At 43.3% G+C, this 120,691-nt stretch overlaps 4 protein-coding genes across 5 annotated transcripts; 2 read left to right on the forward strand and 2 right to left on the reverse strand.

Moving 5' to 3' along the window:
• Positions 1–944: 944 nt before the first annotated feature.
• On the forward strand, positions 945–6,764 carry ADGRF3 (adhesion G protein-coupled receptor F3). Its single transcript, XM_060168975.1, has 9 exons — positions 945–1,038; positions 2,084–2,284; positions 2,712–2,852; positions 3,299–3,472; positions 3,943–4,161; positions 4,645–4,854; positions 5,368–5,526; positions 5,688–5,884; positions 6,291–6,764. Exons 1-9 carry the CDS (start codon positions 945–947, stop codon positions 6,762–6,764), a joined length of 1,869 nt encoding a protein of 622 aa, XP_060024958.1.
• A 9,824-nt stretch (positions 6,765–16,588) lies between these two features.
• On the reverse strand, positions 16,589–52,919 carry HADHB (hydroxyacyl-CoA dehydrogenase trifunctional multienzyme complex subunit beta). 2 transcript variants are annotated; one of them, XM_060169142.1, is made up of 16 exons: positions 52,786–52,915; positions 46,860–46,934; positions 46,710–46,754; positions 38,106–38,205; positions 35,278–35,322; positions 31,267–31,366; positions 27,865–27,952; positions 26,329–26,516; positions 25,809–25,989; positions 24,714–24,835; positions 22,545–22,624; positions 22,418–22,465; positions 21,626–21,713; positions 21,227–21,301; positions 19,954–20,118; positions 16,589–17,355 (listed from the first exon to the last, which is right to left on the reverse strand). In XM_060169142.1, exons 2-16 carry the CDS (start codon positions 46,924–46,926, stop codon positions 17,320–17,322), a joined length of 1,428 nt encoding a protein of 475 aa, XP_060025125.1. In that variant the 5' UTR covers positions 46,927–46,934; positions 52,786–52,915; the 3' UTR covers positions 16,589–17,319. The 2 variants fall into 2 exon arrangements, with proteins under 2 accessions (XP_060025125.1, XP_060025124.1); XM_060169141.1 differs by lacking the exon at positions 16,589–17,355 and having other exon boundaries at positions 19,855–20,118; positions 52,786–52,919.
• Positions 52,920–53,019: 100 nt separating this feature from the next.
• On the forward strand, positions 53,020–107,693 carry HADHA (hydroxyacyl-CoA dehydrogenase trifunctional multienzyme complex subunit alpha). Its single transcript, XM_060169140.1, has 20 exons — positions 53,020–53,261; positions 58,129–58,170; positions 58,264–58,334; positions 59,866–59,999; positions 61,929–62,067; positions 63,053–63,172; positions 65,064–65,166; positions 79,906–80,028; positions 80,483–80,601; positions 82,563–82,619; positions 84,291–84,400; positions 88,450–88,584; positions 90,661–90,832; positions 94,049–94,135; positions 103,986–104,126; positions 104,540–104,608; positions 105,394–105,589; positions 106,272–106,386; positions 106,943–107,088; positions 107,176–107,693. Exons 1-20 carry the CDS (start codon positions 53,195–53,197, stop codon positions 107,319–107,321), a joined length of 2,292 nt encoding a protein of 763 aa, XP_060025123.1. The 5' UTR covers positions 53,020–53,194; the 3' UTR covers positions 107,322–107,693.
• Positions 107,694–108,978: 1,285 nt separating this feature from the next.
• GAREM2 (GRB2 associated regulator of MAPK1 subtype 2) lies at positions 108,979–120,312 on the reverse strand. The gene is made up of 5 exons (XM_060169144.1): positions 120,189–120,312; positions 114,867–114,997; positions 113,078–114,142; positions 111,933–112,102; positions 108,979–111,422 (listed from the first exon to the last, which is right to left on the reverse strand). The coding sequence occupies exons 2-5, from the start codon at positions 114,891–114,893 to the stop codon at positions 110,393–110,395; spliced, it is 2,292 nt and encodes a 763-aa protein (XP_060025127.1). The 5' UTR covers positions 114,894–114,997; positions 120,189–120,312; the 3' UTR covers positions 108,979–110,392.
• Positions 120,313–120,691: the final 379 nt, after the last annotated feature.

Genomic DNA, 120,691 nt, shown 5'->3' on the forward strand with positions numbered 1-120,691 from the left:
CATATAAAATCTTCCCTGTTTCCCAAGGAGTGGAGGCACAGTTCTTGAGGTGCTAGCCTGCTGTGTCTTCCCTTCTCCCTGGCAGAAAAATAAAGCCATCTCTCTCTTCCTCCAATATCTGTCACCATATTTCTGTTCGGCCTTGGTGCACAGGGAAGCCGATATTTCGGCAACACTTTTTCCTGTTTTTGCCCGTTTTCTTAATGATGTGTAAGATAAAAAATTCCTGTGTTAAGATTAGCCCTTTATTCAATCACCGTCCTACAAACATGTTGTCTTTTGCCTTTTTAACCCAACATTCTTTTCACCCCAAATTTAAAACTTTGTATACAGTCTAATTTATCTCCTTTCTGGCTTCTGGGTTTTGTGTTGTGTTTAGAAAAGCCTTCCTCACTTCAAAATTATTTTGATAATTTATCCCGGTATTTTTCCAGATTCTTTGTTACATTTAATACTCCAGTCTATCTTGAAATTATTTTAGGATAGCAATCAGCTCTAATATTTGCCTTTTCTAACCTTGGCTCTTTGATCCATGACCCAGCTTCCCGGGAGTTCAGAACAATCCAGATTTCCCAGATCCTTGGGGATGTGACTGTACCTGGCTTGATACATGGTTGGTTGTGACCTAGGGCCCCCAAGTCCTCTCCTGCTCACTGAGTGCTTGGCCCAGACCCCAGCAGGGAACCTGGGCAGGCCTCTCTCACCGGGGCATGTGGGCTCCAGGTGGTCCCCCAGTGACCTGGACGCCCATTTGACTGTAGCATGGGCTGTAGCACTTCCTCTGTAAATTCCTCTGGCTCCCTTCCACTCTTCCCTCCCATCCCATCTGTGCAGGGCCCTGCCAGCTCTTTGAGGAAATTTGCATCATGCAGCAGCGGGAGGCCTCTTGAAGACTGCTTCACTGAGCCATGGTCTGCTCGGCTGCCCCTGTGCTACTCCCGGCCATGACTCTCCCTCTGGTGGGATCACCACTTGTCCGAGAGTCCCAGCCTGTGAGTAAGACCGGGGTGAGGGAAGACCCAGGGAAGATCTGCAGAGGTAACGACAGGGGCCTCTGGGTGTGAGAGGCAGCAAGATGTGGGATGAAAGGATGGATGGAGGCGAGAGGGCTGGAGGGAGAGAAAGTAATGTATTTTTAAAAGAGGCTGGTTTGTTATAAGATCTCCGAGAGTTCAGCCTTGTTTTTCAGGGTGTGGGGATAGCTTCTGTTTCTTTATTTGAATTCCCGTGAACACCAGCGATGCCTGCTGCACTTTGGATGAAGGCTCTTCTAGTCAGGCTTGCAATTTAAAAACGAAAATAGGGCTTCCCTGGTGGCGCAGTGGTTGAGAGTCCGCCTGCCGATGCAGGGGACGCGGGTTCGTGCCCCGGTCTGGGAAGATCCCACATGCCGCGGAGCGGCTGGGCCCGTGAGCCATGGCCGCTGAGCCTGCGCGTCCGGCGCCTGTACTCCGCAACGGGAGAGGCCACAATAGTGAGAGGCCCGCGTACCACAAAAAAAAAAAAAAAAAAAAACGAAAATAAAAACTTTCCAAACTTGAGAACCCTTGGCGTAGAGGACAGGAGAGAATCTGAGGAAAGGCAGCAGAGTTAGTTTAGCACTTTATGATTTGTGTTTTCTCCCAGGTGGATATTTCTATCATCTCTATCTCTAGCCACATCCTTATCTAGATCAATATCTGTTTTTAGACTGATCTCCTCACCCACACACAGTTTTGAGAGAGGGAGGAGTTGGTGAGGAAATAATTTACAGGCACCAGAGACTAAGGTATTGCCTGCCACTCACCCTCATGGCAATGCCTATGGAGGGAATAAAGCCCCCAGGCCTCTGGGCCGCAGGCAGCTCTGCCCAGCGCCCCCAGCCCCCTCTGGAGCTCCAGACCCAGCCATTTCAATTAGCCTGGAGGCACGGGGACAGGTACATTCAGGAAGGAATTAAGCAAAGCATGTTGACTCTCCAGGGTGTGCCTGGTTCCTGGGTTCAGGTGGGCTTTGCAGGGCTGGGCAGGCTCCCTGGTGCTGCATCCCTGCACCTCCTACCAGAAGCCTGCTTTCCCCTCCTGAGGTGCCCGCTTGATTCCAGGCAAAAAGAGGAGATTCAAAGAGACCAAGTCCTTCCAGATTAGCCAGGCGGGCACCGGAGCGGCTTGGGGAAGAAGGTGTCCCCGGGAGAAATGCGGAGTCAGCTCTCCTCAGAGGTCTCTCCCCTGTGCTGTGTTCCAGGGACAGGGTCAGGCTGGAGGGGAATCAGGGCAGCAATTGGACCAAGAACGTGGAGCAGGTGGTGAGTGGACACACAGGAGGAGGAGGGGGGAGGGGGACGGGGAGCCTGGAACGAGGCAAGGAAAGAAAGAAAGGTCTGGAAGAGGGCACAGCCAGGGGGCTTAAGTGGGGTTAAGAGAGAGACTGGGTCTGGCGCTGGTCACACAGGTCTGAACGCAGTTCTCTAGCTGTGAGGCCTTGAGAAAATCCTTCCTTTTAGAGAGTCTTGCCCACGTAAGGGGGTCGTCGGGAGGGTGATATGAGACAGCGCGTGTGAAGGCACCGTAGCTGGATGAGCAGTGACCACCTTGCTGGGTCCTGTCTGCACCTGGACAGGCTATGGGAGGTGCGATGTGCTCTGCTTCCTGGCGGGGACAGCGAGGTATGGGGCCCAAAGGCCACAGGCCCGTAGCTGCCTCTCCTCTCCAGCTGTCCCCTCTCTCCTACAGAATCGGTCCTGGTCTCCGTCTATGTACAGCTGTATTTTTCAAGTGAGCGCCGGCCGGCGGCACTCTCCAGGCCCCTGACTCTCCCCACCGCCTCGGCTTCCTCTGCCCCAGTAACTCTCACTGGCCTCAGCCTCACAGCCCGTGGGGTGGCGGGAATTCTACTGACCCCCGCTTCTCAGTGGCTCTTAGCTGCTTGCATGGGGAGGGGGTTCAGAGTGCAAGGAGCCCAGCCCTCCCGCAGCCCCCTCGTCTGAGATACTGTGAGCCCCTCCCTATTTCTTGGAGGATCGTGTGGCCCAGCTCCTTCCTCACCTCCCATCAGACAGACCTCCCCCTCCTGCCCCACGTCCCATCTTCTAAACTTTGGCAGTGGCCTAAGGGGCAGATGACCACGGGCCCGGGCTTCGCCACTGTCACCTCTGACGCCTTTGCCCCACACGCGCTGCTGCTTTGAACTCAGGCTGAGAAGGCGGTGCCTGTGACCTTGGGATTGCTCCCGATACCCAGCCTCAGAGCCTCACAGGCATCAGGCGCTGGGCTTTCCCAGACAGCCTGCTCACTTCTTATCCCCCTTCCCTCTGTCACAGAGTGCGATGTCACCCACAAGGGGTGTAGCTACTGTGCTTGCCTCTCCGGGTACCAGTGGAACACCAGCGTCTGCTCCCATCACCGGCCCTGCCAAACCCCCGTCAAGCGCCGGCCTTGTGGCTGCCTTGTCTTCGGCCCTGCTGAAGCCGGGTACTGCCAGCTGCTGCCACCTGGTGAGGAGGGTTGGGAACGTGAAAACCAATGGCCCTGAGTGAAAGGAACCCTCTCTGTGTTTTTTTCTCTCTGACCCCCGTATCTCTGCCAGCTAGTGACTCCTCTGGGTGAGAGAAAATGCCGGGCATCATAGCAGAAGATCACAGGCCCTGCGCCTGGGACAGGAAGAGGGAGACTCCAATGAACAACAGGGCTCCGAGACAGGTGGACAAAGAGAGGAAGTTCCCTCCCTGGGGGAGGGGGAGTCCTAGGACAAAAAGCTTCCCCGTTTGGTTCCCACTGACAGTTAGGGTCTTCCAGGCTGGATTGCGGCAGCCACACTCCTCCAGGGACAAAAGAGAACAGAAAATGTTAGGTGGGGAGGGAGGGAGGAGGGATGGGCTTCAGAAGATGGGGAAGGAGGGAGAGCTTAGCTGCCTCAAGGGCCGCAAGTTCCTGCTCCGGGGGTCCTATCTTTTGCCTCCCGCAGTCCCCGCGGCCCTGAGCCTCAACTCCTGGCTGCAGACGCCTGGCGACACCCTGAACCTGACCCTCCTCACAAGCCAGGAGACCACCAACCTGAACTGGTTCCTGTGGCCCACAGGGAGCCCCATCCCCATCCTCCTGCGGGCAGGGTCACGTGTGTCCTTGACCTCCAGCCGGAACCGGGCGGTCCTCAGCATTGTCAACATCTCCCATAAATGGGCAGGTAGGCCACCTGTCCTTCCCTCCTCTCTCCTCCCCTTCTTTTTTTCCTCCTCCCTCTCCTTCTTGTCTTTTCTTCTCTTCTTTTCCCTTATCTCCATTTATTCACTCTGGGGAAACTAAGGCTAAGAGGCCCATTGATGTGAAGAATTATGATGAGAGAACGCTGAAAGCGTGGTCTCAATTTCAACTGAGAACAGATGCAGGTTTTTCTTCACGATGTTGAAATGGCAGCAGGTGGTGCAGGAAGGGCATCTACTGGGGGCAGAGGTTCACCTTAGGATGCATGGCTACAGGCTAATAACAAAGGGTCAGGATCTCGTCTTCCTCCTAGAAATCCTTTGGGGGACAGGGATCTTTCCTGCTGGGGTTAAGCTGAGGCTGGATGGAGAGGGCAGACCTAGGGTGTGGCTGGGGAAGCAGCAGAGACCCTGTGGCGCAGGTGGGGGCCAAGTGGCCGGGAGGTGCAGCGGGTGTGTGTCTGCAGGTGAGTACTTACGCTGCTTTGAGGCCTGGGGATTCAGGTGGGAGCTGCACCAGATGGTGAGGGCGCCCCTGCAGGTGACAGATGTGGCTGGGCTCCCAGACCAGCTCTCCACCTCCTGTGCCACCTCCCCTGGCTTCCAGCTGAGCTGCTGCATCCCCAGTGCCCACCTGGGCTACACGGCTTCCTGGAGCCCCAGAGACGGCAACGAGGGTATGGAAAGGGGCTGGTTGGCAGGGCTCAGGGGAGAGGGGGCAGCTAGTTGCCCCCAGGCAGCTGGCTCTCCAGCTCCCTGGAAGCAGAGGTTGCAGTTCAACCTGGGCGTTCAGGGTCCAAGTCCAAATCTATTTTTACCCCAATTCTGTTCATACAACAATAAGCACACGTGTGTAGACAACTTTTGCATAATGCTTTCATTCACACGATCTCCGTGAACTCACACGATATTATTCTGTGAGGTTCATTTGATGATGGTCCCATTTTACAAACGAGTTCACTGTGGCTTCAGGGCCTGGAACTAGTAAGAGACGCCCAGGGAGGGTCCCCTTCCCCCCGGATCCAAGCTCTTCCTTCAGTAGTTTGATGCCCACATACAATTCAGCTCATCTTCGCTGCTTCATCCCCTTCTGAAATTGCTAGAAAGATTGCCGAGGCACCCCTCAGACCCCTGGGGTCTCGGTATGTCCCTGGCCCAGTGACCGTTCCCTTCTCTTGTCTCCCCCTCAGCCTGCTTATTCAACACGCTGGACTCCCAGTGCTTCGTGCTGGCTGTTCAGAGCTGCCCTGCAGCTGACACTACGTGCACTTGTGACCTGCAGAGCCCGGGACTGAGCCCTCTCAGGGTTGCCGTCTCTGTCACCGTCATCCAGGTACTTGGGGCTTGGGGTCCAGGTGGCTGACCTCTCACCTGCTCCTCCTGGGAGCTGCTTCCTGATGTCTCCCTGTGCTGGGCAACAGGGCCAGACCCCACACACTGCATGGGTTTCTGCCCAAGGAAAGGCTCGGGCTAGACTGGGTTGCTGAGCCTTCCCTGGTATCATTTTCAGATGGAGACAACACCCGCCCTGAGGACTCTTCAACTATTGCCTGGAACGTCACCAAGGCTGGCCATGTGGCACAGGCCCCGTGTCCCGGGAAGAGGAGGGGCATGGTGAAGAGGCCTTGTAGGCCTGAGGGGGGCTGGGGGCCCATCCACAGCAGCTGCACGGACACGGGGCTCCTGGCCTTGCTTCTTAGAGCCCGGGTAAAGCTTCTGACCCTGCTGCCCACGTGCCCCCTCCTCCACGACCTATCCCTTCCTCACTCAGGACCCAACTTTAGAGTCCTTTCCCCCAGAGACCCAGCCCGAAGGGTATTCAGGTTCTCTGAACTGGAGCCCTGGCGGAGCCAGGAAGCAGGTGTGGGCCCCTCAGAGCGGCCAGAGCTCTCATGGCAGGGAGGGTGCAGGTCCCAAGCCTTAATCCCAACAAGGGTCTGCCCCACAAAACTTGGTGTCAGTTTCTTCCACGTGGCTCGCTCCCCTCTCTGCTTCCGGCTCCCCTGGGACAGGGCGTGGATCTGGGGAGAAAGGAGCTGGACTGGGGAGGAGGTGGCCCCTCCTTCTTCAGGGCTCGCCCACGCCCACCCCCCTGCTGTCTTATCTGCCTCAGCTGCTGAGGGCAGGCCAGGGCTGGCCTGTGGACGAGGCACCACAGACCTTGGCTCAGCTGCTGGAGCAGGCAGTGGTGGTGACCCCACCCACCGACTCATTGGCACTGGTGGCCACCATGACAATCCCGGCCAAGGTGGTAGCACGTGCCAGAATACAGCTCAACGGCAGCCCTGGAGGTGAGATCCTTGAGCCACATCGGGGCCAGCTGGGTAGTGTGGGCTGGCAACTCTTCCCCTCCGGGCATTTCTGTCCCTCCGACATCACCATGGGCTGTCAGATGGCAGACTCTTCTAGAGTCCAAGTGTCTGCTCCTCTGGTCCATTTCTCCTCTTGGATACCAGTCTCCAAGGCCACGGAGTGTGGAGGAGGCCTGATGCTGGGAACACATGGGAGGTCAAGGAAGGCAGGGAGGGGTGTGGAGACAGGAGTTCAGAGGCCTTCACGCACATGCAGATATGCGGATATGACGTGAATCCCCCCGTGCCCACACACAAGGTACCTACGTGGAGATACTGAAACGTACTTGGCTTTGCTGGACTCACCTAAACCAGCTCTCAGTATAGCATCAGTTGCTGACCCAGAAGCTGCAACCAAAAGAATAATCAGGGACAATGACACTGCACTGCACACCCTTCGTGTCTGGGAATATGCATCACACGGGGGTGCAGACATGCAGGTGGCCCTCTACTTCAGAACGCGTGCCCTCTACCTCTGGGCACCATTCCTAGCTTTACGGACCTGTAGGGGTCCCCTTAGGACCTGGGTGGCCTCAAGGGATGGAAGGGGGAGAAGGGTCATCAGACGGAGGGGTGGGATGTGCATCAAGGGCCACATACTTGAAGATGCCCCAGCGGTTCGCTGAACAGCCCTCCATTCTTCCTGTCCAGAAAGCCTTCCCCAGAGGAGATGGGCACAGCTAGAAGCCAAGAGAAGACTGGGGTTTTAGGGCAAGCTCTCCAACAACAGAGAAAGCACCCCAGGCAGAGGACACATTCAGGTTCTTGGGCTCCTGATTATAACCTGGACTCCTGGTGACTCTGGATTGTCCCTTGTTTCTCCCTGAAAATCTGCCTCCAGTTAGCATTTGAAGGGAAAAGGTAGGATCGGAAGGCACGGAAGTCACTGTAGCTGGGAGCAAAGTTCCTAGGATTTTTGCTGCCCAGGCAGGAGGGCAGGTGAAAATGTAAAAATGGATACAACCTCGTCAAAGGAGAGCTGGCAATAATAATAATTGCTCTGCAGCTGGGCCTTTCCACCCCTTCCTAGGCCACAAATGAAACCTACATCCCAGAACACAGCAAAGGAGGAAGTTAAGATGCCAGGTGAGAAAGAAGCATTCTTGGGAGCAGCGTGACCAGCGTGGAGTGAGGCCGAGTGTACAAAGGGCTTTCCAGCAAAGCTCTAAAAAGAAAACTCCTCTTCATATACCTGTCCCAACCTAAAGGGTGGAAAAAAGACTTCTTCAAGTAGACATTTCTAGAGGGGCTGAAGGAGGTGGAGGCCTCGGAAAGCAGATGGCATAACTCCCACTGCTTTTCCCAGAAAGCTGAAGGGAGTGTCACCACCACCAACCCTTGACTCAGTTCACTCTGAAAATTCCTTTTCACACTATCGAATTTTTAATTACCCTGAAAAACCATTGTTTTGAAGGAACTGCCATTGGTGGGTCCGGTGTCCAGAGGAGAGGGTAGCTTGCAGAGGCTTTAGGGCGAGGCTTTAGGGCGAGCTCTTTCACAGGGAAGACAGAAGCTCTGAGTGACCCACAGGCAGAGCCGTGTTCCTTCAAGGTGTCGAGGGTGTGCCCTTGAATCCAGGGATGGGTCCTGGCCAATCCTCTGAACCCTTTCCACCGCCCAGAACTCAGCCCTTGGGAAAGATAGGCTTCTGTTTTCATTAGTCACGCGCATCTCTCTGACAGCTTACCTGTTCCCCACCTGTGACTATCCAAGCAAGAAAAGTATGAAAAACTAACTAAAGCTACCTAATGAATAAGGCTGCCTTTGCTGTAAAAATAATCAACAGATATCAAAGTTCAAAATAATTACAAGTAAAACTGTCTCAACCAGTTTTTAACTAATCAACAGTTCATGTTACAGATATATTTGATAAAAATGATCTTATTTTAACTATTCAGTGATTTCTTGTCTGATTATTTCTTCTCTATAGATAAAAAGAAAGGATAGCTTAATTGACAGGAACTCTGATCTTCTAAACATTGGAGGCCAAGGGGAGAATTTGGTTCATTTCTTTTCAAAATTTAGGAAAAGGTGAAGTTAATAGGTCCCTCTTTCTTTAATCTCTATAAAATACATTACTATAAAATGTAAGTTTCATAGACGTATGCATGTATACAAAAAGTCACTGATATGAGAACATTTGTAAGAATGTGGTATAAGTTTTAAAGTAGAGAGAAAGATAACACAGACTGCCAAGAATTAAGGAGAAAAGATGACAAACACTGACGTTTAAAAAATGACAGGATCAAGCTAAGACTAGATATAGAGAAGAAATATTTAAGAAAAGCCTTCAGAGGACACCAAGATATCAGCTGAATTATCTTACAGAATCCACAAGAGGATGCTGACAGGACTCTGAAAATTTTTTAAAGTAAATAAATGAAAAAACTCTGACGAATGTTTGTTGATTTAAAAATTCATGGATATTTTTATAAAGTGGAATGAGGATGTTTTCTTTCGAAATAAAAAAGTGATATACTAACCACATGCCATTGAAAATATTTTTCTTACATACACTATATCTCCACTTAAGGATTTGTGTGAATGTTTTAATTGTGTATAAACCAGCTCAAGTGTTTCTCTAAATGGATTCAATCATTCTTTCAAATAGAACATACCAACTCACCAGGACAACTGCAATGTCTCTGTGCCTCATACTTGTTCCAGCCCTCACAGGAAGCAGCAGCTACTGGAATCCCGTGGGGGCTTTGCCTTGCTAGTTTCCTGGCAACAGAGTCAGGTCTCAATGCCACTTTCACTTTTTAAAATATTTATTTTTAAATTAATTCATTTTTTATACAGCAGGTTCTTATTAGTTATCTATTTCATACATATTAGTGTATATATACACTTGCACTTTATTAACAATTTACAGTCTTAATTGTTTTAATTATAAAAATTTTTTTTGAAAAATTCAAGTAATACAGAAGAGAAACAGCAGATTCCTTTCCTGAGTATGCTTCTGTAGATATATGTGTTCTCGTTTTCCTTCTCAAATGATTGCACATACTCAGTGCATGCTCTGCTGCTAAAAGCACACTTGAGAATGGATAAATGAAATGACATTAAGCCTTTGTTCACTTGGCTCTCACCATAAAAAAAAAAAAGGAATGAAAAAGAATGCTCTGGAGGTAAATACAAGAAGGTGAGATATAGCAGCAATTCCATTTCTAAAAAGAAGGCTTAAAGAAATAAGTAAACAAGTGAACAGATAAATGTACAAAGGGTGTGCACTCTAGTGTGTTTACATCCTCAAAAAAGAGGCACTTGGTAAAACAAATTAGGATATATCCATACAAAGGAATGCTATGTGGTCATTAAAAATGATGACATATAGCTACACCCACTAATATGAAAAAATGCTACATAGCTAAGTAAAACAAAAGGGTTCCAGAGCACCATTATACCAGGCAATTATGTTCTATATGTCCACATAAATATGTACACATTAAAAAGGAGAGATATCAAAATATAAACAGTGGGCATGTCTACTTGGTTTTTCATTTTCTTCTTCTACTCTATATTGTTTGAATTTTTTACTATGAGCATCTATTTTTATATTGGAAAAAAAATGGTTTTCAAAAGGTTTTCCTAGGGGCTTCCCTGGTGGCACAGTGGTTAAAAATCTGCCTGCCAACACAGGGGACACAGGTTCGAGCCCTGGTCTGGGATGACTCCACATGCCACGGAGCAACTAAGCCCGTGCACCACAACTACTGAGCCTCCGAGCCACAACTACTGAGCCCGAGTGCCACAACTACTGAAGTCAGTGCGCCTAGAGCCTGTGATCCACAAGAGAAACCACCACAGTGAGAAGCCCGTGCACCACAATGAAGAGAACCCCCCCTCGATGCAACTAGAGAAAGCCCGTGCGCAGCAATGAAGACCCAACGCAGCCAAAAAAAAAAAAAAATTTATTAAAAAAATTTTTTTTCCTGAACGTTTTGCATATTTAAAAATAGAATATTGACGAGCAAAGAAACACAAACAAAATACGCCCTGGAATTTAAGTTTGTACAGAAGGATAGACTACATTAGGGGTTCCTGGGGAAGCTGTGAACTCCCTATTTGGAGTTCTGCTTTGGGAATCAATTGATCACTGACGGTTCTTTAAGTGTGGAAGGGAAAAGGGCTCCAATTTGAGTATGACATTGAGTACAAACACTGCCAACATGTCTAAATGCTTCTTCTCTTTCACAATAATCTATTTATTTTCAGAATAATATGTCTACTCACTATTTTTGTCCTCCAATCCCCACATTCTCCCATTTCCTCTCCATCAATGATCCCTCTTCATTGAGGAAGCACAATAAACCAGTTCAGAGTCCCCCAAAACCACAGCGGATATAGGCAGAGGGACTCTGAGTCATCCATTAAAATCTGAGAAAGCCCGGGAGACCCTGCTACCGCCTTTTACTCCTCAAGAAAGACCGGAACTTCAGAAGCCTGGAGAAATAAGCAAAACTGAGAAAGGATGGGGGAGAAGACAGGCGGAGAAGCAAACAGCTCGGGGCAGGGAAGAGTGGTGGGGAGATGGTGGGGAGAAGTTGGGGAGCTGACCTTCTGAAATTTGAATGAAAGAAGATGAGGGCAAATAAAGGCTCCACTCTCAATTGGTTATTTGGTGGAACAGAGGGTCTAATTAAAGTTTTACATGAAAAGAGAGACACTTTTAAGTTGGGATCTTTAAAAACATAACCAGTTTAAGATATTTAAGAACAAACATCAAGAAGGTGTCTATAATCACAACCAAGGATGATCTTTTGTAGCAGTCATGCTAATGAAAATAACGTGGCTCTCTCTATACGTATAAAATGTTTTGAAATAGTACATAACTTTAACCTGTGTGCTCCTCTCCAATCCAATTCCACTGTCCCCTACCTAGAGGTAACTTCTGTTCTGAATGTTTTCCCTTACCTTAAAAAAATTTTTTTTAATTGTGGTAAAATACACATAAAATGTTATCATTTTAATGATTTTTAAGTATACAGTTCAGTCGTGTTAAGTACATTCACATTGTAGTGCAACCAATCTTCAGAATTATTTTCATCTTCCAAAACAGAAATCCTATACCCATTAAACAACCCCTCATCCCCCCTCCCTCAAGCCCTGGCAACCACCATTCTACTGTCTTTATGAATTTGACTGTTTTAAATACCTGGGACAAGTAGAATCATACAGTATTTGTCTTTTTGTGACTGGCTTGTTTTACTTAGCATAATATCCTCAAGCTTCATCCATGTTGTAGCATGTGACAGGACTGCCTTCCTTTTTAAGGCTACATAGTATTCTATTGCATGTATATACACATTTTGTTTATCCATTGGTCCATCAGTGAACACCTGAGTTGTTTCCAAGTTTTAGTTATTGTGAATAATGCTGTTATGAACATGGGTGTATAAATATTTCTGAGACCCTGCTTTCAATGCTTTTGTATATATCCTAGACCTGGAATTGCTGGATCATATGGTAATTCTATTGGGCTGGCCAAAACGTGCCTTTGGTTTTTAAGTAAAAATAGAAGACACATTTTTCCTTTTCACCAAGAACTTTATTGAACAATGTATTCACCTTTTTATTCTACTACCTTCTGCCATTTTTCAGGCAACTTCATAATTCCATCTCCCCAAAACTTTTTATCTTTTTGAGCAAAGAACTGTTCCAGGTGCCTTTTACAGTCTTCCAGGGAATTGAAATTTTTTCCATTAAGAGAATTTTGTAAAGACCGAAATAAATGGAAATCCGAAGGTGCAATGTCTAGTGAATACAGCGGATGAATCAGAACTTCCCAGTCAAGCTGTAACAGTTTTCGCCTGGTCATCAAAGAAACATGTGGTCTTGCATTACCCTGACGGATGATTATACGTTTCCTGTTGACTAATTCTGGATGCTTTTTGTCAAGCGCTGTTTTCAGTTGGTCTAAATGGGAGAAGTACTTGTTGGAATTAATCGTTTGGTTTTCCGGAAGGAGCTCATAATAGAGGACTCTCTTTCAATCCCACCATAAAAACATCTCATTCTTTGGATGAAGACTGGCCTTTGGTGTGGTTGGTGGTGGTTCATTTCGGTTGCCCGACAATCTCTTCCGTTCCATATTTTTGTACAGTATCCACTTTTCATAAATCATCACAATGTTTTATTGATGAAAACAGAACGTTTTCATTACGTTTAAGTAGAAAATCCCATGCGGAAATATGGTCAAGAAGGTTTTTCTCGCTTAACCTATGTGACACCCAAACATCAAAGTGAGTAACATAATCAAGCTTGTGCAAATGATTTTCAACGCTTGATCTGGATATTTTGAGTATGTCGGCTATCTCCCGCGTGGTATTATGTTGATTGTTCTCAATTAATTTCTCGATTTAATTAATGTCTCAATTTGATCGCTATCAACTTCAACTGGTCTACCGACCATGGAGCATCATCCAGCAAATCTCCAGCACGAAACTTCTCAAACCACTTTTGACATGTTTGATCAGTCACTGCACCTTCTCTGTACACTGCACAAATCTTTTTTTTTTTTTGCATTTCGGTTGTGTTTTTACCTTTCCTGAAATAAGCATAATATGCCGAAAATGTTGCTTTTTTCTTCTATCTTCAATGGCTACACAAAAATTTACCAATTTTGATTTTTTTTTAAATGCACGCTGATGTGACAGCTGTCACGTACAATCTAACAAAATTGTTTTGAATGAAGTTAAAGACAACTAAGTGCTACTAGAGCCATCTTACAGAAAAAACCCGAACGAACCTTTTGGCCAACCCAATACCTTTAATTTTTTGAGGACCTGTTATACTATTTCCCATAGCATCTGCACAATTTTACATTCCCATCAACAGTGCACAAAGGTTTCAATTTCTCCATATCCTCACCAACACTTGTCATTTTCAGGTTTTGTAATAGCAGCCATCCTATTGGGAGTGAAGTAGCAGCTCATTGTAGTTTTGATTTGCATTTCCTCAACAATCAGTGACGCTGAACACCTTTTCATGTGCCCATTTTACATCTTCTTTAGAGAAATATCTATTCAAATTATTTGCTCATTTTAATTTTTTAAATAAATGTATTATTTTATTTATTGTTTCTGGCTGTGTTGGGTCTTCGTTGCTGCATGCTGGCGTTTCTCTGGTTGTGGCGAGTGGGGACCACTCTTCACTGTGGTTCACGGGCTTCTCGTTGTGGCAGCTCCTCTCGTTGTGGAGCACAGGCTCCAGGCGTGTGGGCCTCAGCAGCTGTGGCACGCAAACTCAGTAGTTGTGGCTCGTGGGCCCTAGAGCACAGGCTCAGCAGCTGCAGTGCATGGGCCTGCTCCGCAGCACGTGGGACCCTCCCGGACCAGGGATCGAACCCATGTCCCCTGCACTGGCAGGCGGACTCTCAATCACTGCGCCACCAGGGAAGCCCTTTTGTTCATTTTAAAATTGGGTTTTCTAGCTCTTGAGTTGCATAGTTCTTTATATATTCTGGATATTAACCCCTTATCAGATATGATTTATATTTTCCCCCATTCCATAGGTTGCTTTTTCACTGTCCTTTGATGTACAGAAGTTTTTAATTTTTAAGAACTCCAATTTTTTTCTCTTTCCTGTTCTTTTGGTGTCATATCCAAGAAATCATTGCCAAATCCAGTATCATGAAGCTTTCCCTGTTTCCTTCTAAGAGTTTTATAATTTTAGCTTTTATGTTTAGGTCTTTGATCTGTTTTGAGTTAATTTCTGTATATGGTATAATGCAGGGGTCCAATTTCATTATTTTGCATGTGGATATACAATTTTCCCAACACCATTTGTTGAAAAGATTGTCTTGGCACTCTCCTAGAAAATAATTTCACTATATGTGAATTTATATATGGGTTCCTTTTTAAACTATTAACTAAACCCCAGATTTCACCAGTTTTTTTTTTATTAGTGTCCTTATTCCGTTTTAGACTCCAACTCAGGATACTACATTACATTCAGTTCTCATGTCTCTTTCACCTCCTCTGGTCTGTGACAGTTTCTCAGTATTCTTTTATTTTTCATGACTTTGATAGTTTTGAGTACTGGTGAAGAATTTTGTAGAATGTCCCTCAATTTAGTTTTGTCTGACGTTTTCTCATCAATCGACTAGGTTATGAGTACTTGGAAAGAATACCAGTAAGGTGAAGGGCCCTTTTGATGACCTCATACCAGGAGGTCTGTGATCCACATGACAGCACCGCTAACAACCTTGGTCATTTGGTTAAACTAGTGTTTGCCAGGTTTCTCCACTGTTAAGGTTGCCCTGTTTTCTGTCTTCACACTCTATTTACTGGAATTGAGTCACTAAGTCCAGCCCACACTCAAGAGGGGAAGAGCAGGATCCACCTCCTGGAGCCTGGGGTCTACATATATTATTTGGCATTCTTCTGTAAGATTTCTTTTTTCTTAACTGTTTTGGAAAATATTTTCACCTTGTACATAGGCATCCTAGAAATGTACTTAGTTTTGCTTATTTTTAAAACTTTGCTGTGGATGAACATTTGTTATTTACAATATTTTGCTATTAGAGAGAGATGCTGCTATCAACACTCTTGTACATGTCTCCTGGTACTCATGTACAAGTTTCTCCAGGAAATATACCCAAGAGTGAAAAAGCTGGATTATAAACCATGTGTCATATTCAAATGTACAAGATAATGCCAGACTGTTTTCCAAAGTGGTTGTATCAATCTACATTCTCACCAGCAGTGTATAAAAAGTTCCTACTGTTCTACATCCTTACTCACGCTTGGTATTCTCAGTCCTGTTCATTTTTGTCAGTCTAGTAGGTATAAAATAATACCTCATCATGATCTTGGTTTGGTTTTTCTTGATTACTAATGAGCATCTTTTCATGTTTATTCTGCATTTGTACATTATTTTCTAAAAAAATACCTGTTAATATCTTTTGCCATATTTTACGATGTTATCTTTCTTCTTCTTTTTTTTTTGGCCTCACCGCACGGCATGCGGGAGGGATCTTAGTTCCCCAACCAGGAACTGAACCCGAGCCCCCTGCAGTGGAAGCCCAGAGTCTTAACCACTGGATCACCAGGGAAGTCCCTATCTTTCTTCTTTTTGATTGACAGGAATTCTGTATACACCCTGGATCCTTTGTAAAATATATCTATATCATATATATCTTGTAAGGTATCTATCATATGTATGATATGATAGAGATATAAAAGATATATTTTTGATAAGATATATATATGTACATATATATGATATATATATGCACATCCTTTGTAAGTTATATCTGTACCTTCACCCCATTTGTGGCTTGTCTTTCCACTCTATCATATAAAGAACAAAGGTTCTTATTTCAACATAGGCCAATTTATAGATCTTTTCGTTTATGATAACACTTTAAATGTCTTATTTAAGAAATTCTTCCCACCCCAACCTAAGGGTCATAGTGGTATTTTTTTTTCTAAATTTTAAAGTTTTTTTTTTTTTTTTTGCGGTACGCGGGCCTCTCACTGCTGCGGCCTCTCCTGTTGCGGAGCACAGGCCCCGGACGCACAGGCTCAGCGGCCATGGCCCACGGGCCCAGCCGCTCCGTGGCATGGGGAATCCTCCCAGACCGGGGCACGAAACCATGTCCCCTGCATCGGCAGGCGGACTCTCAACCACTGCGCCACCAGGGAAGCCCCTTAAAAAGTTTTTTATCTTTTATATTTAACTTATCTAGAGTTAATACTTGTGATATGTAAATATAATGGTTTGCAGTATTAAAAACTTACATTAGGTGGAATTCACCAATGAAATCATGGGGAAATAAAGCTGGGACTCTCAAATAACCTTTTAAGAGGTTAGCACTTGCTCCCTTGCCCAATCTGTCCCTGAACTAGAGTATGATTCTGACTGCCAGTAACTTTCACAGACCTAAATGAAATTCACATGAACGGTTGCAACTGAGACTTTTGCTTCTGCAATGCACTAGCATACATGTTATTTAATGCAGTTCGGTTGTCAAAAAACTGAGAGAATTTTTAGTATGTTGACCAAATTTTTGAAATTTCTTTACATTTCATTAAACCCGGCAAACAGAAACATCTCCAAACGATAAAATAAATTTATTTCAATTGGGCACTGGGGAAAAAATGGTGTTATTCTAAAGCAGGACCTTCTTTATGATCCTAGCGGCTTCATGGTTGACTAAAATGGTTAGAAGTTACAAATGAGTAATCCAAGGCAAAATCTGTCCCTAAGCAAGAGAACCACCTTTTACCTCTAATAAAACAATGCAAATGGTTCTCTGATACTTCTCTACTTTATTAAGGTTAATCAACATGGTATTTATATATCTAAACATTTACTGTAAATTTTCAGTGATGTTTAGATTCTAAATTACCTTTCCAGAATTAAGTTAAATTTAGGCACATTGGTTTGTATTTTATAGAAAACAATTATCTTTAGGTCACAAATAGGAATGAGCTATAATTTGCAAATGTTACAAAGGTGATTCCAAATCTCAGCTAAATTCTTTCCAAAATTGCAACCACTCATTCAGTCTTTCATAAAAATAGAGACCAAGCACAATTGCTTAAACTTATCACTGTTGAGAGATTCTGGTAACTAAGAAATTCCTGCAAGAGTAATAAGCCGTGATTATTGGAAAGCTCAGAACACTGGCAAGGCTTAACTGCAAAGTACTTAACAGAAGGCCACAAATTTTGTTTTCCTAAGAGGAGCTAGGAACTACAGATGTCACTGAGTAGTGCATTGAAATGGCATTGCCTAGGGTGAGTGTTGCACAGAAACTCCAGGTCACCTCTTCTTGATCTATTATTTTGGATAAGCTTCCACTATCATAGCATGGCCCTGTAAAGGAAAATAAAGTTCAATTAGAGCAATCAAATGCAATGAATCCAGACAGTACAGAGGCAGCATAGAACAATGGGAAAAATACAGGCTTTGGAACTTAATCCTGGCTCTGCCATTCAAACACTGTGTGATCTTGGGAAAGTTATTAGCCATTCTGAACCTCAACTTCCTCTCTAAAATGGGGTTCATGGTGCCCACTTCAAAATGTTTTTGTGAACATTAGATAGCATACAATGTATGTATAGACACACACACACACATACATGTATACACATGTGTATCAGAGTCTATCTAGAAGAGTCTGACTCCTAGTAGATGCTCCGTAAGTGGTTACTATTAAAATGAGCCAGAGGGGCTTTTTTAGCTGTATAAAAATAAACGCAATACAGTGAATCCAACAACAGCCTTCTCTCTCTCCTAGATAAGAAAACTAAGGCTTTGAGAGGTTAAGTTACTCATCCAAATCCACAAAGCTATTAAGTAACAGGGTCAGGACTTGAAACCAGATGATTCCAAAACCTGGTCTCTTCTTTACTACTCTATGCGGGTGAAGATGATGATTTGAGGTCCCACAAAGGTAAAAAGGTAGAAAATCCCTTTCCTAGTACTAGACACAGTGCTATATCCAAGTTATCTCCCTAGTTGAAACCTAGTATAGAAATTAATGATTTCATGAGTCTAAATCCTATCTGATAATCATAGTCATTCTATCTTTTGGACTGCTATCAAACTACTTAATAGCCTAACTAATCTCCCTGCTTCTAGATTCAATTCAATCCCCACAAATATTTATTAAACTATTATTTATAAGGCACCAAGCTGAACACTGTGTGGGTACAAAGTTTTGCTACACGGTCTGTATCCTCAATCTAACATACACTGTAGTTCAAAACAAACTGCTAAATACCTTGATACAGGCACAAGCAAGCCAACAAAATATGGATGGGAAGGACTGACTGACTTGGGGTTGTCCTAGAAGGGCCCATAATAAGGTAGAATATTCCTTCTCCCGTTTTATTTCAACTGTGTTGTTTTCTTGTCCCAAATCTTTTATATTGCACTAGATCAGTGGTTCTCAATGGCAGTGATTTTGCTCCCTCCCCTCCCCAGAGGACATTTAGCAATGTCTGGAGATATTTCTGGTTGTCCCAACTGTGTGTGTTGGCAGGGGGGCGGGGGGGGGGGTGGTGGGGAGTGAGGGGGGTGGTTTGCTACTGGTATCTAGTGGGTAGAGACCATGTTAAACACCCTACAACACACAGCACAGTCCTCTCACCCGCAACAAAGAATTATCTGGCCCAAAATGTTACTAGTGCCAGAGCTGAGAAACCCTGAGCCACAATGATGGATTCCTCCTTTGATCTAATCATGTTTGTAGCACGCATTTGGCTCTTGATGAAACAATGCCAAGTTTAATCTAGTTTCTAAGATGCATCATGTCCTTCTTCACTATACTGTAAACTTCTAGAGGTAAGTAATAATACTGGATATTATTCTTTGTTCATCCACAAAAGCACCTAGTATTGTGTTATTAATCCTCTATGTGCTAGATGAAAAAATTAGGGAACAAACACTCAAAACCAAAGGACATTAACCTATGTGGACTATGCACTGTGTACAATGCTATGCACTAGTTACCTCCCGCACTTAAATTTGGCATAGAAAGATAAGAGGGAGGGCTCCAGTCCCGATTTACCATGGTTTTCTGTAAATGAAGTTACAACAGATTAGAAAATACTTCTGATTGTGAAGTCTAAAATATTCCAACCTAAAAATAACTGATCCCTTGCTTCTTCAAAGTCTCTGAGAAAAAGCCATAAATAAAGGCTTTTAAATGTAAGATGTTTATACTTTTACATATCTTATTCCTCTTGGTCGGCAACAGATAGTTTCTGTTATCTGGAGAAAAATCAAATCTGTTTCCATCAGGGTTGGAAAAAAAAAAAAGATTACAACCAGCCTTCCTTTTGGATTTTATTCCCACGTGAAATGCTATAGCAGGTAGGAAGTTTCGTCAGTAACACAAGTAAAGCAGATAGAAAAAAAATCTGTAGAAAACCATAATTTTCCTCAGCTAAACAGCAATAGGTTATCCAGAGGCAAATTAATTCTCCATTAAGGTATAGTTCAGTTCTCAAGAAAGACTTGGAGAGATTTCATGGATAACGTCTCATGGTGACTAGATAAATGGATAAAATTTTATTATTAAAGAAGAAAATAAATCAAAGTGTGAATAATGATAGTGTCTGATGACGGGATTATAAGTGATTATAATTTTATTTTCTAAATACTTTTTGTATTTTCATAATTTCCATAAGGAGCATATATAACTTTTATAAACAAAAAACATAAACATTATTTTAGGGGAAAAAACTAACTTGGATTTAAATAGATTCTTCCTTTCAAAGTACTATCAGAATTAAAGTTGTATTCCCTCCCCACAAAAATGGGCTGCTTTTTTCCCAGTTGTCTGTCATCAGAAAAATCGCTCTAAGACTGTTTCAAATTAAGCTAAATCAAACATTCTTGGATGAATTTGTTTTGTTTCCAAGAAAATGACTTTCTGGAAGCTCCTATGAAGCTTCTGTGACATACCTGCCCTCCAGCTGCACAGGCGGCAACTAACCCATACTGGCCTCCTTCCTTCTGTAATCTGTTGGCAGTTGCCATGACCAACCGACAGCCAGTGGCTCCAAACGGGTGCCCCAGGGACAGTGATCCACCCCAGATGTTAAACTTCTCCAAAGGAGGCGATCCAACCTGGCTCCCACAAAAATAGACACAAATATAAAGATGAGTTTACTTAAGAATCAGACACGGCTCGTAGTTAACAGGTAGTAATGGCAATAAAGGGAAGTAACTAACTTAAGCCAAATCACAAGTTATTTTACTGCAAAAGAAAGAGATTCTAAATCAATTCTGAAAGCCAAGGGCCCACTTATTTTTCATCTAACATCAGAATGGATGAACAAAGACAACCTAAAATTTTGCTTTTATTTTTTGTTTTTTAACATCTTTATTGGAGTATAATTGCTTTACAACGGTGTGTTAGTTTCTGCTGTATAACAAAGTGAATCAGCTATACATATATGTTCCCATATCTCCTCTCTTGTGTCTCGCTCCTACCCTCCCTATCCCACCCCTCTAGGTGGTCACAAAGCACCGAGCTGATCTCCCTGTGCTATGCGGCTGCTTCCCACTAGCTACCTATTTTACGTTTGGTAGTGTATATATGTCCATGCCACTCTCTCACTTTGTCACAGCTTACCCTTTCCCCTCCCCGTGTCCTCAAGTCCATTCTCTACGCCTGCATCTTTATTCCTGTCCTGCCCCTAGGTTCTTCAGAACCTTTTTTTTTCTTAGATTCCATATATATGTGTTAGCATACGGTATTTGTCTTTCTCTTTCTGACTTACTTCACTCTGTATGACAGACTCTAGGTCCATCCACCTCACTACAAATAACTCAATTTTGTTTCTTTTTATGGCTGAGTAATATTCCATTGTGTATATGTGCCACATCTTCTTTATCCTTGCTTTTACTTTTTTCTAAAGAATTTCCAGGAGGTATTTTTCAACTAGGAAATACATACATGTAATGAAACACAACATTCTTCAGAAGCAGCAGCAGCTTTCCTCTTCATATATATATTTTTTAAACCTCTTCATATTTTTATTAGCAGGTATTAAAGCTCCAAATATTAAAGTGCTTTGGAAATTCAAGCTGTTTTCTGGCTACGCTGCACAGCATGCAGGATCTTAATTCCCCAACCAGGGATCGAACCCGTGCCCCCCTGCAGTGGAAGCAGAGTCTTAACCACTGGACCACCAGGGAAGTTCCTCGAGCATATTTTTAACCAGAAACTTACCTTGGCTTTTCTACCCATGTAGTTTTGTGCAAACCAGTCAGAATCCATGGCTTTCAAATTAGCCAAAATCTGACCCTAGAAAGGAAAATAACTCAATAAGGACCTTGTTAGTAATGTCCCTCAAGGCGTTCTTTGAGTTTGTCTAACTTTAAAGCTAAGCAAATCTTTAAATCAGTTTTCAGTGAATATTTCCCAAAGAAACAATCTGGTACTTTTGAAGGGCCTCAAAGTGACAGCTTCAAAAGGTATGTTTTTTAGCACTGTGTGCGTAGCCCTGGATTCCTCCCATCATGCCCTTCCCAGCAGTGTAAGTCAGTACTTCAAATATAAAGCTCCACTCTTGTTTTACTCATATTAAACGATTATAGTCCTTTGATATGTGTCTTTAAAGTGACTTACTGAGAAAGCTTCATGAAATTCAAAAGCATCAATATCATTCATTGTTAATCCTGCCTTTTCTAAAACTTTTGGAGTAGCATATGTTGGTCTGAAAAGAAAAAAATAAGTGATACAATATTAAAACTTTAATTTTTAACCTAAGAGCTCCTTCATATTCCCCAAACTGAGTTCTACATAATTATCAGAGTGTCTTCCACTCACTCACTGATTCTACTGTACAAATATTAAGTGTTGGTGATACAATATTAAACTGAACAGACATGGCCTCTGCCCTTTGCAGTTGATATTCTGGACTCAGAGAAATAGATAATAAACAAGTAAACAATTAATGAGAAGGACAAATTAATAATGTGAAGAGCTAGAAGAACACAGAGTTCAAAGGGCAGAGCATCAGAAGGGGCACGGCTAGTTGACATAATGGAGGCTAGTGAGGGTAGAGCCTCGTGAGGGAGGGAGAGGAGTCTAAACATTAGGAGGCTTTTATAAAAAGCTATTCTGAAGACTGTTGCAGAGTGTGTGGCAATATGAAAAAAATGCTTATGACATCTTAATGTAAAAGAAGAATACAAAATTGTATATATATTGTAATTATAAGTAGAAAAGTATAGGAAAAAGTGGAAAAGACTCCAAAACTATAAAATGATAAAGCAACATAAAAGATTACTATTATTTAAAAAACCCAACTCACAAGCCAATTATGAACTCAGGGCTTAATGTACTTTAAAATCTATGTAAGAAACATTGGTAACCAAGTATTTTTCATTATAATCCTAGGATACACATGCTACCTACCCAAGTAAGAGCTGATCTTTTGGATCCTGAGACACGTACACGAAATCCCTAGGTAAAAGAAGAGAGGAGTTAGCTCTAGTACTAAAATAAAGAAACCAGAGGTAATTTATTTGAACACTTACGTTACCTCAAATATGCCTTCGGTTTATAACCCATGGCCAGAGCTTTTTCCTCTGCCAAAATCAGCACTGCAGATGCACCATCGGTCTGAAATGTTGACCAGAACAAAAATGTTAAAATTCTGCAGCCTCTCTGGTGGTCTTTATTCAGCCACCTTCTATGCCCTGTTCCTAAATCTACCAACCAGTGACACTTATACAGTGCCTCTATATAACAAAACCTTTTCATTTTATCCATCGTTAGGTCACGATTCAAACACACACACCAACCCACTTTTGGAAGACGAGGGTACAAGAGCCTATTCAGAAAGTACCGTAATTATCAAAATGGATGAGGAGAATAGGTAACTCTAGAAATATGTGTTCATGATAAACTAAAAGTTTTTTGCTTTTAGTGCAGAATATGAGGAATTTTATGAATTAAAACAATCTCCAAAAAAAATCTCTTATTTACTGATTTATTTTTACATTTTCTGGACTGTTTCCCAGCTGCTTCCTGCCTGTGGCTTCGAGGTCATTTTCTTCTATTTATAGACTATAACAATGGGAGAAGAAGAAATAGGTAGATAGCTGAGAACATAAGAACCATGGCCTTCCCTCTCTGGACCTACCCCACGTGCTTTCTTCCAACTGACAACTGAGAAGTTGGGGGACAAAGAAGTACCACTCACAAAAGCCCTTTACCATTGCTTCAAAAAAAGAGCTCAAAAAAAAAAAAAAAAACCCAAAATTCCAAAGGAAAGGAAACTACTCCCTAGCATTTGCAAAATCAAAACAATTTCTACCACATCAGACCATAGTTTTACAACTCAGTAACTGTGAAGAGGCTATGTAGCCACTACTGATAGGCGGGCATAAAGTCTGGAAACACAGGTGACTATACATAATGATATCACATCAGTAACATATTCAATGTGCAGTTGTGCAAAATTGCAGTGAATGTGGTGCGTTAACAAAACCTCTGAAAATCCATGTATTTGTGATGCATTACCTCTGACGATTCGTGTTTCTGACTTTTGATGAATAAACCTGAACCTTTTGCACACCCCACAAGTAATCAAGGGGGCTCAGATCTGCCAGGAGTGTAACCCATACCATATGGCCCTATCATCCAACTTGGTTTTGGAAATAATCACCTAACCAGCCCTTCACCACTCAGGCTTTACAGAGCGGTACATCATCCTGTTGGAACCACTTCAGGCACCCTTGCCCGAGCTCAAGAGCAGGCATTAAATCATCATTTACCAAAGTCAAATATGTCAAACATTTGCCTATGTTTCTAGACTGTATACCTGGGTAGAGGAGTTACACTGTCAAAGAAACATTGACCAGATGAACTATATCCAGAAGACTACACCCAAGGTAGTAGGAGAAGGGAAACCACATCTCCCAAGCAGAAGCAGAATCAGCAGGGACATTCAGTTGAGGAGAAGAAAAAAAACCCAAGCAAGGACATGAAGCTACCTGCATATAAGTAAAATAACAACAACAGAAAATGAGGGTAGATTTATTCCACGATGCTTATAGGAAAGTAATTTGCGGGCCGGCATAAAACATAATTTTCTAACAATCAGAGCTAGGAGATGTATCTCGTCACTCTCTCTGCCTACTTTCCAAGTCTTATACGACTCCCTGTATTCATATCCTATGTTCCAACCAAGCTTTTCCCCAAAGAAGTCCTTACTCTCGTAACTAACTCCTGATTTTGCATTTGCTGTTCCTTTTGCCTAGAATGCCATTTATACACTACCTGAATTGGCTTGTACTCTTCCTTCAAGATTCTCTGAGCAAGGGTCACCTCCTCTAAGAAGCCTCTTTGACTCACCCATCTATGTACCTTCCCCAAGAGTCTATGCTTATAGCCTTCACAGCACTTTCTCACTACATTACAATAAACTGTTCATTTTATCTCCAGTGCCTAGCACAGGCTGTCAAAGTTTTTTGACTGCTGAAGTGCCTGAAGAGAACAGCTGTTTTGTAACAGAATGGTGACTGGGTCACGAGACTACTATGCCTTTAAAAACTGTAATTCTATCTTAATATTATCTTTGTAATGAGGAAGTATATTTTTAGGTCTCTATTCATAATACACACAAATAACTCCATTTCAGGCTTTTCTATTGAGAGTACACAAATATAAAAGATCACTAGTAAACACATATAGCACACATAGTTACCAGAAAAGAAGAATTTGCAGCTGTCACTGTGCCATAGGGCTTGATGAATGCAGGTTTTAGTTTGGCCATTTGCTCCAAGGAGGAAGGACGAATGCCATTATCTTGAGTAACTGTATCTTTTCCTATAAAAATATGAAGTTTTTAACTCTAAGGCACAACAAGCTTTATATATCTTCTCCAGAGAAATACACTTTAAAAATTACAAGAACAAATAAAATGTAAACCACAGATATTCACTAAAAAGAAAGCCTTTTATAGTTATCAAGGTATTACCAAATTTGAAAATAAATTCTTAAGACTTCTGGGAAATAATCTTAATGATTTAACATTAGAAAGGATACCCTATTTTCTTAAGATATTCATTCACATTTGGCTCTTCTATACAGAAGAGATATGAATGAAGAATTTTAAAAACAGGCATGCACATAAGAACTAAAACATATCTGCAAGATCTAAAGGAGACATAAAAATTTCTCTTTTTAGAAGTTTTACCAGGGACTTCCCTGGTCAAGTGGTAAAGAATCCACCTTCTAATGCAGGGGACACGCATTCCAGCCCTGGTCAGGGAACTAAGATCCTACGTGCCTTGGGACAACGAAGCCTGAGCACCACAACTACTTAGCTCGCGCGCCTCAACGAGAGAGCCTGTGTGCCGCAAACTACGGGGCCCACGCGCCCTGGAACCTGCGCACCACAACTACAGAGCCCACACACCCTGGAGCCCGTGCACCACAACTAGAGAGAAAAAACCTGCACACCACAACTAGAGATAAGCCTGTGCGCCGCAACGAGGAGCCCACATGCCTCAACAAAGATTCCGCGTGCTGCAACTAAGACCTGACACAGCCAAAAATAAATACATAAATAAATAATAAAATAAAATCTTAAAAAAAAATGTTTACCTACTGTTACAACAAGGATTGAAACTTGAGTCCATGTTTAAGAATAAAGGCTGAGTGTTTTGGAAAGAGGACCATCATATTTACTGGAAAGTCACTCGGGGTCTTTGGAGTTTTAGAAGAAATTCAGAACTCCCTAACAAGTATCAAGAGCATTAAGAGATTCTCCCCTACAAAGTGAAGCAAACTGTTTTACCTGGTACTTTGAAGGGCACGACATCAGAAAGGAGTCCTTCATCCTGTGCCTTTTTGGCCAGGCTGTGTGAGCGCAGTGCATACTCATCCTGTTCCAGCCGAGAAATAGCAAAGGCGGCAGCCAGTCGGTCTGCAGAGTGGCCCATGGTCTCATTGGTGGAGAACTCGGCCACTGCTGGAAGCTGGGAAACGAGATATTCAGGACCAGACACACTGTTCACAGGTGCTATACCACACCTAGGGTTATTTGGGAAAGTTAAAGTCTACTATCAATCAAGACCAAGACAAAGGAAGTTCCTTCTGAGCAGGGCATCTCTAAAAAGGGCTTACAAATTCAAATCTTCGAACCACTATTTTTTCTTTCTTTCCATCTTGACCAAATAATTAACCCTTCCCTGTAACTAACAGAATCTGCAACTGCTAGAGCATAACTGAACCCATGCTGTCTCCCCTAAGTCTAAATCTCTGCAATGGGGTGCTTCGGCAACACAAGTCTTTATGTAAGCGTTCACAATTCTCACCTCGGGTGACAGGAAATTCAATCTGAATTTAGAGATTAAAGACAGTCGCTGACCCAGAGTCTTGGCCTTATTGAGATCCAGCATCATCTTCCTCATTTTCCTTGAGTGGCGAATAGGGACGTCAGACATTAACTCTACACCGCCTGCCACGACCACGTCACACTGGCCGGAAGCAATCAAGTTGACAGCTACAGGGCACAGGGCACAGGTACATGAGCATCTCTTGTATAGATAAACAGGCCATTGGTAATTTAAGCTGCTTTTCCTTTTTTTAAATTTAGGCTTCTTGATTTAAAAATTGTATGATAGTTACTAGCATTGTACAACATGTGTAATTAAGGTTTTTAACTCTTCAGAGGGATTAGGGTAAGTTTTTGAAATGACTAAAAATACATTCAACGCACTGGAGAAAAACAAGTTTCATTCAGGCTGTATGGACATCAACTTCCAGAAGTATCCACTGGACCAACTCTCAAACAAATCGTATTCTAAACCAGAACTTTTGGCATATTTTATATGCTCCCAGCTTTAGTTTCCATAATGACTTTTTTCCTATAAAGAGAATTTCAATTTCTACTAGAAGCTAGAGAAATTCTGGCTTTTAGATAGCAGACAGCCCCTTTCCCTCTTTATGGCCACTGGCAAGTATTGTGTCACTTTACTCAGAAGCGGTCCCATGCCGCGTGGAGTGGAGAATGCCCCCATCCCTGCCTCTGGCTTTATCCCCTGCCACCCCTTAGGTGGCAACCTGGACTTGATGTCACTAAGAGAGCACATGATGACCATATCTTTCACGTTTCCTGTCTTTTCATAATAAGGGTTGATGCTACAAAATGTCCCACAAATTTGCTACGTTTTTTAGGAGAATTTCTAACTAATTATAAAAATGCCTAGATGTGGGGAAAAAGTAGAGGAAAAGAGTTGTATCACCTAAAGCAGTGACTTATCACTGTGACAATGGTAGAGGGAGGAAGGCCACAATCTTCGTGGGGGAGTATCATATTAGAATCACCTAACTAAAATCTAGCAGGTTATAAACTTCTCATGCCTCAAATCTGGAAGTATCCCTCCAATAAACAATCCCTGAGATAGCCAGCCACACTACTGATGGAGAAACTACAAGAATGGCTGTGGTCCTCAGGTACGGAGGGCAGGAGAAAGGGTTGAGAACTACTGTCAAAAATCAAAAACTTTTGGGCTTCCCTGGTGGCACAGTGGTTGAGAGTCCGCCTGCCGATGCAGGGGACACGGGTTCGTGCCCCGGTCCGGGAAGATCCCACATGCCACGGAGCGGCTGGGCCCGTGAGCCATGGCCGCTGAGCCTGCGCGTCCGGAGCCTGTGCTCCGCAACGGGAGAGGCCACAACAGTGAGAGGCCCGCGTACCGCAAAAAAAACAAAAAAAAACAAAAAAATTTAAACATTACCTTATTTTTTGAAACACACAGATCATTTATTTCTGTTAAGAGTAGTTTTTAATGATCATATAAAAGACAAAGGAGAACCAACATGTACCTTCTGGGGTCAAAAAAACATACCTGTGGTCATGGCTTGGTTGGAAGAGATGCAAGCCATGGTGACAGTGTGAGCAGGAGTCCTGTCAGAGAAGCCAGCTCCAAGGGCAGCCTTCAGGAAACAGTGAATGAAAGCATCACTTACGAAGGCAGTGCTACATGTAAATGGCGCTTTAAGCGATACTTCACTGTATGGTACATCAGGAAAGGATTTGAGGTCAATAATCCACAGAGTAATATTTAAAATAAAACTAAGCACATCACAGAAATGGTTTACTAATTTTTTGTCTAGCCATTAACTGACAAGCACTCTGCCAAGTTCCTTGTAGCCATTTTCTAGTGTGGTATACAAGCCTACAACAGTCTTGCAGTTCACCTAATTTCTTAGCAATGTTTTTCTCAGAGCTTTAAGGACATTAATATGTAATTTGATTTTAACTTGTTTAAATTTGCAAGTAAACCTAAAGTAAACCTGCTACACACAATTGAGGGAATGATGACCTATATCATGGTGTGGGGCTCTCACGATCTATGTTCCTGCAGTTATAAGGCTTAGTAGTAAAGCAAAGTCATCAAACATGAAAATCATTTCTGAAGAACTGACTCATCATGAACAGATCCCCACACAGGTCCCTGCCTGCTTACACACGTCTCTACTTTCACTGACTGCCTGATATTTCAGACAGCACACCGTGATCCAACACAAAGAGGAACTGGAAAACACGCTAAACACGCAAGAGTTCAAGTTGATGAAAGAAATTTTGGAAAACTGCCTGAGCCTCAAGTGAACCTCTGATAAATAAGGGTTAGACCAGTTAACAACTGGAAATGAGAAAACTGGTCAGGATGATGACACAAGAGGTGCTTCAAAAGAGAGTAATTTGAGGGGCCTTGAGAAAAACTGAGGCCCTCCTTTAATCTAAAAATGGACATGAGGACATCTATTATTTTATTATACTATTTATTGAGTAAATTATGCTGCCAAAAAAACAACGAATGCCTGATTCCATTTTTGTTTATGTAAGTAACTAATGCATAGGTGCAAAAATAAAATACTTACTTTTATAATATTAAATTTTCACTTTAAAAACAAAGCTCTCAACAGCTCATCTCCCCCACCATCATTTACTATGAAATTCTGGTTCCTATTAAGGGAATTAATTTTTAGTGGCCTTTTTCTCAAACTATTTATCCTCAGAATACAAGATTTTCTATAATTTGGTAAGGTTAACATGTTTCCAAAGCTGAGATTAAAGGATTCTGCTTCTTAACTGATTTTTGTCTTCATACTTATACTACCTATACTAGTTACTGCATTTACCACCATTCACCATAATCCATAGGGACAGAAATGTGTTACAGTAGTGTACATGCAACATGACCTTACTCTGGTCTTTCCAGTGAGGCCTGATACTAAGTGCCCAACACTCTGTTGAAAACTACCCGCTGGCAACTGCACCTCAGCCTCTCAATGTAAACCAACCCAGAAGGAAGAGAGAGGCAAGTTTCCAAGGGAAAGGGGAGGAGAGCTTCCCAGTAGGGCAAGTGTAAAGGGCACTGAGGTTGTAATGGCCTGATCCTCACGTGGTCCTTTCTAGCCTGTGTCACACCCTTGGCCCCAGATGACTCTCAAGATTGAAGGAACTTTAAATAGAAGTGGTTGATGGTGAACCTTGTCTACATGTTTCTATTTAAAGTCTGAATAGCTCTCAAGGCAAGCTTAGGCTCTAGATAGTACAATGAGGGGAAAGGAGGAAAATGCCTCTTAGTTAAGTTGGAGAGCAGGGAAGTATGCTGAGGCCTTTCAGTGAAGTCAGGTTCATGGGAACTCAGCAGCAGAAGCCTTTCAGGATTTCATTATTACACTATTAATACAGACAACAGGTGCTTAAAGTTTTCTAGCTGGTAGTCACAGTAGCCTTTAGGTTACAAAACAACTATAGAGAGACATACTTATAATATATCCCCTCAATTTAGCCTTTAGTATTAGTACAGGGCTGGGAGAGGGAATCTACCACATGTCAATCAATAGCTGAGATTTGCATATGGACATAAAATTTCCAGAAAAAAATTCAGAAAAAAAAGCATTATGGCTTTAGTGTTGGGATAGAACAGAAATATAGAGAAAACTGAAACAGATTTAATATTTACTTTTTAAGCACTCTTACAAGAGTCACTTTGTTTTTTTCAGAATATAAAAGTTGAAAATGTTGATATACTCATGAAGTTGTCATATTTGATACATTTAGAAGTGTGAAGGTCCAGGAAAAACAAAAAAATCAGGACGGGGAAAAAAAACCCTCTTCCTGTTCTTTTTTTTTTTCGCGGTACGTGGGCCTCTCACTGTTGTGGCCTCTCCCGTTGTGGAGCACAGGCTCCGGACACGCAGGCTCAGTGGCCATGGCTCATGGGCCCAGCCGCTCCACGGCATGTGGGATCTTCCCGGACCGGGGCAAGAACCCGCGTCCCCTGCATCAGCAGGCAGACTCTCAACTACTGCGCCACCAGGGAAGCCCCTCTCTTCCTGTTCTTAATTCTTTCCTGCCTCCCTTACAATATACAGTAGCTGATTATGGCGGACTTCGGTAACACCAGGCCTTGAGCAGTCTTAACATATACTAATGAGTAAAAAGGGGGGACAAAACAAATACTTTCAGTCCTGCTCGTTTCCCCTTCTCTTGGCTGACAGTGGTGAAAGTTACTGACCTTCCAACTATACTGAACACAATAATATGGCAAGCACAAACCAGAAATAAAGAAAATGCTTAGCACACTGAAATGTGCTTTGGAGCCAACTTTACCCAAATAGCCACTTTTGAATTGAAACAAAGCCCAGAAAATGTTTTTGGACTATTCATTATGAAATGCCTGTAGAACGTGCTGCAGAAGTTCCAATGCCTGTCATATCTCAGCTGCCCAATAAACACTACATGGCGCTTTGCCAACTAGGGTAAAAGTAAACACCTGTGAAATAGTTAAAAAAAGAAACTGCCCTATGTGTCATCTAGTCAAAGGGAAAAAATGAATAAGCAAGGCTACCCCCAACAAAAACCGTGTTATGAAATAAGTTCTTTGTAAAATGTTGAAATTTTAAGTTAGAGGCCACAATATCTAGCATTACTAAAAGTCACATCAACCATACTTTGCCATAATCTCTATTTTCCTAAGAGAAAACAAACTAAAATATCACAAACCAGCTTAAATAATTGATTTGGTATATAGTATAAATATGTCCTAGTATAGTGTACATCATTTGATTTATACTATAATTCTTTGAAATATAAAATAATTCAAGTAGTAAAATCACATTTAAGTCAAATATAACTTTAATGAATTTTAAAAACTTTTAAAGAGTAAATTCTATTAATTAAAACTCAAATTGATTCTCCTATCAACCTTTAAACAATAAAAGTTTGTTTTACTCACCTCTCTAGCCACATTGCTTGTTTTCACTTCCTGTATAACTGTGCCGAAGATGATATAATCAACAACATCCTTTGGGACACTGGTCCGATGCAACAAACCCCTGCCAGCAGAAGTCCAAAGCAAAGAAACATTTCACACATTCAAGACAGTGCCATAGATCATCACATAAAGCACTACAGTTAACTTTGGTTAAAAGGTTAACTTTGGATTTAAGAGTAGAGATTGGATCTTTTCCTTAATTTGACAAGCATGTGGCGCCTTATCAAAGAAATTAATGTCTAATTTAAAAAGTCAACCTCTGATGCTCAATTTAAATAGGAAGAATCATAAATAATTTGGAATATAATCTATAAAAGTTTTAAATCACTATGTTGTACCCCTGAAACTAACATAAGATTATAAATCAACTATACCCCAATAAAAAAATTAAAAAAAAATAATTTGAAATAGGATAAAACAGATACATAAACCAAAGTTTTCAGTCAAAAATCAAAGAGGGAGCTTCCCTGGTGGTGCAGTGGTTAGGACTCTGAGCTCCCAATGCAGTGGGCCCGGGTTCGATCCCTGGTTAGGACACTAGATCCCACATGTGTGCTGCAACCAAGAGTTCGCATGCAACAACTAAGGAGCCCGCCTGCTGCAACTAAGACCTGGTGCAACCAAATAAATATTTTTAAAAAAAGAAGAAAAGAGAAACAAATAGAAAATTAAAGAGTAAAATCCCAGTTATGTTAAATTTGAAATATCAATATAAACACAATTTAAATAACATATATTTTTCTAGTTCTGATCACTGATAGAGACTAGAAGCAATAACACTCCAGTAGGAATGAGCACATCTTGAACTCAGACTTGGTTTCTAAATGCCATTTACTAGCAAAGGTATTAACTTTTCTTTTTAAATTAATTAATTATTTTTGGTTGCATTGGGTCTCTGTTGCTGTGTGCAGGCTTTCTCTAGTTGCGGTGAGCAGGGGCTACTATTTGTTGCAGTGTGGAGGCTTCTCACTGAGGCGGCTTCTCTTGTTGCAGAGCACGGGCTCTAGGCGCGCGGGCTTCAGTAGTTGTGGCTCGCGGGCTCTAGAGCGCAGGCTCAGTAGCTGTGGCACACGAGCCTTGTTGCTCTGCAGCATGCGGGATCTTCCTGGACCAGGGCTCGAACTCGTGTCCCCTGCACTGACAGGCGGATTCTTAACCACTGTGCCACCACGGAAGCCCTAAAGGTATTAACTTTTTAAAAAATGACTGAGGCCAGGTCTAAGGCAAGAAAAGTACAAAGTGAACCTCTCTGATCTTTTTTGTGCCAAAAATAAGAAAGCACTCAAAGATTAATGGGACCATAGCAAAAACAGGAACAAGGGTGTACACATTTGACAAAATTCATAAAACTATATACTTAAAAATATGTGCATTTTATTGTATGCAAATTACACTCAAAAAACAATATTATACTAAAAAACAAAAGGGCCATAGAAGCCAACTTGAAGGAACTCCCACAGATAAACTATGGGATAATCTGAGCTTCAAAAAGAACAGTGACCAAGCTTGGCTTTAACACAATTAATAAATAAAAATTTATAAGTCCACATCACTTAAAAAAAAAAAAAGGAAAGCTGTTCTTTACAGAAAAATACCAACCAATAAATATAGGAGGAATAAAAGAATGATCAAAGTCATAATTTTGTAATCTCTAATGTAATAACTGTAATAATGTAATAACTGTAATGTAATACAGTTAACTGTATAACTGTATACATAACTGTATAACTGTATAACTGTATACATAACTGTAACTGTAATGTAATAAGTGTAATAATCCAGGCAAAAATTATCAATGAATGCTAAGACCATTTAGTCAAAGGTTGTTGGGGAACAAGATGTTTACATGGTGTTAAGATATCACTTTACAGGTGACTTACTAATTGCAAAGGAAAAAAATACACCTTTATAATCAAGAGATCTAGTGGTCTGATCACCATGACCGAGTGATTAGATTTAACATTACACATCATGCGCCTCTTAACATGATGCAATACCCATGCACTTGACCTATGAAGCATTCTTACCAAAAAAAGTTTAATCTGAATCTAATCAAGCTTAAAGATCTAACTTCCAGTTTACAGGAAATTCAGAGGAAAGTTAAATATTACTACGAAGAAACATCCAGAATGTGGGACATTCTACAGGCCACCTGGCCTGGTCTTTTCAAAAAGTCACTCTCATGGCGGGTGGAGTGGAGGGATATCCTAAATTAAAAGAGACCAAAGAGACATGTTCATTTGTAATATGAACTTTGACCAGGTCCTGGTTTGGAAAAAAAAAAAAAATTAAAAGAAAGGGCATTCTTAGAACAAGTGTGGGGGATTTGACTATGAACTGGATACTAGAAGTTATCATACAATCATTATCATCTTAGCTATGGTAATGGTATTGTGGATAACAGAGAAGGTCCTCATTCTTAGGAGTACTAGCTGAAGAATTTAAGGCTGAAGTATCAAGATGCCTGAAACAATGTCAAATGCTTCAAACCATATAGCTATAGAAAACATGGCAAAATAATAACACTTATTAATGCTAAGTGAGGGGTATTTAGGTGTTCACTTTCAATTTTATTGTACAGTTGACATTTTTTAAGACAGAAAGTTGAGGAAAAACCTGTAAATCTCCAGCCTGGGACCATAATCAGAAACAGCACCATTATCAGGAATGGGAAAGTAAGCTGGCTTCACGGAAAAGATAATTTTTATTTTTTACATGCTGAGCTTGAGATACCTAAGAAAACAGGTCAAATTTAGAGATTTGGAAGTCCTCTACATAAAAAAATAAAGATTAAGTAGATGAGATTTTTAGGGAAAAGCATGCATACAGAGAAATGCAAAGTTCTAAGGACTAAAACTTACAAAATACCTTTAAAAACGAGATAGAAGAAAGGATCCAGTTTTTTAAGAAGTAGAAAAGAAACAGTCAGAAAATGGAAGGAAAACCGTAATGGCGTAACATGAAGTCAAAGGAAGACAGTTTCAAGTACAGCTGACAATGTCAAATGCTACAGAAGACAAAGTCATTGAAGTCTGAGAAAACATTGGTGCGTTTAGTGATTACGCAGTCATTATTAAGAGAAGCTTCCAAAGTATAGTTACTGTAGAGCAATGGGAATGGAAGCAATTATGGGATTAAGGAGAATAAATGGATAGTAAGAAAAGAAAAGCAACTGCTGCTTTCATTCATTCTTAGAGGCTGGCAGGAAGAGAACAAACAGAACAAGATGGGCAAAAAGGTCCAAAGAAGGGTTTTTTCAAACTATGAAAGACCTGTAGCTGCTTAAAGACACAAAGGCAAAGCATCAATGAATGATAATGCCTTACATGTTGACACTCATCAAATTATTCTTCCATCTCAATCTCACGCAACCACATCTAATTTTACATTTTTATTTGGTTTGCACAGGAACCTTCAGGTCTCATTCTAGGCTTTTTTCTAGATAAATAACCACATCCCCATCCCACCAGGGATACCAAAATCTGAGGATGCTCATGTCCGTTAAATAAAATGGCAGAGTACAGTTGGTCCTCTGTATACACAGGTTCTGCATCTGTATTTGCATTATTTGTTCAGCTATCCTCGTACAGTATGAAGTTTCTAAGATTATCATCAAATATACGTATTGTATTTAGCCTGATCAATGTAGGACTAGACTGATCAATCTAGCCCTACATTGTTTACAACCGGCAGCTAGCTACAGTACTCATCAAGGAATACTGTCATGCCAAGAAATAGTCACGCCTACAAAATAAAGGTCGCTGACATTCACCAGCTGCTTGAATTCGTGTAGCACATGTGGCTAAAATGAAGAATCAATGAATCCGGTAAAATCTACTGTTTTTTCTCACCACATAAAAGTTAACATATCTTAGATATGGAAATTCCATTAAACATGCTATTTCAAGTGTAAAAACTGGAGAGAAGTACTCTTAATGAAGTAAGAACTAAAATGAAACTGCATTTACTTACGAAAGCGCTGCTCTAGCCAAATCATGTGGCATCAGGTCTTTATATCTGGGGAAAGAAAATAATTTAAACCAAAAGCCTAGAGCTTTAATAAAAAATGTTTTTCATTCTGTTTGAAATACCTAAAGAAATAATCTAACATATGATGCTATAAATGCACTTAACATCATTCCAAATGAAGAAATAGTGTGACTTTGCTATTTGTCAGCCTTAAAAATCTGGCAAGCCTTGACTCCTTTTGAGCTGGCTAAGAAGCGAACAAGAATCTTGCCTACTGTCGTATTGTTCAGCATGACACGTTAAATATTTAACATTTAATATTTTATTTAATAAAATATTTTTATTTAAACCCCACCTTTTAAGTTCTCCTTTATTTTATTATCTTTATTTTTTATGCAGTACACGGGCCTCTCACTGTTGTGGCCTCTCCCGTTGTGGAGCACAGGCTCCGGACGCGCAGGCTCAGCGGCCATGGCTCACGGGCCCAGCTGCTCCGTGGCATGTGGGATCTTCCTGGACTGGGGCACGAACCCATGTCCCCTGCATCGGCAGGCGGACTCTCAACCACTGCCCTTTATTTTTAAGTCAAAGATTTAACCATTGGATTAAATAAGAATATTCATTCTTTAAATTCCTAAAAATTAAAACCTAAAAAATCCAAAAATGTTTTTATTTTTACTCTGAATCACAGAAGAATCATCAGTAGTTTTAAAAATCTTTCATAGGTAAAACCAGTTCCCTCAAATTTAGAGCAGAATAACTTGGGAAAAAGTTGTGTGTCAATTTTAAAATGTCTGAATCTATGAGTTCAATAATTATTTAGCATTTTACAATCTTTATTCTCATGCTCCTATACCCCTCTCTACCAGGATGCGTGATAGACTCCCAAATGTCACTGCTGCAGTGTACTCCTAGGAGTGCTTCCAAAGTGCTTTCTACCTGTAAGAAAAACTTGGTTTTTCAAATATCACTCAAGTTGAAAGCAAAGCTTCTTCAAATCAAACAGAAAAAGATCTTTTTCTACCTAGAAAATGATCTTCTATTATAGAAGACTCATTTGTCACCTCAATCATAAGATTAATAATATGACTTAACTATTTGTCTTCTTTATAAATTCTTCCTTCTATATTATTTTTTGGTCACTTTTGTTCTGTACATGAATATTACCTTAAAATTTTTATTCTTTCTTCTCTATTAATTATATTTTCTTACGTTACTCAATGCTCTTCTCTGTGTCACTAAATTACTCATGAACTTTATCTTCTTTCTCAATTAGGATCCTAAATTAAACTAGAACACAATAATAAAACACAACAAAAGGAATAAACCCTATGCTAATGTGAATATCTCAAACTTCACGCAAATACCAATTATCAAAGCAAATGTTTAAATAATGTAAGTATAGTTGAGCGTGTTTGTATTTTTTTTAACAGCTAGTAAAACAGTCGGAATCAAACTTCTACACAGTATACAAACAGCCCTTACAAAAAAATGGTCTTCCTAGCCAAGAACTTTTCTCTTGATGGAACTTTCTTTTCCTACCCTGTTACTGCTGAGTACAAGGAGGATTCCCTCTCATCACTTCTCTGCTGCTAAAGCTACAGATTCTTACTCTTACTGCTGTTGTGTCAGTACAGGAAAATTATAATACTATATTGAGAGAAGAGGGCGAATGAAGAAACTTCACCAGCATTCACTTATATAAGAAAAATACTCTCTAGGTTCTAAACCATCGTTTAAAAATGAACGTTTATTGTTTGTGTACGTATGCGCGTGCACACGTACACACACACAGGTCTGTATCTTCCACAAACGGTGCCATTATACACACTGCTCTGAACCTTGCTTTTTACACCTAACATATCTTCAAGATCTTCCCATATTAGTACAGAAAGGTCTTGTTATTTTTAGCAGATGCCTGGCATTCCCTAGCAATATTTTTAAGTTAGTAACTGTTAGTTCAAAATACAAACAATAGAACAATCTAAACAGAATAGAACCAATGTTTCATTTAGTTTGCACCTAGTTCCCAAAGCCCATCGTCAACTTTTGGACAGCCTGGGCCTCACTTGGGGACGAAAAAGGAGGAGAAAAGTCTAGGGAGAATAGCAGTTTGGTTCTGGGGAACTTGGGGGCTGGTCTAGGATCATTCTTATTCCATTTATTTGGGGTTGTGCTGTACCAGGGTTTGGACCAGTCCATCAACTCCAATTCTGATAATTTCCAGGAAACCAAAGCCACAGACTAAAGGCCCTTCAGAATGCCCATGGGCCCACATCCTCCATATTCAAACTTCTGAAGAGGCACAGAAACAACGTACAGTACTTATCTTCAGATGAGGAAAGGATATCTCTGTTAGAAGCAAACTATCTGGTCCCACACTAGGTTTTTAAAATATGACTGGTTCAATCTAACACTACATGAGGCTTACTCAGCAGAATGGATAAAAAACAAATTTTGTCACATTATTTCACCACTGGCTTGACTTATTCTGTATTAATTTCATGAAAATGTTTTTCATATATTAGTCCACTAGCAATAGTATTACCTACTGGGTTACACTGACAAAGATCCCTTTTGAAAGTGCCTTAAAAAAAGGAATAAATAAAGTACATGGGGTGATGGATGTGTTAATTAACTCGACTGTGGTAATCATTTCACAATGTATATACATATATATATACAGTTTTTTAATATGTATATATATATACATATATATATACATATATATATATACAATTATTATTTGTTAACCACACCTCAATACAGCTGGAGAGAAAAAAGAAAAAGACAGAAAGAAAGAACATGTAGCAAAATCATTTCATACTTACGAAGTGCCTGACAGCAAAAATGGAGTGCGGACACCATCCACCACCACAATGTTCCTCAGGTTGGGTTTGGCTAAGGTTCGCTTCGATTTCGCCTGGACAGCTTTAAGAGAAAGTTCAAAGAACAATTAACTAAAATATATGAAGTCAGGGATTTCCCTAGCAGTCCAATGGTTAAGATTTCACCTTCCATTGCAGGGGGTGCGGGTTGGATCCCTGTCAGGGAGCTACGATCCCACATACCTCGGGGACAAAAAAACCACAAAAACATAAAACAGAAGCAGTATTGTAACAAATTCGATAAACACTTTAAAAATGGTCCACATCAAAAAAATCTTAAAAAAAAAATATATGAAGTCAAATGACTTTTTACATTTTTTTTTTTTGCGGTACGCAAGCCTCTCACTGCTGTGGCCTCTCCCGTCGCGGAGCACAGGCTCCGGACGCGCAGGCCCAGCGACCACGGCTCACGGGCCCAGCCGCTCCGCGGCATGTGGGATCCTCCCGGATCGGGACACGAACCCGCGTCCCCTGCATTGGCAGGCGGACTCCCAACCACTACGCCACTGGGGAAGCCCACTTTTTACATTTTTAAAGACAGACATTCTAAGAAGAATTATATCATTCAATGCCAAGTTGCATTTGTCATTTACCAAACCACTTCAACTAAAAAAAAAAAAAAGATTAAGAAATTAACTAGCATTTACAAATTTCCAAAAAATATTTAAATACAGAGATTATACCTAATGATAAGGTTGTTTATGCCATTAACAAATTGTTTTTTGGGTTTTTTTGAATCAAATGTTTGACAATCTATTCCACTGAAAGCAACCAATTAAGCCTGCCCCTAATATTAGAAGTTACAATGACTGATATCGTTTAGTCTTCATATAGCTTAATATTCTTGCTTTTCTATGTAGAAATAAAGGCATTTGGTTGGTGACTACTGCCATTCTACAAAAACCCAGAATGCTTCCTGAATTCTGGCTCAATTTGTCTAGTTATTTTCTAACATCAAAAGAGCAACCTTGGGGCTTCCCTGGTGGCGCAGTGGTTAGGAATTCGCCTGCCAATGCAGGGGACATGGGTTTAAGCCCTGGCCCGGGAAGATCCCACATGCCGCGAAGCAACTAAGCCCGTGCACCACAACTACTGAGCCCACACGCCTACAGCCCGCGAGCCGCAACTACTGAAGCCCGTGCTCTGCAATAAGAAGCCTGTGCACCGCAACAAAGAGTAGCCCCCGCTCGCCACAACTAGAGAAAGCCCGTGCACAGCAACAAAGACCCAACGCAGCCAAAAATAAATATATAAAATAAATTTTAAAAAAAGAGAGCAACCTTTCTCTAATGTTTTAATTAAAAAATAAAACATGAACATATCCCGGTGGTTAAAAAAAGAGAAAGATAAACATAACTAAAATATGGAGAGTAAAACTAAAGTTCCCTCTTTATGTCCTCTGCTGCCATGTAATTTCCTTCCCAGAGGTAGATACTGCTAATTTGGTGTATATACTTTACCACTTTTTTTCTTTTTATGCATGTACATGCACACACTTGTGTATTATGTTTACTTTTCTGACTTAACAATATAGCTGGAAGATCTCTGTGTTTGTGTATCTACATGTGTCTCATTCTTTTCTTATTGCTGTTAATGCTGAAATTCATCTCCTATCACCATTCCTTCATTACCAGAGATAGAGAAAAATCCTAAAGAATTGGGAATAAAATTTTAACAATCACCTTACCACACCCACTTATGTCATAGAGAGCTACTTATGATAAATATCGACAACCAACTTTAACAAAATAGTAGTGAAAGCTAAGAGTCATGATAAAATGGGGTACAAAGATTCTCCTCGCAGCTCTAATTGGTTGGTGAAGGAGATACAGGCACGTGGAGATTATCAAGGAGACTGTAGCAAAAACAAGCCTGTAGTGCTAATGGCCAAAATAAAGGCAGTATCATTGTGAATGGAAAGGAAGGGACCAATACAAGAGATTTTATAAAGGAAGACTATGTATTTTGGTGACCAATCAGATATGGAAAGAAAGGAAAACAGGATTATAAAGGAAGCTTAGAGACTAAGAAAACCTAGTTATTTTACACAGAGTAAGAACTGGTTTTGGAAGAAAAGTGACCTCAATTTTAAACATGCTAACTTTGAGGTGATGGACACCCAGGTGGATATGTACATTTGACAGAGAGCTAGAAATGCAAAACTAAAGCTCCAAAGAGAAGTGAGGTGTAGCTGGGAGAGCCATGATATATATGCATTTTAGAATACAGAAGAGGCAGATGCCCCCTTGGTCTTGCCTGCCACTCCCTTACGTTGTACTCAATAAATCTCGCTTTCTACCCTCACTTCTGGCTTGGTAAATTCTTTCACCACCCATGTTGCCAGCCCCATTGCCACACTCTGTGGGCATTTTGATGGCCAGTACAGGGACCAGACCGCTCTCTCCTCTCTCTGCCTTTTCTGACCCGTCTTCCAACAGGTAGCGATCGGCCTGCTGACTCAGGGCAAATGGCCACGTCTGCTCCTTGGTGGGACCCAAAGGCCTCCAGGACGAGACTCCAACTTGCTCTCGCCCTAAGGGGTACATTCTGGAAATGGTCTTTTCTCCTCTTCAACACTGCCGATGGTCTGAGGTCCCTGGAGACCGGGGGACTGCGTATCCTGGCCAAGGCAACTCTTCAGCGGACCTAAAACCCAGTCCCATACCGACCAACCGTCCCTGCCTAATCGGGTGGCAATGTCCTTTGGCCCTAGCCTTGGTACTCCTCACTTCCAACGCCTGGTGCAGTCGGCAGCAGCGGCTTGGCGAATCCAGGCATGCTGTGAGATTCCCCTTCTCTTTCCATCCTCCCTTGAGGACTGTCCATCCTGATCCACCAACATTTCCAGGTACTTCAAGTGAGTCACTAAAAAAACGATTTCATTCCATCAAGCTACAAATGGTGATAAGACAAGGATTCCAACCACTAGAATCAATATAGTTGACTACTCTTGAACAGGCCTCCCCAAATTTCTATTCACACACTATCCCACAGCCCCAGAGCTGATCAGCAAAGCCAACTGGGACCGCACATCGCCCCTTCTCAGCAGAAGTAGCATGAGATGATATTGTCACCCAGATGTCAGTGATTTGACTTTGCTGATCTGTTGGGGGGAAATGTGGAGCTTAACAATACAACAGCCATCTTAGGCTGGGGAGGTCCTTTCAAGATAAGACAATCACACCCTCCCCCAATGGAAATTACCAACGGTCGCAAGCAGTTGGTATACCAGGAAGATTGAGCTATGACATACGTAGCCCTAACCACCATAAGGGTAGAACATTAATCCAAGCGTGACCAAAAGGGACCAAAATGAAGCCCAGTTTCTCTTCCTCCAGGGAAGACCCCCTCTTGGTCTCGCCCGCTGCTCCCTTGCAGTGTACTCAATAAATCTCGCTTTCTACCCTCAAAAAAAAAAACAAAAAACAAACAAACAAAAAAAAACAGAAGAAAAGTAGAGACATATTTTGCAGTGCCTGCTCACCCATAGCCCCCTCTAAATGGAGCTGCCCTGCTTAGAGTCCCTGCAAAGGGGCAATCATAGACGTCATGTCCCTAAGCCCACACCCAAAGCTGGTTAGATTCAGGGTGGGTACTACCTGACTACCTGAAGTCAATCCATAGAGTGGCCAACCAGTAACCCACGTCATCTACCTACAAGTGATAAGCTGCATCTGATTCTCTCTCACAGGAATCTAAGCAAAGCATGGAGAAAAATACCAATTAGTTGAAGCTGAAAAAATGCCATGAGGAAGAACCAGGGTGATAATAAACTGAAATTATTTTTAAGTCAGAGTTATGGGGCAGCAAAAACCCTGAGCAAGCAAAGAAGCCAGCAAGAGGAGTGAAGAAGAATATATATAAAGAGAAGCAGGAAGGCCAGGAAAGTGACACACCATGTGGCCATGACTGAGACAAAGTGGCTGCCCCTAGAGCTGCTTGGTTCCTAATACCTCCCTAGCTGTAGTACTCAAGCCCTCTTCTCCCTAACTTGAGTGGGCCCCTTACTCACAATAAAAGACACTTGGTTTTGTGATCTCCCCACATTTAGAGGGCAGAGAGAAAATGTGGGACAGAGCGTAAACTTGAGAGGTGGTAGGAGACTGGGGAGAAAACAGTACATGAAAGCAAAGGCAGAAGAGTATCAAGGAGCAGAGGATGGTCAAATATTTCAACACTCAAGGAGAATGAGGACTGAAAAAAGGCCGCTAAGTCTGAAGATCTGCAGATTACTTGTCACTGACCTTGGAGAGAATAAAGTGATGAGAGGAAAAGTCAGATGACATACCATCACATCATTCCACTTTTTAAGAACTGACCGCATGTTCCTTTTACACACTTTCAGATAAAATTCAAATTCCTAACTCTTCCAACAAATTTCTTGCTTTACCTGGTTCCAACTGAATGATCCAAAAACGTTCTCCACCACTTCTCAACATGTAGCAAGATGAGCAAGCCCCCAGTGCCTCACAGCCTTGACTTCATTGCACACCCCTTGCCTTCATTCATATACCCTCCCATCTGAGTGGCTCCTTTCTGTCCATCTAATCCTTACCTACCCTTAAGGCCTAGTTCACATTCCACCTCCTAAATAAAACCTTCCCTGATAACTACAGCCACCTGTAGTTCCTGCTTCTTAACTTCTAGGGCAACCTATGGGGCAAAAATTGGCCAAACAATTTAGCATATTATAAAGTAATTAAAGTAATACTGGAAGTCACATTTAAAAATAATATTCATTATATATTGAACAGTCACCCAAAGGACTCTAATTCTGTTTCATGTGCACACTGGCTCCTAATCACATCAGAATTTTCTCAAAGGCTCTTTTTTATATATTCCACAGTGCTATGCGCACTCAGTAGCAATGTAGTATAAGAATCTGAATAGGGGGTTAAAATATCTGGGTGCTAGTCCCTGCTCTGCCAAAAATTTCTTATTTGCAAATATGGGAGCTAGATTAGATGACCTCAAGCACTCCTCCCAACTCCAAACCTAGTATTCTATGGCTGACATATACATTCTGTATTTCACATACATAATTAAAATCAAAGCAGAGGGCTTCCCTGGTGGCGCAGTGGTTAAGAATCCGCCTGCCAATGGAGGGGACACAGGTTCGATTCCTAGCCCAGGAAGATTCCACATGCCACGGAGGAACTAAGCCCATGTGCCACAACTACTGGGCCTGTGCTTAGAGCCCGTGAGCCACAACTACTGAGCCCGCATTCCACAACTACTGAAGCCCATGTGCCTAGAGCCTGTGCTCCGCAACGAGAAGCCACCAGAATGAGAAGCCCGCGCGCCGCAATGAAGAGTAGCCCCCCCTCGCCGCATCCAGAGAAAAGCCCACGCACAGCAACGAAGACCCAATGCAGCCAAAAAAAAAAAAAAAAAAATCAGGGCTTCCCTGGTGGCACAGTGATTAAGAATCCACCCGTCAATGCAGGGTACACGGGTTCAAGCCCTGGTCCAGGAAGATCCCACATGCCGCGGAGCAACTAAGCCTGTGTGCCACAACTACTGAGCCTGCACTCTAGAACCCACAAGCCACAACTACTGAGCCCGCGTGCCACAATTACTGAAGCCCGTGTGCCTAGAGCCCGTGCTCCGCAACGAGAAGCCACTGCAATGAGAAGCCCACGCACCACAACGAAGAGTAGTCCCTGCTCACCGCAACTAGAGAAAGCCCGCGCACAGTAACGAAGATCCAACACAGCCAAAAATAAATAAATAAATAAATAAACAAAAAAACCTTTCATTTAAAAAAAAATCAATCAAAGCAGAGATGACATGCCATATAGTATACCATTGTTTTATATATATGTATGTCTGTGGATATAGATATATAGATAAACAGATGGTCCTTGACTTTCCATGGTTCAACTTATGAATTTTTAACTTTAGGATGGTGCAAAAGCAATACACATTCAGTAGAAACCATAGTTTGAATTCTGAATTTTCATTTTTTTCCCAGGCTAGCAGTAGGTGGTATGATACTCTCTCATGATGCTGGGCAGCAGTGAGCCATAGCTCCCAGTCAGTCACACAATCACAGGGGTAAACAACCAATACACTTACAACCATTCTATACTCATACAACCATTCTGTTTTTCACTTTCAGTACAATATGCAATAAATTACATGACATTCAATACTTTATTATAAAATAGGCCTGTGTTAGATGATTTTGCCCAACGTGTTCTGAGCACGTTTAAGGTAAGCTAGGCTAAGCTATGATGTTTGGTAGATTAGATGTACTAAATGCATTTCTGACTTACAATATATCCTTTTTTTTTTAAACAAACTTATTCATTTATTTATTTATTTTTGGCTGCATTGGGTCTTCACTGCTGAGCATGGGCGTTTCTCTAGTTGTGACAAGTGGGGGCTACTCTTTGTTGTGGTGCGCAAGCTTCTCATTGCAGTGGCTTCTCTTGTTGCAGAGCACAGGTTCTAGGTGCATGGGCTTCAGTAGTTGTGGCACACGGGCTCAGTAGTTGTGGTTTGCGGGCTCTAGAGCACAGGCTCAGTAGTTGTGGCGCACAGGCTTAGTTGCTCCGCGGCAGGTGGGATCTTCCCGGACCAAGGACCAAACCCATGTCCCCTGCATTGGCAGGCGGATTCTTAACCACTGTGCCACCAGGGAAGTCCTGACTTACAATATTTTCAACTTATGATGGATTTGTCAGGATGTAACCCTATTGTAAGTCAAGGAAGATGCATAGTATATATAGCCATCAAATAAGTCAAAATTTCCATCAGGAACATTTCCAGTCAATCTGATGACTGGAAACATCAATAAACCTGTACCCCTCTATTCTAATTCCTTCATCCTAACAGCACCATCAAGCATATTCACATGCAATTCACATGCAATTCAAGAGGAATTAGTTACAAAATTATTGCAACCTAAAACCTGTTCAGCATGGGTACATTCCCACTCCCTCCCCTCAAATCAGCTGGTTACATTCTTTTGTCTTATCATGTGCCCTCTTGCACCACTATCACCATCAACGTTAACAGAAATCGCTAGGACAGTGTTAGACACCAGGGACTCTAAAAGGCTTAATAAGTCTCAGAAGGGCTCACAACATAGTTGGGGAGACAGAAACACAAAACACTTTAAGAGCAATATGAAATAGAATACTCTATGTGCCACAAAAATGCCTTCCCTCTGTTGGTATGCAATGTGACCTTCTTCTGGTTGGCAAAGAATCAGATCTATCTGTCTGACTGCAAAGTCCTGGGTGAACATTAGAATTAGGGAAAAGGTGAACTGAGATAGAAAGGAATTATTCTTTGTGAGCCTATACAAATCTATATTCTAATTAGAATTTAGAGGCCACAGAAAATATATTTGTGACATGGCAACGTGAAACTTTTCTAGGTGAGATTAGGCAACAGATCCCTGATAATATACTTATGTAAAACAATATAAAAATATCATCTTGTACATATATATATATATATTTTTTTTTTTTTTTTTTTTTTGGCCGAGCCACGTGATATGCGGGATCTTAATTCCCCAACCAGAGATCGAACCCATACCCCCTGCAGTGGAAGCACAGAGTCCTAACCACTGGACCTCCAGGGAATTCCTACCTTGTACTTATATTGAGTTTACAGTTTTCAAAGTGCTATGAAATATCTTCATAACTACTTGAGGTTAACAAGACTAAAATTATTATTCTTTTTTAGATAAAGAAACTAAAGCACAGGGAAGTAAAGTGATCGGTTCAAGGCCAAACTGCCCAGAAAGAAGTAGAACTGGAACAGAGCAGAGGTCTTCTGAATCCTAGTAAGACGCTTTTTCTATTAAGCTATTATTCAAGTAGAAACACCATAATAAAACCAAAGTCAGAAGTCATAGTCAATACAGGACCCAGGCAAGGAGAACCTGTCTGGGGACTTTTAGCGCTGGCCAGTGAAGATACATACCTACAGTAGGTTCTGCAAAAGTATGTATTCAACAGTGAAGAAGTCTTTACCAAGGGTCTAAAAGACCATATAAAATCAACAAATTTCCCTCCTTTTTCATTTCATACTGACTGAACAACCTTCTGTTATTAACTGGTTCCACAGTCACACCTATTTCATGCATGCATCCTCTTGCACATGGACTAAGAGGATATTCATTAACAGAGAAGCCTGTCACTGAAAGTTTGAAAAGTTACCTTTTGGCTCCACAGCAGTCTCCAGAGTGTTTGTACGCTAATCATCTCTAGGACTGACAGCCAGTAGCTGATTACACTGACCAGTAAGGTTCATGGAACCTGCGTGACTCCATCAGGCTCCATATCCCAGAAAGCAGCCTCCTGTCAACATCCTCGAGCCCACCCTACACCATGTACTATTGTTACTGATTGGTCCTACATTGTTTTAATTTAAAGGCAACAGTGATGTTCATGTTGCTCAAAAAAAGGGAGAGTTAGCAAACTAGTTTTGGTTTTTTTCAAAATTCACAAATTTAGATTCTAGAATCTAACTTCTAAATCAGACTTTTTTTTCTTTTTTTTTCTTTTTTTTTTTTTTTACAAATTACTGTACCTGCGGCAGCTCGTAACTGGGAGGAACAGCTCAGAGGTCTCATAGCTGGAAGACAAAATAAAGTGTTTACAAAAACCAGTACAATTCCATGTCTGTGCAAGATGCTTATACAACCAAATCTAATCTTAAAAAGAAAGAAATGAAACTTACAAAATCTGAGGGCCCATTGTGATGTACTGGGAAGATATTTTAAAGTGTAAGTCAAGAGGGAAGTCATTCTTAAATCTAAAAAGAGAAGAACAAAAAGACTTTCTGGGTTATTTGAACAATTTGTAGCTTAGAGTGTAGTCTATGATCTCTGATATCTCATCCATGACTACTATAAAATACTTTAAAATTTACTCTATTACCAACTACCCTTCCTCTAATAATATAATAGCTACACTGACATAGTATGCAAACCACTAATCTAAGCAGTAACCCATCTAATCCTCACAAGGACCTATGAAGTACACATGATTATTACACCCTTCGTAAGAGATGAGAAACGGAGGCATACAGGGATTGAAAGACTAGTAAAAGGCAGAGCTGTGATTTGAAGCCAGATAGTCTAGCTCCAGAGTTTACGCTTTTCTCTAGGGCCAAAGGAGTAGAGCCTGCTGGACATGATCATGAAGCTACCAATGTGAACTTCCTGATTTTGATGGTTGTATTGTGATTATGCAGAATGCCTTATGGAATGTTTGTATTTGAAGGGGATACACACTAAAGTATTCAGAGATAGTGCAGTATCACATCTTAACTGTTGTAAGAAAAAGAAGTTCATACACTGCACTTGCTACTTTTTTATAAGCTTGATATTATTTCAAAATAATAAAAATATAAACCCCTCTATATTAAAATATATAAAATATATTAAATACTTCCCTAAATTCCCAAAAATGAGTTCCTACAAATCAGTAAGAAAAAAATTGGCAAAGGATATGAACAAACTGTTCACAGAAATAGAAATATCAATACAAATGGCTCTTAGATACATGAAAAGATGTTCAATCTCATTCATAAGGGCAATACAAATTAAAACGGCACCGAGGTATAATATTTGACTTAAGGGCTGGTATTCATCATGTGGTAGCCTGCACATACAGGCTCGCTCATACACTGCTGCTGAGGGTGTAAACTGATGGCACCTCCACAGGTGCATCACTATGGAGGGCAATTTGGCAATTACTGTAACTGTCAAAAAACTGCAACTGCACCTAACTTTTGATCAGTAATTCCACTTCCCTGAATTCTTATTTACATAGTTGGTCTGTGTAACAAAAGAATACATCAGCAATGATGAGACGTCACTTTCGAGATTAGGCTGTTAAGAGATCCTGCAGCTCCCGTCTTGGTCCGTCTCTCAGATCACTCGGTCTGGGGGAAGCCAGCTGGCACCTCAGGAGCAGCCCGATGAAGAGGCTCTGGTGATGAGGAACTGACACCTCCTGCCAACAGCCAAGTGACTGAGCTTGGAAGTGAATCCTCTAGCGCAGACAAGCTTTCAGATGACTACAGCCCTCGCCAGCATTCTGACTGCAACCTCATGAGAAAGTCAAAGTCAGAACGACCCAGCTAATTTGCCCCCAAATTCCTGACCGTCAGAAACTGTATGAGATAATCAATTTTTACTGTTTTAAGCTGCTAAATTTTGGAGTAATTTGTTACACAGCAACAGCCAATATAAAAGTCTTGTTTAACTTTTCTTAGGTCTTCATTGACGAAAAAGAGATGCCCTGTGGCTTCCAAAAAGAAAAAAAAATCACATTTACCAAACATATGGATTGGAAAGAGATGGAGGAGTCCAAACTCTAGGCTTACCAGCCTAGGTATACTCAAGGGACTCTGGCCCTGGAGACACAAATTGGCCCATGAGATGGGCACCACTCTTCCAGAAGCTACATTTGATGCCACTTGAGTCTGGAATATAAATCCCCATAAGTAAAGTTCCTCTTGAAATAAAATTCATGAAATTCATAAAAAGGGGGACCTTGCTCGAACAGATATAAAAACTTTCTATAAAGTACCAGTAACTAAACAGTTCAATTCTGGCACAGTAATAAATGAAACTAATCAACAGAACAGGATGTAGCAAGTTCAGAAGCATACTCGTGTATGAGAATTTAGTATGTAATAAAGATAACATTTCAAATAAGTGGGAGAAAGGTGAATTACTCAATAGATTTGTTGGGAAAATGGCTAACCATTTGAAAAAAAATTAGATCCATAGCTCACACTATAAGTACAAATTACAGATGCATTAATCTAAATATATATTTTTCTAGCTTACTACAAGAATATATCAGAGAATATTTTTATAATCTTGGGGAAAGGCTTCCAACATATGGTATAAAACCTAGAGCCCATAAGGGAAAAGAATAACTAAAAGAACTGATTAAAGAAGCATTTAAAATATCTACATAGCAAAAGACACTAAAATAAAGTTAAAAGGCAAACAATAGATTCAGAGAAAGTATTTGTAACATGGAAAACAAAGGGCTAAATCCCATACTCCATAAAGAACTTCTACAAAGTACAGTAAAAAGAGAAACAATCTATAATGGAATCTGTGGTTTTCACCCCAATATCCATTTCACACCATTATGTAGTTGCCACATGTGGTTTACATGGGACTGAATCCAGCTCAACTCCAGGGTTTAAACCAATCAGAATAATCTCATTCTCTTTGGTTCAGGCAACCAAGGCCTAAAATAATCGTGCATGGTATTGCCTTGACCACTGGTATCGATTTAGGGATGGTCTTAGTCAGTCTGACATTCAAGTCTTCTGCCTGGAATTCTGGAACATACATCTTTCTTTCTGAGGCTTGGCATGGCTAGAGCAGTTTGCAAACATGATAAAAGCTAGTGTAAGGGTAGAGCTGGTCTCAGAGGACACAGCTGAAAATTCAGAAAAAAGAAACTAGAGCCCTGATTGAATCATATCTGAAACCCACCTCCCACTGTGCTTTTCCGTTCTGTGAGTCAACAAATCCCTTTATTAAGCCAATTTAAGTTTAATTTTCTGTTATTTGTAGCTGGAAGGCTCCTTCCTGAAACATGACCAAAAGGAAAAATGAGCAAATGAGCAATTCACAGAAGAAAAAAAAGTCAAATAAATAAAAATTTAAATGTTCAACCTCACTAACAATAAAAATTTTTTTAATTAAAACAAGGTCATTTTGGGGTTATTAAGTGGCAAAAATTAAAAATCTGGTTAGCACACAATTCTTGTGAGAATGGATTTATTTAAGCACTTCCATATACAGTTGATAAAAATATAATTGGTAAGGCCTTTTTGGAAGGCAATTTTTATTTCTCTCTCAGATTCTGAATTGTGAATTTCTGAGCCTAGCAATTCTTCTTATTGGTCTTTAAGCAACAGAAATATTCAAATTGTGTAGGTAGCAATCATAGGTCTCTAGCCAATAGAAATACTCAAGATGTAGATGCACACAGGAGGAAATGGTTAAATAAATTATAATATTACAAACATACCATGGAACACTGTTCAGCAGTTTGTAAAGAAAAATGAAACATAATGACATACATGTATATACTGACATGCAAAGATGTCCACAACATATATTAAATGAAAAAGCAGACTGCAGAATAATATATATATAGTAAGACTCCATTTTATGACAGAAAGAGACGAAAATCCATAAAGCTGAATCTATATATGGAAGAGATAAAGAGGGACTGTCATTTTATATTCTTCTGTCTTCTTAAAATTTTTTTTACAATGAGCATCTTATTTTTAATGTACAGTATAATTCTAGTTTTATAGAAAATCTGCATATACTAGTATCTTGATAGATAGATGAAAACATACAAATGCATTTAAAAAGTCCAGAAAAATACAAAGCAAATGTTAACAGTAGTTATCTTTGGGTGGTGGAGTTATTGGTATAGTTATTTTCTTTAGACTTCCTGAAGTTTCTGGGAAAAAAATTAAATAGAATATACATCCCATCAAAAATTAATAAAAAGTAGAGACAGATTTCAAAAGAAAGAAGAACTAAGCAATATATGACCTAGTTATTGTCATCCGCTTTAAGCTTTAGGAAATACATTTTGACTCAAGGATTTGGGGAGCCTGGGTAGGCTTGAGTAGGGTGTGCAACTATAGAAAGATGCATGAAGTTGCAGGAACCTAGGAGCAAGTAACATGAAGAAGGGGCTAAACAAGTAATGAAAGCAAGATGGAGTGGCTCTAACAGCTCATTATTACAGTATCATTAAGACACAGTCCACAATATCCTTAATAGCACAAACACTAAAGGCAAACCGCCCAATCCAAATCCTGGCTGTACCCTAGTTGTATGACCTTAAGCAGGCTACTTAATTTGCAAAAAGGATTCTTGATGACCTCCAAAGGCCATTTTCTTTCTCTGTTTTAGGAGTAAGATGTAGATAATTCATCTGTAAGATGCACCTGTAAACTGTAGATAATTAAAGTACCTACTTCATAGATTGTTGTGAGATGTGTGTATATATATATATATATATATATATATAGCACTTAGAACAGTGCCTGATACATAGTAAGGGTTATACATGTGTTTGCTATTAATTTTAGTGGGTGATGGTATAAATGTATTTAGTTACCCTTTATGTAAGACACAGTGAGAAGCATAACATTTCTGCCCTTGATGGAGCTTATGATTTTGCTCAGAATACAGGAAACAAAAAAATCAAGAGCCAAAAGTGTAACCTAAATCAGGGGATGGCAAACTTCAACCCATGGGTCTCTAGCTAACAACAGATTTTACATTTTTAAAAAGTTGTAGAGCAAAACAAAACAAGGAATATGTGACGGAGATCAATGTGGGTTGTGAAACCTAAACTCTTTACTATCTGGCCCTTTACAGAAAAAGTTTGCCACTCTTGATCTAAACAGTAAGTGCTACACCGAATTAGATGCAGAAAGAGCATTATGTGGGCAGGAGGCAAGCTTTGAACTGTAAAAACCTTATGAGATGGAGGGCCTTTGGAGGTCATCAAGAATCCTTTCTGCAAATTAAGAGATCACTGCTCATGCAGTTTCTGCTTAAGGTGTTCACAGTGATGGGGGATTCACTATTTGACTTGAACTTTAAACAGAAACCTCTCTTCTTTCTTTCCATACTCCTCAATTCAGTCTCAACTTCCCTGCCATTTCCCCCTGCCTCTTCCTGCTCCCTCTCCTGCGGAACAGTCAATCTGGTGAACAGTGATACTTAAATTTATGGCCGAATCCTGGCTCTGCCACCTACCAGAAAATTTACATAATCTCCGAGCCTCCCAAACTTCATCTACAAAATGTAAATAACAATTTTGGGATCGTGAAGATTAAATGAGAGGATGGTGAAAGGGCCTAGAGGGCCCTCAACATAACTTTTTGTAGTCAATCACTTGATTCCAGGACTCAAGCCTATCTTTCCAGCACAAAAACAGCTTTCAGGCAATGCAGAGCTCTTGACTAGAAGTTAACAGACCTCTAGGCCTATTTCTACCACCTGCGGCCATGGGTAAACTCATTCACCCTGATTCATGGGCTTCACCGATAAAGTGAAGGGGATGATGAATGACCGGATGATCTCCGGGTCCCCTCCGGATTAGAAAATAATCTTGAGCCCTGGGTCTCGGAGCGGGACACAGGCATGTCTCAGCTCCTCCCACATTCGAGTCCCGAAAAAGCCACACGACCGAGACCCACCCTCGGTAACATAAAAGGGGTAAACCCCGGGCCCTGTACCGAATCTCTATTGCCGCCGGCCTGGCTCCAGGCAAAGCAGGTGAAACAACAACACTGGAGCACAGGCCAGCGCTTTAAACCGACACAAACACAAGCCAACAGTTCGTTAACATGCGGTGATAAATTAAAAGACACAGGCGACACCGCTGCTCTGAGCTACAAACCGAAGGCTAGGCCAAATTACTGCCCAAACTGCACTGGTACGGGAGAGCCCCATTGAGAAGCTTCCTTCCGCTCCCTCGAACTCCACAGCCCCAGGGAGAGGAGGAGGCCGCGGGCGTAGTAGGTGGGAAAGGAAGTGCAGAACTCGCCGGGGAAAGGCCAGGCGGAAAGCCGAGGGCACGCGCCGTCTCACCTTAGCTCGCGTGGGCTCAGACTCCTGCTGCCAGCAAGGTTTGGATCCGAGCGACGGGCCCCGACTGGATCAAGGGGCGGGCCCTGCCGAGAAAGGACCCTTCAACCTTCCCACCGGCTCCGCGGGCTTCGCAGGCCTTCCGGGCTGCCCTCCGGCTGCCTGACTGGAAAATCCGGAACTCTGTCCCTCTCTTCCCTGACCTTCCTTCCTCCCCGCGGAGAAGGTGTCCTTTCCGCCCGGTTAGCCAGAAGCAAAGGGCGAGGTTAAGGAACCGGCGGCAGCTCGCCATAGCGGTTTTAGTCAGGCAGTACATCGGGCACCTGGCCAGAGCCAGACTACGGAAAGAAAAGTCCTCTGCTTGGCTCCCCCGACTTGAAGCGCCTTCCACTTTCGTCCTCTCCTGCTCAAGATGGTGGCTTCCCGGGCAGTTGGCAGCCTCAGCCGCTTCACTGCCTCCAGGATGCTCCGTTGCCCAGGTGAGGCCTGGTTGAGGACGCCCAACAGCCCCGGGCAGAACTCCTACGGAGACCCGAGCTTCCCCGGAGCCTCGTCTCCCCATCGCTGCCACCTCCCTGCCCCGGCCCAGGGTCCCAGCCCTGGATAAGGGGGAGGGATGCTGCTCTGGGATCTGGTCTCTTGTTCCCTGGCGCAGGGACTGACATTTCCGCTCTCATGAGTCCTGCAGCGATAACGGGCTCCATAAGCCCTAACGTTTCTGAGCCCTGTCCACCCGGTCTGGCACTTTCCGCTGGTCTCCTCATTTCATTTAATGATGGCCTTGAGCCTGTTCCTACGAGATTGGGAGGACTAGGAGGACTAGGACAGTCCAGTCTGTCACATCTTTGTAGCTCCATTGCACCTTGCCTGTAACAAGAGGCATCTTAAAACCGTGTGTGAAATTAACCAGCCTTGCAAATTACTGCCATTCCCTGCCCCTTTTCCCCAAAACCTTTTTTGTACCTATTACCACACTTCAATAGGAAGCTCAACTCTTGCAGTTCCAATAATCCCAGTATGAACGTATAATATATTGATTTTCAAGGGGTAGGTTCTGCAATTTGCTAGAAGAAGCATTTTTTAAAAATTACGCAGATACTCTATTTCTTAAGGAGCAAGGTGTTAGATAATTTTACAACTATTTCTACCCTTGTTTCTGACGATACCCAGTTAGCTTGTATTAGCTATATTGTCTTTTTGTCTTCAAACTGGCGGTGAAAGTTAAAGTGGGTGACTGTGGAAAATCAAGCATTTTCCTTTCATCTCAAATCTTAAGGTGAAATGTGACTTTTTATTGCATGTTGTACTTAATATCGGTTACTTAATTAGAAATATAATTTATAATATGCCTTCCTCCTTCTGAACCCCCCGGGGTAATACCGCATGCTGTTTTTGGAGGAGTGCCTGGAATCTCCCTTTACTGTAAGGGACTAATTTCCAATGATTGAATCTCTTCTGCTTTCTTATTTCGACCAATGTTTTTAGTCTCCACAGGACTGCTTTGTGTGTGTGTGTGCGCGCATCAATCATAAGATTACAGAAAATTGAAATGCTGTGAAGACTGGGGAAAGGGATTAAGAAAAAAAGAATCACCCATTCCCTTACTACTCACATACCTACTGTTAGCATTTGGTCATGTGACCTGACAGTTTGTCTATTTTCCACATTTTTGGTTTAACACTTTAAAAATATCAAATGTATATTTTTGAGCTTCCCCTCCATTGATTTTAAGGTAATGCAATTAAAAGCATTAAATTTGGAGTCTGACTTCTGGGTTTGAATCTAGCTCTGCCTTTTACCCTCTGGTGACCTTGGGCAAGTAATTTCTGTGTCTGTTTTCTCATTTGTGAAATGGGGAATAATACCACCTTGTGAGCTTTAAAGGAGTTATTTTAGGTGTAAAGCAGTTTTTCGTGGAGTAAGTGCTACTGTTAACGTTAATAAACGTTAGCTGTTATAACTCTTTCCTGCCCTGAAGAACTATGATTCTATTGATACAGATATGAGACTTTTTTAAAGTAATTTTTACATTTTACATGTGATAAAAGGTTACAAGCCTAGTTTTTCTATGTTTTTTATAGAAATATATATACACACGTGTGTATATATTTTGCATTGTGTTTTAACCTATAAGAAAGTATGGCTTGGGGAAGGAGGGTTAAATTGGGAGATTGGGATTGACATATACACACTACCATATATAAAATAGATAACTAATAAGAACCTACTGTATAGCACAGGGGAACTCTACTCAATACTCTGTAATGACCTATATGGGAATAGAATCTAAAAAAGAGTGGATATATGTATATGTATAACTGATTCACTTTGCTGTACAGCAGAAACTAACACAACATGGTAAATCAACTATACTCCAATAAAAATTAATTTTAAAAATTAAAAAAATATAGCTTATTATAGCTATTGCTCCTTTTAGTAGCAATGTATAAATTTTGAAAAAAAAAGTCTAGAAAGTGAATTTAAAATTACCTGCACACCTGGATTGCCATTTAGACTCAACAGACTAACCCTAACCCTAACCCTAACCCTAACTGAAAGTCTATGCCAAGGCATTGCCAAACATTTAATGAGATTATGACGTTTAATGATGGATGATTAAAATCTCTTGATGCTGCTTTGTATTTCTTGAAGTTTTGACCCATTCCTGCCTGAGTGCTATAATTCTGAGTATGACTATCAAATGAAAATCACATCTTGACCAAAATATCTTGTTTATTTCCCACTCTTACTCTAAATTCAAATTCCTGATTACCTAAGTGGTAGAATAATTTCACAGGAAAAGAATTGGAGGCAAATACCTTAGTAGATGGTGTATATTTAAATTTGACTCTCACTTCCTTAATCCTGTCCCTTCCCCAGGTACTAAATATTGAGAAAAGCTGTTGATTGTTACAACAAAAGTAACACTTTCATATTTGAAATTTGTGTTAGCAGTAATCCGGCTCTCTGCACTGCCGTAGTCTTCGATCTTGTAGGTATCTTGTAGGTATCTTCTCGAGTTAAATTATTTAAATGATTACAAAGTAGGCCAGAGGTTTCTCTCTCTTTTGCTGGCACAGGAAATATAGGCTAAAGTTCACGCAGCTGCTCTGCCTCAGGGGTCCCCAACCCCCGGGGCTGCAGGCGAGTGCCGCCTGAACCATCCCCCACCCCACACCCCCACCGGTCCGTAGAAAAATTGTCTTCCATGAAACCTGTCCCTGGGGCCCAAAAGGTTGGGGACCGCTGCTCTAAAGTAAGCTCTCCTAATTAGGAAGTGAGGAAGGCTGGTTTCCAAAAGCAAAGCTACTGAGTACTTCAACTTGATTTAGTTGACTGTGGTTTGAAATTGTTTTCCAGACATGTTTGTACATTTGCTGGTTTTTTCTTTGTTTCTTGTCTCTATTGATTTAGAGGAGGTTTTGTGTATGTCTATATGGGGGGGAAAGGTAGGTTAGTGGATGAGAGTTTATGGTTTATAAGCTAATGAGCTCAAACCTGTTGTCTCAAATATTTGGTCTTCAGAATTACAACCCACGTCCAAGCCCCTTCACCTGCTCTGTTTTCTTTTTTCCTTAGGCACTTATCTTCTAACATATTTATTTTTATATTTATTTTTATTGTCTTTTATCTGTCTTTCCACCCCATCTTCTCCCACCCTGCATTCCTGATCAGTTCCTTCTCACTAATTCAGTTTACCCTGTTCTAGCTAGAATTGCCTATTATCTGGCTCCCCTCCCACAGAATTTCTACTTCATAGGGAAACTCCTTTCTATGCCAGGCCTGTTTTCACCTCCTCCACAAAGACAGGGATTTTTGTCTTTCTGTTCACTCTAGGCCACACTAGATTTTTGTTGGGGAATATAAATGACTATGAGATGATGTTGGAGGAGATTACAGTTTAGTTGGGGGAAACACCTGCTACAGATGCAACGATTAGAGAACAAAACAGTGAGTAATAAAGATAAAATTTGGGCAGGGAAGGCAAAGATCCTTGTAGACAGAATCTCAGGATAAGGCTTTGTGGAGCCATGATACAGATATAAAGAAGGAAGAGTCACAAATACAGATGACACAGATCTCAAATGATGGAAAAGCAAAGGGAAGTATATCGTTAGTGAAGTAGAGGCACTGGAGATTGAGGAGATGGCTGGCTTCTCTTATCTTAATTTACTTTGGTGTAGGACTTTGACTTATAGGTACTTTTATAATCATTACATCACTTTTACTCTATCTTTATAAGAACACTGAAATGCTCTGAGAGACTTGTACATGGTCATACAACTAGTAAATAATAAACTTGATGGTCGAACCCACGGCTTTGGACTCTCGGGTCCTTTGTCTTTGCACCATGAGGGCTGACTTGGATTGCTTAAAGAAAAACAAATGCAGACAGAACCAGCGATCACCCCACTCTGGTTCTGGTGCCATCTAGTTGTTTTTTTTTTTAAATAGTATGTTGTTTTGCCTTTGAAAGCAGTATAAAGCTGCTTTTTCCTGTGCCTTCGCTTCCCCTCCTTTAAAGAACTGCCGGATAGAGAGAAACATGGAGCCTCTAAAGCCCCTCGATTTTATTTTTCATGACACTGGAAAGTCCATCTCTCCATAGAAATGCAAGAGGACCTGGCTGGAGAACATGCTTGAGATATATTTGGAATACATTTGGAACTAACATTATGGATCGCTTTGTAGATTACTTCTTTCTTAGTGTATTTGTTTCCTATTGTGGCCCTAAATTTCCACAAGCTTAGTGTCTGAAACAATAGAAATTTATTATCTTACAGTTACGGATGTCAGAAATGAGTCTCACTGGGTTAAAATCAAAGGTGTTGGCAGGGCTGTGTTCATTCTGGATGCTCTAAGGGAAAATCCATTTCGTTGCCTTTTCTAGCTTCCAGAGGCTGCCTGCATTCCTTGACTTCTTCAAAGCCGGCAAAATGAGTTCTCGTGCTGCCATCTCTTGTTCTTTTGCCTTTTCTCCTCCTTTGTAATTTCATGTGGTGTACCTGAATAATCCAGGCTAATCACCCTGTATTAAGGTCAGCTAATTAGCCACCTTAATTCCATTTGCAGCCTTTATTTCCCTTTGCCATATAACCTAACATACTGGGTTTCTGGGGACATGGGCATCCTTGAGAGGCCATTCTTCCACCCACCACATTTAGTATCCAGATAATCATTTGACCTGATAATTGAAACAAAAAGATACAGCAGTGGTCACAATAATGGCTTAGAACACTTTGTTTTGTTGTGGTTGTTATAAAGTCCAGCTTTGTTATGTATAGCAGGTACTATGGAAATTCTGTTTTGTAAAATAATAAATTTTGAAATATCTTTTTCTTACAGGTTATATTTGCCGCAACTTTACAAGGTCCTCTGCTTTGCTGAGTAAGTTTAATTTCTTGTTGACATGCTTACATTGCTTTTTTTACTTATTTAGCAATAAACATGTTTACAAATAAATTTTCCTTCTCTTTTTAGCCAGAACCCATATTAACTATGGAGTCAAAGGGGACGTAGCAGTTATTCGAATTAACTCACCCAATTCGAAGGTACCTAATTCAACTTGCTGCAGTTTATTTCTACTCACTACATTCATTAATCCAGTCCTGAATGGCAAAGAAAGAAATCCACCAATTTGGCAGTAATCCTATCACATGAACTTACAGTTTTGATGGTTAGAGTTTGAGAAATTGCCCAAGGAATGCAGTTTTCTTCAGCAGAGGTCCTTGTTTAAGAATTCCTCCTAGTTGACTTTAGTTGTCAGATTAACATCAAGGATTAATAAAACTATCCTTTTGTTACACTGTAGAATGATAAGCTGGTTTATTAGATAAGAAGCAAATTATAAGCTTTGTTTATAAGAATTGAAACTGACCTACCCATCTTAACTATGAGGTTATTAAATCAGCTTCCTTAACCTGCCTGACATAAGTCATTATTCATAGTAAGTTGGCTGGGTTAAATGTCGTTAAGTTTCCTACGGGACCTGAATGACCCGGTGCAGTTCATATATTAGAAATCAAGTTCTGTTCAAAGTGGAGCTTCATTTATTTTTGGCAAATTCAAAAAAGCATGCAGCATTAATCCAGTCTTTTGCCAAGAAGAGCTTTACTGCAGGAACTCATGCTTTTCCCTCACCTAAAGTTGGTGTAAAGATTTCATATTTCAGAAATCTTATTACCAGAGGCCTCAATGAAGTAGGAGGGCCTAGATGTAAGCAATTAACAACTATCACAAATTAAGGAAAGTAAGAGGCAGTCCCCCTCACTAGAGTAAATCTTAGCATTTACTGAGCAATGATTCAAACTTAAGATATTTTTTGTAAGTTGACCATTTTTCCTGAACACAAAAATAACAGATGCCTATAGTAGGACATTTTAAAGCAATAAAGAGGAGAATAACAATCATTCATGCTCCAAACCCAAAGATAACCACTTTTAACATTCAATCCAGTTTCAGCAAATAATATTCTAAAAATTAAGATCATACTATATGTCTAATTTTTTTATTTTTTTTTTTTGCGGTATGCGGGCCTCTCACTGTTGTGGCCTCTCCCATTGCAGAGCACAGGCTCCGGACACGCAGGCTTAGCGGCCATGGCTCACGGGCCCAGCCGCTCTGCAGCATGTGGGATCTTCCCGGACCAGGGCACGAACCCATGTCCCCTGCATCAGCAGGCGGACTCTCAACCACTGCGCCACCAGGGAAGCCCTATATGTCTAATTTTGATTTCTTTTTTTTCCTTAACATTATACAAATTTTTTCCATGCTGATAAATGTTTGTAGACTTAATTATAGCCTGCATATGATTGAAACTTAGGAATATGACCTCCTCAGGAATACGAGTTCCTCGTTTAAATAGAAATATTTTTAGAGGGAGGGGTGCTTACAGTTGCCCAAAGCAGCTGAATAGACAGCTGCTGGGTTGTTTGTTTGTTTGTTTCCCTGTCTCTTTCTTTTAACAGTATATTTCTCCTGGTTAAACGTATTTCCTATAATCAAAATAGCATTTGATGGTGATTTGCACATCTATTACTTCGAATTTAAACCCTTAGATTTATATGTATTTCCCTTTGGTAGGTGAATACTCTGGGTCAAGAAGTGCATTCAGAGTTCATAGAAGTAATGAATGAAGTCTGGTCTAGCAATCAAATCAGAAGTGCTGTCCTTATCTCATCAAAGCCAGGGTGCTTCATTGCAGGTGCCGATCTCAAGTAAGTTTTAGGAACTTTGAAGTCGCCTTTTACCTTGGCTAATGGTATGTTTTTTTAGGCCTAATCATTTCTCATTTTAAAAGAAGGTAGAAGTAAATATTCTCTGCAAGTTTTTTTAAAGTTATTTTCATGAGTTTAATAAAGTTAATAAAAAAGAAGGACTTGTTGCTTAAACCTTATAAAACTGAATACAGCCTGTCTTTAAAGAAGTTGAAGTAGTAGTTCAAGGAGCAATGTTTGAGTAGAATGAAAATAAACTAACAATGAGATGCCCTTTTTTTTCATCCACCAGACCAGCAAACATTTAAAAGTTTGAAAATATATTAGCAAGGACTTGGGAAAATGAGAAAGTTAAATATTACTAGTAGGAATGCAAATTGGTACAGCCACTTTGGAGAGTAATTTGATAAAATTTAGTAAAACTGAAAATGCACATATCATATATTCAAGTGATACCTCTTCTAGGTATATATGCTAGAGAAATCCCACCCTTTGGTTTTAAGGACCCGTGCATGCATAAGGATGTTCAGTCCTGTGTAGTTTTTTTAAAATAGTGAAGAATTTGAAACAAGCTAAACGTCAGTCATGAGGGAAATAGATAAGTAAATGTGGAATATTCACAAGATAAAATACTACAAAAACAATTCAAAGGAACTAACTAGATCTACAGCATAATGTTAGAACTCAAAAACGTAATGTTAAGTTAAAAAAAGGCAAGTTACAGAATGTTTGATACTGTTTATAGTTTATATAAACATTTAAAAACCATACATGAATACTTCTCTGTATTATTTATGGATACAAATATGTAGTTGGTTTGAGGAATACACTACAAACATGAAAATGGTTGTTTCAGGGTAAATGAATTGGCTGGTAGAACTTCAGGGGTCAAAGGCTACTTTACCAATACAGCTAATATTTTCTTTTTTTTTCAATGATATAATGTACGTATATATAACTTCTTTAAAATTCTTTAAAGCAAAAGTAAGGAGAGATGATACGTTAATATTAGTTTACTGGGTTAAAATGTTAACGGTTGTTAATTCTGTCAAAATATGGGTATTTGTTGTATTTGTTATATTATTTTTTGCAGTTTAGGCAATGATAGCCAGCATTATTGGCTTAGTAATTTGTATGTATGGTGTTTGTATATTTTTAAACTTTGTTCAATATTGTATACCCTTCTTTTTTTATGTATAGTAATTAGAAATTCATAAATATTCTGTTTGTTTATGTTTATTTTTTTAGAAAAAGCAAAGTTATCTCCATCAAGTGCTTTCTCTTCTAGCTTGGTTATTTAAGCCTAGTAAGACACTGATGTACCTGGTAGTAGCTACCTAAATCCATAGGAAAATACTTGTAGCTTGTGTGAGGCTAGCTGAACAACTCCCAGCATATAAAATGACAGAAAATTAGTTGTCTTTGGTCAAAAGTAAAAAACCCACAGCTTAAATGTGTTCAGAAACAATAAGTAGCAAATGAAACAAACTGAAATTAAAGGACATTGAGGACAACATTATTGTAATAGAAGCCTTTTTTTCTGTCATTCTGATTGATGTTTAATCCGAAAGCTACCTGATAGTGAAAATGTTTAATCTGCTTGTGAAAATATTTACCAGAAGATGATTTTCTCATGTACAGAGCTTTGTAATCTAATGATTTGTTACCAAAACAAACACAAATTTATTCAACATGTTTTGTTTCATGTTCTCTGAATCCAGAAATCTAACACTCTTTATCAAGAGATGATATCACTGATATTAGTGCTATCTGAGGCAAAATCATTCTTAAACTTCTGAGTGTTTGAAGATTCACTACCGAATATTGATATATGATAGGATAAGGATATGGTGGATGAAGTATTGAACAAAATAGGTTATGGTTTTATCTTTGGTTTCTTTTGGTTCTCTTCTCTCATGTTTACTGCAGCATGTTAACTGCTTGCACGACCCCTCAAGAGGTAACACAAATATCACAGGAAGCACAGAGAATGTTTGAGAAAGTTGAGAAGTCCACAAAGCCTATTGTGGCTGCCATCAATGGATCCTGCTTAGGAGGAGGACTTGAGGTACAGATTTATTCCAAAGTCATTGAGACAAGGGTCCAGCTCATTGTTGGGATTCACCTGCTGCAAACCTTTAGCTACTATTTTGCCTTAAAAAAAGTTGAGGGAGAATCAGCCTTGTTTTTAGTTACCAAATTTCTGGATAGGTTTTTATGCTTATTCTCATGGCACAGAGCAAGTGAACCAAAGTGTCATGTTTTCATTTACAAACTGAGAAGATTTTGAACTAGCTCTCTAAGGCCCCTATCAATTCCAAAAAACCTTGTTAAAGTTTGCGAGGCAGAGATTGAAAAGTGTGATGCATGCTGTTGAGCTACTGAAGTCTAGTTGAGACACATAACGCATAATGTTCGTCAAGCGTATTGTGAGTAGTAAAGATGGTAAATAACACAAGATTTGAGAGAAGAGATGCTTACCAAACTGGAGCATGTAAGAAAGAAGGAGGGGAAAAGAAAATAACATTTATTGAACATTTATCACAAGCTGGGTTCTATACTAGACGCTTTCACGTGTATTAATTAAGGAAACCTGTGTCTGGTCCTAAAAGATAGGCAGAATTTGATTAACCAGAAAGTAGTGGGAAAACATTCCACATGTGGCATGGTGTGAGCAAAGACAAGGATAAACAAAGCCTAATTAGGGCACCGTAAGTAGGCCTGCTTGATTGAAGAGTCTTTACATCACACAGGGTTTCTTAACCTGGGGTGCATATATAATTATGTGTGCATTTTTCTGTTGAGAGCTTCCATACCTTTCAGCAGATTTTCAAGGAGATCTGCAACCCAAAAAGAGGTTGATAACTTAGGGGAAAGGTATGGAGTAAGGCCAGAAAGGTAAATGTAGAAAGCATCAAATGCCAGCCTAAGGAATTTCAGTTTATTCTGGGGGCACGTTCCTGCTTTATGAGTAATATTTAGACCCTCACATATCCTAAGATGTTACAAACTTACATTTTTTAACACTCTAATTTTCTTTCATTTATTTGAAGCTTGCCATTTCATGCCAATACAGAATAGCAACAAAAGATAAGAAAACAGTTCTGGGTTCCCCTGAAGTCTTGCTGGGAATCCTACCAGGAGCGGGAGGCACACAAAGGCTACCCAAAATGGTGAGTTTAAGATACCCATGTTAACTTGAGAACCTCGGTCCTATGTGCCCCTTTAGATCTATTTCCTCTGTACAAAAGGTATAATATGGGTATTCATTGTAAAATTTAGAAACTGGACTTCCCTGGTGGCGCAGTGGTTAAGAATCTGCCTGCCAATGCAGGAGACACAGGTTCAAGCCCTGGTCCGGGAAGATCCCACATGCCGCGGAGCAACTAATAAGCCCGTGCGCCACAACTACTGAGCCTGCGCTCTAGAGCCTGTGAGTCACAACTACTAAGCCTGCGTGCCACACTACTGAGCCTGCGCTCTAGAGCCTGTGAGCCACAACTACTGAGCCCACGTGCCACAACTACTGAAGCCTGCACACCTAGAGCCCGTGCTCTGCAACAAGAGAAGCCACTGCAGTGAGAAGCCTGCGCACCACAACAAAGAGCAGCCCCCGCTCACCGCAACTAGAGAAAGCCCGCGTGCAGCAAAAAAGTCCCAACGCAGCCAAAAATAAATAAATAAACAAATAAATAAATAAGTAAAATTTAGCGCTTCCCTCGAGGCGCAGTGGTTGAGAGTCCGCCTGCCGATGCAGGGCACACAGGTCCGTGCCCCGGTCTGGGAAGATCCCACATGCCGCGGAGCGGCTGGGCCCGAGAGCCATGGCCGCTGAGCCTGCACGTCTGGAGCCTGTGCTTCGCAACGGGAGAGGCCACAACAGTGAGAGGCCCGCGTACCACAAAAAAAAAAAAAAATTAGAAACCAAATACAATGTGAATATATAGGATCAATAACATTTTATTCCTGATATTTGTTTATTTTTTCAATTCTACTTTTTATTTATTTTTTCAATTCCTTGATCAAAATGATTGATCAGGGTCCTTTGTTAGTCCCTGAAGAAGGGAAGAGATAGATAAGATACATGTCTTGCTTTCTGGAACTTACAGTTTAATTTGTTCCTTCTCTGCACAGTATGATCTTACCAGTTTTTCAAATCCCTGGGTCTTATTTCATGGTAACTGTTAAGAGGCAGACCTTTCCCCTGATTTGGATGATCTCACTGTTGTAGTCTATAGACCCAAAAGAGGCCCATCAGGCTTTTGAATTCTTAAGAAGAAGGGAAGGACAGTCAGACCTGGAGGCTGCAGAGCAATCCTAACTTCAAACTCCCTGAACCTCATAGCCTCTGGTACTGTGGGTTCTTCAGGGAAAACAACACTCAGCAGAAATACTCTTTGCAGAGAAGTTGATAGGAGTTGGACATAGAAAAATGGGAAAGTTTATGGTATTTGTTTTCTGATAATAAATAGTGTGCATTCCTTCATAGGAATTGCCAAGAGGATTTACTGAAAGAATGAATAAGCCTATATGTGTATAGAAAATATTGCTGTTTCTTTTGTTTTGTTATAGTTGGTTCTTGAATGTAGCTAGAAGCTGTTCGAGCACCTACATACAAAGCCCTAGTTGAGTTCTCTTTTTGTTAAGTCTAAGATTCTTTCTAAAGACATTGTCAAAACTATGAGATTTCTCAGTCTCTACTAATTCCGGTATAGGAATTTTAAATATACAAATGATAGAGAAGAAACTCAGAATGACATAAATGTACAATTCTAGGAAACATGACATTTTTTCTCCACTTTATCAATCCATAAGACAGAAATCCTACATATTGAATTAAAAGAAGAGATATAAAGACATTTTTAACTTCAGGCGGAGGTTTCTAAAACTAAACTTTACCTAAATGTGTATCAGTATATAAAATTTCGTTGATAGATATATAACATAAAAATCTGGTTTGAGTTTTCTCATTTTAATATTTATTTTGCTCAGTTGGATGATTTGTAAATTGTAATTGTCACTGATTCTTTTCCCCCTTTGCTCTGATCCTTGCTTGCTTGTTAGGTGGGTGTGCCTGCTGCTTTTGACATGATGCTGACTGGTAGAGGCATTCGTGCAGACAGAGCAAAGAAAATGGGACTGGTTGACCAACTGGTGGAACCGCTGGGTAAGTGCTAACATGCTTCAGAATTGAGCCTTATGAAGTTACTTATTTTCTTAAAGAGTTAATATCTTGAATATTGGTTATAGTGAAACCCAAACACTTAAGAAATGAGTCATTATTCTGAAGAGTGAAGTTTTCTAAAAATAGCTAATACTAAATCATTTTCAACATCACCCCAATTTCTATTTTACGTTATTTATAATTGGGACATTAGGAGTACAGAATTGAATCAAGTCATTATTTTTGGTTCTTAAATTACCTGTATCATTATCCATGATAACTATTCTTCAGTTTTTTGTGTCTGTTTTAATAATATAACAAACATGTATGAAACAACCAACCTAAGGATATTAATAATGGACATTACTAATGTGCTGCTTCCTCCCATACAATTTCCTTGCCTCTTCTCATCCAAAGAAACCACTATTCCAGATTGTATGTTCATCACCCTCTTACATTTCTTAAAAATCAGCATTGTTGAGATGTTATTTACATGATAATAAATTTACCAGTGTTTAATGTACCGTTTGCATTTTGACAAACGTATATAGCTATGTAAACACCACCACAATCATACAATAGAACATTTCTAGTATGTATTTTTTTGTGTCTTTCATTTAGCATACTGCTTTTGAGATTCATCCATGTTGTTATATGTCAGCAATGTATTCCTTCTTGTTGCTGAATGTCATTCCATTGTATAGATAAACCATAATTTGTTTATCCGTTCACCAAATGATAGACATTTGAGGTGTTTCCAATTTAGAGCTATTCTAAATAAAGTTGCTATGAACATTCATTGACAAGTCTTTATGTGGAGAAATATTTCATTTCTTTTGGACAAATACTGAAGAGTGAATTGGCTGGACCATATGATAGATGTGCTTATTAGCTTTTAAGAACCTGTCAAACTGTTTTTCCAAAGTGGTTATACCATTTACATTCTTACCAGCAGAGTATGAGAGTTCTAGTTACAACCACTTTGCACGCTCAGTCTTTTTAATTTTAAACATTTCAATAAGAGTGTAGTAATATGTCATTGGGGTTTAATTTGTATTTCCCTAAAGACCAAAGATACCGAACTTATTTCATGTGTTTATTTGCCTTCTGTATATCTTCTGATAAAGTGTTCAAATGTTTTGCCCATTTTGTTTGATTTAGCTGTTTTTCTTATTACTGAGTTTTCAGAGTTCTTTATATATCAGGATATAAGTCCTTTATGAGATTTGTAATTTGCAAATATTTTCTCCCTGTCTATGGCTTGTCTTTTCATTATCTAAGAGTAGAAATTCTTAATTTTGATGAAGTCCAATGTATCAAAGTCTTCTTTTATGGATCATGGTATTGGTGTTTTAGAAATCTTTTCCTAACAAGATTGCAAAGATTTTCTCCTATGTTTTCTTCTGAAAGTTTTGTAGTTTAGCTCTTACATTTTGGTCTGTGCTACTTCAAGTTAATGTTTATGTTTGGTGTGAGGTAAAGATTGAGTTGTTGCTGTTGTTGTTTTTGTTATGTGATTATGAATATCCAAAATGTCCTGGCACAATTTTTTGAGAAGACTCTTCTTTCCCATTGACACCTTGACACCTTGGTGGAAAATTAGTTGATCCTCTGTGTTTGGGTCTATATCTAGGTTTCCTATTTCCAATTTATATGTCTTTACTTAAGACAGTGTCACACTGTCTTGATTATTGTGTTTTATAGTAAATCTTGATATCTGACAGTGTGACCCCACCCTCCATCTTGCTTCTCTTCTTTCAATATCATTTTGCCTATTCTAGTTTCTTTGCATTTACATATGAATTTTAAATCATCTCATCCATATCTACAAAAACATCTGCTAGGATCTTGATTGGAATTCCATTGAATCAATGTATCAATTTGGGGAGAATTGACTTTTTTTTTTTTTTTTTTTTGCGGTACACGGGCCTCTCACTGTTGTGGCCTCTCCCATTGCCATAGCTCACGGGGCCCAGCCGCTCCGCAGCATGTGGGATCTTCCCGGACCGGGGCACAAACCCGTGTCCCCTGCATTGGCAGGCGGACTCTCAACCACTGCGCCACCAGGGAAGCCCGAGAATTGACATTTTAAAAATACTGAGTGTTTTCATTATGAACATAATATAACTTTCTGTTTACTAAGGTCATCTTTAATTTCTCTCAGTAGTGTTTTATACTTTTCATTGAACATATCTTGTACACATTTTGTTAAATTTGTACCTAAGTATTTCATACTTTTGTGCCATTATACTTTTTTAACTTTAATTTCTCATTAATTACTAACATATAAATACAAATGATTTTCGTATGTGGACCTTGTATTCTGTGATTTTGCTAAATTTATTTATTAGTTCTACTAGGTTTTTCTGTAGATTCCTAAGGATTTTCTACATAAATAATCATGTTATCTACAAATAAAGACATTTTGGCTTCTTCCTTTCCCATCTGGTTGGTGTTTCTTTTTCTTAACTTACTGCAGTGGCTAAGATCTTTAGTACAATACTGATTTGAAGTGAAAGCAGATATTATTAACTTGTTCCAATCTTAAGAGAGACATTCACGCGGATGCTGTAGGGTGTATAATGTTACATAGGTTTTTCATATATACCCTTTATCAGATTGCAGATGTACCTTATTTATAGTTTGCTGAGAACTGTATTGCTTTTTCTGCATCTAATGAGATGATTGTTTGGGTTAGTTCTTTTAGTTTATTAAGTAAAGTCGTTTACATTGATTTTTGACTATTGAATTCATTCCTGGAATAAACTTCACTTGGTTGTGATGTATTATCCTTTTTATAAAGTGCCGGCTGAATCAGCTAAAATTTTGTGAAGGATTTTTACGTCTGGTCATGAGAGATAATGGTCTCAGGAATAATATTTTTTTTCTTGTGATATTATTGCCTGGTGTTGATATCTGGGTAATTCTGACTTCATAAAATGAGTTGGAAATATTTCTTCCTCTTCAATTTTCTGGAAGATTTTGCATAGAATTGGTATTATATTTTCCTTAAATCCTTGATAAAATTCACCAGTGAAGTTATATGGACTTGGAGTTTTGATTCTTGGGAAGGTTATAACCTATGAATTCAATTTCCTTAGTAGATATGGGGCTATTCAGGTTGACTATTTCTTTTTTCCTTTTTTTTTTTTTTTTTTTGGCCTTGCCACGTGGCTTGCAGGACCTTAGTTCCCTCACCAGGGATTGAACCCAGGCCCCTGGCCATGAAAGCACCAAGTCCTAACCATTGGACCACCAGGGAATTCCCAGGTTCACTATTTCTTTTTTTTTTCTTTCCTTTTTTTCTTTTAATTGGAGTATAGTTGATTTACAATGTTGTGTTAGCTTTGGGTGTACAGCAAAGCAAATCACCATACATTTACTTATATCCACTCTTTTTTAGATTCTCTTCCCATACAGGTCACCACAGAGCATTGAGTAGAGTTCCCTGTGCTACACAGCAGCAGGTCCTTATTAGCTATCCATTCTATACATAGTAGTGCAGGTTCACCATTTCTTTTCTTTTTTTTTTTTAATTTTTAAAAATATTTAATTAATTTTTTTGCTGTGTTGGGTCTTCATTGCTGTGCACGGGCTTTCTCTAGTTGCGGTGAGTGGGGGCTACTCTTCGTTGAGGTGCGCAGGCCTCTCATTGTGGTGGTGTCTCTTGTTGCGGATCACGGGCTCTAGGCGAGCAGGCTTCAGTAGTTGTGGCATGTGGGTTCAGTAGTTGTGGCTCGCAGGCCCAGTAGTTGTGGCGCATGGGCTTAGTTGCTCTGCGGCATGTGAGATCTTTCCAGACCAGGGCTCGAACCCATGTCCCTTGCATTGGCAGGCGGATTCTTAACCACTGCACCACCAGGGAAGCCCCAGGTTGGTTCACCATTTCTTGAGTGAGCTGTAGTTGTTTGTTTTGCAAAGATTTTGTCCATTTCATTTAACTTGACAAATTTATTTCAATAAAGTTGTTCAGGGACTTCCCTGGTGACTCAGTGGATAAGACTCCACACTCCCAATGCAGGGGCCCTAGGTTCGATCCCTAGTCCGGGAACTAGATCCCACATGCATGCTGCAACTAAGAGTTGGCATGTCACAACTAAGGAGCCTGCCTTCTGCAGCTAAGACCCAGCACAACCAAATAAATAAATAAATATTTTTTCAAAAGTTAAAAAAAAAATAAAGTTGTTCATAATACTTAATTATTATTCTTTTCATATCTTTACACTCTATAATGATGCTCCTCTTTCATTCCTGATATTGCTAATTTGTGTCTTCTGTTTTTTCCCTGATGAGTCTGGCTAGAAATTTATCAGTTTTATTGATCTTTTCTAAGAATCAGCTTTTAATTCCATTGGTTTTGTTTGCTGTTTTATTGATTTCAGCTGTCTTATTATTTATTTCTTTCTGCTTGCTTTTGGATTTAATTTGCTCTTCTTTTTCTAGTTTCTTACTAGAAACTAGTTTCTTTCATTGATTTTAGGCCTTTCTTCTTTTCTAACATAAGCATTAAAGCTATATATTGGGAATTCCGTGGCGGTTCAGTGGTTAGGACTTGGCACTTTCACTCCTGGGGCCTGGGTTCAATCCCTGGTTGGGAAACTAAGATCCTGCAAGCTGTGCGACACAGCCAAAAAAAAAAAAAAGACAAAAAAACCTATACATTTTCTTCTTGGCATTGCTTTATCTGCATATTTTAATGTTATGTTTTCAGTTCCATAAAGGTCAAATATTTTCAGATTTCTCTAGTGATTTCTTCTTTGGCCCATGTATAATTTAGAAGTATGTTGTTTAGTTTCCAAATATTTGGGGATGATTCAGATATCTTTCTGTTATTGGTTTCTAGTTGAATTCTGCTGTGATCAGAGTATAGTCGATCCTTATTATTTGAGGTTCCCTGTCTGTGAATTTGCCTACTCACTAACATTTGTCATAACCCCAAAAGTAATACTCGTGGTTCTTTTGCAGTCATTCATAGACACGTACAGAGTGGCAAAAGATTCAAGTCTCCCAACGCACATGTTCCCAGCTGAAGTCAAACAAGGCACTGTCTGCCTTCTCATTTCAGCTTTTATAAAACCAGCAAGTGTCCTTTCCATGGTCTATTTACTGCCACGTTTTCCTCATTTTGTGCTTTTTGTTTGTGATTTTGCAGTTTAAAATAGTGAGAGCTAGGAGTGGAAAAGAATTGAGTCAGAGTGAGGGAAAATGTCTTTAAGGTTTCTCTTTACTCCCCCAGTAAGGAGGCCTTAGCAGAGGTACCTGAAGAAGACCTCGGTTGAAGGTCCCATATAAAGAGACTTAGGAATGAAGGCACATGGGCTCGGAATGAAAATGTATGTAAAAGCATAGCCAGTCAGGGAGACCTGAGTCATTGACTGCAACTCCCATTAAAGACTGCAGTGCGTCGGCTGGGCACCAAGTCTGGTATGGGAAGGACAGCTTTCTCCATGATGCCTGCGAGGCCTGTAATTGCCTTTGCTTGGACCTGAAATATCACATAGGTTTTTGGTTAGGCCTGGACCCCTCAATTTCTGCAAATAGTCATGTGGCCATAACAGGTATTTATAATTACCTACTTCTACCCATTCCATATTTCCTTTGCCCTTAGGGAGTACATCAGCTGGTCACGGTTCTTTGTCTGGTAGGGTGACCTTCATTCCTAAAAGGTCTGGGCCACTAGCAGTCCTGCATGAATTGGGTTGTTGTAATTTTCCACTAAATAATTGTAGGTCACAGTAGCTCTAAGAGACACCCCAAGAGATCTCCCATATTTGAGACATACTCTCCCTTACCTTCATTGTAGTAGCAACCCAACTTCCCCTGGTAATCAGGATTAATCACCCCAGCCAGTATAGTAATCCCTTCTCTGCCTGTTTCAGAGGCATGAGGGGCCCAGAGTGACCAGATGGCAGTCTCATCTTCCAGTTCAATAGAATCATTGTTATGTCTCCTGATGGACTTTGGAACTAAATCCTCTAGACCAGCAGAACCTAAGGTTGTAGGACAGAAGCACATTCTTTGTTGGTAGATCACTAGGGGTAGTAGCAGAGCCATCTCTATATGTACTTCTGGATTCCTGGACCCGTGAATCCTTGCTATGGAAGATACGACACCGTATATTGGAGGTTGATTTAGAGCATATACAGGATCCTAGGTGATACTGCCCTAGCCTTACAAAGTACTACCACCTACCTAGTGCTCTGAGTCTTTAAAAGTCTATTCCACCATTCTCTCAATCCAGCTGCTTCACGGTGATGGGGCACGTGGTGAGTTCAGTACATTTCATGAGCATGGCCCATTGCCACACTCCATTTACTGTGAGGTGAGTTGCTTGATCAGAAGCAGTGTTGTGTGGGATACGTGATAGTGGATAAGGCATTCCATAAGTCCACAAATGGTAGTTTTGGCAGATGCATTGCATGCCAGGAAGGCAAATTCATACCCGCAATAAGTGTCTATTCCAGTAAGAACAGAGTGCTGCCCTTTCCATGACGAAAGCAGTGCAGTGTAGTCAATCTGCCAGAATGTTGATCACCTTGGGAGAGTCCTGGTATGAGACAATCAGTGTTGGTCTGTGCTGCTGATTGGGCACTGAACAGTGATTGCACCCAGGTTGGCCTTGGTGAGTAGTTGTTGCTAAGCCCACGCACAGCCTCCGTCCCTGCCATCATGGCCACTTTGTTCATGAGCCCATTGGGCAGTGACAGGGGTGACTGGGGAAAGAGGCTGACTGGTATCCACAGGATGGATTATCTTTTCCACTCGATCATTAAAATCCTCTTTGAGATCACCCCTTGTTGACCATTCGCATGAAACACAAATATTTTCACATTCTTTGCTGAGTTTTCTCTTTCCCAGTCAGCTGCTCATAGGGAACTTCCATGAGGCCATAGGTGCAGGCTGAGAGAGAGAAGCAGGAGTAAGGGTATTTTGGCCACTTCCTCATGCAACTTGTACCTTTAGGGTCTGCTCAAGCCCAGTCTCATGTATACCACTTCCATTTGATAATGGAGTGCTGTTGCGCACACCCAGCTTTATGGCTTAGTGGGTTAGACAGCATCCATTTCATGACAGGCAGCTCAGATCACACAGTAACTTGGCCCATGGTTAAGCTTAGAGTCTCCGCTAAGGCCCAGTAGGAAGCCAAAAGCTGTTTCTCAGCAGGATAGTAATTATTAACAGAGGATGGTAGGGCTTTGCTCCAAATTCCTAAGGATCTGTACTCTGATTCGCCTGTAGGGCCTGCCAACGACTCCAGACAGCATCTCTGTCTACCACTGATGCTTCAAGCGCCTTCAGGTCTGAATCGTATGGTCTAAAGAGCAGAACAGCTATTCTAGTCCTGAGCCCAACTCAAAACTAGCAGCCTTCAAGTTACTCAGTAAAGGGGCTAGAGTAGCACATCCAAAAAAGATGTCGCCTCCAAAATCCACTAGGTGTTGTGCCTGTTTTTTGTGGTGGGAGGGGCCAGATGCAACAACTTATCCTTCACCTTAGAAGGAATGTGTCTCAGCATGCCCCATACCACTGGACCCCTAGAAATTTCACTAAGATGGATATGTCTAGAGTAGTTGGTACTTCCAGCTCACCAGGTCCATTCAGCATAATATCATCAATGTAATGAACTGGCATGGTATCTTTTGGAAGGAAAAGGCAATCAAGGTCCGTGTGGGCTAAATTATGACTTATGGATGTAGAACTGATCACTCCTGAGGTAAGACAGTAAGGGTATATTGCAGGCCTTTCCAGCTGAAAGCAAACTGCTTCTGGTAGTCTTTACTACCAGCTATTAAGGAAAAAAGCATTTTCCAGATCAGCAAATACACAAGAGGTAAAAGGAGATGTGTTAACTTGCTCAGGCAATGAAATTGCATCTGGAATACCAGCGGCAGTTGCCGTTACCACCTGATTAAGTTTACCATAGTCCACTGTCATTCTGCAGGAGCCATCTGGTTTCTGCACAGGCCAAAAATACGTAAATTGAATGAGGATGCAGTGGGAATCACCGCTCCTGCATCTTTCAAGTCCTTAATGGTGGCACCAGTCTCTGTAGTCCCTCCAGGAATGCAGTATTACTTTTATTTTACTATTTTTCTGGGTAGAGGCAGTTTTAGTGGCTTTCACTTGGCCTTTCCCACTATAGTAGTCCTTATTCCACAGGTCAAGGAGCTAGTTGCTGAGGATATCTATTTCAATCGTGCATTCTGGAAGTAACCAAAGGATGAGTTCAGGAACCCACTAGGCCCCCTGAGATAGAACTGAGCTAATAATCCTTTTATCACATGACCTTATAAACCCCTGTCCTGTCTGGTGGATCACAATAACATTTTGAGTCTTTTGGAATTACTCTCAGTTCCGAGCCAGTGTCCAGTAATCCCCCAAAAGTCTGATTATTTCCCTTTCCTCAAGGTAAATGACCATAGAGTCCCTTTGGGGAAGATTAACAGTATAATTCCCTCAAGGAGCTACAACCTCCCCTTTATTCAAGGGGTTCTGGGTCTTTAAACTGGCTCATTTCTGAGAATTGATGAGGGCGATGACTTTCTCTTTCTTTTTTTTAAAAACAATTATTTATTTATTTATTTTTGGCTGCATTGGGTCTTCGTTGCTGAGCACGGCCTTTGTCTAGTTGTGGGAGCGGGGGCTACTCTTTGTTGCGGTGCTCGGGCTTCTTATTGCGGTGGCTTCCCTTGTTGCGGAGCACGGGCTCTAGGCGTGCGGTCTTCAGTAGTCGTGGCTCGCAGGCTCTAGAGTGCAGGCTCAGTAGTTGTGGCGCACGGGCTTAGTTGCTCCGTGGCATGTGGCATCTTCCTGGACCAGGGCTCGAACCCATGTCCCCTGCATTGGCAGGCGGATTTTTAACCACTGCACCACCAGGGATGTCCGATGACTCGCTTTGGTAATTCACGTTATTCTTAGGTTTAATAGACTTAGAATTCTGAATCCAGTGGGCCACCCATCATCTGTTTCTTTCCTAGGAATGCCATGATAAACTAGCCAATGCCATAGGTCTCCACAAGTCAAACTATTCTGATTACTATTTACTTTGGCTCTGCTCTCCATTTTGGTAACCATGCCCCATTTGCTTTTGGCAATTGAGTGTTGCTCCTTGGCCCCTGCCACCCCAGAATCCCATTATCCCCACTGTGTTTAGGGATCCTAGTTGATGGTAGCAGTTCCCACTGTAATTTCTGACCTACAGAGAGGAGCAACCACAGAGCTCTTCAAGGATGCTGGGATTCCCCTCCTAAGTTGATTTCTCTTGGTCGTGGTGAAAGGTGTGTCCTCTGACCCTTCCAGGGGAGCTGAGCAGGTCCAGCATGATAAATCCAGGCTAACATTCCAGTTTCCTTAAGCCTTTTAATATTTCCTCTACCATACCAACATGGTTCTGGCATTTCGGCTTCGTTCAGTACTGCTTGTTTTCTATATGTCCCATCTGTTCTTTGTTCCTTTTTTCTTCTTTCTGCTTTCCTCTGGATTAATCTTTTTTTTTTTTTTTTAGGGGGGGGCCGTGCCATGTAGCATGAGGGATCTTAGTTCCCCGAGCAGGCATTGACCCCATCTGCCCTGCAGTGGAAGCACAGAGTCCTAAACATGGGACTGCCGGGGAATTCCACCCGGATTAATCATTTTTTATCTTCACTGTTGGACTTTTACTTTGCTTTACCCTTTTAATGGTTGCTCTAGGGTTTACAGCATACATCTTTTTTTTTTTTTCTTATTTATTTATCTTTGGCTGCGTTGGGTCTTTGTCGTTGCACGCGAGCTTTCTCTACTTGCGGCGAGCGGGGGCTATTCTTCATTGCAGTGCTCTGGCTTCTCATTGGGATGGCTTCTCTTGTTGCAGAGCATGGGCTCTAGGTGCACAGGCTTCATTAGTTGTGGCACACGGGCTCAGTAGTTGTGGCTCGCAGGCTACAGAGTGCAGGCTCAATAGTTGTGGCGCATGGGCTTAGCTGCTCCGTGGCATGTGGGATCTTTCCGGACCAGGGCTTGAACCTGTATCCCCTGTGTTGGCAGGCAGATTCTTAACCACTGTGCCACCAGGGAAGTCCAGCATACATCTTTAACATGTAATCTGTCTTGATATATCATTTCACATGTAAGGTAGGAACCTTTAAAGGATATACTTTCATTTCCCCCCATTCTTTTGCTATTCTTGTTATACTTCTGCATGTATTATACATTCCTTAGCGTATTACTATTTATGTTTTAAACAATTATCTTTTAGAGATTAAAAAATGAGATGATTCTTTTCTGTTTACTCATATATTTATCATTTTTGGTGCTCTTTATTCTTTGTATAGATCCGGGTTCCCATCTGGCTTGATTTTCCTCCAACCTGAAGAGCTTCCTTTAACATGCTCTATAGTGTAGGTCTGCCGGCAGTTAATTCTCTCACTTTTTGATTTGTTTGAAAAAGTCTTCATTTTCGAAAGGTATTTTTGATAGGTATAGAATCCCAGATTTCCAGTGTTTTCCTTTTGGTACTGTATAGATATCTACATTGTGTTGTCGCTTGCATAATTTCTGAGGAAAAGTCTGTTGTCATTTTTATCTTTGGTCATCCGTATATAATGTGTCTTCTCCACTCCTACCCCAATCCTCCCCAAACTGCTCTCACGTTTTCCCTTTATTACTGATTTTAGCAATTTATTTATGATGTGCCTTGGTGTGTGTGTGTGTTGTAAATGTTTGCTGTACATGGGATTCATTGAGCTTCTTAGATAGTGAGCTTGGAGTTTTCATCAAAATTGGAAACTTTTTGGCTATTTTTTTTTTTTTTTTGGTGATACGCGGGCCTCTCACTGCAGCGGCCACGGCTCACGGGCCCAGCCACTCCGCAGCATGTGGGATCCTCTCAGACCGGGGCACGAACCCGTGTCCCCCGCATCAGCAGGTGGACTCTCAACCACTGTGCCACCAGGGAAGCCCTTGGCTATTTCTTTAAATATTTTTCCATCTCCCCTACTGCTTTTCTTTTCTTTGTTGTTGTTGTTGTTCAGGGTGATTTTTCTTTAATTTTCATTTTATATTGGAATATAGTTGATTAACAATGTTGTGTTAGTTTCAGGTGTACATCAAAGTGATTCAGTTATACATATACATGTATCTATTCTTTTTCAAATTCTTTTCCCATTGAGGTTATTACAGAATATTGAGCAAGGTTCCCTGTGCTATACAGTAGGTCCTTGTTGGTTATCTATTTTAAATATAGCAGTGTGTACATGTCAATCCCAAACTCCCCATCTATCCCTCCCACCCTCCCATCCCCCCTGGTAACCATAAGTTCATTCTCTACATCTGTGAGTCTGTTTCTGTTTTGTAAATAAGTTCATTTGTATCAAATTTTTTTTTTTTAGATTCTGAATACAAGCAATATCATATGATATTTGTCTTTCCCTGATTTACTTCATTTAGTGTGATAATCTCCAGGCCCACCCATGTTGTTGCAAATGACATTATTTCCTTCTTGTTTTTTTTTATTTCCTTCTTTTTAATGGCTAAGTAATACTCCATTGTATATATGTACCACATCTTCTTTATCCATTCATCTGTCAATGGACATTTAGGCTGCTTCCATGTCTTGGCTATTATAAACCGTGCTGTGGTGAACATTGGGGGTGCACATATCTTTTGAACCATGTTTTTCTCTGGATATATGCCCAGGAATGGGATTGCTGGATCATATGGTAACTCTATTTTTTACTTTTTTAAGGAACCTCCATACTGTTCTCCATAGTGGCTGTACCAATTTACGTTCCCACCAATAGTGTAGGAGGGTTCCCTTTTCTCCACACCCTCTCCAGCATTTATTGTTTGTGCATTTTTTGATGGTGGCCATTCTGCTTGGTGTGAGATGATAATTTCATTGTAATCATGATTTGCATTTCTCTAATAATTAGCTATGTTAAGCATCTTTTCATGTGCCTCTTGGCCATCTGTATGTCTTCTTTGGAGGAATGTCTATGTAGGTCTTCTGCCCATTTTTTGATTGGGTTGTTTGGTTTTTTGATATTGAGCCACATAAGCTGTTAGTAAATTTTGGAGATTAATCCTTTGTCGGTCACATTGTTTGCAAATATTTTCTCCCATTCTATGGGTTTTTTCGTTTTGTTTATGGTTTCTTTTGCTGTGCAAAAGTTTTTGAGTTTAATTATGTCCCATCTGTTTATTTTTGTTTTTATTTCCATTAGTCTAGGAGGTGGATCGAAAAAGATGTTACTGTGATTTATGTAAAAGAGTGTTCTGCCTACATTTTACTTTAAGTTTTATAGTATCCCGTCTTACATTTGGGTCTTTTATCCATTTTGAGTTTATTTTTGTGTATGGTGTTAAAGAATGTTCTAATTTCATTTTTTTTACATGTAGCTGTCCAGCTTTCCCAGCACCATTTGTTGAAGGGACTGTCTTTCCACCATTGTATAGTCTTGCATCCTTTGTAGTACATTAATTGACCATGGGTGCGTGGGTTTATTTCTGGGCTTTCTATCCTGTTCTGTTGATCTATATTTCTATTTTTGTGTCAGAACCATACTATTTTGATGATTATAGCTTTGTAGTATGGTCTGAAGTTAGGGAGCCTGATTCCTCCAGCTCTGTTTTTCTTTCTCAAGATTACTTTGGCTATTTGGGGTCTTTTGTGTCTCCATACAAATTGTAAGATTTTTTGTTGTAGTTCTGTGAAAATTTGATAGGGATTGCATTGAAGCTGTAGATTGCCTTGGGTAGTATAGTCATTTTGACTGATTCTTCCTATCCAAGAACATGGTATATCTTCCCATCTGTTTGTGTCATCTTCGATTTCTTTCATCAGTGTCTTATAGTTTTCAGAGTACAAGTCTTTTGTCTCCTTAGTCCCCTACCCCTTTCCTGAGACTTCAGTCTCACATATTTTAGATTACTTGATATTGTCCCAAAATGAAGCTCTGTTTCTCTTTTTCAGTCTGTTTATATTTCTCTTGCCATGTATTCAAGTTTCCTGATCTTTTCTTCTTCACAGTATAATTTGCTATTAATCCAATTGCCTACATTTTTTGTTTCAGATACTGTTTTTTTCTCATATTTAGAAGTAATAGTTGATTCATTGTCATATCTTCAATTTCTCTTCATTATGTTTCTGTTTTCCTCTGCCTTCTTTAACATATGGCATGAATTCACAGTAACCTTTCTAACATTGTGTCTGCTTATCCTATCTTTTCTTTTTTTTTTGCGGTACGCGGGCCTCTCACCGTCATGGTCTCTCCCACTGCAGAGCACAGGCTCTGGACGCGCAGGCTCAGCGGCCATGGCCCACGGGCCCAGCTGCTCCGCAGCACGTGAGATCCTCTCGGACCGGGGTACGAACCCATGTCCCCTGCATCGGCAGGCGGACTCCCAACCACTGCACCACCAGGGAAGCCCTATCCTGTCTTTTCAATTCTGCACCTGTTTCTATCGGTCAGTTTGTCTCCTAGCTGTAGGCCATGTTTTTCTTGCTTCTTTTCATGCCTTTATGTTGGTTCTTTCCCTGGCCTCAGGTAGTTTCCTCTCATGCATGTGCAGAATGATACTTTGCCTTAGTTTCAAGGGGCCCCTCTGTAGATCTCTGGAGCTCTCCTTTTGTGTAGCAACTTCTCTCCAGTATTCTTCCGTAATTCCAGCATTACATTATGACTTTTGCGGACCCTGTGCGCTTTTGTCATTCAGACGTTTGGGGCTTAGTTCATTTTCTTCCTCCTCCACGGAGGCTGAAAGTAGGGCAAATGTCTTAAGGTGGAGAATGGTTGCATATTGTTGCAGGCTTCTCCCTCTACTGGGATTTTGTTCCCTATACACCATAAGAAGGCACAAGATCGGCTTTTCAACCTCAGCCACCTCTCGCTCCAGTGTGGCTCTTACAAGCCTTTGACTGAGAGCCTGGTAGGTGTCTGTTTTCATAGCTGTGTGAAAACAGCCTTTGGCTCTTCTGAGTCTTTGTCTCCTGCCTCCAGCAAGTTTGGTATCAGGCTCTGCCTCAAGCGAAAAATCATGCATGTTTTTGGCATGTCCCTCTTTCTGTACAAGTACTGCATGTGCTAAACATTATGACACTATAAGAGATTTCACTCTAGCTTCCAGCCTCTTGCACCACCTTAGAACTTCACAAATGTTCCATGCGGGAAAACTAGCTTTGCGTCTGGTTTCTTCTAGTACTGACTTGTTGTGTATGACCACCAAAAACTCTGTTCATTTCACTTTCCCTCAGTAGCATCCTTCTGCTTAAGCCAAGTCCAATCTTCAGCCCACACCCAAAAGCATCATGTACCCCCAGGAAAGACAATGTCCAGCAATCATCAGTTCACATTGGACAGGCTCTTCCCTCTCTGGAATTCTGTTCATATAACCTTTGTTGCTTCCACAGCTCTCCAGTGTCTTTACAAATGTGATTTTGCAATTGATTTTTTGTTTTCCAGTTTTGCAGCAAGAAAACAGGCCTCATGAGACATAATACATCCTACTCAGAAGTGGAGGCCAGACTTAAATAGGGCTTAAGACTTGTTTTCTACCAGGAGGAGGTTGTTGCACCTTCGCTCAGTGTGACTTCTCTTTTTGAGTCCATAGTTCATGACATTGCCACCTACCGGTCTCTAGTCAGACTTAGAAAGCTGCGCTGAAAGTGGGTGCTGGAGCCTTCGGCTTTGGCCTGCCTGGGTTTGGCCCACCTGGGACTGATCCAAGCCTGATTTACATTCCAGTCTGTTGTGTTCATCTTTACAGGACCAGGAATAAAACCTCCAGAGGAACGGACAATTGAATACCTAGAAGAAGTTGCAATTACTTTTGCTAAAGGACTAGCTGATAAAAAGATCTCTCCAAAGAGAGACAAGGGATTGGTAGAAAGTGAGTGTCATTATTAAAGAACTAAGGCAAAGCTTCTTTCCCGGGAATTTAATTTTATTTTCTATAAATCCGAAATGAGGAAGAGGTAAGTGCATTATTTACTCTTAAGTGTAAAGTCAACCTTAAAGGATGCAATAACTCTTCTCTAGGCTCAAGTCCTGGACCTTACACTGGTTAAAGACATTTTTTTTTAATTTTGGAAAATTTTAAATAATACCAAAATAGAATAATGTAACAATGTAATAAACACCCATGTACCCAACACCAAGCTTTAATACTTACCAACTAATGTTTAAAGAAGTGCTTAGGTTGAAATTTAGATTGTTTATGTCAGAGTAAAGAGCAGTTCTTTCAGATGGCTAGAATCACTGCATTTTTATGGAGTTTACAGAACAAACTAACAAGGGAGGCTGGGCTCTTTCCAGTAAGGATCTAAAAGCATTTTACCTTACAGAATTGACATCGTATGCCATGAGTATTCCATTTGTCAGGCAACAGATTTACAAAAAGGTGGAAGAAAGAGTACGAAAGCAGACCAAAGGCCTTTATCCTGCACCTCTGAAAATAATTGATGTGAGTTTTTACCCCGTACTCCCACATTTCTCATGTTTCTTCCCTTTGTCTAGAGCAAGTACTCTTCATTGCCATTCTGCACCATGTTTGCCAGTACTGAAGTTCCTCATGCTGCTATCAAAGTACTTACCAAAAATAACACAAGAGCATAGCAAGCTATGAGGATTTATATAAATGGATATTTGGGGAAAATTAGTGCCAGGCATACTTTTTAGTTGATGAGCTTAAAATTACCAGTTATAAACCAAGAAAGGAACCTATGTCATATCAGTATAACAAAACCAGTAAAATATTGGACATTAATTAAGAGGTAGTTGAAACAAAATTAATGGCTGTATTCTGTCCTTAGTCAAAACCATTGTCATTACCTAAAATGTCTCATTGACTTTCCATTGCCATAATTATGAAAAAGATGTAATGATATAGAGAAGTTCTGGAAAAGCTCAAGGAGGATGATTAAAATGATCACAGAGTTGAAGTAACATCTGTCTCAAGGTAGACTTTAAAACTTATAAAATCTTCAATCTGGAAAGTCCCAGATCGAAAGAGCAATAATTGAAGACAAGATCAATAATCAAAGATTTCAGAATTGGAGAATGAATTAGTCAACAAGTATATTTTGAGCCAAAGACACCAAAGTATATAAAATATGAAACGTGGTCCCCTACTTCCATTCACCTCACACAGTCTGGGTTGGGGAGATGAAACACATATATGTGGTAAGGCAGATGGCAGGATGGGGCGGTATGCAGCTGCATAGGGTTAACGCCACCTAACTGGGACAGAGGAAGTTTGCTAAATTCACTGAGGAGGGAACGATCCCTGAAATTGTTAGAGAATACATGATGAGAAAACCAGGTAGGATGGGCATTTTGAGCAAAGTTACAGAAGCTGGAAAGCATGAGGCTCTTCAAGGAACATCAAATCAGATCAGTTTTTGTAGGAGGATAATGCAGTGTCTTCAGAAAGGCAGACCGAAGGTGGATTTCAAAAGGTAGACAGTAATTAATTAAGAAATTTCATCTTTGTCCTATATAGATCATAGAGAACCGTTTTCATGGCAGTGAGTAAAAATGGATTAGAAACAGAGACAAAGTAGATCAATGAACTAGGAAACTGTTCTGGTAATTCATACTTGAAGTTTGAATAAGACCCCGAAATAGAATAGTAAAAGCAACAATACGAAGGTAGTAAGAGACTTGCCAAAGAGAGTTAGGAGTCAAGGTTTAGAAGTGTTGAGATTAGGTATTCAGGAAATTCAAGCAACAGTAGTTTAGACAGAGAAGTCGATTAAGGATATAGATTGATTTATTTGGTTTTTTTTTAATCACCATTAAATTATGGTGATTGAATACAGGGTTATTTCTTTTATACTTGCTATTGTACTTAGGTTAGTACTTACCCCAAATGTTAAATTGAATTTCATGGAGTTCATGATTAATGTGATAAACTAAATGATGTTCCTGAGGAAGAATAAATAGAGGGGGAAATGGGCTGCAAGTGGAACTTTGGGGACCTGCCCACATTTGGAGAACAGGAGAGGAGCCGGAAGAATAATTCAAGCAGGAGGGAAGGGAGTTAAGAGGAAAAGGTAAACCTATTATTGGACTCAGAAAGGGGTGATGACAACTCTTTCTCTGACAAAATAACAGGATTCAAAGGATAAGGAGGTGGAGTTTGAGCTGTGGAACCTCTGTGCTCTTTTCCTATTCTGACTTCTTAATGCTCTTTCCTTCTGTTTTATTTCCTTCCATTGTATACTAGGTTGAGCAGTAGCCTCAGAGATGGAGAATTAAGTCAGTCTTAAGCAATAAGGCACTCCGTCCTCTTCTCTTTCTCACTCCAGTCTAGACTTTTGACTTACTCTTTGAAGACTAACAACACTAGCCACTTTTTTCAGCATTACTGTGTATCTTGCCAATCGATTCCAACAAGGAACAAGTACTTTATCTGTTTTTTAGGTAGTGAAGACTGGGATTGAGCAAGGGAGTGATGCTGGCTATCTCTCTGAATCTCAGGTAAAATTATTTCCTTTCAGTGTTTTATTATTAGAGACAGAAAAAGCGAGATCCACAATGCTGTGTAAAACTGAAAAAAGGTAGAGTATTCAAAGCCTAGTAAAAAAATGTTTTCTTCCAGTGGTTGTCATTTCTTATGATTAATCTCAGTGAGCAAGTAGGTGCTAAGAAAACCATAGTAGTCCCCAGATATTTGAACTTGCTCTCAATAAGGAGGGTGTAACTAGGAAAAGCAGGGGCAGAGTTAGAATCCTTTCAAAAGGAATCATTTGGACTTTTTGTTCTGTAGTTGGGCTGGTTTTGTTGTGATAAAGTGAGTACATTGATACAAAAATATGGTTCTTGTTAGAGCCTGGAGATAAACCTGTGAAGCCCAGCCTTCCTTTGGTGAATTAGGAAATGAAGGGAAATGTTTTGCACCCACTAAGACAAGAAAACAGAGCAACACACGAACCAACCTCACCCCTTCCACTTCCTAACGAGTTGGTGGTATTGTAGATTTTAGTTGTTTGGGTTGTTTTGAAGTTTTAAGCAATCATTGAAGGATGACTGCTCTTCAGTAATAGAGTAAAAGATATCTGAAGAGCTCAGGACAAGTTCCAGAGAAAACATTTCTTATACTGGGTTGCTTACTGCAGTGCACTCTGATTAATTCTTTTACATTATCACCAGGTACACATATACATATGTACAGAAAGATTGAAGCATATTTCCCAAAATAATTAGCCTGTACACTGTACTCAGTATTTTCTATTTATTCTACTTATCACAACCTGCTAAATTCAAGACCACTGATAGATTTCTACCCGTGGTTTGAAAATCACTGGTTTATTGAATAGAGCCTACTTTGCCAAGATTAGTAGAACATTGTTTCATGTTCTCTTCAGACATGAAGGCAACATTATTAGAGGGATTCCTTCTTTTAAGTGCTGTTTGCAACCATGTAAGCGTACCAGTAAATTCTAGTAATATTGATGATGGTAATAGCTAACATTGAGGCCCAGTCATTTTACTAGTGTTTTCATTTATTTCCCACAACAATACTGTAAAATAGGTATTGTTTTTCCCATTTTAAGGATGAAGAAAGCTTCACAACTGGGAAATGGCAGGGCCAGTCTTTAAACTCAGTTCTTTCAAATACAGACTCTAAATCTCATGCCCTTTCCCACTAAGTTGAGACTTGTTCTCTGTAAGTGTTAAGGTCCTTTTAAAGTGGCAGATATCACATGGGGCAGCCTGCTACCCTGGAAGGAGAACTGGAGTTGGGAGTCATACTGCCTGGGTTCAAGTTCTGTTTCTGCCCCTTTGAGGCAGTGTGGCTTTGAGCGAGGTCAAGTTCTGAGCTTCCTCTTCCCAGTGTTTAAAATGAGAGAGGTGGTTGAGATGATTGGTCCATTTTGGCTCTGACACTCTAATTCCATGAAAAAAGTTACCACAACCTCTGGTGTAGAGAATCTGAGAGCTCAGTTATATCCAGAACCTTTCAAAGCAGTAGTTGGAAGTGGAACAGATGAGGAGAGTTAAAGAAAGATGCTCAGCAGGAGACCAACTTCAGCAGCTCAGGACCTGAGGCTTTGCATGTGTTACCTCTGCTCTGCAGAGAAACTGACCCCAAAGAATCCACGTCTACAAGACTGAGAAGTTCTACCTTTTCTTCTTCCCTTTTTCCAGAAATTTGGAGAGCTTGCAATGACCAAAGAATCAAAAGCCTTGATGGGACTTTACCGTGGTCAGACCCTATGCAAGAAGAATAAATTTGGAGCTCCGCAGAAGGAGGTTAAGTAAGTCAGCTCTACATAGGAAGCCCCTGTGGATTTCAGCACATGCTACGCTTGTCGATGTCTCTGAAGACCCATAGAGCTAGATTTATGCCTTCAGTCTTGCCCTAAACCTCTTCTGTCCTGAGCACTTTAGGTCCCTATTCCTACGAAGGATTTTTTCGCTTTCAGAGTTCTGCCTGTGCTGAGTTTTCTCCTGACCTCTCTAATGTCTCCTGTAGAGGCATTTTTGTCTCACTATTGATGTCCCCTAGAAATATGGTTTAGGTTTCCCCTTCCTAAACCAAATATACACACTGTGTGCTGTTTAATGACCTTGTCTCTCTCTGTGACTTGAGATACCCTCTCTGGGAACTCACTCTTCTCCCTCATTAAAAAAAGTAAAGCCTCATTCTAGTCGTTAAAGCCTTGTCCTTCGTTTAGCTTACAGCCTAAGCGTTTGAGAGCCTACTTACCTGTTTCATATCTATTCTCTTCAGCGAGCCTTTCAGTGTTATGCTGCCCAAATAGCTCTTCAGCATCTTAAGTTTAGTAATGCCCCTAAACTCACCCCCTTGCTCAGTGGTTCTTAACCTGGGCAACGTTGCCACCAGGGGACACTTGCCAATCTCTGGAAATATTTTTGGTTGTCACAGCTGGGGAGGGAGGGATGGTACTGGCATCTGGTGGCCAGAGGCCCAGAATGCTGCTAAACATCCTACAGTGCACAGGACAGCCCCACAACAAAGAAGTATCCAGTCCAAAATGTCAGCAGTGCTGAGGTTGAGGAACACTGTCTACCTGAATTACAGAGAGGGATTTGTGAAAGCAGCTAATGTTACATTCTCCAGCCGCTCACATTTAATGAGATTGCAATCCAAAGCAGAAGAGGAAATTAATAAGAAGCCCAGGTGAGAAGACAAGATTCTTGCCAAGAGGGCTGATTTCCAAATTAGAATATGAAATACAACTGTAACTGCTTCTCCAGCACACGTGGTGATCGGTATCAGTCGGGTTGTCTGTGTACCACCTAATGTTGACAATATCTTGCATTCAGTGGGTGAGATGAATTACTTCCATGCTGCAGTGGAATGATGATATGGCCACTTAAATCTGAATCTCTTCATACATACTACAAAAATTACTCTTAAATTTTAAATTGGACTTCGCTGGTGGCACAGTGGTTGAGAGTCCGCCTGCCAGCGGTTACACGGGTTCAAGCCCTGGTCTGGGAAGATCCCACATGCCGCGGAGCAACTAAGCCCCTGCGCCACAACTACTGAGCCTGCACTCTAGAGCCTGCGAGCCACAACTACCGAGCCCACGAGCCACAACTACTGAAGCCCGCATGCCTAAAGCCCGTCCTCCGCAACAAAAGAAGTCACTGCAATGAGAAGCCTGTGCACCACGATGAAGAGTAGCCGCTGCTCGCTGCAACTAGAGAAAGCCCGCCTGCAGCAACGAAGACCCAACGCAGCCATAAATTAATTAATTTTAAAAATTTTAAATTATAAAATGTTTACTCTTAAGCTGATTAGCCACTCCTGACTCCTACTCTGGTCTGCATGTAACTCTTACTGTTATATGCAGATAGCATATAATACCACCTGGAGAAGCTGTTATTGTGTACCAGTACACAGAAAAGACAGGCAGCATGCATGTGAAACTCATGTAAGAAGGAATAAGAAAATGAGAATCAAAATACTTAAGCTTACGGGCTTCCCTGGTGGCGCAGTGGTTGAGAGTCCACCTGCCAATGCAGGGGACGCGGGTTCGTGCCCCGGTCCGGGAAGATACCACATGCCGCGGAGCGGCTGCGCCTGTGAGCCATGGCCGCTGAGCCTGCGCGTCCGGAGCCTGTGCTCCGCGACGGGAGAGGCCACAGCGGTGAGAGGCCCGCGTACCGCAAAAAAAAAAAAAAAAAAAAAAAAAATACTTAAGCTTACAAAAATTCTCCCCCCAAAACAACCACAATGCAAAACTATAGCAGAATGCTTCCAAACTTGAATTATATATCCTTAAATAAATATTTACAGATAAGAAAAGAATCACTTTCTTTTGAATCAGAAGTTCAAAAACTCAGAATTAAATGGGCAGAAAAACAGGATGATGTAAGAGTTGACCTAACTTGGGAAATAAATTGAAAAAAGGTAACATCATCTTAGAAATGAAGAATAAATTATAAGGTATGCAAGGCAGAATAGGTTGAACCGAAAATTTAATAAAAATCATTGAAGAAAGGGCATCCCCCTTCCTGCTTTCCCAGTTGTCAGTAATAGTTCCACTTCTGTCTCTCTAGGCCTCTTCTCCCTTGCCTCGGATAATAATTTGAATTCCTTATGTATTTTCTTTTTATAAATTAATGTTTTATGCAAAGAATGCATTCTTAATCTCCTTTTTTAAACTATCATAAGGAAGTTTGAATACTAGATGAATGTTTTGTGTTTATGGTTTGAATGTTTTAATATAAAAGGAATCCTTCAGTATGAATCCTATAATCTTTTTAGTCAGTGGTACGACTTGGAGACTATGTATGTGGGTACATACAAGTTAACTTGTTCCTTTTCATCTTCTACTGAAAGATTGATGACTTCCAATTTTTCATTATTGTAAACATTGTATGACTGTTCATCACAGCATATCATCTTGTGCATAAGTGCATTTCTCTAGAGCAGATAGTAGAATTACTGGGTCGTAGAAGATGCAATTTTTGGTTTTAATACATTTGACCTCCTATATAGGGCAAAGTATATACTTCCATCAACCATGCATGAAAGAACAAAATTTTTTATACCCTCACTGTTACTTTTAAAATTTTTGCCAATCTGATGGGGAGAGAATACATTTTTTTAAATTTGCATTTCCCAGATTATTAGGGAAATTGGGCATTTTATTGGCAATTTGCTTTCATTTTCTATGAATTGCTTTATATAAACCCCTGCCCATTTTATTGGGTTGTCTTTTTTAATTGATATGTGTGTTCTTTATATTTCCCCAGTAGTAATCCTTTGTCTGCTATACCTGTTGTCATTTGTCAAGCAAATTTTTAATTTTGGTGCAGTAAATACATGAGTAATTTTTTCAGCTCCTATTCTTTATGTTTTTCTACCCTATTTTCTCATGTTCTCCAGTTACTTAACACTCACCATATAAAAATGTGTATTATCACAAAGCTGCATTTGAAAGATACTCCCAGGAGTTGAAGTTAGGGTGCCTTTTCAGGTCTTGAATATGATTTTTGAACATTATAATCAGAATTGTTTTGAATGAAACAACTCTAATTTAGGTCTACGGTGTTGTAAACTTGGGCTTCTTTTATGAAGGAAGTTGTTCTGAAAATTTTTTTTAGTTACTTATGGGAAAATGGCACATTGTTCCAAAACTATGGAAAACTAAAAAGAGTCATCAGACATGATCTCTATCCCTCAAAAAGCTTAGAATTTAGTTGATGAGACAAAAATGATGTACATGAAGCTGTTCCAAAATACTGTGGGGTAAACCAAATGGTCCTGATAAGTTCAAGGGAATTCAGGGGTGGAAAAGGCAGTAATGTGCGTGTATGGAGGTGTTTGAGGGAGGGGTAAGGTCTGGAAGCAAAGAAACCATCCAAGAGGCTTTTGAACCAATCCAGGTAAGGGGTGAGAAAGGCACACATTTCAAGAGAAATGAAAGATGACTGGAAAATGCAAAATCACTAGCAAGTAAGTAGTTGGTAGAAGAGAGATTAGTCTTTAGGCCTATCACTGCAAGTTGGCTTTTGTTTGAAGAAAAATACTCGTTAATTTAAGCGTAATCCATGTTGTTTTGTTTTCAGTGATCTCAGGTTTGATTGAAGATCAGTATAATTCTGTCTCCTTGGGTAGACCAATTCTTTTAGACCTAATGGATTTTTGCATTTAACTTTGAAAATCAGTCATTTATGAAAGATATCTTTTTGTAGGTAAAAATTATTTTAAATACCTTATTGTTGTCCCTGCTTTAGTTGGTTTATTGGAAGATGACCTGGGCAATCTCCCACTTTTACTGAATTAATTAAGATTTATACCAAAAGTCATTTCATCCTTTCCTTTCAGGCAGCTCGCCATTCTTGGCGCAGGGCTCATGGGGGCCGGCATTGCCCAGGTCTCCGTGGATAAGGGCCTACAGACTATACTGAAGGATGCTACGCTAGCCGCGCTGGGGCGAGGACAGCAGCAAGTGTTCAGAGGGTAAGCCTGCTCTCTGCCTTTGCTGGGAGAGTAGCGTGTGTTTTGGTTTTTGCCGCCACCGTTTCCTTTCTCCTGAACATGATCTGTATTGGATACTCCATTGTTAAGTCTCATTTCCTTTGCTTTTTAGACATGCTAATTCCTTCTTTCACTTTTTTTCTTTTTTTTTTTTTTTTTTGCTGTTGTTGCAAACAATGTTATTATAAATCATTAACATCATTGGAGTCTGAGTGCAGAAGACAAAACCTTATCTATTAGACGTTTTTAAATGCCATATGGTTTATACTTTGGTATCAGACTAGAAAGTCTCATGTTTGTGAATTTTAATTGCTGTATTGTTATAGAATATTGAAACAGCATGACTGTGTCTATAGAGAGAACTGAGATAAGGATATGAGGAAACGTGTAACTGCATCTTGAAGGTAGGGCTGGGATCAGAACTCATGAACCTCATATTTCTTGACTGGCGTTACCATAGAGAAGCAGTTAACTGATTTGGCTCCACAATATCTGGATCTTATGGACTGTGTCTCCATCTTACTTCTGAATTAATAAACGGGGACTATTATTCTCCCTCCTGCCCGTCCCTCCCTCCTCTCCCCCACCCCACACACATACGGCCTGTTGTGCAGAGGGGAAAAATGGAGCAGCAACTTGGCCAAACTGGGAATTTGTTTCAGCTCATTTCTCTGCTCCAATGTAATAGACTGTCTAAGGCTGGCTGAACTTTGATGGTCTTGCATGCGACTTTTAGTTGAGTTAGTTTTTTTGTTTCTTAAGTGGATTATGTAGCTTAAGTGTGTTTTTACCCCTTTTCTGCTCATATATTGCTACCATAATACTGTGCAGGACCTGGCAGGTTTAATCATGTTGGCAGATAGCAACTATCTTAATGTAAGATAGCAAGGCATTGTAGTAAAAGATTCTAACCCCCCACAATGGCACGCGCTCGATAACACCATTGCCCTGAGGCCAGCACGCGAGCGTTCCCAGAGTTTCATACAGTCACCAAAATGAGAAATTGCTCTAAAATCGCTTTTCCCCCTCGATCTCTTTTGGATCCAGCTGTCCGGCTTTCCCTTTTCGCATTAGAAACATCGGGCTCTGGTGAGTGCGCCTCACTATACTGCTGACTTGGGATATACGTATTTCTTGTCCTGTCGGGAATAGTTTCATTAGGCATTAGAATTAGAGCAACTAATAATGTTTTGAACTCTAACAAGAATCTTGCTTGCTGACTGCTGACACGGTTGTCAGAAACCAGGATATTTGCATCCATACTTTTGAGACTTAAACTGACTACTTCTTTGAACTTACCTGGTGGCTTTAATTTTTCTTTTGGTTAAGGAAACTAGTGAATGGGGTGTAGCTTCATTCTTCTTTCAGAGGAAAACTCTAGGTCATTTATTCTGAAAGTGCGGTCAGATTAAAACCTAAGAGAGCCTATTTTCCCTGGTAATAAAAAACAATCAGTTAAGTGTCTGAGTAGCAGGAATCCTTTTTAGCTCCCTGTGGGGAAGAAGAAACCTTGAGTTAATATTTTATGTAATCAATATGATGTGCTACTAGGTACTGACCAGGAAATGGATTAAGAATATACGACATAATGCTTGGTCTCTGTCCTCCGGTAGATCACAATTACAGAATAACAAGATGATATGTAAGCAAGTATAAACTCATGGTCTAGGACCCGTGTTGGCTGTTTCCCCTATTGTAGGTAGAGAATTACTAGAGCTGCTCTCTTGTTTGCCATTTTAGTGTTCACGTTTACTCCTCTTGGCGAATTTAACTGTTTTATTAGTAATACCGTTTATGCAGGTTGGGCGTGTAGAGGCATCTTTTAGTAGAAAGAATATGGATGTGGGGGTCAACCTGTTTGAACCCTAGGACTCTCCCTTAACTCGCTCTTGGACCACAAGTCCCTCTGAGTCTCCTTGAGCAGCTCAGCTCCCTCAGAATGGGAGCTACCTCACTGAGTTGGTGAAAAACACACAGCACACTCTCTGGCCCATGGACACTCAATAGATGTTAGTTTCCTGTTCTCCTCCTCTGACTAGGAATGTGTTTTTTTCCTAGACTGAATGATAAAGTGAAGAAGAAAGCACTAACATCGTTTGAAAGGGACGCCTTTTTCAGCAACTTGACTGGGCAGCTCGATTACCAGGGTTTCGAAAAGGCTGACATGGTGATTGAAGCTGTTTTTGAGGACCTCAGTCTTAAGCACAAAGTGCTCAAGGAAGTAGAAGCTGTAAGTAAGGGGCCTGCTGTACTGAATCCTAGTGTTGTGAGTGGAGAACACAGAGACAGGGTTTTTTAAAGGAACTATAGGAAACTTGTGGTTCTTTTTATAGGGCCATTCATTCCCAGATGTAAGGGGTTTTGTATGTTTGTTTGTTTGTTGGAGGCGTGAAGTAGAAAAGAACAGCTTTATTGCTTTGCCAGGCAAAAGGGGACACAACAGGCTTGCGCCCCTCAAAACTGTGTCCCCCAAATGTAAGTTTTTATGTGAACCCATGCACACTGTAAAAAGGGCAAATCAAAGTCCTAAGAAAAGACAAACAAGTAGCTTATTAACTTAAGCATAGGGTTCATTAGCCTTATATGGGAGTTCAGTCACCCAAACGTACAAATAACCTCATGGACTGTAGCCAGACGTCTTGACATCATTGGTTGGCTGCAAGCTATAACTAAACCAATTCAGGTCTAGGCAGCAGAGGAAATAGGGAGAAACAGTTTCTCCAGGCAGGATTCAGATGCTCATTTTGTGGAAATGCTACTCTGGTCTTGAGCCCAAATGCTGTGTGTAGTCAACTCTTGATATGGGATGATATGAACAAAACAAGTACTTGAACTGGGTGGTATGAAGAAAGAGGAAAGAAGGAAAGAAGAGATGGCAGTAATCCAGGCAGGAGGTAGAACCGGGTACAGTTAAATAAACAGAGTGTAGGTTAGTAAATGGTGTAAATAAAATGGCACTGACTTTGCAGCATTCTGGGGTATCTTGAGTAGTGGGCTGTACTCCTAAGACTCCCTTCCATGGGAGGACAATCTCTGCTCTACTAAAGAATGAACCTAAGGAGGGTTTAGAAACTAAAGACAAGCAGCTCAGTTTGGGATGGATTCCACTTGTGAAACACACATTCCAAAATCTTTTCTTTAAGCAGAATGTAATGTAGGTTCAGCTGAGGGAGTGAATTCAGAAGAGCTGGGTAGGTGTGTGTTCTCTCTGTGCAAGGTGGCACTGCAGCAGAGAAATGGACACAACGTTCCTGGGGCTTTGGGGGCCCTGCTGGGCCAATGGAAGGTAGACTGATGGGCGGCAAAAACAGAGCCGTTTACCACTAAAAGAGCATTTGCCACCTGACTGGGTGATGGTATTTGCTTTTGGAAAATCAGGATTTGGGAGTATCTGAGTGCAGAAAAGTTTGTTAGTTTTAGCAGTTGGGAAGCCAGTGGTCAAGGAAAAGAAAGAGAAAGAAGAGGGATCAGATCAAGAGAAGTGCAGACTATGAACAAATCAATACAGTAGTTCCCATTGAAACATAAAGGTTAAGGGAGAAGAGAAGGGAAAGAAAGAAAGAAAAGAAAAGGGGTTTTATATGTCCGTGAAGTCCATGGACTGCGGGAAAGGGAGGATATTCGGGGAATCATGAATTTTTAGCAGATAGTAAGAAAAGAATAAGAAGATTATTGCTAAAGGTAAAATCCAAAGTGTTACGTATGTTGTAGTTGTTTATGTAACATGTCACAGGCCTTTACCTTTTTAGAGAAGCTAGTGAAATCATCTAAGGTAGGAGATACTCAAAGAAGTTTTTCAGAAAGGGTGGAAAAGAGCAAGGTCCAGAACAGATCTGTATTTGGAAAATCAAAGAATTTCAAGTGAAAGATCTTTAGGAAGCCACCAAGTCCATCCTCTTACCTGGCCTCTCCTTTCTTTACAGGAAGATGGTAAAGCTGAACCTACATGTGGTATTCCTCAGGGATTTAAAATTTCTCTTCCTCTCCACAGAACTAAAGAAACTCACTCCTTTGATATCTTCATAATTCTTGTCTCCAGACCCTCACTGTCTTGCTTGTCTCCTTTACTGTCTTCACCATGTCTCAGTGTTCTCTTGGCGTGTGACAAACCACCACAAAAACAATGACCTTTTCACAGTTCTGCAGTTAGGGCAGGGCTCTGAGAGGCGGCTGGCCCTTAATTCCACGTGGCTTCCCAGTGGGGTCACTCGTGGGACTGCATTCAGCTGAAAGCTTGGTTGGGGCGCCTCCCTCTCCCTGTGGCCTGTCCTCGCTTAGTGGTCGAGCCAGAGCTTCTCTGCAGCATGGCTGCTGGCTTCTAAGAGAGCAAGGCAGAAGTCAGTGGACTTCATAAGGCAAGTCCTGGAACTGGCAGAGTCACTTCTGCTACTTTCCATTGGTAAAAGCAAGTCATAGGCCAGCCCAGATTTAAGAGGAGGGGAAAGAGACTGTGCCCCTGGATGGGAGGAGAGACACACATGTACAAGAGGGGAAAGATTGTTGCCAGCCATCTTTGGAGACATTGGTTTGCTCTTCATAGAGAATTTTACCACCAACATTAGACACCATACCATTAATAATGCAGCTTGAGACTGTGTTAGCTTTCTGATCATCGGGCTCTACTTTTGACCCACATTATACTTTTGTTGTTGTTGTTGTTGCGGTACACGGGCCTCTCACTACTGCGGCCTCTCCCGTTGTGGAGCACAGGCTCCGGACGCGCAGGCTCAGTGGCCATGGCTCACGGGCCCAGCCGCTCTGCGGCAAGTGGGATCTTCCCGGACCGGGGCACGAACCCACGTCCCCTGCATCGGCATGTGGACTCTCAACCACTGCGTGCCACCAAGGAAGCCCCTATACTTTTGATTAAATAAAATCATGGGCTCTTTAACACAAGTTTACTGCCAAGCCCAAGTCTTGCCCATTAGGTGCCTACTCAGTTATTTTTTTCTCTTTCTTCTCTTTCATAAAATCTTAATGCAGTACTTTACCTTCATCCTCATTATAATTGATCTTATTTTGCACTCAGTTCTTCAGCGTGTTGAATGTATCTTGAATCTTGATTCTCAACTCTGATGTTAGGATTCTGCCTGCCCAGATTTGCACACATTTGACAGATGTGCCTTCTATGTTTCTCATCCAAAAGTATCTGAATAAAAATATGAATAAGCTGAGATTGTGGGCAGAATGCTGAGAAAATCTCCGTTAGACACTATTCTGCAGGTTGATAAAGCTAATAGTTGTATTCATGCACTGTAGATATAATTATAGTGCTGTACCATTTCTTAGTAACACATGTGTAACATGAAATAGGCATGCACATTATGGTTGGTTCTCTCAAAGGTGAAGGGTGGGCGGGGCCCAAGTGTCACTCATTGGCTTTGCTTTGGACTCCAGTCATCTCCCAGGCCTACATGACACATTCTTAAATGCTTTTCTCCTGCAGGTGATTCCAGATCACTGTGTCTTTGCCAGCAACACATCTGCTCTCCCAATCAACGAAATTGCTGCTGTCAGTAAAAGACCTGAGAAGGTAAATTCTGAACAGAGGAAAACCCTGAAATGTTTTACTGCTTCAGGCTCATTGCTGAAGGCTTAGAATATGAGAAGGGACTGGTATGGATTATGAAGTGGATGAGGGTGAGGATGTAGTCCCAGAAACTGGGCACAGAAAAGCTAGTACCATGACCAGTGTGAGATGCAGGAACAAGTGAACTACAACTAAAATATACCTTTATAGGTGATTTGCATCCCTAATGGGTATTATTATTCAGGTTCAGACTATAAAACTTACGTTTATTACATTTGGGTATTGAAAGATAGACCCTAAAGTAAGAAGAGATGTTCCAAAATAACACTTGAGCTACAGAGCAGACTCTGGTGACTGTCGGGGATGGGTTTGGTTCCAACTCCAGATCCAGAAATGGAAGGTCAGGGGCTGTGGTGGGATGTGTCCAGGCCGGTTTGCTTAGAGCTTCTGCCCAGGACATGAGAGGGGTGCATGTAGACGAACTCAGAGTGAGTATCTGGAATGATGCCTAGAAATCTGTCTTTGGGCTTCTGCTCTCTACCAGGGAAATCAAGTGAAATCATTCAAGGAGAAATAAAACAGTTCGCCTCTCTGGAGGATACCGGTTAGCCTCAGTGAAGCAGAACCAGCCAAAAGTAGGCAGGAAATATAAAAGGCCTTTAAGCAGCTGAAACTGTTAATACAAAGTCCATGTACTAAAAACACGAAAGTCTTTTTATTCCCATTCTAATAGCTTGCTAACTCAAGGTCATCTTGTTCCCTAGCACGCAGCAGATTAGAAGTGGTGTGGGCCTGATAGAGGCAGGTTCAGTGATGGCAGGAGGAGGTCGTGGGGAGAAGTGGCAGCTGAGGGAAGACACAGACGTGGAGTAATGGCAGATAGACAGTCTGGCCACGTCGTAGTCACTCACAGCAGCTCCTCAGCACTGGAGGGCAGCAGAGGAGCCCCTGTTGCTGTGCCTTTGATGCTAACCTCTCCTTCTCGCCGTGGAGCAGAACAAGCTTCACACTTAGCAGTCCTCGCCCCCAGGGATCTTGAGTAGCTTTTAGCACCGCTTGCCTAGGTCATTCATGTAAGAGGAAGGCCACAGGGGCACAAGTAGAGTGACCCGCCTCAGTTTGCCGAGGACACAGGCCGTCCAGTGCTACAACTGAGAAAGTCCCAGCAGTCCAGGACACAGCCGGCCACCTTTTGGCACAGCTTCTTTGAACGATGTCAGTAGGTTTTGCTTGGGGTAGTGATTACGTGGGTAGATACACAGTTGTCAGAACTCATCAAACTGAACACTTTAAGATCTGTGCATTTTTTTCACTTTTTATTTTTTCATTTTAACATCTTTATTGGAGTATAATTGCTTTACAATGGTATGTTAGTTTCAGCTTCACAACAAAATCAATCAGGTATATATATACATATGTTCCCATATCTCTTCCCGCTTGCGTCTCCCTCCCTCCCACCCTCCCTATCGCACCCCTCCAGGCGGTCACAAAGCACCGAGCTGATCTCCCTGTGCTATGCGGCTGCTTCCCACTAGCTATCTACCTTACGTTTGGTAGTGTATATATGTCCATGCCTCTCTCTCGCTTTGTCACCGTTTACCCTTCCCCCTCCCCATGTCCTCAAGTCCATTCTCTAGTAAGTCTGTGTCTTTATTCCTGTTTCACCCCTAGGTTTTTCATGACATTTTTTTTTCTTAAATTCCATATATATGTGTTAGCATACCGTATTTGTCTCTCTCTTTCTGACTTCCTTCACTCTGTATGACAGACTCTAGGTCTATCCACCTCATTACAAATAGCTCAATTTTGTTTCTTTTTATGGCTGAGTAATATTCCATTGTATATATGTGCCACATCTTCTTTATCCATTCATCCGATGATGGACACTTAGGTTGTTTCCATCTCTGGGCTATTGTAAATAGAGCTGCAATGAACATTTTGGTACATGACTCTTTTTGAATTATGGTTTTCTCAGGGTATATGCCCAGTAGTGGGATTGCTGAGTCATATGGTAGTTCTATTTGTAGTTTTTTAAGGAACCTCCATACTGTTCTCCACAGTGGCTGTATCAATTTACATTCCCACCAACAGTGTAAGAGGGTTCCCTTTTCTCCACACCCTCTCCAGCCTTTATTGTTTCTAGATTTTTTGATGATGGGCATTCTGACTGGTGTGAGATGATATCTCATTGTAGTTTTGATTTGCATTTCTCTAATGATTAGTGATGTTGAGCATTCTTGCATGTGTTTGTTGGCAGTCTGTATATCTTCTTTGGAGAAATGTCTATTTAGGTCTTCTGCCCTTTTTTTTTTTTTTTTTTTTTTTTTGCGGTACGCGGACCTTTCACTGTTGTGGCCTCTCGCGTCGTGGAGCACAGGCTCCGGACGCACAGGCTCAGCGGCTCCACAGCATGTGGGATCCTCCCAGACCGGGGCACGAACCCGTGTCCCCTGCATCGGCAGGCAGACTCTCAACCACTGCGCCACCAGGGAAGCCCATGCCCATTTTTGGATTGGGTTGTTTGTTTTTTTGGTATTAAGCTGCATGAGCTGCTTATAAATTTTGGAGATTAATCCTTTGTCAGTTGCTTCATTTGCAAATATTTTCTCCCATTCTGAGGGTTGTCTTTTGGTCTTGTTTATGGTTTCCTTTGCTGCGCAAAAGCTTTTAAGTTTCATTGCGTCCCATTTGTTTATTTTTGTTTTTATTTCCATTTCTCTAGGAGGTGGGTCGAAAAGGACCTTGCTGTGATTTATGTCATAGAGTGTCCTGCCTATGTTTTCCTCTAAGAGTTTGATAGTTTCTGCCCTTACATTTAGGTCTTTAATCCATTTTGAGCTTATTTTTGTGTATGGTGTTAGGGAGTGATCTAATCTCATACTTTTACATTTACCTGTCCAGTTTTCCCAGCACCACTTATTGAAGAGGCTGTCCTTTCTCCACTGTACATTCCTGCCTCCTTTATCAAAGATAAGGTGACCATATGTGCATGGGTTTATCTCTGGGCTTTCTATCCTGTTCCATTGATCTATATTTCTGTTTTTGTGCCAGTACCATACTGTCTTGATTACTGTAGCTTTGTAGTATAGTCTGAAGTCAGGAAGCCTGATTCCTCCAGCTCCGTTTTTCGTTCTCAAGACTGCTTTGGCTCTTCGGGGTCTTTTGTGTTTCCATACAAATTGTGAAATTTTTTGTTCTAGTTCTGTGAAAAATGCCAGTGGTAGTTTGATAGGGATTGCATTGAATCTGTAGATTGCTTTGGGTAGTAGAGTCATTTTCACAATGGTGATTCTCCCAATCCAAGAACATGGTATATCTTTTCATCTATTTGTATCATCTTTAATTTCTTTCATCAGTGTCTTATAATTTTCTGCATACAGGTCTTTTGTCTCCTTAGGTAGGTTTATTCCTAGATATTTTATTCTTTTTGTTGCAGTGGTAAATGGGAGTGTTTTCTTGATTTCACTTTCAGATTTTTCATCCTTAGTGTATAGGAATGCCAGAGATTTCTGTGCATTAATTTTGTATCCTGCTACTTTACCAAATTTATTGATTAGCTCTAGTAGTTTTATGGTAGCATCTTTAGGATTCTCTATGTATAGTATCATGTCATCTGCAAATAGTGACAGCTTTACTTCTTCTTTTCCGATTTGGATTCCTTTTATTTCCTTTTCTTCTCTGATTGCTGTAGCTAAAACTTCCAAAACTATATTGAATAAGAGTGGTGAGAGTGGGCAACCTTGTCTTGTTCCTGATCTTAGTGGAAATGCTTTCAGTTTTTCACCATTGAGGACGATGTTGGCTGTGGGTTTGTCATATATGGCCTTTATTATGTTGAGGAAAGTTCCCTCTATGCCTACTTTCTGCAGGGTTTTTATCATAAATGGGTGTTGAATTTTGTCAAAAGCTTTCTCTGCATCTATTGAGATGATCATATGGTTTTTCTCCTTCAATTTGTTAATATGGTGTATCACATTGATTGATTTGCATATATTGAAGAATCCTTGCATTCCTGGAATAAACCCCACTTGATCATGGTGTATGATCCGTTTAATGTGCTGTTGGATTCTGTTTGCTAGTATTTTGTTGAGGATTTTTACATCTATGTATCAGTGATATTGGCCTGTAGTTTTCTTTCTTTGTGACATCCTTGTCTGGTTTTGGTATCAGGGTGATGGTGGCCTCGTAGAATGAGTTGGGGAGTGTTCCTCCCTCTGCTATATTTTGGAAGAGTTTGAGAAGGATAGGTGATAGCTCTCCTCTAAATGTTTGATAGAATTCGCCTGTGAAGCCATCTGGTCCTGGGCTTTTGTTTGTTGGAAGATTTTTAATCACAGTTTCAATTTCAGTGCTTGTGATTGGTCTGTTCATATTTTCTATTTCTTCCTGATTCAGTCTTGGCAGGTTGTGCCTTTCTAAGAATTTATCCATTTCTTCCAGGTTGTCCATTTTATTGGCATAGAGTTGCTTGTAGTAATCTCTCATGATCTTTTGTATTTCTGCAGTGTCAGTTGTTACTTCTCCTTTTTCATTTCTAATTCTATTGATTTGAGTCTTCTCCCTTTTTTTCTTGATGAGTCTGGCTAATGGTTTATCAATTTTGTTTATCCTTTCAAAGAACCAGCTTTTAGTTTTATTGATCTTTGCTGTCGTTTCCTTCATTTCTTTTTCATTTATTTCTGATCTGATTTTTATGATTTCTTTCCTTCTGCTAACTTTGGGGTTTTTTTGTTCTTCTTTCTCTAATTGCTTTAGGTGCAAGGTTAGGTTGTTTATTCGAGATGTTTCCTGTTTCTTAAGGGAGGATTGTATTGCTATAAACTTCCCTCTTAGAACTGCTTTTGCTGCATCCCATAGATTTTGAGTCGTCGTGTCTCCATTGTCATTTGTTTCTAGGTATTTTTTGATTTCCTCTTCGATTTCTTCAGTGATCACTACATTATTAAGTAGTGTATTGTTTAGCCTCCATGTGGTTGTATTTTTTACAGATCTTTTCCTGTAATTGATATCTAGTCTCATGGCGTTGTGGTCGGAAAAGATACTTGATACAATTTCAATTTTCTTAAATTTACCAAGGCTTGATTTGTGACCCAAGATATGATCTATCCTGGAGAATGTTCCATGAGCACTTGAGAAAAATGTGTATTCTGTTGTTTTTGGATGGAATGTCCTATAAATATCAATTAAGTCCATCTCGTTTAATGCATCATTTAAAGCTTGTGTTTCCTTATTTATTTTCATTTTGGATGATCGGTCCATTGGTGAAAGTGGGGTGTTAAAGTCCCCTACTATGAATGTGTTACTGTCGATTTCCCCTTTTATGGCTGTTAGTATTTGCCTTATGTATTGAGGTGCTCCTGTGTTGGGTGCACAAATATTTACAATTGTTATATCTTCTTCTTGGATCGATCCCTTGATCATTATGTAGTGTCCTTCTTTGTCTCTTCTAATAGTCTTTATTTTAAAGTTTATTTTGTCTGATATGAGAATTGCTACTCCAGCTTTCTTTTGGTTTCCATTTGCATGAAATACCTTTTTCCATCCCCTTACTTTCAGTCTGTATGTGTCTCTAGGTCTGAAGTGGGTCTCTTGTAGACAGCAAATATATGCGTCTTGTTTTTGTATCCATTCAGCCAATCTGTGTCTTTTGGTGGGAGCATTTAGTCCATTTACATTTAAAGTAATTATCGATATGTATGTTCCCATTCCCATTTTCTTAATTGTTTTGGGTTTGTTATTGTAGGTCTTTTCCTTCTCTTGTGTTTCTTGCCTAGAGAAGTTCCTTTAGCAGTTGTTGTAGAGCTGGTTTGGTGGTGCTGAACTCTCTCAGCTTTTGCTTGTCTGTAAAGGTTTTAATTTCTCCATCAAATCTGAATGAGATCCTTGCTGGGTAGAGTAATCTTGGTTGCAGGTTTTTCTCCTTCATCACTTTCAATATGTCCTGCCACTCCCTTCTGGCTTGCAGTTTCTGCTGAAAGATCAGCTGTTAACCTTATGGGGATTCCCTTGTGTGTTATTTGTTGTTTTTCCCTTGCTGCTTTTAATATGCTTTCTTTGTATTTAATTTTTGACAGTTTGATTAATATGTGTCTTGGCGTATTTCTTCTTGGATTTATCCTGTATGGGGCTCTCTGTGCTTCCCGGACTTGATTAACTATTTCCTTTCCCGTATTAGGGAAGTTTTCAACTATAATCTCTTCAAATATTTTCTCAGTCCCTTTCTTTTTCTCTTCTTCTTCTGGAACCCGTATAATTCGAATGTTGGTGCGTTTAATGTTGTTCCAGAGGTCTCTGAGACTGTCCTCAGTTCTTTTCATTCTTTTTTCTTTATTCTGCTCTGCATTAGTTATTCCCACTATTTTATCTACCAGGTCACTTATCCGTTCTTCTGCCTCAGTTATTCTGCTATTGATCCCATCTAGAGTATTTTTCATTTCATTTATTGTGTTGTTCATCATTGTTTGTTTCATCTTTAGTTCTTCTAGGTCCTTGTGAAATGTTTCTTGCATTTTGTCTATTCAATTTCCAAGATTTTGGATCATCTTTACTATCATTATTCTGAATTCTTTTTCAGGTAGACTGCCTATTTCCTCTTCATTTGTTAAGTCTGGTGGGTTTTTATCTTGCTTCTTCATCTGCTGTGTGTTTTTCTGTCTTTTCATTTTGCTTATCTTACTGTGTTTGGGGTCTCCTTTTTGCAGGCTGAAGGTTCGTAGTTCCTGTTGTTTTTAGTGTCTTTCCCCAGTGGCTAAGGTTGGTTCAGTGGGTTGTGTAGGCTTCCTGGTGGAGGGGACTAGTGCCTGTGTTCTGGTGGATGAGGCTGGATCTTGTCTTTCTGGTGGGCAGGTCCACGTCTGGTGGTGTGTTTTGGGGTGTCTGTGGACTTATTATGATTTTGGGCAGCCTCTCTGCTAATGGGTAGGGTTGTGTTCCTGTCTTGCTAGTTGTTTGGCATAGGATGTCCAGCACTGTAGCTTGCTGGTCGTTGAGTGAAGCTGGGTGCTGGCGTTGAGATGGAGATCTCTGGGAGATTTTCGCCATTTGCTATTATGTGCAGCTGGGAGGCCTCTTGTGGACCAGTGTCCTGAAGTTGGCTCTCCCACCTCAGAGGCACAGCACTAACTCCTGGCTGCAGCACCAAGAGCCTTTCATCCATACGGCTCCTTAATTTGGGATGATTTGTTGTCTATTCATGTATTCCACAGATGCAGGGTACATCAAGTTGATTGTGGAGCTTTAATCCGCCGCTTCTCAGGCGCTGGGAGAGATTTCCCTTTCTCTTCTTTGTTCTCACAGCTCCCAGGGGCTCAGCTTTGGATTTGGCCCCGCCTGTGCGTGTAGGTCGCCGCAGGGCGTCTGTTCTTTGCTCAGACAGGACGGGGTTAAAGGAGCCGCTGATTCGGAGGCTCTGGCTCACTCAGGCCGGGGGTAGGGAGGGTCACGGAGTGCAGGGCGAGCCTGCGGTGGCAGAGGCCAGAGTGACATTGCGCCAGCCTGAGGCGCGCCGTGCATTCTCCCGGGGGAGTTGTCCCTGGATCCCGGGACCCTGGCAGTGGCGGGCTGCACAGGCTCCCCGGAAGGGGGGTGTGGATAGTGACCTGTGTTCGCACACAGGCTTCTTGGTGGCGGCAGCAGCGGCCTTAGCGTCTCATGTCTGTCTCTGGGGTCCGCGCTTTTAGCCGCGGCTCGCGCCCGTATCTGGAGCTCCTTTAAGCAGCGCTCTTAATCCCCTCTCCTCGCGCACCAGGAAATAAAGAGGGAAGAAAAAGTCTCTTGCCTCTTCGGCAGGTCCAGACTTTTCCCCGGATTCCCTCCCGGCTAGCCGCGGTGCACTAACGCCCTGCAGGCTGTGTTCACGCTGCCAACCCCAGTCCTCTCCCGGCGCTCAGACCGAAGCCCGAGCCTCAGCTCTCAGCCCCGCCCACCCCCGCTGGGTGAAAAGACAAGCCTCTCGGCTGGTGAGTGGCGGTCGGCCCTGATCCTCTGCGCTGGAATCTCTCCGCTTTGCCCTCCGCACCCCTGTTGCTGTGCTCTCCTCCGCGGCTCCGAAGCTCCCCCACTCCGCCACCCGCAGTCTCCGCCCGCGAAGGGGCTTTCTGGTGTGTGGACACTTTTCCTCCTTCACAGCTCCCTCCCGCTGGTGCAGGACCCGTCCCTATCCTTTTGTCTCTGTTTATTTTTTTCTTTTGCCCTACCCAGGTACGTGGGGGGTTTCTTGCCTTTTGGGAGGTCTGAGGTCTTCTGCCAGCGTTCAGTAGGTGTTCTGTAGGAGCTGTTCCACGTGTAGATGAATTTCTGGTCTATCTGTGGGGAGGAAGGTGATCTCCGCGTCTTACTCTTCCGCCATCTTCCCAGAAGTCCCACTAATGATTATTACAGAGAATATGTAATCAAGATATGTGCATTTTATTGTATATAAATTGTACATGGTAAAGGCTAACTCCTTTCGCTCAGGAGGACAGTCTGAATCAGGTCCTGTCTTTTTAAGTATTTTAGACACAAGTAGAAGATAATTTAGAGGTTAGAAGCAACTTTTGGACTGATAAGTTGATGTAACATGCAAGTGACCTGTGTGTTACACAACGGGAAGTGGGCAGGCTGTGGAGACAGGCCGACCTTGATGGCATCCCACTCTGCCATTTACTGACTGACCCTGAGCTACTAATTTTAACCTCCTGATGTCTTTCTTCCTCATCTAGGTAATTAGACTGACTAGTTCACCGAGTTGTAGTGGATTAAATGGAAAGGATAAATGATAAATGTGTTAATGAATTGTGGACAGTAAGCAGTTGGTCAGTGGCAGATAGTAGTTAATACCTTATAGCTAAAGTGGGGAGTGGAGGCAAAACTATAAATTAATGGATAGACTTCTTTCACAGTTCAGTTGTGAAGACTATCTAATCGTTAGCTTAATGAGGCTGTTCTCAAACTTTAGCATGTATCAGAATCACCTGGAGGGCTTCTTGAACACAGATCTGGGCCCTGCCCCCGGAGTTCCTCATTCAGAAGGCCTGGGGAGGCCCTGAGAATTTGCAGTTCTGACATTACCAGGTGATGCTAGTGCGGTTGGTCCGGGTACTTGACTTTGAGAGTCACCGGTTTAATGAGCCTTGAGGGAATTTGAGTGTTGAGAAATGTTATTTAAACCCAGTAAGGTCATCCCTGGGTATCTGTGGGGGATTAGTTCCAGGACCACCAGGAGATACCAAAATCCACAGAAGCTCAAGTCCCTTATATAAAATAGTGTATGTAGTACAGTGAACACGGGCAGCCCTCTGTATCCTCAGGTTTCAGATCCAAGGAGTCAGACCAGTTGAATCTGATTCAACCAGTTGGATCTGCGGTTGGTTGAACCTGTGTATGCGAAATCTGTGGATACGAAGGGCTGACAGTATCCTGGTGGTGAGATGCATCGACGTAAAATCCAAATATATCTCTGACAGTCCAGCATAGTAAGTAATTCTTCTGCCTGTCTCCCCCCACACCCCATAAAAAGTGGACCCTCTCACCCAAACCATCAGCATCATTAATATAAATGGAACCCTCGTTCATTCTTCCCCAGTAAATCTAATTTGGCCTTTAGCTGCGATTTTGGCATTAACTGTTGGTAGGATCCATTGCCCTTAGTGAAAAGCCCTAGAAGCAGATGGAAGAGCATTCCAGTTAGCTCTCCCCTGAACATACTTGGACTTTTAATCAAAGAACCATGGCACCAAACCACTTGACGGTACCAAGCAGTATTCCTGTATTACAACCGCCTTTCTCTGCAGTGCTTTCCTAGCAAAAAAAAGAATGCTATGAGTTTCCCCTCTCAGAGTTCTTAAATCTGTCGGTGTTTTGGCCCCCTTCCCAGGTGATTGGCATGCACTACTTCTCTCCTGTGGACAAGATGCAGCTACTGGAGATTATCACAACTCAGAAAACTTCTAAGGACACAACTGCTTCTGCTGTAGAAGTTGGTCTCAAACAGGGGAAGGTCATCATTGTGGTTAAGGTAAGGAGCTGTGTGTCAGAGCAGCAGATTCAGAAAAGTTCCATGAAGACTCCTTATATTTCCAGGTTTGCTTGTAACTCTTCAGTTTAAATATACCAGCTTTTGATACGATTTCCCCTTGGTGGTCTACGGTATGGACAGTGGTGGACCGCTGAGTCAGGGGCTGGGACATGGCGGGTTCTCCCAGCCATTCCAGACCTTTCAGATGACTGTGAGACTGTGTGCTGTGCTCGTGGTTCAAGCCAGGCTGCCCCTAGCTGTGGCTTCCCCTGCAGTTTAATATTAAGGATTCTGATGGAGATTATAAATCACCTTGAGTTTTGAAGTGGCTTCCGGGGGAAAGAGACCGCTTTCAGACCTGGGAAGTGGCCACAACTGAGGGGCCCATGAGCTCATATTCTCTCCCTTGGCAGGACGGACCTGGCTTCTATACCACCAGGTGCCTCGCACCCATGATGTCTGAAGTCATCAGAATTCTCCAGGTTGGTATCAATCTCAGAATGTTTGAGGCATCTTCCACTCTTTCAACTAGTTTTCCAAACTGGTAATGTTAAGGTGAGGAGCAGGCTTCCTTCTAACACACTGACTCCTATCTCTTCTCCAAGGCCCTTTGGTGCCCTCTCTTTGCACACAGGGCTGGGAAGTCATGGGCTAACACTGCACTAAAATGGGCAGAATTTTACCTCTGCTCCCTTAGCGTCCTCCCTGCTCCAATAAGCCAAAGGCCTCCGACATGCTCTGTGCGCGGTTTCTGCGTCCCCATCCAGAACAGGGCCCATTTGGTCGGATTGGTGCTACACCCGTTTCTGCTGCACGCAGACCCCTCCAGTGGCCGTACAGGTTGGTCACTGGTGGGAAGCGCGTGGCCACTCCTCGCTGGGGTCTTATCACACCTGGGCATCACAGGACTCTACAGTACTGCTCCTCGGTAATGCCCCTTCTCTCAGCATCGGGAAACTTAGCCCTGTCTGGCGTGGAATCTCGTTATTCATGAGATCCAGGATTGCAAACAAGAAGGAAATGAATAATTTGTTCATCTCTAGACTTCCTTAAAATTCTGTAGGTTAGGAAAGGCTTGGACTTTCCCCTTGTGGCTCCCAAGCCTCTTTGTGCTTCCCTGAGTGAAACAGTCCCATTCCTGGGCCTGGCGAGCGGCACCCAGAAGAGAAGTGGATGCTGCCCAAGGCCATTTGTGAGGGCAGCACAAGGAGCCCTTAGGGGAATCTGGGACGGCCCTCCCTGAGGTGTGGCTTTACTTCCAATCCAGGAAGGAGTTGGCCCTAAGAAGCTGGATTCCCTGACCACAAGCTTTGGCTTTCCTGTGGGCGCTGCTACACTGGTGGATGAAGTTGGCGTGGATGTAGCAAAACACGTAGCAGAAAATCTAGGCAAAGTGTTTGGGGAGCGGTTTGCAGGTGGAAGCCTAGAAGTGCTGAAGCAGATGATATCCAAGGGCTTCCTGGGTGAGTAGCCGTAAAGAAACGTAACTAGCATCATTCGTGACAGAAGGCCCACGTGGAAGAGTGTGTTTTCTAAACATAGAGCCCACTGTCATAGGGAATTTAAAAATGATTTCTCATGGCCACCTCTTTTTAGGCTGGGCCTGTAGATTATGGACAAAAGGCAGAACTCTGGACTCCTGAGGCTCTGCCGTTGCCCAAGCTATGCAGAATTGACAGGCATTTCATCCTGCCCAAGGCCTCTACTACACCCGTGATACTGCAGGAGCATTGTGTCCAGGCTTTCCATGTTGTCTGACCACCTTTGTGGAGGAAGTAAACCTCTAAGTAGAGGATGCAATTGAGGCCCACCAGAGAGGTGGCTTTCTCTCTCGGCAAAGTAGCAACAAAATCAACACTAGGACCTGGGCATCCTAGGACCTGGTATTGCATACCTGGACATTAAAACTCACCCACCTGGCCTTTCCTACCCAGATACACAGATTTCCAAGCTCCAGGACACACAAGCTCTTTTTTCCTTCCCTGTCAACTCTTCTGACAAACACCAATTTCTAGAGTAGGCTAGATCTACAAATTCAGGAATACGGAAAAGAGGCTAGAGCTTTATAACGGACTAGCGGAGAAGAGAACTCTCAGGCCCGGGCTCCGAGAATTTGTTAACGCTCCCTTTTCTCGCTTCTTTCAGGTCGCAAGTCCGGGAAGGGCTTTTACATCTACCAGGAGGGTGTGAAGAATAAGAATTTGAATTCTGACCTAGACAGTATTTTGGCAAGTCTGAAGATGCCTTCTCAGCCTGACGTGTAAGTTCATTTGAGGGGCTGTTGGTGCAGAAGCGTGTTTCTCACCAGCCCGAAGCTTCTTGGGCCCTCTGCCATCATTTTTGTTATGATCACCATACGTGACCAGAAAGAACATTCCTGATGCTTAACACTTTTTGCCCTTCCACATTCCACCTCGTCCTCTACCAGGCCTCAGGGTAAGGACTGCAGCCCAGCCTTGGGAAGACCCCTTGGGAAGCCTTCCCTCTGAGGGTCCCAGAGAGCAACTAGAAACACGGTTCTCCTAGGCCTGCTCTCCCTCCGCACTGTTTGTTATCGTTTGTAACCAGCAGCTGCTGATGGCAAGAGATGCCGTCTACCCCGCCAGACCCTGTTCTCAGTGCCCGGCTTCGGGTTAATGAGGGCAGGTAGCCCTCTGCTGTCTTCTTCCAAGGGCAGCACCTTCTCTAGCATTGGAGGTTCACAAGGGCTGGCCCGGAGCTCCAGCAGCACCAGCCCTCACTCCCATTCTGCACCGGGGCGCCTGCGTCCTCCCCTCTTACCCTGCCCCTCCCTGAATGTCTCTCCCTGTTGGCAGCTCCTCGGACGAAGACATCCAGTACCGCCTGGTGACCAGATTTGTGAATGAGGCTGTCCTGTGCCTGCAGGAAGGGGTCTTGGCCTCGCCTACAGAGGGAGACATCGGCGCCGTCTTCGGGCTTGGCTTCCCCCCGAGTCTTGGAGGTCGGTCTCGCAAGTCAGGAAGGTAGCTCGCTTCATCCCGGAGCTCGTTTCACTTCTCCTTGAACAACGTCCTATTTCTCCTTTTAGGGCCCTTCCGCTTTGTGGATCTGTATGGTGCTCAGAAGATAGTGGACCGGCTCCGGAAGTACGAGGCTGCCTATGGAAGACAGTTCACCCCGTGCCAGCTGCTTGTGGACCACGCCAGCAGCCCTAACAAGAGGTTCTGCCAGTGAGCAGGCCCTGAACCCTGCTCACTCGCCCACTAACGCCAACCGCGGCAGCGCTGGTTCTCGACAGAGTGGCATCTAGGTTTATCAGAGTAACCAGAGGAAAACAAATTCTGGCGTTGGGTGTGCGCCTCGATTAACGTGCCTCCAGCTGTGAGCATCTCTCCCTCCCAGGGAAGTGTGGCTGTGAAGCAGTTTGTACTTCACGTTGGAAGGTGGAACCCTCTGTGCTCACGAATGTGTGAGCCCCGAGGCCCCGCGTCTCTGGAGCCATCCTTGCTGCCTATTCCTCCCGGGAGACCAGTGGTGGCCAACGGTGGTGAGGGCAATTCTGCACCCAGCCAAATACTTAACGATAAAAATCACTTTATCAGCTTCTCTGCCTGCCTACTGCTTTCCCTTCTGTCTTTGCCCTTGTGGTTTAACCCCCTTTCCTCAAGGGGTGAGCTGGAATAAAGCCCTGTGCTGCGGGGTAGGAATGTACTGGGGCAGCACTTTAAGAGAGAAACGGCATTGATGGAGAGTGGGATTTTATGAGCCTAAAGCCTTTTAAACCAGCTGTATTTAAGTGCTTTGGCTGGGCTTCCGCTTACAGTGGGGAAGAGGCCCGGCTAAGCAGAACGGGGGAGAGGTGTGGAGGGCCAGCATAGAAGACTCCTTTCCGCTGCACAGTTTTACCTTCTTTTCTCGGTGTGACTCATTCATGTGCGCACCTCAGGATGTTTGCAGAACGCTGGCATTAAGCAGAGGAGGTGACGTTTTCCTGGCCAGCGTATCCTGCACGTCTTGGCTGCCCCAGAGCACAGAAGGTGGACGATGCCTGCACAGTGATGACAGGCATCCCGTGTGACCCACCGCCACCTCCCCTCTGCTAGAGCCTCCACTCTTCCCCTCCCCCTGCCCTCTGTGTGGAAAGTTCCTACACTTGTGTTCTGGCAGAAGCATGGCCCAGTCCAGGTAAACAGCTTTGGGCTCCTCACTGGGCCTGGCAGAAGGATCCACACCGTGTGCGTGCAGAATCATAATTCAAGTCCCATCACAGTGCGCAGTCTCATCTTTGAGATGTCACCAGTTCCTCCTGCCTCTGCTCCAGCTGTGAGTACTTCAGATATCCCCCTGGATGGCTCTGCTATGGACACTGGCAGGCGGGAAGCTCAGCTCCAGTTCTGCTCAACACTCAACAGTTGGTTGCTAGGAAGCCAGACTCTAAAACCAAGGCATCTCCGAGTTGGGAGTTTTCAGGTGACCCATAGAAGGTAGAGAACTGATCCTCTACACCAAGGCCATTAACAGGCTTCTGGGGGCTGGGGGTGGGGGTGTGTGAGCAGCCTCAAGGCAGGTATTTGGACAGGGCAGGAAGTTAAACCTGGGTAGTGGCTTGGAGCTTTGAAGTATGACCTTTCCACTTAGCAGCACTAGGTAGGTGTGAATTATGTTGAAACATCAGTGGGAATTGAGGGTTCTTGTAGTTGAGGGGCTGGTGAGGGTTTTTCAGAAGGGAATGAGGGCCGCTCCACCAGCTGCCTCTGAGGAACAAGTGGGCCGTGCACACACAGCGTTTCTGAAGTCCTCTCCTGCCCGCGGGCACATACACTGTGCCCGTCGGTCCCCACGGCCCTCTGAAAGAACACAGTTGACGCCCAGAATTCCACCTGCACTACTCTTCAGTGGTCTAGCATTTATTTCACTAGCCCTTGAGGATTCACTGAGTGATTGGCAAGGAAACCCAACGTCTCAGCATCCCAGTTTCTGTGCTCTACTTCCTGACTCCCCTTCCCTCAGCACTGAGGCAGCCTGCTTGGGATGAGCAGCAGACCGGCTTCGCTCCTCTTAAGATAGAAAAACAGAGGAGATAAGTATCTCGGTAAGGCAGAGGAAAAGGCTGATAACCCCTGGGCCTGATGCTAGGAGGATTAGTGTGCTTCTGGTAGGTGAGACGGGGACGAGCACGGGGGCTGGGTGGTCGGACACGACAGCCAACCTGCTCTGGCTGCTGGCAGATCACCGTGCTCGAGATACAGGGCGCAAAGACCTGCTTTGAAGCAGGTGAACAGGTGCGAGAGGACTGAGCTCCAGGAGGAAAAAAGCAGGTTTTCCCAAGCCATCGTGCTTTCTCTTTCCTCCCCATCCCACCTGTGCCAGTGACAGAAAGCCAGGAAGGGACACCATGTGTTTGCCAGGGTCAGGTGATGGGGCAGGAGACCGATGGGAGTGATGGAAGGCCACTTGCCTCAAGAATCAGGGAGCAGCTGCCCTCAATCCACCTGCTCTTGCACAGAGTCTTCGTGGACTGGACCCAACAGACAGGATGCAGGGCTAGTTGCAGTGAGCTCGCGTCAGAAGCCAGTGCACTGGAGACGTGGGGGAGCATCTGCCTCCCTAACTAGATAAGCAGGTCGAGAGCAGAGCTGGGCTCTTCCAAAGCCATCACCCAAGAACCAGAGCCCACAGGTGGAGCCTCTCAGGTGTGGTGGCACAGGCTTGTACTTGATAAACCTGTATTCAGGGCCAGGGGCCCAACACACAGTGGAGCAGAGGGGAAAGGAGGGCATCCCCGAGATACAGAAATAGGCACCCCGACTCTGGGGCAGCTAGGCCAAAAGCCCACAGAGCACAAAGGAGAGAGGGCACTTGGGGACTCTGTGCTTAGATCATGGACCATCTTCCCTTGTCTCCAGCCTGCACCTACAAGCTATGAAGTACGAGCTATCAGCGGAGCTCTGCAGCGGGACGGAGGGGGCTGTTCGGTCACCATGAAGGCCCGCTTTTGAACCCCCGTGGGAATCGCAGCAATGTGTCACCAGGCCCGGGTGTGCACCGGCGCCTCCAGCCCCTTCCCCGCGTACTCTGCACACTGAAAGGCAAGATGCATGCGGGGCTCTGGCCCAGAGGACCCCGTTTCCAGGTGTGTCTCCCCTGGATTCACTCTCCGCGGCTGCTTAGCAGCCTCAGTCTTGGCATAGGTCCTTCCTGCAGGCAGGCCCCGCCTCTGGGGGTGCCGTCACCCTGCAGACCCAGGGCTGGTCCCCCGGGGCCTCCGGGCCAAAATTCCAGTTGTGCAGCCCCGAGCGGGGAAGTCAGATCTTGGGCCGCCAGCCTTTGATGAACTGCATGATCTTCTTGACCTGCAGCTTGGTGAGGTGAAAGTCATCTGCCAAGATGTCCTCACTGAGCTGCACGAAGATGCTGCCGTCAATGCGCTCTCGGGCAAAGAAGCTCACCACGTCCTCCGAGAGCCCGATGAAACGCAGGCTTCGCGAGACCTCCTCCAGGGAGAGTGCAGACAGGTCAGCGGGGGGCTGCCAGGAGGAGGCATCCCGGCTGCCCCAGCCTGTGGCCCCATCCCGGGGGCTGGCCGGAGGCCCTTCCAGGCGCCCCTGGGTGAGAAGGAGTCGTGCTCTGCCTGCTTCGGGCCCCTGCAGGGCCACGGGGGACAGGGGGGCGGGGACGTGCTGCAGCACCAAACCTTCAGGCTCAAAGGCCTTGGGGGGTCCAAGTGGCAGAAGGCCAGGCCCAGGCCCAGGAGCCCTCACAGCTCTGGGCTCCTGACAGCGCAGCAGCTCCGGCTCTGGAGAACTGCCCCGGCCCAGCTCAAAGGGATCAGAGGGCTCCAGGGCAGGTGTCTGCCGCTCAGAGGAAGAGGAGGAGGAGGTGGGACAGCAGGAGGAGGCAGTCGCCGAACAGGCCTGGCCTGGAGGGCCCGAGCCCGGGGAATGAGCGGGGCTGGAGGTAGCCAGGGGACCTGAGCTGGCTGTGGGCTCAGAAGAGGAGGCGGCTGAAGGGCCTGGGGGGTAGGCAGGCCCGGAAAAGGGGTTCAGAGCTCCAAGGGGAGCGAAGCGTTTCTGGGGGTGGGAGGGCTTGAATGGAGGCGGGCAGCTGTGGTAGGTCTTGACCGGGGTGTCGGCCCCCCAGAGAGAAGCAGCTCCACTGCTCAGGGGCTCTACAAGGGCCCGGGAGGCCTGGCTGGGCTGCGTAGTCGAGGGCAGGGGTCCCGGGCGTGGGCGGCTGGGGGACTCGCCCACCTTGCAGTCTCCCCAGGTGCATGGGTAGCAATAGAGGGAGTAGGTATCCGGTGACGGAGAGCCACTGCCACTGCGGGAGCCCGCCCTGTGGGCAAAGAGACAGACACAGATGGAAGGGCAAGCACAGCAAGAGGGAAACGCGACAGGGCCACACACACACGACACAGCGAACCACTGCTCCACCAGGTCCCAGAGGCCGCTGCTCCGATCTCAGCAGCGCTGGCCCGCGCCCCAGCCCCCAAGGCCTGCGGCCCTCTGAGATTGCCCAATTCTTTCTCCCGGCACCCCCCTCCCCAGGAAAAATTAAACTAAACTGAATTACATAGAAAATTTTCCATAGCAAGGAGCACTCCACCCCGTGGCAGAGCCCACTCTGGAGGGAGACAGAGCAACACTCCCAACCGACTGTCATCCTTTAGGAGGAGCGAACTGAAGCAGGAAGCCCGGACCCCAGGGCCCCCTCCCTCAGGTGCTGCTCAGAACCTCTGAACCCCGGTCCTGAAGTCTTCCTCTTCCTCAGCACTGGCTCCCCTCCCCACCCTCCCCTGCTTCAATCTACCTGAGGAGGCCCAGGACCGAGAAGGAAATGGCTCACCCATCCTGGAGGCCAGAGGAGTAGTAGGAGAGGCTGGAGCTGGGGGAGTGGACAGGCTGCAGCTTGGGGAAGCGTGGGGGCACCGGGGGACTGCCCGAGAACCGGCCATTGGCACTGCCACCTCGGGGGGGCACAGGAGGGGCATTGAGCAGGCGGCATTCCTCCTTCACCTGCAAGCACAGGGCCATGACGCCACCCCCGGTCCCCAGGCAGCTGGGTCAGGGCGGCGTCTGGGACTGACACTGCCCCACTTTGCCAAGAGCCTGCCTTGCCTTATACCCCAGCTCCTCACCCACCCACCCACCCACCCCTTCTCGTCTCTCCAGCCCGTTTCGCTCATCGAGAGCCGACAACACACACACTGTCTCCTGTGGCCTTGGAAATCCACCTTGAATGTAAGAAAAAAATAGAGAAGTAGATAAACAATCAGTTAAGTAGACATATTCCCTCCTCAGGGAAAAGGAGAGAAATAAGAAGAAAAACATGTAGTGAGGAGAAGAAAGGGAAGGAAAAGTACCTGCCATCTGGCTCCCTGCCTCACGGGTCAGACACTCAAAAGTGGACTCCATGGGATGTTCATAGGTGTCCATAGTCTGTAGACAAGCTCGGTTGGAAAATTCTGTGTTAAACACAGATAAACGGGCTTCCTTCGTGCAGGACTTCTCAGAGCCTTTATTATACCAATACTCTGCGGCTCCAAAGTGAGGAGGGGGAAGGCTGGTGATCACAAACTGCATTTTCTAAACTTACGTCACCATAGAACCTTTACACTGGACAACTTAAAGGACTCCTTGTTCTGTGGAACCTTCTGGGTAACACTGTTCTAGGCTCATCCCCAATCCTCTGAGGCTGGCGACCTGCTGGCATCTTCGTCCCCACAACTCCCCTGCCACCGTCCCTGGTATCCCTTCCTACAAATGCTCCTGCGTTTCTTTCCTCCTTGTTTTCTCCCCTTTCCCCACCTCGGCCACCCTCTGTCATACACTCCGGGGGGCTGGAGACCGAGATGCCAAGGCTGGGGCCCAGGAGAACGAGCTTTTCAAGCCCAAACCCTGACCCCTGGCTGGCCACCTCCCTGGAGGATGGGGCCCACAGAGCTCAGAGCCCGGCCTCCCCCTCTCCTCGCCTCCACCGCGTCCACTCACCGCCTCGGATTTGGGAGGCACTGGAGGCGGGGCCGCCTCGGGCTCCAGGCGGGGCGGCCCGGCGGCCCCGAAGGAGATGAGGTCGGGCCCCGGGAGCGGCCGGGTCCTGCCCTCGGCGAAGCCTTCAGCCGCCTGGTGCGTCCACAGCTCCTCGTAGGGGATCTCGGTGGGTGGCGCTGTGGGCTCGGGCGCGCCGGCCCAGTCGGGACTCACGTACTCCTCCTGGTCGCCGTCGCCGGGCGGGCCGGGGCCGGAGGCGGGGGCGCGGGCGGGCCGGAGGGCGCGCGGGGGCGCGGGCAGGCAGAGGCGCGCGCGGCGCGGGCTGGCGCAGTCTTCGGCCAGCTCGGCGGGCGCTTCGCGCACGGCGGTCGAGTACTCGTCGGGGTCGAAGCGCTCGCGGCAGTAGGAGACGCTGTCGCGCACCAGGCGCTCGACACGCGGGTCCCCGGCCAGCAGGCCCTGCGGTAGCGCGAAGCGGGGCGTGTCGGTGAGCAGCAGGAAGTGCAGCGGCGCCGGGCCCTCGCGGCGCAGCGCCAGCCCCAGCACCACCGTCTTGGAGATGATGCTGACCAGCTTGTAGCAGTGGCCCTCCCGCACCGGGTGTAGGTCGTAGGGGTTGCGCGGCGGCCGGCTGGGCACCAGCACATTCACCGGGAGCCGCACGCGCTCGATGATGGCGCGCACCGTGTGCTCGCCCTCCTGCATCTGCAGCTCCAGCGGGCTGCGCGTGCTGAAGCGGCCCTGGCACTGGAAGGGCAGGCTCAGGCTCTCATTGGTGCGGTGGTTCATGCAGATGAGGCAGGGCATCTTGCCTTTGATGGGCCTGGCGCCCCCGCTGCCACCCGCGGCCCCTGTGCCCCCCGGGCCGCCGCCGCCGCCGCCGCCGCCCACCCCGGCCAGCGCCCCGGCCCGGCCCAGCTTGCGCAGCAGGGTGGTGAAGCGTGAGCGCTCCTTGGTGGTCTTGGCGCACAGGATCTCCGCCTGGCCCATGAGAGTGAGCTCGTCGCCGGCGTGCAGCGTGAAGTTGTACACCTCGCTGTCCTCGCTGAACTCGCCTGACACCACCTGGGGATCCCAGAAACGGCAGGAGGCCTTAGCCAGGGCCCCAGGAAAGCCACCGGGACGGGACCCAGGAGGACAGCGCTCCTCTTGGGCCTTTCCCAGGGCTAAGACCAGATCAAGAGCAGTTGACTGAGGACATTCCATCCTGGAGGGGCCACGTGGTGGCTGAGCAGCCTTCAGTGAGTTACCTCTCGGGGACCTTAGTTACTTTTACTTGGAAGAATTGCTGTAAGAATTAAATAGACTATAATGTACAATGAAATACTTCGAAAATACTCAGTATCTGGCAACTTTTGTTATCATTTTTTACAATTAGGGCGATAACAATCCTCCGCCTATTCAACAAGACTACTCTGAGGAGAAATGAATTGATGGATAAGCAGAGGGTTTATAAACAGGCAAGAACCGCCTGTATGTAAGTGGGGGACCGTGTGCACTGTGTGCCCCACAGCTACACTACCACCACCAGTGGCTGAGAGGATGGCTGCCCTGAAAGACTGCCCAGTCAGGCCGTGACCCTGCACACACACTTCCTGCTTCCCCACCTTTTGCAGGAAGCTCCAGGAAGTTCATACACCTAGCCAGAGGCTTTCAGGGGGCTGTCAGAAGCCACACTGTGACACTTTTACCTCTTGGAGCTCAAAGGCCTCCCTCCAGCCAGGGTCAGGCTTGCCCCTGAGGATAACGGAAACCTGGGGGCACCGTGCCTGGTGCAGAAAGGACTAACCTTGACACTGAAGGTGATGGCTTCCATCACAAATATGCGATCGGGGAAGACGCTGGCCACCTCCTCCACGCTGCTGAAGTACCTCACTGGCTCCCGAACATCCCGGGCCTGCTCCAGGAGCTTGAACTTCCCTGCACAGGAAGGAATGTAGGCTGCTGCTAGGGTGGGCCTGCTGCTGGGAGCCTAGGCTGTATCCGGAGAGGCCCCACTGTCCCAGCTTCTTGTTCCCCTCATCTCAGTCAGCCTCTCTGGAACTCAGGTGGTCAGAAGGGCAGGTTTGCACTAGTGGAAGGAGCTGGTCAGCTGATTCAAGCCTCAGCAGGGAGGTGAGCACAGATTCCTAGCAACTAGAGCCCAGCCCTCACCCAGTGGACAGCTTGTGGGTGTGTGATAAGGCTAGCAGCCGCCTGCCCAGAGAGACCCAAGTGCAAACTGGCGCCCAAACACTTGGACACAGAGCTATCCTCGGACCAGGCGTTAGTGTGGCATTGGGGGTGCTGATTCCTAGCTTGGTCCCAGCCCCACTCTGATTTGCTATGCCCCTAGACAAATCCCTTCCCTTCTCTGGGGCTTGAGTCCTCAGCTGAGGAGGCTGGAGCAGATGCTCTTGGGCCCCACCTGGATCTGGCATTCTACATATCTGCGGTGGATTGCTAACCCACACTGATGCAATGGGCAGACGAGGGGCCCAGCCCCAGTCTTTGGAGATCCAGGGAGAGCAACTCTGACTCCTAATCTGTTCCCAAATCCTCCTCTGATCCAATATCCAGCCCCACTGTCCCAGAGGCCTCCGATCTGAGCCCAGCAAAGCCTCCTCCCTCGGATGAGGTCTTCCCAACCTGCAGTCCAGGGCTATGTTTTGGCTGGCTCAGCAGATGCCCCCAGCAGACACAGACTTCAAAGAATGATGGTAATCCGTAAAGCTGACACCGCTCTGTGTAAACTGTCTAACCTCACTGGCCACACATCTTTTATGTGCCCACCTATGTGAGCACAAAGACAGGCTGTGAACCATGCTGGCATCTGGACAGATGGCCTCTTCTTAGCCCTTACACAAAAGGAAGAGAGTCTTGTACAAGCTGAGAGAAGACAAGGTGGCTCTAGCTTCTGTAATGTCTCTGGTGGCTGCTGCAATCATAGTCCATTCATTTATTCATTCCACAAACATTTGCGGAGCACCCACTATGTGCCAGACACTAGCCTTGCCCCGACAGGGGGTGCACATCTGGGTAAGATAGTCTGCCCACAAGGAAACCCAGATATAGTGTGTGATGGCAGGACGTGACAAATGCTACACCAGACTCATGACAAAAGAGTGAGAAGACCGCTGAGTTGGGGGAAATCTACCTGGCAGTCTGAGGGCATCATAAGAATGAAAAGAGTTTTACAGAATGGACATTCCACATGGAAGAAATAGCATGAGCAAAGACATAGAGTCACGGAAGCAGACTGCCTGCCCAAAGTGGTGAGTGCCTGGAGGGTAGGACTTGGGGGGGGGTGATGACAGGGGTGAAGCAGACAGCAACTGGGTTATGAAAGGCTCTGAATGCCATATGGTAGGACTTTATTCCGTAAGAATGAAACCCCCTGGAGTGTTCTGAGCAAGGGAAGACCAAGATCAAAATTTTACTCTATAAAGATAACAGGGACACCATTCAGGTAAATAACTCAGTAATGAGTTCTGGAAAAGAGCCAGGGCAGCAACTGAGGGAATAACAAAAATGAGCAGACCAAGAGGTACTTTCAAGGTAGGGAGCCTCCTCAGACTGTGGTGAGGAACTCATCAGACTGATAAGTAGGTGGTGGAGGAAGGGACTCGGGTCACCAGCCTGGTCAGAAATGGAGACGGCAGAGCTGTTAACCAAAACTGAGACCCTGGAAGGAACGAGTTGTGGAGCACCGGCCAGACTGGGGAGGCCAAGTGAGGCCCTGCAGGGGGTGTTCCTAGGGCAGGCGAGCGTGTGGGTGCAGCGCTTGAGGATGCCTAGTCAGAAGTAACAGACAGAAGGTCACCAGCCCACAGGAAGCAGCGTCAGCTGTGGGGCAGGCAAGATAGCTCAGGAAAGAGGAAGAACAGAGGATCTTGACCCTTTGGGGACCCTCTTCCCAGAGAAATCCCACAGTGTAACCCTAGCAGGAACACACAAAAAAGCATTTTGTATATAGTACAGGGGGGCGGTTCTTGAAGCCCCCAAAGCCCACCAGAAACCGGGATTGAGACACCCACTCCCTAATGCAGAGTATGAAGAGCAGAGGGCCAGGGGCAGAGCCTGCAGCATCAACACCTATGAGCAGGAAAAGTGATAACCCAGAAAGAGAGGGGGAAATGCCCAGGAGAAAGCTGGAGGGAACAGACCCCACGTCCCATCCTCCATCCTTCCCCAACCACTCTGAGACCCTGGTAGGAAGAGGCCTCGGATGAGCCACAGCCCTCGAGGGCGGCAGGGATAAGCTGGGGAGGGGACCTAGCAAGGAACAGTGATCTGCAGGTCAGGAAGCAGGAGTCACAGGTCTGCTACCATCCAAGAAAAGTAGCCCCCATCCCTCACCCAGTCGCCTCCCCAATACCCACACACAAACCCCCCAACTCCAAGCAGCCAGGCAGGGAGAAGTGCCCACTGCCCGCTGTGGGGAGAGCTGGAGCCAAGTCAGGGCTAGAGCCGGGGGGTGGGGAGGATGTGGCAAGGAAGATCGATGTAACCATGGTAGCCGGCACCACCCCCTCCGCCGCAGCCTGAGCCCAGCACCGGTCATCGCTGCCGGGAGGAAGGAAGGTAGACCTCCCGGGAGTGATGCTCTGGCCCCTGGAAGCCTTTTCCTCTCTCTCTGCAGCCCCACTGGGGGCAGCTTCCTCTCCTGCCTCCCCCTACAAAAGACCCGAGGTCCCCTGCGGCTCTAGGGACCTGCCGCACCCTGGCCTGCCCCTCCTCCCTGTCCGTGAGTCCCAGAGCACGTTTACGCAGCCCCGACCGTCCCTTCCAGCCTGAAGCAGGGTCTTGTTTCTCACCCCTCCCTGCCAGCACCTGACCCATAACAGACGCTCCATAAAGAATGGTGGGTAAATGCACAGACCTGGGAGTCGGACAGACCTAGCTGAATCCCAGCTCTGCCACCTACCACCTGTGTGGCCTTGAGCAAATTATTTAATCCCCATGGGCTTCTGTTTTCCCACCTGTAAAGTGGAAGCATACTACTTGGCTCAAGGGACGCATCTGCCCGGTGCTCCGCAGGGTCCGCGGCCCGCGCGGGGAGAGGCACCGCGCAGAGGGCAAGGCGGGGAGCGGGCGGGGTGGGGTGGGGGGTCGTCCCGGAGGAGTCCGGTCTCCCCGCCTCCCCGGGCGGTGGGCCTTGGCCTGGAGCCCGGCTCTCCAGCAGCGGCCCCCACGCCACTCGCTGCAGGGCATCGCCCTGAGCCCTCCTCCCCTCTCCCTCCACCGCCTCCCGCGGCTCTCTCAGCGGTCCTCCCCGCCCGCCTGCCCGCGCAATTATTAATTCATTAGGAGGAACCAGCTCGGAGCTGTGCACTCAGAGCTTCCTCATTAACCCGCCGGCGGCCCAGCCCCTCCCCCTCTTAGGGGGGGCCTCGGCCACCCAGCCCCCATCCAGGCGGGGCCCGAGCGGCCCACCGGAAAGATGGAGCTGGGGATGCGACACCTCGGCAGGCCAACTGTCACCCGCCTTACACAAGGGCACCGAAAGAGATGGGGGGAAAGGGCCAGGAGCCCCGTGAACGCAGAGTTCCCCAGGAGGCTCTGTACCTTGGTTTCCCGGATTTTTAATGACACAACCGAAATGGCGCAGTAAGTCACATTTCTGTCAGTGAAGGCTTTTTCCAATCTTTGCTTTTTTTTTTTTTTTTTGCATCGAACCTGTGCCCCCAGCAGTGCAAGTGCCGAGTCTTCACCACTGGACCGCCAGGGAAGTCCCCCAATCTTTGCTTTTTTTATCGAAGACCTGGGACCTCTCCCTGGACCAAGGCCAGATACCCAGGCTGGGAAGTTTCTAGCTTGGGCAGGCCTCCCCAAGGGCTCCAGGCCAGGTCAGAAAGACACTTGAGACAGTTTCCTCATGTTTAAAATGGGCTGTGGGGCTACAGGAGCACAAGGTGCACAGGGCGCTGTAAAGAGCAGAAGCCCCGTAAAGGGTTTAGTCCTGTCCCACTGACTCCGAGACCCAGGCAGCGCCAGAAGGGGAACAGCATACCTGTGAGGAAGGGACTGTGAGCCTTCCCAGCTCAAAGTATTCCAACCTTTGTTGGGGGGTGGGCAGCAGATAAACACAGAACTGGGCTAACTACTAACTCCTGGAGCTTGATAAAACTTCCTCACAGGGTTGCTGTGAGGATGCAATGACAGCAACGCTCTGCCCAGTGTCTGAAACGCAGCACGTGTTTAATGTGCAGGAGCTGTGGGATCCTGGGCTCACATGGGGGCATCTCTGGGATGGGGCCACCAGACTCACATCCCTCCCACACAGGGGACAACAACCCTGCATTCCTGATGTGGCAGCAAGCAAGAGCCCAGGAGTCAAGATACCTGGGTGCTAGCCCTTGCTCTGCTGCTTACTAGCTGTGTGACCCTGGGCAAGTCACTTCCCTTCTTAGGCCCTCTGTTTCATTGTGTGTAAAACGAAAGGGCTGTACTTTCTTTTTTCAGCAGCAGAATCCTTTCTTCAAACAAAATCTTTAGGACATCAGCATCATATATATAACAGATAAAAGTAGAAATTCACTGCAGAATCTTATTTAAAAGCCTAAAATTTTAACATTCACTTAAGTCAATCAGTGAAAACAATAAGTTTAACACAAAAGTTGGGAAAAACAGGATTAGAGCAGGCAGATGCAGCCACATAATCAGCCTGAGCATCCCTTTGTTTTTGAAGTCTTTTGGTTGCACGGTACTGAGAGGATCCTAGCAGGAGATACTCCCTTTGAGGGTCTGTGCAAAAAGTGTTAATGAGGCAGAGGTACCACCTGTATGTAATGGTGCACACTGAAGGTCTCTAGTCAGGGTTAAGGTTTGATCTGTAGCAGTTTGAGGGTGTGGGTACTTTTTTTTAACATGAGTTTCAAATCTATTTTAAAACAAAATGGGAATCAAAGGTTTGCAACCAGAAACCCAGGGCTCCACAAAACAGTATGGAAACCACTGAGCCCTAACTCTAACCCTAACCCTAATCACCACCCTGCCAGCCATGACCTCGCTCACCCCTGTGGCTCTAAGGGAAAGCCAGTCACCAAGTTTCCTCCAAGACCTCCCCACCCCTACCCCCCTGCCTACACCTCCCACCGGCTCTGTGCCATCTGTCCCTGGCTGGGCACACCTGGGTACTGCAGGGGGATGTCAATCTTGGGCCCGATGACATAGTGACCCTCCTCCAGGGTGTGGGCTGTCACCGTTGTCCACTGGCGGCAGGAGTGAATGAGCAGGATGTCTCGCTCACTGACGCCCTCGGCATACTCCCCTGAGAGGGGAAAGGAGGATAGAGGAGGAAGGACAGAAAAGAGAACATTAGGAGGGGCAGAAAGAATAGGCAGGGTGACCTCCTACCTCCTCACCGAGACTCCACCGGGGACAGCTCCCCACGATCCCTGTCCAGATCAGCAGCGCTCAAGGGACAGGCAGGCTGCCAACTGTGACCTCGGGGCTGAATCAGGCCCCCTCTCTCAGGGCTCAGGCTCCCGATGGGGCCCCAGCAACCGGCCCAGCCTCCGTCCTGCATTCATCATTCGATTGGACTGCCTGCCGTCCCAGGCCCTGTGCGGGAGCCAGGGGCTCCCAGCGGATGAGCCCAGCCTCTGCCCTCCAGGAGCCCTTAGGCCCAGG

This window comes from Lagenorhynchus albirostris, chromosome 13, assembly GCF_949774975.1.
Source record: "Lagenorhynchus albirostris chromosome 13, mLagAlb1.1, whole genome shotgun sequence".
Classification (NCBI taxonomy): Eukaryota; Metazoa; Chordata; class Mammalia; order Artiodactyla; family Delphinidae; genus Lagenorhynchus; species Lagenorhynchus albirostris.

Bases quoted from the DNA above. Each gene is read 5' to 3' on its own strand.
- ADGRF3 (XM_060168975.1), top strand. From the start codon at position 945: ATGACTCTCCCTCTGGTGGGATCACCACTTGTCCGAGAGTCCCAGCCT. The intron at 1,039-2,083 runs GTAACGACAGGG...GCTTGATTCCAG, and splicing joins CCCAGGGAAGATCTGCAGAG to GCAAAAAGAGGAGATTCAAA. The intron at 4,162-4,644 runs GTAGGCCACCTG...GTGTGTCTGCAG, and splicing joins CATCTCCCATAAATGGGCAG to GTGAGTACTTACGCTGCTTT.
- HADHB (XM_060169141.1), bottom strand. From the start codon at position 46,926: ATGACTTCCCTCTTGACTTACACTTTAAAATATCTTCCCAGTACATCA. The intron at 21,714-22,417 runs GTAGGTAGCATG...TTTTCTTTTCAG, and splicing joins AAAGATCAGCTCTTACTTGG to ACCAACATATGCTACTCCAA. The intron at 20,119-21,226 runs GTAAGTTTCTGG...TGTGGGAGCCAG, and splicing joins ACATGGGTAGAAAAGCCAAG to GTTGGATCGCCTCCTTTGGA.
- HADHA (XM_060169140.1), top strand. From the start codon at position 53,195: ATGGTGGCTTCCCGGGCAGTTGGCAGCCTCAGCCGCTTCACTGCCTCC. The intron at 80,602-82,562 runs GTGAGTTTTTAC...TCTGTTTTTTAG, and splicing joins CACCTCTGAAAATAATTGAT to GTAGTGAAGACTGGGATTGA. The intron at 106,387-106,942 runs GTAAGTTCATTT...CCCTGTTGGCAG, and splicing joins ATGCCTTCTCAGCCTGACGT to CTCCTCGGACGAAGACATCC.
- GAREM2 (XM_060169144.1), bottom strand. From the start codon at position 114,893: ATGGAAGCCATCACCTTCAGTGTCAAG. The intron at 114,143-114,866 runs GTTAGTCCTTTC...TGGGATCCCCAG, and splicing joins CCATCACCTTCAGTGTCAAG to GTGGTGTCAGGCGAGTTCAG. The intron at 111,423-111,932 runs GTGAGCCATTTC...CTTTGCCCACAG, and splicing joins TCCTCTGGCCTCCAGGATGG to GGCGGGCTCCCGCAGTGGCA.